This window comes from Zootermopsis nevadensis, unplaced genomic scaffold (genome assembly GCF_977971745.1).
Source record: "Zootermopsis nevadensis isolate Lab colony 2312 unplaced genomic scaffold, Znev_1.0 Znev_ptg000004l, whole genome shotgun sequence".
NCBI lineage: Eukaryota > Metazoa > Arthropoda > Insecta > Blattodea > Termopsidae > Zootermopsis > Zootermopsis nevadensis.
This window is the reverse complement of record NW_028259136.1, coordinates 8,124,388-8,250,383: the sequence shown is the minus strand read 5'-3', so window position 1 is coordinate 8,250,383 and position 125,996 is coordinate 8,124,388. Positions and strand designations below refer to the sequence as shown.

The following is a 125,996-nucleotide window of genomic DNA, read 5'->3' as shown; positions in this document are numbered from 1 at the left end:
CTGGTCTCAGCACGAGCTCGCTTAACAGAGCGACGTCCTCTCTCTTGTCAAGGGAACGCAGTTCGTAGTGACGTAGAATGTAGGAGAGCACCGTCTTCTCCTCGAGCAGGGCGAACTTCTGCCCTATGCAGTTCCTGGGGCCTGCGCTGAAGGGGATGTAGGCGTAGGGGTGTCTCTTTGATGCCCTCTCCGGCAGGAAGTTGTCCGGGTCGAACTTCTCGGGGTCGGGGAACTGATCGGGGTTCCGATGGAGGACGTAGATTTGGACGAGTATTGTGCATTCGGAAGGAATATCGTAGCCCGCTGAAACAGTGAATGTCACATTTTGCCACTGTGTGTCATGTTGGCAGGGATGTGGAAGGAAGCTGCTTAAGGTGCCATTGTCAGAAGAAAAACCAAGGGATCATGTGTAGGGTTTGAGGTTTTCACGAAGATGACTGTCTTCTGGATATCGCCCTGATGATGGAGGCAGCAAGTACCTCCGAAACGTAGGTAAATTTCTGTCAGACTACACGGTGAAGCATTCCAGAAGACAGCCATCTTATGCCTGTATCAGGTCATTATAAGACGATAAAAATCGAAATTATTGTTCATAAAACTTTGTATCTGTTTTCAGATTTTCGATTATTTGTCTTTGTGTGAATAGAATTTAGGATGCCTCTGTAGAGGGACGATTTTTAATGGTGCATTACCTATTTTGACGTCTTTCTTGAGCGTTCTTGCGATACCCGGAACACTGGGGTACAATCTCAGGGACTCCTTGATGACCCTCTCAAGGTACTTCATCTCGTTGAGGTCCTTCATCGTTGGAGAGCGGTCAGACCCTTGGAAGATGCTCTTCTGCTCCTGGTACGCCCTGTCCTGTCCGGGATTCCAACGACGTTTAGTTGTTAGCGGTTTAATTAGCGAGACAAACTCACGGGGTTTGTACGTTCTGTACCTTCGCGGTGACAGACATCAACAAAAGCTTTTCGGGTTATCAGCCATGCAAGTTGGTTAAAAGTCACCGACGTTTCAAGGACCATTTCTGTCTCCGTCATTAGGGCTTCGACCGAAACATCGGTGATTCTTAACCAACTGTGACTGCTGATAACCGGAGAAAATGTCATTGTCCCTTTGAAGCTCAGAGAGAGAGAGAGAGAGAGAGAGAGGTAAGCGACCCCTACACGGTCAATATTATTGTGCAATATTCAGTTTTGTACAATAATATTGATCGTCTATGTTACGAATTGAAAGGTTGTGCAATATATTGTGTCAATGAAAAATGGTTTGATATTTATTGCGCAATGTGGAAAATGTTTGCATCATCTGTAGGCAGTATTACGCAATATCGTTCAGTTCTGTCCCAGACGTAGTGGCGTGGACGTCGGTGCGCGCTGAACATGATGTCGTCTAAAGTTCATTTTGGAATTTATAGAGGTTTATCACTCGTTGTCGGCTTTGTGGAATGTTAAGAGTAAGGAGTACAGCAACCGGAATAAAAACAAAATGAACAATACGACCTACTCGTTGAAAAATACAAAGAAAGACATCCGGAAGCTTAAAAACAAGAAATGATTAAAAAAATCAATTCTTTGCGCACTAATTTGCGCAATAACGTAGTGTAATAGATAAATGCTGACTTGGAGAGATAGCATCTCGCATGGTAGTATTTCTTTTCTGAATTCGAGAGGTAATCATTCTTAGCAGTTCATCAAAAGATTCGCCATCTAGACGCATAAAGTTCCGAGAGTCGCCTGGTTCACTCACTCTTAGGTCATTTAATAAGCTCTCATGAGTGTACTCATCTCTTTTTTTTTGAACCATTCCTTCATCCATCTTCGCTTTCTCCTTCTTCAAACACACAGCCACAGCGATGGCTTCTGTGTCACTTAACATGTTGACTGCACAACAATCAAATGTACACTGAAAATCGGCAGCTAAAATATTGGACAATAATATTGTACGGTCTGGAGCACCTCGCAATATTATTGTGCAATAATATTGATCGTCTAGGGGCCGCTTAAGAGTAGAATTTACAAAGAGGAAATTGGTGGGGGGGGGGGGGGGAGAAGTGAGAGACACTTCGATATCGGGGGGGGGGGGAGAAAGAGCATCTTATAGCTAGAAGGTCCCCAGGCAATGCCCGCTCGTCCTTCTGTTAAGGATAAAGTAAGAGTGAAGACGTTAGTGCGATAATTGGAAAAAGGACGGAATTTTGAAATTGTGTATTAGAAAATTCTGAGGCTATTAATTTGGAAGTTTAGTGCATAATTTAGAGGTTTCTACTGGGGGGGGGGGGGGGGGGGTTAATTGAAGCTCAGAGTCCGTACCGCAAAGAAAACACCACACTTCACCGTTACAAAGATCATGGAACATGGACTTGCCATTTGGCCTGGAAGGGAGACGCTTACCTGGATGTGTGGATGCAGTCCCAGGAGGAACAGAGCCCAAGACAGCCCAGCGCTGGTCGTGTCGTGACCCTGAGAAGACACACAATGTTATTGTACGTATCTGCACGAGGAGATATTAGTGATATGACTCAGAAAACTGAAATTGACGCACCTCAAACATGAATGTGTCCACTTCCTCTCTCAGTTCTTCGTCCGTCAACTTGACGCCGTCGACTGACGCCTCCAGCAGAAGATCCAGGAACGCTTTCCTCTTCTTGGCTGCAAGAGTGAAACAAGTGGTGTCGGACTTTTACTGTTGTGGACCACGAGACGCTCTTGCACACAAATCGAGAATGTGTTGAGGGGAATATAGGATTCGAAAGGAGAGGAGAACGGAGAAAATTCGGGCGATCTTATTTTAATACTATTCTGCCATCTACACCTCGTTCTTCCGAGTAGTACTTTTCATTGAGGTTTTTGAATGAAATTTTTGTACGAATTTCTCATATCTCGATGCGCGCTACATGCCCCGCCAATCTCATCCACCTTTGATGTGCTCAATCGTAATATTTGGTGAAGAGTTTATAAATCCAACCTAGGTCCAAATATCCCCCCTCAGAACACTTCTCAGACGTCCTCAATCTTTTTTTTTTCTCTTAATGAGAGACGAACTTTACACCTATACAAAACATACGAGATCATACCGCTTATATTTTAATCATTACGTTTTTAAAGCGTCAGAATATTTCAGCTGGAGAATTGTTTTAAAACCGCGTTTTGTACCTATGGAAATGTCCTCGCCACTTGGTGCAAAGGTTTGTCCGCGTGTCGAGTCTTGAAGAGACGCTTTGCGCTCTTGGATAACCTGAAACAAGACGCAACTTTATTATACAGTTCTCCTACTGATTCTTGAATTATTTCAAATAATAATATCCCGTTATATACAGAGTGTCCCAAAATAATTTATACAATTATAATACTGAGTATTAACTTTAAGTGTGTATATCTTTTGGGACACCGTGTAGGGTAAATGGACTGGTTAATTACGTTACCCTGTTGGTGAATCCGTGGAGCACTCTGAGACACTGGTCAGTTCTTTTCCCTAATGTCGTGAATTTGAAGATGAAGTCAGGGTGTAACCACGGCCGGAGCATCCGGTGCATTATAATCTCGCTCATGCTGGAATATGATACAGCGGACTTGTACATGGGGCAAGTCACCGAGAAAACCTCCAACATCAACACTTCCATTTGGTTTGGTTCAAATATTTTCTTAAGCATTTTTGCTTTCAAGTTCTTCCTTGAAACAAATGTTCCTTATTTCAATAACAACGGACACGCACCTCATACACAACCCGGTATGTTATAATACTTTATATTTTGTGATTGCATTTATTTTGCTTGTAATACGATATATTTGAATAATTCCTTAAAATATTATAAATTAGAGTAATATTATTCCATTTCCTATTTCGGTAGCCTTATCACGATATGAAAATTAAAATTGATTTTGCAGATATATGCACCCAGGCGCGTCTCCAAAAATAAAATCGAAGAAGCCTGGAGATGTAATAAAAACGAGTAAAAACAAAAACAATATAAGCAGAGCAACAGATACACCAGATTTTAATTTTAATTTTGATAGACCTGACGATGATAAGATTGTATATCGAAACATGTCGTCAATTTTAAAATGTAACAATTTTATGTGAAATTTTATATGATTTTAACAATAAGCTTGTGTAAACGACGGAAAATAAAAGTATTGTAAATGTTCCTTGTTTCACAACCTGGCAAAGTGACGTAGCAAGAAAAGGAACGATGTTTTCAGAAAACGTACTTACTCGTACACAGCCTTGACGTAGTCCGATCCCCTGTCGTCCTGAGCGTAGATGGGAGTCCCCATGGCCGTCTCTGGAACAGAGCAGACTTTGAATGAAGTCTTCAGTAGCGCACTTAATTTTTTTTTTAAATTAAGAAAACTTAAGATGGCGTGTCAATGCACAGAGAATGGGGCGTATTTTCTCACCGCAGATAATGTCCAATGCGCACTTGGTGATGTAGGGATACACGTCGAAGCCCTGAGATCCGACTTCCTTCTGCAATTTGGTGACCAAAATCTCGCTCTTCTCCGAGAACACTTCCACGAAGTTGTCCAAGATCTTGAAGTGGAAAGTCGGCGTTATCATCTTCCTGTGGGTGTGCCACTTCTGACCTGGTGACAATAGTTGCCAAATAAAGCACGCCAAACTTCCGCAAAGCAAGAGACATTTTTGTTAGCAGCGGTGAAGATGTCCGTGTTGATCTTCTGGGTTGTAATGCCATTCGGACTTGTAAAGTTTCGGACGATCACTTTCAGCCCTGACGAAGTAGGGTGTGTGTCGCTCCGAAACGTTGGTATTTTCAGTACAAGTCCACACACCGTTCAACCGACTGCAAAACTAAAATTATATTTAACGTTCTAAAAGCACAGTGGTAACTATATGTACCACCTCCTTCAACAATAAATAATTCTTCGTGTTTCATTTATGTATTTCGTATGATTCTCAGAATAAACAGCAATTATTTCCTTAAACAGCGTTAACCAGTTGATCTTTGCAATGGTGAAGTGTAGTGTTTTCTTCGCGGTACGGACTGGATTCTTAAGTTTCATTTGAAAGAGCTTCGGCTCCAAAGGTTAATTAGCGTTTTAGTCGTATTATTTCCTTATACAAGGTTAACCAGTTGATCTTTGCAATGGTGAAGTGTAGTGTTTTCTTCGCGGTACGGACTGGATTCTTAAATATTATGCACGCAGTGCGTGTCTCGTTATAAACAGCGATTATTTCCTTAAACAGCGTTAACCAGTTGATCTTTGTGATGGTGAAGCGTGGTGTTTTCTTCGCGGTACGGACTGGATTCTTAAATATTATGCACGCAGTGCGTGTCTCGTTATAAACAGCGATTATTTCCTTAAACAGCGTTAACCAGTTGATCTTTGTAATGGTGAAGGGTTGTGTTTTCTTCGCGGTACGGACTGAATTCTTAAGTTTCATTTGAAAGAGCTTCGGCTCCAAAGGTTAATTAGCGTTTTAGTCGTATTATTTCCTTAAACAAGGTTAACCAGTTGGTCTTTGTAATGGTGAAGCGTGGTGTTTTCTTCGCGGTACGGACTGGATTCTTAAATGTTAGCCTATGCAGATGAGATTCGGGCTTTAAAGCGACTGAACTTGTAAGTGAAAGAGGACATTAAGGCGCACCTGTGGATGTGAGAAGGCCCGTTCCAAGCCACTGATGCAGGAACCTGTAGAAGTGAGCTTTGTCCAGGTGCTCGCTGCTTCTTAAAATCACCTGAATCAGAAAACCACACGCCTCGTATTTACGTATTACGAAGGAAGAAGAAGGAATTGGAGACAGACAAAGAAGTTAGGAGAGGAATGTGCATTGGCAGCTCTCGTTCCTCACCTCGATGTCTTCCGGCCTCTGAAGGTGTACCTGCGGTATGCGTCCAGTCCACGTCCGGAAAATCGGACTGAACACGCGGCTGATCGTCAAGACGTACTTGAATATCTCTGCGAACAAGGGAACACAAGTAGCGCTACTTCGTACAGACCTTTTGCGAAAGCGACAGGCCATATTCGAGTGAATTGTCCAGCAAACCCTGTGGAACTGGGCAGGGGAGACCGGGGCACGTTGCAACAAATTTCGAATTTGATTTTTTTTTTTTTTTTTTTTTTCCCCAGTAATATTTAGCGATTATAGTAATATCCGTGATGTATTATCATCACATGCCATTTGTGGATGTATACAGAAATAAAAATCATTACGTTAGAGTAGGATTCAAGTGACAGCATTACGAATAGAAACATGACGAAACTGTTGTAAACTGGCATGTCGCAACACGTAATATTTAGCTTGCTGATGATGCATGTTTCTTAAACGTGTGTATGAAAACTGTTAACTTCCTCTGTATTCTATTAACAATTTATAAGTATCTTGTGTTCTATTGCGCATTAAATTTATATTTTGATACAGCGGAAATAATAAACTGAGCTACTCGACGTGACGTGGCGCTTTGTGGAGTTAGTTTTAAATAATGTAAACAATTTCGTGTCTAAGGATAAGGTGTGAAGTGTCGTCTCGCCTTGACCTCAGTAAATTAAATTAAAGTCGTCCCTTTAAATGCTAATGTAGGCGCTTGGGGGGGGGGGGTCATTGACCTCGGCACTAGGTGGGGAGTGAGTGGTCAGCGTCACGCCTTGGCCACACCATACCCCCGGGAAAAGACCCCGGTACCCATAGGATAGGAGGCTGGGTGGGCCCCAGAGCCGAGGTCTGGAGGAAGAATTCTGTGCGAACAAATCGCGGTCAGGTTTAAGAGGGCACACACACAAAGTTCACTCACCATTTCTCTTGAGAAAGATTAGGGGCGGTGCAGTGCCAAGTATAGGGTAGTTTGTTGGCCCACGCAGTTTGTTGACCCGACTGGCAACTTCGGATTTTTTCTTATCAGCCCGTAGCAGAATCAGGACAGCGATGCCGATGAGACCAGCCGCCAAAAATACAGTAATCGGCTCCATGGCAACGGGCGCCTGGAAAGATATGAGACGCAACACGCAGTATACAGTCGAATTGTACTTCCGAGATCGCTGTTTGATTCGGCTCATAGCCACCAGAATGCGCCGGGGCACACAGAAAAAAAACAGGTCTTATTTGTGATATATGCGATTTTTGGAGAAAAAAAATTTGAATATGAGATTTTAGGTTGTCACCACGGAGAATTTACAGCTCTGAAGATGGAGGCAGAATTCTCCTCCGAAACATTGGTATCTGACTAGAAGTCCGCACGACGAAACGACCCAGAAGACGAACATCGACAATTGTTTTTTCTCGTGCCTGGTTCAGATGGAAAATACACAGGTTAGGTTAGGGTTTGTGCTGAATTAAATTGTCCGCCCTAAGTTGATAACATTTCGTGCGAATTTATACACTGTAAAACCAATGAACCGGTTTTGTTGCTGTTTCGCTTCGGTGGACTGCGTAACGCAGTTATCTGTGAATTACGATGATAATGATGACACTAGGTCCGGGTCATTAACAGTAGACTCGCCCTCCATCTTGACCCTGATGACTCGGCGGAAACAAGGAGCCAAAGAATTAGGGTGTCGACCTTCGGAAACTAAAGTTTGAGAATTTTGACGAAATAAACGTTTCTACCTGTAATCAGACGTTTTAGGAACAAATTAATCCTTATTTTTTTAAGAAAAAAAAATTGTTTCCAGTGGATAGTTAAGGAACTGATTAACACAGCGGTAAAAGTTTTATTCGCATTCGAAAGTCACTTGTTCTAGAGGTTTGCCTTACCTATTATTTGGCGTGAAGAAGCTTAAGACACACGAGGATACGTGATTTAATTAGATTCTATTTACCTTTTTTGTTTCGTCGACACAAATGATTCTATTTTTATTATTATTTCGTTGTCACCACAGCTTCAGCAGTCTGCTTCTGTCAGGAGCAGTTTCGGTGCTTATATATCTTCTGCGCAGAATCTCTGCTCTGCTGTTTCATGCTGGCCCTCGGTTTAGTGGGTGGGCGGTTCGAGAGAAGGGGAATTTCAGATGGGATTGGTCATGAAAAGCAAATAGCAGATAAAGAGGAATTGTACTAGGAAAAGAGTACAAGGCGAAGAAGAAAATAATGAGAGGAAAGGGAACGAACCCAGAAAACTGAAAGACTTTCCCTGAAACGAAGCCCGTAGAATGTGACCAGATGCAAAGGCGTGGAAATATTTGATTCCTCTGTTTTACTTTCTGCAGATTTAAAATAAAGTAATGGATATTCGGAGTAGAGAATGAATGAAAGGGAACTGAAGGGCGAATAGTAAAATTCTGCCTTTTGTGCATGATTTGTGAGAATATGCACGTGTTATCGAAGTGACGACAGGGGCCCACTGAGGTCAGAGGACGGACAAAAGAATATCTCGTCTCCCCTTGAGGCTTTCAGCTCTACAAGCCGATTAGTTTCGTTCATAGCATGGAAGGAATAATCTTTTTCCTAATGGACTTTTCCAATGCTGAGCCAAGTGACCAATCGCGAGATCAAGATCACATTTGAATGCCTCCACGAGATGCTCGGGTCTCCTAATCATGACCGGTTCATAAATAAAATTGACAGTAGAACCAATTTCCCTAGTTAACGTTCAATAACGTTAAACTGTAAAGTATATTTGTACTGAAATAAAGTTTTATTTACACATCAATATATATACCTTTACATCTCATCTATACGTGACGTCATCCGCCGCCATCTTGTCTATACGTGACGTCATCCGCCGCCATCTTGTCTATGTGTTGCGTCTTGTACTCCACACACTCGCTCTAGAACCGTTCTTTGTTACGAAATAAATGGCCAAAACTCCTAAACCGTGAGAGTTAGCTGAAATCTGTTTGCAAATTCGAAAATCTCGTGTTTATTTACGTATTTCACTCGCAATATGTCGAGATCTAACTCTCACGCTTTAGACGTGGCGAGCGGTTGAAGTTAAGGAACGAGGGTGCAGTTATTACATGTTTTGGGTAATTGTTTCAACAATTTATAGAATAAAGACAACATCATGTAGAAAAAGCCCTTTATTTACTCTTTAATTTACATACAGGTTTATATTCTCTATCTTACATAAGTCTCGAGTTACTGGCGTTTGAAAAAGTAACCTTACGTCTTACAGTTTCCGTCTGATTTTATAGACGTTATTCAAGGTTAAAATACATAAGGAAAAAGTGACATTCAGTTACACTGAAAATTGTTTCACTCTTCCGGGTGCGAACAGCGGATTGTAGGTCACTTTGTAAAGATCTAGCAGAAGGCGCTCAGTAAAGTGAGTGTAGGTGATTATGGGGGCAGTAACCTCAGAAACGACTGTAATGAGCGCACTCCTTATTGTAAATAAGTGATAATATACTCGTATACCGGAAGTGTCACGTTTGCAGGCTGTGCGATGACGTTATAAGTAGGATTCCCCACTTCCGCGCATCGGAAACTCGTGTGAGCCCGTTGTTGTCCCACTTTTCGACAGAAATTAAAATGTTTCGACAAAATTTATGAAAAATCCGGAATATGAAGTTTTGTGAAAAATTATTTTTGCCGTTGTTAAATGCGGACTGACACACATACACGGCGCAGTTCAAAGAAGGAGATTTTATTTTGTGGGCGCGTCTGAAAAATGTCAGTCATTATTCCAAGGATCATTTCGCAAGAATGCAGCTCAAAAGTCAACATAACCATGTTCATCTTTGCTTTAACGAAATCCTTGTGCGACGACATTCATGTGCTGTCTGTCCTCGTTCTTCCGCGTGTTATGACGAGCCTTAATCCTTTTTCAGGACTCAGGACTAACTCTCCAACAAGTTTCATTTCCTCTCTCTTGTCAAGGGAACGCAGTTCGTAATGACGTAGAATGTAGGAGAGCACCGTCTTCTCCTCGAGCAGGGCGAACTTCTGCCCTATGCAGTTCCTGGGGCCTGCGCTGAAGGGGGTGTAGGCGTAGGGGTGTCTCTTTGCTGCCATCTCCGGCAGGAAGTTGTCCGGGTCGAACTTCTCGGGGTTGGGAACTGACCAGGGTTCCGATGGAGGACGTACATATGCAGAATAAAGGGGCAATGTCGTCAATCTGAACAGTCAAGCTGAATGTTTTGTAAAAAAGAACGTGAGAATGGCGAAACACGCTAATTACACACTTAGTATGTCCGCGCATGTGTTATTTGGATTCCAAATAGTTTTCCTGCGTGTACGCACTTCATAACTCGTCACGTGACCTCGAAGACAAACAGGAGTTTCAGAGGTGAAGTGGATGGTTGTACAACCTTGAAAATGAACAAGGTTTTTCTACGACGCAGTTATATAACGAACAGTGCGTTAGTCTGCCAATTGAGCAGGTAAATCCATTACGTACAGAATGTTTAATTTAAAATGGAGCCAAAGGCGACATCGGCATAACAGCGCGAAGGAGTAGTTTCTTAAACGTAGCAGAGCGTCTCATCTGTCAGCGCTGTCCGACACCGGACGTACCACTTTCGGTGTCCTATTCGCTACTTCCTTGTCAGGATACGCGTTCGCTAAAGTACGAGGTGCGATCGATGATGACGAGCGTTCTGGACGACCATCTTCGAGCACAACGCCCGAAAATGTTACGAAGATCGACGTCGTACTATCAACGACTTGTGCGACATTGTTGGGATAGGCTATGGGACCTGTCAGCTGATTCTAAAGGAAGAACTCCACATGCGACGCATCCTGTCTGAGGACCAGAAGCAGAATCGACTTCTCGTTTGTCAGGAGCTCAAAGATCTTGCAAGAACCGACCCCAACTTCCTTTCTAAGCTCCGTGTGACTTCTTCCTCTTCCCAAAGATGAAAATTCAGCTAAAGGGAAGGAGATTTGAGACGATAGAAGAGATTCAGGCAGAATCGCAGATGGTGCTTGACAGGCTGACAAAGAAAGATTTCCAGGGATGCTTCCAGGCTCGTTGTGTTCACTCCCAGGGGAACTACTTCGAGGGTGATGGATGAATTTAATACCTGAGATAAGTGTACGGGTTTTTATAGGCGCAGTCTGGAAACTTTCCGATCGCACCTCGTAGGTTGGACGTGCTTCTGATATTATTTTTGTACTGTAGTAAGCGGTTGTTGGGTTGCGTTTTAAATGGCACACCCTGTTTAACGTAGTGCAGCGTTATCGCCGAGACAATATTACGCAACACTTTGAACTCGCTGGCGCAAAGTTACAGGTGTTAATTACTTCGCCAACCGTTCATCATTTCTGTTGATAATGAGCGTATATTTGACTTGGAGGAAAAGCTGACCAGGAATTATGACGCCATAATTTTAAAATTCCGTTCCATATTTAAACCACAATTTTTCGTCAGCTTCTGTTTGAAAATGTTCAGATATTTTATGGATATATTACTCGGTATTTGAGGCTTCCGTAACGCAAATATTTAAATATACTCGCAGTACCATAATTTTTACCTGTTTTTACGTGTGAAAGCCTGACTGTCGCGTTAAGGGACGATAGCACGCAGAGATCCATAATTTATACTGTTCGACACTTATTATCAGGATGATAAAATCAAGGACGAGATAGGCGTGCAAAATTTTGGTTCTAAAAGCGTTAAGGGAAGTGTATGTGTAAGGATAATATTAAAATGGATCTTGGGGTAAATGAGTAGGATGGTTTGGATTGATCTGGCTCAGGATATGAATGGATTTATTTGGCATTTCAAGGACTCTGTTTGACGCAGGTAGGCATATTGCATTTTCAGAAAACGTCGTAGTGCAAATTACCCATATCACAGTGGAAGAATGGTCTAAGGAGCATTAGTGCAACAACGACGTACGTTATTCGGATGTCAGTGAATTTTTTGCTGTAATTTATATTTTAAACGACGTTCTTGGTATTCTATTACGTATCTTTACGTCTTTTTTGGGTTATCGTGCCACGATGGGAACTCCTTGATCATTCATCGTGGTAGAGCGGTCAGATGCTTTGAAGTTGCTGCCCTGCTCGCGACACGCCCTGTCCTGTGGGCATTTAAATTGCATAAGCGCTTGAAAATACTACAGGTTAGCCAGCCTAATCAGGTAGGTATAGTTGCCTGTATGTCTGGATGCAGCCCGAGTAGGAACAGAGCCCAGGCACACCCCAGAGCTACTCGTGTCGTGACCCTGGGGAACAGAGTGTGAGTGTCGTCTAATTTATCGCACCACAAACTCCGTGGAACAGAGGCGTTCTTCAGTAGTTGGTGCAGTGGATTTCTGGGGCAGCCGCTTAATTGGGCCAAAGGGTTTTGGTCCCGATGTGTCCCGGTTTAACAGGAATCCGCTGTATTCCGTTCGGTTAGCCAAGAAATTCTCCCCGTCTTTTATGGGGCCCGGAGGTCCGTTATCGTGTTCACAGTATTGTCTAGGTTAAATATGTTGATGGTTTGATGAATAATAATCTCAGCTGCAATGTCATATCGCCATGGCGTTGTTGTCTTTGTAGCCCTCAGCTAACGAGCTAAATAACCAACCAACCAACCAACCAACCAACTAACTAACTAACCGATGTTTCACGATGGACGTGGGGGAGACGCGAAGAGACCTCAATGCGACGCTGAAGTGTTGAAACTGTCACGTGATGGCTACTTTGCAACATTTCTGATTTCCTGACCGACTGTTGCCCTGGAAACCGACTTTTCAGAAAATTCTTCGTCTTGTTCTTAGTTCGCTCCATAGACATCGTTAAAAAAGTGGTGCAATACAACATTAGTTCAAGGTGTCTGTCTTCTGGGTTGTAGCGCCGCCTCGTAGTCTGGTATAAGTTTACCGACGTCTTAGAGGTCCCTGCTGCCGCCATCACCAGGGCGATGAGTCAAGCCCTGATGATGGAGGCAGCAAGGACCTCCGAAACAAGCCAGGAAACCTCAGATCGTACAAATTCAGTACAGATTCGCAGACTTCTTTTACGAACTTCGGTTGCTGTCTCTGAAATGAAGGTTCTTTTTGTGGATGGAGACATTGTGACGAAGCAGAAAGCTAGTTGACGCATGAATGTGTCCACTTCCTCTCTTAACTCTTCGTTCGTCAGCTTGACGTCGTCGAGTGACGCCTCCAGCAGAAGATCCAGGAACGATTTCCTCTTGCAGTCGCCTTGAAACATGAAACAGCGTCTCCTTTCATGAACGATGACCTTGTGGGTTGCAGCCAAAGTCACTTGAACCTTGAAGAAGGAGATAGTGTTCCGCCGACACACTGGCGTACAGCCAAAGTACGTCAAAGCAGTGCGACATCGGTCGTCGTCAGAAGTTCAAATACTGATTATTTTGACAAGTTTCTAGCGGTCAGAACGCTGGCCTTGTAAACCTGGGGTCCCGGGGGTGTCCGAATTTATAACTTATGTTGGGCAAGGCCGTGGTCTAGGAAACACGGAGTTTTCCTCCGGGGCATCCAAACAAGCGGTTAGAACGCTGGCCTTGTAATCCTGGGGTCTCGGGTTCGATTCCCGGCGGTGCCCGAATTTATAACTTGTGTTGGGCAAGGCCGTGGTCTAGGCAACACGGAGTTTTCCTCCGTGGCATCCCAACAATTACTCCATTCACACACAGAAGAAGGCAATGGCAAACCACTTCTGGATCATCTGCCAAGAACGTATATGAACAGGTCCCAGTCCGAGAAAAGGATGGAAGGATCCTGTTCATATGGACCTGTCGTCAGACAGAACACTAAATAATAATAAGATGAGGTGGTCTAGCGGTTAGAACGCTGGCCTTGTGATCCTGGGGTCTCGGGTTCGATTCCCGGCAGTGCCCGAATTTATAACTTGTGTTGGGCAAGGCCGTGGTCTAGGCAACACGGAGTTTTCCTCCGTGGCATCCCAACAATTACTCCATTCACACACAGAAGAAGGCAATGGCAAACCACTTCTGGATCATCTGCCAAGAACGTATATGAACAGGTCCCAGTCCGAGAAAAGGATGGAAGGATCCTGTTCATATGGACCTGTCGTCAGACAAAACACTAAATAATAATAAGATGAGGTGGTCTAGCGGTTAGAACGCTGGCCTTGTGATCCTGGGGTCTCGGGTTCGATTCCCGGCAGTGCCCGAATTTATAACTTGTGTTGGGCAAGGCCGTGGTCTAGGCAACACGGAGTTTTCCTCCGTGGCATCCCAACAATTACTCCATTCACACACAGAAGAAGGCAATGGCAAACCACTTCTGGATCATCTGCCAAGAACGTATATGAACAGGTCCCAGTCCGAGAAAAGGATGGAAGGATCCTGTTCATATGGACCTGTCGTCAGACAGAACACTAAATAATAATAAGATGAGGTGGTCCAGCGGTTAGAACGCTGGCCTTGTAATCCTGGGGTCTCGGGTTCGATTCCCGGCGGTGCCCGAATTTATAACTTGTGTTGGGCAAGGCCGTGGTCTAGGCAACACGGAGTTTTCCTCCGTGGCATCCCAACAATTACTCCATTCACACACAGAAGAAGGCAATGGCAAACCACTTCTGGATCATCTGCCAAGAACGTATATGAACAGGTCCCAGTCCGAGAAAAGGATGGAAGGATCCTGTTCTCTGATCACCTGTAAATCACATGCTACAGGGAGTTCTAAAATATACAGTGTGGTGCAGAAGTCAGGGCACGTTTTAAGTGGTTATTTCTGTACGACTATATATTTGATCACTTTTAATGTCTTAAAATATATCCGAGTAATTTTAGGTTCGTTAAATGTGCCAAGAAATATATCGAATAAACAGCCGCGGACAGTCGATAAGGGGTGGTCCTCAAGACGTGTGGTTGGGCGGGTGGCCAACAACTGCTTATCGAAATTTTACGCGAAGCATGGGATCTGGACAGTTTCTGTGGATCGACACTGTCAGTGTAAACTAATTTTAGCCACTTGTATTCCTAGTTTCTTGTTTCTCAAACACTGTGAGTGCGTATACAAAAATTAGCATTAAAATATTAAAATTTTGTTTTTCAGGAAGAGTTATGTGCTGAGATGAATGAGAAGGTATTAAAAATTTTCAACCGCGTTAAACAATGCCGTACCAGCTTTATAGTTCATTTGTCGAGAACCAGCGAGGACTTTTGAAATGTCGTCAAGGAAACAAGAAATGACAATAAATGTGCGTCCCGTTTACTCACGCGCTGTATATAAAGGACGCTGTTCAGGGGATTAGCTTTATAAAGGACGCTGTTCAGTTATCGTCGTCACAGTGATCGAATGCTGGAACTATATGCTGTGTTTGGTTGAGGAAATCAAACACTGATGCTTCTTGGGATGCATAAATGTAGGTAGAAGGATGATATTAAAATTGGTGTTAGATAAATCTGTTTCAAAGTTGTGAAGCACATAGTATCGTGTTTACAGTAAGTGAATGCATTGACAAAGCTGTGTATTTAACGAACACGGAAGTTGTTTGTCGTCTGATTTGCTATCTCCCGTGTAAACAGAGGTGACAAGTGGATGTGAGCAGGCCCGTTCCAAGCCACTGATGCAGGAACCTGTAAAAGTGCCCTTTTTCTAGGTACTAGCTGCTCGTCCTGCTTACATAACGTATGATGCAATTGTTTCCAGTTGCCTGAATTAAAAACTGGGATTAGATTACCGAGTGGGTACTTGAAATGACAAAGCCAGTTCCAGGTACACGTACAAATGTCCAGTTAATTAATGAGTTGTCCTGAAATTATTATTCCACATTGACAATACGTGCTGGCAAGGACAGCCAGTGGTCTTAAGGTCAGCCAATACAGCGTGTTCCTCAAACTTTCAGTTAGGGCTAACAGTCCCTTGCAATAACAATTTTATAAACTGTTGTTAAAAAGTGGCTCTCCCTTGAGTAGCTGAAGACATGCCAGCTTATCAAGAAGGACTCTGCTCTCAGAGAAAGAGATATGCAGCGTCTGCTTGGGATGGAAAACACGAGAAATTTATACGAAATTCAGTTTGAGATACGGAGGGCAAGAGACCATTTGGACGACCAGGCATAGATGGAAGGATAATATTAAAATAGATCTTAGTATGAAGATTTCTGTCTTCTGGGTTGTTGCGCTGTGTAGTCTGGTCGATGTTTACCAACGTTTCAGAGGTCATACTGCCTCCGTCATCAGAGTATGAAGATTTCCGTCTTCTGGGTTGTTGCGCTGTGTAGTCTGGTCGATGTTAACCAACGTTTTAGAGGTCATACTGCCTCCGTCATCAGAGTATGAAGATTTCTGTCTTCTGGGTTGTTGAGCTGTGTAGTCTGGTCGATGTTAACCAACGTTTCAGAGGTCATACTGCCTCCGTCATCAGGGCGATGAGTATGAAGATTTCTGTCTTCTGGGTTGTTGCGCTGTGTAGCCTGGTCGATGTTTACCGACGTTTCAGAGGTCATACTGCCTCCATCATCAGGGCGATGAATATGAAGATTTCTGTCTTCTGAGTTATTGCGCTGTGTAGTCTGGTCGATGTTTATCAACGTTTCAGAGGTCATACTGCCTCCGTCATCAGGGCGATGAATATGAAGATTTCTGTCTTCTGAGTTATTGCGCTGTGTAGTCTGGTCGATGTTTATCAACGTTTCAGAGGTCATACTGCCTCCGTCATCAGGGCGATGAGTATGAAGATTTCTGTCTTCTGGGTTGTTGCGCTGTGTAGTCTGGTCGATGTTAACCAACGTTTCAGAGGTCATACTGCCTCCGTCATCAGGGCGATGAGTATGAAGATTTCTGTCTTCTGGGTTGTTGCGCTGTGTAGCCTGGTCGATGTTTACCGACGTTTCAGAGGTCATACTGCCTCCATCATCAGGGCGATGAATATGAAGATTTCTGTCTTCTGAGTTATTGCGCTGTGTAGTCTGGTCGATGTTTATCAACGTTTCAGAGGTCATACTGCCTCCGTCATCAGGGCGATGAATATGAAGATTTCTGTCTTCTGAGTTATTGCGCTGTGTAGTCTGGTCGATGTTTATCAACGTTTCAGAGGTCATACTGCCTCCGTCATCAGGGCGATGAGTATGAAGATTTCTGTCTTCTGGGTTGTTGCGCTGTGTAGCCTGGTCGATGTTTACCGACGTTTCAGAGGTCATACTGCCTCCATCATCAGGGCGATGAATATGAAGATTTCTGTCTTCTGAGTTATTGCGCTGTGTAGTCTGGTCGATGTTTATCAACGTTTCAGAGGTCATACTGCCTCCGTCATCAGGGCGATGAATATGAAGATTTCTGTCTTCTGAGTTATTGCGCTGTGTAGTCTGGTCGATGTTTATCAACGTTTCAGAGGTCATACTGCCTCCGTCATCAGGGCGATGAGTATGAAGATTTCTGTCTTCTGGGTTGTTGCGCTGTGTAGCCTGGTCGATGTTTACCGACGTTTCAGAGGTCATACTGCCTCCATCATCAGGGCGATGAATATGAAGATTTCTGTCTTCTGAGTTATTGCGCTGTGTAGTCTGGTCGATGTTTATCAACGTTTCAGAGGTCATACTGCCTCCGTCATCAGGGCGATGAATATGAAGATTTCTGTCTTCTGAGTTATTGCGCTGTGTAGTCTGGTCGATGTTTATCAACGTTTCAGAGGTCATACTGCCTCCGTCATCAGGGCGATGAGTATGAAGATTTCTGTCTTCTGGGTTGTTGCGCTGTGTAGTCTGGTAGATGTTAACCAACGTTTCAGAGGTCATACTGCCTCCATCATCAGGGCGATGAATATGAAGATTTCTGTCTTCTGAGTTATTGCGCTGTGTAGTCTGGTCGATGTTTATCAACGTTTCAGAGGTCATACTGCCTCCGTCATCAGGGCGATGAATATGAAGATTTCTGTCTTCTGAGTTATTGCGCTGTGTAGTCTGGTCGATGTTTATCAACGTTTCAGAGGTCATACTGCCTCCGTCATCAGGGCGATGAATATGAAGATTTCTGTCTTCTGAGTTATTGCGCTGTGTAGTCTGGTCGATGTTTATCAACGTTTCAGAGGTCATACTGCCTCCGTCATCAGGGCGACAACCCAGAAGACAGAAATCTTCATACTCAACGCTGTGAAAACCTCAAATCTTACAGATCTTATAATATTTTTACACGTTTTTGGGACATAGTGTAGATGTATGACTGTATGTTGCGCGTTACATGAAATACGGACATATAATTTGGAATTCGTATGAACATTGCAAATAAATTAATGACTTATTCACTTACAGACCACAAATTGATTGGCTGTGGATTAAAACGTTACTCTTTTTTTTTTATTACCACGTGCTTGTATATCATGCGCTATTGATCAAGTTCTCAATAAAGGCGCTAGATGGCGCTGATGTTGTAGTTTGTAAGTGCTGCTGCCTTTTGCTAGATTTTACAACTAGCAGCGTACTTCTGAAGGTGACGTGTTAAAATTATCTCCACATGTTCCGGCCCCCTAAATTGACTATGGTCTATGAAGTACTGAGTTTATATTTGATTGGCTAGTTTATGTTACATAAAAAAACAGCATTTTAATTCTTAAAACAGCATTTAAAAGAAAAATGCATTAATTACATGAGTGCAATGCTTCAGTCAGCCGCTGTATATTATAAATTGCTTACAGGGAAACGAAAGATTTTGGCTGTAAAGCCTAAAGGGTACAAACCACTCAGAAGAATAATATTAAAATGGATCTTAGGGATATAGGGTTGGATTCAGCTACCCCAGGACAGGGGCCAGAGGTTGGATCTCGTGATCTTGAGTAGCCGAGTGCGCAATAAGATATTCAGAAAGGACTCTGATCAATGGAGTTGATTGTGGGTGTGAAACTTGGTCTCTGACCTAAAGGAGTTTATCTCAGAACTTGATAATGAGGAGGTTATTTTGGCAGCAGAAAGGAAGTAACAGATGTTTCGTAATATTTACTTCTACAAAGATTGAACGAAGAAATATAATCAGGATGCATCATCAGAGAAGCTTCATACTGGATAAATGAGTATTTTATATATTTATATATGTATTTTATTACAGTAACATAATTTTTTTTTTTTGTATATTGCACTGTTTAATTGGGAAAGCGACTAGGTATGACTTCACAAATTATGTCTGTACCATCAATAACAGCGCGTGAGATAATTTTCAAAATGTGATTAAACATAACAACAGCAAAATTGTAAACCTACGATTATGTTCGTGATGTCATCGGAATGTTTTCGTGGTCATGTACAGTCGTCGAATGGTTCGGTATTATACTTTGTGCGCGCATTTTGAAGAATCTCAGTCCCCGCTAGGAGCGCTGGCGGCAGTCACTTCATGCCAACATTCCTCAGAGATAAACCTAACCTCACTCCATTTTCTGGTCTCAGCACGAGCTCGCTTAACAGAGCGACGTCCTCTCTCTTGTCAAGGGAACGCAGTTTGTAGTGACGTAGAATGTAGGAGAGCACCGTCTTCTCCTCGAGCAGGGCGAACTTCTGCCCTATGCAGTTCCTGGGGCCTGCGCTGAAGGGGATGTAGGCGTAGGGGTGTCTCTTTGATGCCCTCTCCGGCAGGAAGTTGTCCGGGTCGAACTTTTCGGGGTCGGGGAACTGATCGGGGTTCCGATGGAGGAAGTATATGTGAAGATGCACTGTGGAGCCTGCAGGCACTATGAATTCACCTGATAAAAGAAAATACTTGCAGTGAATTTGGTACCTACCAGTGGTTTTGCTGTGGGGATTTACGTATTCGTGTATAAGAAGGGATGAATGCAGCAAAACTTTAAAAAAAATCCACTAAGAACTTTATATCCGATAAAGTCGTTCCAAGTGACGAGATATTTTCTTTCTGCTTTTAATATAATTTAATATTCTCACTTATGTTACTCTGCGTGTACTTCTGCGTTATGTGACGGGACGAATGGTCATCGCTAAATTTATTTTGTCCGACAAAAGTTTTTGTATTGTTTCAAGAAAATTTTTTTACCCATCTTAACATCTTCATTCAAAACTCTTCCAATACCCGGAACACTGGGGTACAATCTTAGGGTCTCTTTGATGACCCTCTCAAGGTATTTCATCTCGTTGAGGTCCTTCATCGTTGGAGAGCGGTCAGACCCTTGGAAGATGCTCTTCTGCTCCTGGTACGCCTTTTCCTACGCACGCATCAACAAACAGCATCAGTAAACAATATTATGTATAAAAAGTAAAGTTTGTCCCACTATACGCCATGTAGGCGCTTGGGGTGAGTGGAGGTATAGCTCCTCTCTTCCTTGACCTCGGCACTAGATGGGGGTGAGTGGTCAGCATCACGCCCCGGCCGGCTTTACCCCCGGGAAAGGACCCCGGTACCCATTGTAGAGGAGGCTGGGTGGGCCCCAGAGCTGGTCTGGACGCAGAGGCTAGAGGAAAAATCCTGCCCCCATCGGGGATCGAACCCCGGTCGTCCAGCCCGTAGCTAGTCACTATACTGACTGAGCTATCCCGGCTCTTTAATATTATGTATATATATTATTTAAATCTTGTCCGTCTTAATCACAATAAATTCTTATTAAATATTAAAATATTACTATAATTAACATTTAAAATATTTAAAATATTAAATGATGTTCTTTATCGAAATATTCGATTTACATTAAATGTTAATTATTGTAATATTTTAATATTTAATAAGAATTTATTGTGATTAAGACGGACAAGATTTAAATAATATATATTTATTATATCACAATATGACGCAACTTTACCATCTCATGAATATTATGTATCTTAAAAATCTTCATTGATGGAGATTATCTACTATGTTAACATTCGGTAACCTTTTATTTTGTAGGACTCGAGGTGGTGGGTCTGGAGATGAGCGCTCTTCGCCCTGATGATTGAGGCAGCAAGGACCTCTGAAACTTCTACCAGACTACATGGTGCAACAACCCAGAAGGCAGCCATCTTCAGTCTTATATTTTGTCCACAAAACACATTCACGGTTCTCTTTAGGATAAGTATAATTAGCGGATATCTTCATAATTATCAGATTTATAATTTAATCAGGCCTACCGTGTGTTTTCTTACGTAAGTGACATCATAACCTTAACAGCTTTACGCTTATCAGAATGACGAGTGGTCAAAGTCTGGATATTGTATAACAAAGTGATCCTATCCACTCCATGACTCAAATAAGATGTCTTAACTCTTTTCCTGTTCTTAAGAAGGTTTCTGGGGAGCTTACCACACTTCGAGCAGTCCCTGTGGGATTTGCGGTAGGCAAATTGTCAGCGAGACGCTCCTCTGACTGACATTAATTCGTACGTCGTCAGATATCAAAATGACCGCGGATATTGACATTTAAAAATTCATGGTACGATTTGGTAATTTTTTTGAGGAAAACTACGGAAGTCAGGATAGCCAATCTTCAGACAAGAATTGAAACCCCAGATCTCCTGGAATCGCAGTTTTTGGATCGTCTGTGTGTGTTCCTATTACTTGTTTATCTGCGCACCTGCACATCAGGATGGAGACCCAGCATATAGAGCGCCCAGCACATCCCAGCGCTTGTCGTATCATGGCCCTAGGGGACGAAACAAAATCACAGATGTGAAAAGCGAGCCTGATATTGGCTTCATATAACTTCATATCTTTTAAAGACAACAGTCTTCTGGGGAAATGTAGCTTACAGTCTGGTAGACATTGACCGACAGATGACGAAGGCCGTACGCTTCACCGAAACGTCAGTATCTACCAGAATGCGTGGCGCATCACCCTAGAAGGAGGCCGTCTTCATATTCGCTGCCACGAAAAATTGCATCTTTCCTAATCCTTTCCTTTTACCCACCTCAAACATGAAAGTGTCCACTTCTTCTCGTATTTCTTCGTCTGTCAGCTTCCTGCCTCCTTCAGAGACATCTAGTAGCATGTCCAGGAAAGCCACTCGCTCCTTCCTGCCTGCAAGAGCGTGTCTAATCTGATCGACATTTACCCAGTACGTTAAGTAAAATTAATTCAATTATAAAATGTAACACAACACGAAAGCATTTTTAACATTTTATCAGAAATGTCTCACAACTTAATGATGACCCATCTGCCTTTGCATTGGAGCTCAGTCGTCTGTCCTTTGGTACAGGCGAGATGGAAGGCAGTCCCCACCTAATGGTACCTGAACCTTGTCGTGGTGGTGGGGCTTGAGTACCTCAGTGACCCCAAGAGCTACTGGTAGGGGCTCCCTAGTCAGATTGGTCGAGGGGGAGAGGTCAGACTAAGACAGGTACCCTGGTCCTCCAGGTTGGGGGTTGGTCGCAAGGCTAACAACCTTGCACCATAAAAAGAAGATGTTTCAAAACCTCGATCAAAGCCTCGAACGGACGGACCTAACAGAGAACTGAATGAAAGAGAATTGAAGAGGCCATGGACTGAATATGGACCGGAGAGCCATAGAATAAGAAGAAGATTGAAGCCAGTTATTCATCTGAAGGGACTGATGAAAATCATGGAAGGTCTGACGAGAGGATGGAACCAGAGTTTGTCCTCAATATATCAGAAGTGAGATCTCTGGTTCTCGCAGTGATGCGTAGGAAGGTGACCGTCTTCTGGAGTCTTTAGACCACGCAGTCTGGAAGAAATTGGTGTCGCCTTGAGCATGGAGGCGGTAAGTACTTCCGAAACATCGGTCAGTTTCTACCAGACTACGTCGTGCAACACCTCAGAAGACAATCATCTTCTAAGTCAGGCGTGTTATGGCAGTGGACGTCTTTTGGGATCCGAGTTTCATATATGGCGGGCAATGTGTGTCGCAGTTTGAAAAGTATCTCTCCACCGTGACCTACCTATTTCGTAGTCTTCGCTGACACCCTTGTCCTCCGTCCTTTGGCTCTTGGTCGCATACAGAGACTTCTTTTCCTTAATCACCTGCAAAAGCACAGCGCGCAAAACTGAGATATGACGCTTATGGAAGTACGAACATGTTTTCAATTATGACCTCAAGTGTCCCTCCGCGGTGATCTCTGACAAACCTCAGGCAGCGAGAGAATTCTGAACGATGTATAATAAGTTTAAATTTATTAATCGATACCAAAATGTAACTACAATATATGAATGTGGCATGTGAATGTCATAATAGCGCGACAGCGTTGCGCTCTTAAATTACATTCCTCCTTTTTATAGGGCACAAATATAATTTTTTTTCTCGTAAAGTTTAAACATAACCTAAATATCATCCAGATTCAGATTTGATTAAATTGAAAGAAATTTAAATTAGATGAATCAGTCCTCGTTTTATGTAGACGCCAAAATCAAACCAGCTATGTAAAATATTTTGCTTTCTGTAGGCAGAATTGCGAACGGAGATTATTTTACACCGAGGTTCAGAATTCTGACTGTGACCGACAATCAAAAATGAACATCACTTTATACCTTGTTTGTGAAGCTGTGTAGCAGTGTCAGACGCTCATTGTACTTCTTGCCAGCGGAACTCAGTCTGAACAGGAAATCTGGGTGAAGCCAAGGGCGTATCATCCGGAATATCGTGACCTCACTCAAACTACGACACGCGAATTGGATGAGATTTGACAATGAGTTGTGACGCCATGTTTGTAGATACGAATTTTTGAAAAAATATATACTACCTTCATGTTCAGGATTGAAGATGGAGGCAGTATGTTCCTACAAAATGTTAATATATGTCCATGGATCTTAAGGGTATCTATTTTACAGTATTATAACATCTAAGAGGTCATATATGGGGCTTTTGTTGTACTTGGAAGAAAATTATATTTTACGCAGAGATTGAGGTTATGTGATCCTACTTGGAAGAAAATTATATTTTACGCAGAGATTGAGGTTATGTGATCCTACTTGGAAGAAAATTATATTTTACGCAGAGATTGAGGTTATGTGATCCTACTTGGAAGAAAATTATATTTTACGCAGAGATTGAGGTTATGTGATCCTACTTGGAAGAAAATTATATTTTACGCAGAGATTGAGGTTATGTGATCCTACTTGGAAGAAAATTATATTTTACGCAGAGATTGAGGTTATGTGAGATGAGGGTGCTAATGAAAATACGTGGACACAGAAGGGATGAAGTGACAAAACTGAATAATGGGGATGTTCATAATTTGTACTCATCACCAAATATTATTAGAATGATGACGATGGTTGGGGCATGTAGCATGCACGGGAGAGATGTAAAAAAAATACAAAATTTTGGTTGCAAAAGTTGAAGGCAAGATACAATTTGGAAGGTCTCAGTATAGATTAATAATGATATTAAAATGGATCTTAATTAATGTCGTGAGAGTTACTGTAAAATTTTGGTTCCATAAAAAGCAGTGGAATTAGCTTCTTAAGACGGACTATGGAGTTAGTTGCATTTTTTTATTTTAGATTTTATTTGGGGCACCGCGTATTTTAGAATATCATGAGTGCTAAGCTGGTATCGGCAGACACAGTTTGTAATATTGCTCTAGAAATTGCTTTTTGAAGGTGGCTGTCCTCGGGTACCTCCTGCATTCAACCCATAAGACAGAATTTTTCATACTCTTTGCCATGAGAACGTGCAAAATTACTCTCCGTTTTCAGCACATGCAGTCTGGATGATGACTCACTCGTAAATTGCAGAGACGTAAGGCGAATCTAAGTCTTCTTGAGCGTAAACTGGGGTCCCCATTGCAGTTTCTGTAACACAGTCACACGTTCTGTAGTTCAGTGGGGCTCAGTCCTTCAGAAGCGTAAAGTAGGACCACGCAGGAGAACAGGGAAGGCAAGGGTTCATTTTCCCACCGCCTTCAAAATGTTAAAGGAAAAGAATAGATTTAAATGTCGACGTAAAAGTTTGTTTTCGTGTTTCACCTTCCGAAAACAACTGACTCACTCACATGAAATTATGTACTTCAGTCTTCAGCGAATGCTGACTTAAGTATTTCATTTCTCAACTTGCAAAAAAAATGTTTAAACTAATGAAATATGCGTTACTTGGGTAACATTCACAACATTTTAATGATCATTTAGTGGTGAATACGTATTTATTCTAAAGGATCTTTGTGGCCTATTTTAAGGTATGGTCTCAGCAATCAGCGAAATGACTGAGGAAAACCGTGAAACACACACTTGGCAGCCTGAATTGAAAGAAGGTATCTGTAATAAACTTTTATACTGATAACATTCTCTGCTTTATAAATTAGAGATTTTTTAACCTTGAATAACGTCTATAAAATCAGACGGAAACTGTAAGACGTAACTTCTTCAAACGCCAATAACTCGAGACGTATGTAAGATAGAGAATATCAACCTATATGTAAATTAAAGAGTAAATAAAGCTTTTTCTACATGATGTTTACTTTATTCTATAAATAGTTGAAATAATTACCCAAAACATGTAATAACTGTACCCTCGTTCCTTAAATTCAACCGCTCGCCACGTCTAAAGCGTGAGAGTTAGATCTCGACATATTGCGAGTGAAATACGTAAATAAACACGAGATTTTCGAATTTGCAAACAGATTTCAGCTAACTCTCACGGTTTAGGAGTTTTGGCCATTTATTTCGTAACAAAGAACGGTTCTAGAGCGAGTGTGTTGAGTACATGACGCAACACATAGACAAGATGGCGGCGGATGACGTCACGTATAGACAAGATGGCGGCGGATGACGTCACGTATAGATGAGATGTAAAGGTATATATATATTGATGTGTAAATAAAACTTTATTTCAGTACAAATATACTTTACAGTTTAACGTTATTGAACGTTAACTGGGGAAAAGTGGTTCCACTGTCAATATTTTTATAGTGTTTGACAAGTTGGAAAATATAAAGAACTCTAATCCTTGCAGTTGACTTTCATAAATTTTAGCTCCTGAACGTAACTCACCACAGATAATGTCCAGGGCACAGCGGGTGATGTAGGGATACACGTCGAAGCCCTGAGATCCGACTTCCTTCTGCAATTTGGTGACCAGAATCTTACTCTTCTCCGAGAACACTTCCACGAAGTTGTCCAAGATCTTGAAGTGGAAAGTCGGCGTGATCATCTTCCTGTGGGTGTGCCACTTCTGACCTGGTTTTAACAATTAAAGATCCGATCCGATTATTTATCGTGGACAGTGAAAAATTGGGTTTGATCTTAGGTTCTAACATTGTAGAAGGTTTACGGACGTTTCAGAGGTGCAGCTTTCTCCGTCAGGACAGTCGTCTCACAGCAGATTAATTTTGGTCCTTATTGTGAATCATTAAATATAATTCAGATTGAATTTTATGCTTCTGAATTAATTATTTTGCCACAGTGATATGGAGCATTGCTGTTCAATGGAACTGATTGCGATTACAGAGATTAGGTGTTTTACCTGACGACGTGAGCAGCCCAGTTCCCAGCCAGGGGCGCAGGAACTTGTAAGCGAACGGCTTGTCCAGATGTCTGATGCTGTTTAGGACAGCCTGAAAGACAAGACAACTCCAGTGAAGACCTGCAGATGGAGGACGTCTAAATCCCATGTACATTAAGATGGCTGTCTTCTGGGTTGTTGCACATTTTAGTCTCGTATAAGTAAGTTTACGGACGTTTTAGAGGTCCTTGCTGCCTCCGTCATCAGACTACACAGATCAACAACCCAGAAGACGATCCGTGTACCTGGTAGGGGCAGATATTACGGGATGCCTGGATTGGTTTCATGGTCCCTGAAAATTCATTCATTATATTGAAAATCTCACAAAACTGGGCCATATTTTGAGATCTGTTAATCTACTGACTCGTCAAAGGTCCATTTTCATTCCCGTGGGGGGTTTCTCAATGAAATTCGAATTTCTCAAACCCTCGACATGTCGTACCGAGTTTCATTCTTCAGGACGAGGAATGCTCGAGGTTTGGGCACAAGATCACTTACCTCTGCGTGTTCCGGTCGTGTGATATTGATCGTCGGTGTAGACCCAATCCAGGCACGGTAGATCGGTTGGTACTGGTTGACTCTGTCCTCCAATAATTTCATCCTCTCTACGAACACACGTAAACCACTCATTTTTTAATAAGATTTAATATCGTAACAGTCGCGTCCATAAAGAACTTCTTAATGTAAAGTAATAGACCCTAACCACTGCACCCTAAAAGGTACAGGGGGGAGTGGAGACAAAGCTCCATGCATTCCTAATCTCATCTAGAGCTTGATACTTGACAGTGGCCTCGGTTTTGGAACCCCTGGCTTAATATATTCAAACCTACAGGTCCGACGTGTATTTGTGTGGAGAAGAGAGTTATGGGACCTCAGTTTTTAGGGACTTATGTCAGGTTCTGATGAGAATCCTATTCCGGGTTTGGGGCATCGTGTTGACTGACTCGTAGGTAGATGCCAACGTTTCATTTCCGTCCTGAAGATGGAAACAGTAAGTTCCTCCGAAACGTCAGCGTCTACCTTCGGTCCTATACGCTAGGTCGTACGCACTGTTCCTCGACGCCAGTATGAAGGGGAGAGCAGTGCCGAACATAGGGAAGGCAAATGGTCCAGGCAGCTTCTCGATGAGTCGCACCATGCGAGCTCTTCTCGGGTCTCGAAAGAACAACAACATGGACGCTGCGGTGACGACGACAAACAGCAACAAAGTCGTGACCTCCATTGTCGCCTGAAACAACAGAATAACATATTCTGGTGGAAGTTTTAATGGCGTTTCGTCGGTTTTTACTGCCTCCGTCATCAGGGAGAAAAGTCTGGTAGGTAAACTTCTACACGACATCCCAGAAATTTAAACATTCATGTTCGCCGCTGAGAGAACCTGAATTTGAATATCAGTCATCAAAACTAAATTCTCCCTTTATGTGTTCTTGTAAATCGCATCCCTGCTACATGCACTGCCCATCTCAAATAGTTCATATTTCATAATTCAATCTTTCCGTTTTCCTGTCTTGGTTTGAAATGATGCGAGACCAAATTCACGTCCATACAAAACTTCAGTTAAATTTTAGCATTTTATGTATTTATACAAAGTTTCGGTGACCTTGAAATCATGGTGTGCCCCGTTTCGAGGGGGCTTCTGTGCCAGATCACTGCAGTGACGCTACTTTGAAGAAAAGGCCACAAAGAAACCCAGCTTCGAAGTATATCCGAGCTGAATCAAACATCATCGCCCTGATGACGGAAGCAGAAAGGACCTCCGAAACGTTTGTAAACTTCTACCAGAATACAGCCAACTTCAGACTCACCGCCGTGAAAAACCCAGAATCCTACTTAGTTAAGTAGCATTTTTAAAAATGTTTCTGTTATGATCGCATTTCTTTAAACCTTGCCGAGGTGTACATTTGACGTTACTACGTAATTTAGAGAAAAAGATGACTCACGCGACTGTCGTTTCTACAAGTCTGGAGTCGATCTCAGAGCAGTGACGTAGGAGGGGGGAAGGGACTATGGAGACGTTTATACAAAGTTTAATGCAGTTAAATGAAAACTTGAATTCTATGACCATAATCTTTGTTTAACTTTGTAAAAAAAAAAATTTGATTACCTCTCTGATTCCACGCTACGTAGTCTGAGCTACTGAAACAGCGTCGTTAAATACACTATAAATAAATAGGACTCTGAAAACGTGGTTGGTTTTCCAGTGCTCATGTAATTTGTTACTACACTGCATTCAGTAACCTGAGAAGTTTCGTGTTTGCTAAAGCATTGGGACGTGCGTACATTTATTGAAATAATCTTAATTTTAGGTTATGAACTCTTTATTAAACTTTTGTGTGTTGAGAAACTCTAGCTATTCAGGGAATAAGATTTGTCCAATCTCCCTTACAATCGTTGAGTTAGGTTGAGTTAGCTTGTTAGTGGGGGGGGGGGGGGGGATGTCTTATGACTGCACCTGGCTACTTGGCTCCTCATTGGCTAATTTTGTTCATGTCAGCCCTGAGAAGCTAGCAGTCTCAACAGGTTGATGCAGTGTCGGATCGTCCGATAAACCACCCTCAAGATCGCATTACTACTAAAAACAAACCATAAAAAAATAAAGACCTAATAAAATTTAAAAAAATATACGAATATTAATTAACTAAAATGTGGCATCTTTGAATATTCCTGTGCCCATGGAAGTCATGAAATCGGAGGTAAAACTCCACTTATTCTGTACCACTGGATTGACATTGAGATGAATGTTGACTTTCAGGCTCAGACTACTTTAATTAATCTTAATTATGTTCTGGAGTTAAAGGTAAATCCCAACGTTTCAAAGGGAACATACTGCCTCCATCTTCAGCTCGTCCTCATGGCGTTAAAACCCATAAGATCAATATTTTCGCTATTGTGAAACCATCAGATAGCAAATATATGTTTGTTTTGTGGGGGGGGGGGGTTTATTGCTGATTGTCATCTGGTAGAAATTTATTACCGACGTTTCAGAGATGCTAGGACGCAGCGAATTTTTTTTTCCACGTTTTTCTCCAATAAACTGTTCATAGTGATGTTCAGTACGGCCCTACGTAGTTTTAATGGCATCGTTAAACAAATTACAAGAAAGGGACCCAGACACGGCCTGTCACGTGGTGTAGTTCTCCCCACGTGTGCGTGTGACCAGAAGAAAGTGCCCATTTAGTTGCATTGGTGCGTCGTTTAACGTAAGGAAAGTAAAGGATTTTTGTTTTCAGACTCTTCCTATCCATTTTAATATTATCCCGTTCCCTGTTTTTCCACGATACTTTGGAATCAAAATTCTGTACGTGAGATTAAACTTTTCCATGTGTGCTGCGTGCTCAGCCCATCTAAACCTCCTCAGAATATTAGCTTTTGTGAGCTGGGACTGGGGCTGAACGACCTGGGTTCGATTCTCATCAAAAGAGGCATGTGCACGTGTCGGGGGATCAGCTAACTTCGTTTGAAATGGGGACCACGTGGTCCTTACCCCAGAGACACAGGAACTAATTTATCTTTACCAAATTCGTTTGTCCATGTACAAACATTCCTTCAGAAATTATGTTTTGTGCCCAGACATTAATTATATTTTATAATAATTTATAATTTAATTCCGGAACACGTGCAGTGCGTCGGAAACTATGGGACGGCTGTGGGTTACACAAATTTAATTTCCGAAACGTCTATGTAAAACGTTTCTCACGTTCCGCCGCTGTCAATCGGAAGTTTGATTTGGTGACAGTGACATCTTGCGGGTGGATTGATATTAAGTTTCATATTAATACGATTCGTCTCGGCCAATCCCAGCAGAGAGTCGACGGACCGCGCAGGGAGAAGACTTGAGCCAACCTGTATGTCGCGTCGGCAGGAATTGTGCAGGGGCTAGCTGGCCCCCGGGAATCTTGAACGCAGCGACATTTGTGAGCGGAGTTCATGCAAGGACTTGCAAGTATTTGTAATTTCGTAGCCAGCTCAGTTGAGCTGAATGTAGCCCGGAAACTTTTAATTAATATTATACCATCTAAACTATCAATTGAGTGTATTCGTTATCATGAAGAATTACTTTTAGAAGTTTCTCGACGTTCTGGCGCCTTTGTTTAAAAAAACTAAATTACTGTCACTCGAGGTATTCCGAGTTTAACAACTTGTTCAGAAGTTAATAACAATTCATTTGCTAGCTTTTGCAATAACGCACAGGCCTTGTTCTTGTCCAGAAATCGCATAATTAGTATTTACGAGCTGCAGAAATTATGGCGGGGTTTTTTGCAGAAGTTTATAGCCATTTTGGTTTTCCAGGTTTGTGTCATGGCGTATTGCGTCACCATGAATAATAAAACTAATCTGAAATTATTAATAATTAATTACTAATTGAGGCGTTTTGTAAAGTTCACGCTGAATTATTTACCAAATTAATTATCTCATTTTAAGGGCAGGTTTGTTGACCAAAAGTTTCGTAATTCTAACACAAATTCAATCAAGACCTTCGACTTGTAAAGTGGCCATTTTTGTATCTCTTATGTCCGATGTGTATATTTCGGCCATTTTGAACTTCTCTACCATGCAAATCCAGGGGCACGGTACCATTCTGAAATGAATATAGATAAACATTTCAGACTTGACTTACTGAATTTAATTTGTTGTTCCAAAATAACTAAATCTACTGGCATTAGGATGAACGGGTTAAGCATTGCATTCAGAAGGTACTCTGCTCGAATCCCGACCAGGTACCTACCTCGTGCCTTTACTTGTGATTTCGTGATTTTACTCAGTCATTCCGGGATTGCATCCCGAAGTAACCCATGGCTGTGTTGTTACCTCATTTTTAAGTCAGCTTATCTTAACCAAATTACCAGATTTTTACCTGTTATTTTCGTTCCAACGCAGGATATTTCAGTTCTGAAGAAGGTTTACCAAATCTGCTCCTTTCTTTGCGTTGATATTTCAAATGATGCTGGCTCCTGTCAGAGCTGGTGGTTTTTAATATGTTTCTTACAACTTCTTGCAGTGTTGTATAACCTTAAACTCGTTTCAGCTCGATATTAACACTCCAAAAGCCCGGGTGGTAACTATATGTACCACCTGATTCATGAAGTAACTTTTATTTTGCATTTATGTGTTTCGTATGGATTTCTGGCTAAACAGCGATTATTTATTTAACCAGCGTTTATCAGTTGATCTTCGTAATGGTGAAGTGCGGTGTTCTCTTCGCGGTACGGACTGAATTCCCCTACTTTGAACGCCGCTGCGTGTTGCTTGCTTGCCCCTATATACATGTTATTTCCTACGTTCATTTAGGCTAATTAAAATGTTAACCGATCCAACATCCACTTTCTGGTGTTGGTACTTTTTTGTTTGAAGGCAGTCGCTCTAAATAAATGCGTAAAAAATTCTTGACGGATTACGAAAACGCCGAGAAATACCAAAATTTACTACGAAACGCGTGTTACAAGTTTCCATCCAATTTTTTATGTGCAAATCTAGTTTCGCTCGTTTGTGCTGTTCGTCCTAAACATCTAAATTGAAGGTAAAGAATTTTGAGATATTTAAGATTACGCCAGAAATTTTGAGCTCAATGCTCGCTTTAATGCGATCGGAGGAGAATGTTTTGAAGTTTCTGAATCGAGTAAATTGAACGATCTGATTGCAGTGCCACATTTAACGGCGTCATTTAAACATCGAATTAACGCAATTTGCAGATTTTTGATCGTGGTTCTTCAGTCCGATGTCAACAAAATTACTTTATGGCAATTTCCACGCATGGACTGTACAAGTTGGCCAATTTGTCTGTAGTACTGACTCACTAATGAATCAAACTCTTGTGTAGTTTAATAAGCCTAGAACTTCTGTAGTTTAATCCTTCCTTATGCATGGCCGGCAAACACTAACAACCCAATTTGTACGTCCATGTCTGTCCGTTGCCTCGACGTCTTTTAAACTTGGAAAAATAATCCAAACTGCCTAACAAAGTACTTCAGATGCACTGGGCATTTTAATGTATTTTGATTTTCTGTACTGACGCGGAATCTAAATTTGGAAGAAGAATTTTTCTTATATTAGTGTTACTTAAATTGTGGCCCTCGGATAATGGGCAATGATAATTAACTTACGGAATATTTCTTCAGGTGGAAGTCGTAACTGACCTCAAGCAATTGTGGGCCCATTCGTAAATTTTCAAAAACAAAAGGAAAACTCCGCAACCCCCAAAAAACAAGGCGGTGTTAGGTGTGACGGACTGACGGACAAATTCTTCGCTACAATTCGTCTTATGTCGCCCTGAAGGGGCCTTATGGACTTCTGTAAAAATTACCAACATAAAACTTCATCAGATTTAAAACAACGAAGCCTCCCTATAAGGCGTTCTGTTACGCTGAGATTTCTCGTGGTCTTCTTCAGAAAGAAATTACCAACATAAAATTTTATTAGATTTAAAACAACACAGCCTCCCTATAAGGCGTTCTGTTACGCTGAGATTTCTTGTGACCTTCTTCAGAAAGAAATTACCAACATAAAATTTTATTAGATTTAAAACAACACAGCCTCCCTATAAGGCGTTCTGTTACGCTGAGATTTCTTGTGATCTTCTTCAGAAAGGAATTACCAGCATAAAATTTTATTAGATTTAAAACAACAAAGCCTCCCTATAAGGCGTTCTGTTACGCTGAGATTTCTTGTGATCTTCTTCAGAAAGGAATTACCAACATAAAATTTTATTACATTTAAAACAACACAGCCTCCCTATAAGGCGTTTTGTTACGCTGAGATTTCTTGTGATCTTCTTCAGAAAGGAATTACCAACATAAAATTTTATTAGATTTAAAACAACAAAGCCTCCCTATAAGACCTTCTGTTACGCTGAGATTTCTTGTGACCTTCTTCAGAAAGAAATTACCAACATAAAATTTTATTAGATTTAAAACAACAAAGCCTCCCTATAAGACCTTCTGTTACGCTGAGATTTCTTGTGACCTTCTTCAGAAAGAAATTACCAACATAAAATTTTATTAGATTTAAAACAACACAGCCTCCCTATAAGGCGTTCTGTTACGCTGAGATTTCTTGTGACCTTCTTCAGAAAGGAACTACGAACATAAAATGTTATTAGATTTAAAACAACACAGCCTCCCTATAAGGCGTTCTGTTACGCTGAGATTTCTTGTGACCTTCTTCAGAAAGAAATTACGAACATAAAATTTTATTAGATTTAAAACAACACAGCCTCCCTATAAGGCGTTCTGTTACGCTGAGATTTCTTGTGATCTTCTTCAGAAAGGAACTACGAACATAAAATTTTATTAGATTTAAAACAACACAGCCTCCCTATAAGGCGTTCTGTTACGCTGAGATTTCTTGTGACCTTCTTCAGAAAGAAATTACCAACATAAAATTTTATTAGATTTAAAACAACACAGCCTCCCTATAAGACCTTCTGTTACGCTGAGATTTCTTGTGACCTTCTTCAGAAAGAAATTACCAACATAAAATTTTATTAGATTTAAAACAACAAAGCCTCCCTATAAGGCGTTCTGTTACGCTGAGATTTCTTGTGACCTTCTTCAGAAAGAAATTACCAACATAAAATTTTATTAGATTTAAAACAACACAGCCTCCCTATAAGGCGTTCTGTTACGCTGAGATTTCTTGTAGTCTTCTTCAGAAAGAAATTACGAACATAAAATTTTATTAGATTTAAAACAACACAGCCTCCCTATAAGGCGTTTTGTTACGCTGAGATTTCTTGTGATCTTCTTCAGAAAGGAATTACCAACATAAAATTTTATTAGATTTAAAACAACAAAGCCTCCCTATAAGGCGTTCTGTTATGCTGAGATTTCTTGTGATCTTCTTCAGAAAGGAATTACCAACATAAAATTTTATTAGATTTAAAACAACACAGCCTCCCTATAAGGCGTTCTGTTACGCTGAGATTTCTTGTGATCTTCTTCAGAAAGGAATTACCAACATAAAATTTTATTAGATTTAAAACAACAAAGCCTCCCTATAAGACCTTCTGTTACGCTGAGATTTCTTGGGACCTTCTTCAGAAAGGAACTACGAACATAAAATTTTATTAGATTTAAAACAACAAAGCCTCCCTATAAGGCGTTCTGTTATGCTGAGATTTCTTGTGATCTTCTTCAGAAAGGAATTACCAACATAAAATTTTATTAGATTTAAAACAACACAGCCTCCCTATAATTCGTTCTGTTACGCTGAGATTTCTTGTGACCTTCTTCAGAAAGAAATTACGAACATAAAATTTTATTAGATTTAAAACAACACAGCCTCCCTATAAGGCGTTTTGTTACGCTGAGATTTCTTGTGATCTTCTTCAGAAAGAAATTACGAACATAAAATTTTATTAGATTTAAAACAACACAGCCTCCCTATAAGGCGTTTTGTTACGCTGAGATTTCTTGTGATCTTCTTCAGAAAGAAATTACCAACATAAAATTTTATTAGATTTAAAACAACACAGCCTCCCTATAAGGCGTTCTGTTACGCTGAGATTTCTTGTGATCTTCTTCAGAAAGAAATTACCAACATAAAATTTTATTAGATTTAAAACAACACAGCCTTCCTATAAGGCGTTCTGTTACGCTGAGATTTCTTGTGACCTTCTTCAGAAAGAAATTACCAACATAAAATTTTATTAGATTTAAAACAACGAAGCCTCCCTATAAGGCGTTTTGTTACGCTGAGATTTCTTGTGATCTTCTTCAGAAAGAAATTACCAACATAAAATTTTATTAGATTTAAAACAACAAAGCCTCCCTATAAGGCGTTCTGTTACGCTGAGATTTCTTGTGATCTTCTTCAGAAAGGAACTACGAACATAAAATTTTATTAGATTTAAAACAACAAAGCCTCCCTATAAGACCTTCTGTTACGCTGAGATTTCTTGTGACCTTCTTCAGAAAGAAATTACCAACATAAAATTTTATTAGATTTAAAACAACAAAGCCTCCCTATAAGGCGTTTTGTTACGCTGAGATTTCTTGTGATCTTCTTCAGAAAGGAATTACCAACATAAAATTTTATTAGATTTAAAACAACACAGCCTCCCTATAAGACCTTCTGTTACGCTGAGATTTCTTGTGACCTTCTTCAGAAAGGAACTACGAACATAAAATTTTATTAGATTTAAAACAACAAAGCCTCCCTATAAGACCTTCTGTTACGCTGAGATTTCTTGTGACCTTCTTCAGAAAGGAACTACGAACATAAAATTTTATTAGATTTAAAACAACAAAGCCTCCCTATAAGACCTTCTGTTACGCTGAGATTTCTTGTGACCTTCTTCAGAAAGAAATTACCAACATAAAATTTTATTAGATTTAAAACAACAGAGCCTCCCTATAAGGCGTTCTGTTACGCTGAGATTTCTTGTGATCTTCTTCAGAAAGAAATTACCAACATAAAATTTCATCAGATGTTAAATAATAATTATTATCATTATTTCCGCAAACGCGCAGGCTCTGTTTCGATCTTCCGGTAGAAGACCAATTTGCGCGATCGCACAACGCGACCCAGCTGTTTTATATTCAGGAAATAAATAATTTCACCAGAATATTTAGAAGGCACGCAATTTGTTTGCATTTTGCATAAATTCAGGGATTTGGGCTGCAACTTTACATCGTCAGGCAGCAAAATTTTATTACAGTCCCACGAAATAATACGGATTCATTTCGAGAAGCGTTTTCTTTGGACTCAGAAGTGACTTCCGGTAAACAAATTCGTAAATATTACGCAGTTTTCACCTCCAGCGGCCACGACAAGTTTTTTATGAAACAGACAGTACTTGAACGTAACCAAAATTTGACAATTTAAACGCTGATTAATTTCGGAGCTGCAAAAGACAAGTTCATTTATTACGTGCAAAGGCGACCGAATTCTGGAGTCTAATGATTACAAATTGAAAAGCAGGTTGGCAGCGTGTGGTTCGCGAGTGTTAAAATCTCATTCGCGTGTTTAACGGCGGTGAATGCAGACTGTCTACCGTGACGATAGTAGCAGCAGATCAATCTCCTTCTATGCACATTTTTGATTGGATGTGGATTAATTAAAACGGGCTACGCTGACTATTACATAATTAATAGAACAGAGAACAATATTAATGTTATCACATCAGAGGCAGTGATTATTAATGAACATAAATGACGCGTGTTCCGTCAGTCAGTGCATCAGAATGTTTTCGTGAACACGAATCGCGTATTTATCGCAGATTTTAAGAATAAACAAAAAGTTTCTTGCCTTAAAATCGAGCCGTGATTTTAAACTTCGTGACATTTCGCTGCGTAGTTTTTTCAGCGATAACAACTTTTTCGCCGTGGATTCTAAATCACCGCGGTGATCGCAGCGAATCTTTACCGCTCGTCAGGAAAGTTGTGTTGTGCGTGTGAGCGAGTGAATTAGTCGACTCTCTGAGTGTTTGTGGTTCAGTGCTGTGAAACGTCCTTGGATTTCCTCAACGACTGCGGCGCTCCAGTGGCCAAGGCGGACGGAGCAACGCGCAAAGAGTAAAGTTAAGAAGACAAAACCAGTGTCGGCCGAACCCCTAGTGGACGAGGACCCATCCGCTGGAGGATGGGCTGGGCGCTCGCGGCAAATCTTGTACGCCATAGCATCGGCACGGTCTTATCAAGAGCAGCCCGGCCCCAGGTTGCCAACGATAACCACGTCGGTCCGTGCCAGGCAACTTGTATTTGACGCGGCGCCCGCCACGACTGAGGGCATGTTAGGCTAAGGTCAAGTTGGCAACCCTGTGCATTAATATACATTTTTTTTATAGTTTGTAAGAGTCCTCCCTGCCCTCCCCGATAGGCGCCCAAGTTAGGTTAGCTTTTGTGTCCATGGCAATGGACGGTCACTTAGGAGGGTTTGACATTTCTGTGTGTGTGTTTTCTTTTTTTTATCACAGGGTGCACAACTTGACAGGTTCGGTCGGCACGACCAATGAAATCAATGCGAGAAGGAGAGACAGACAAAAAGAACTTTTGCATTCTCTTCCTGTGAACAAATCGCATTGCAAGGAAAAAGATTCAGTTTAACGTAAAATACAACTCGTCGGTCTTTCGCTTCAATGTTGAAAGATCCGCCTGAATCTGTGAGGTTCCTAGGTTAAGGTTTGTTTGTTTGTATTCTCATGTTCTGTGGTTCCAGGTCATCGATTGAGCTGAAAAGTCACCATTTAGAGATATATCGATTGCCGTAATCGAGCCTTTTGCATCGTTGCTAATCGATAAACAATCGCGAATCGGTGTCGTCACCTTTTACATTTCACTCGTAAAAACCGTGGATTTTCCGTCGGAGTTGGGATTTTACATAAAAAAGGCTCTACCAGTTTTTCTTGAACGCGAGCGTTTGTTGAGGTAGCACTAGTGTTTGTGTTTCGATGGCGAATTATTCTGCCAAACTCAGGGTCAGTTTGATTGGGCAGCTTCCTCGACATTTTGTTTTCGACTTCAGCGCAGCGCCGTTAAACAACACGACAAATCTGTGTTGCGTTTTGAACAGAATAGAAGCCGATTTTTATTTATTCCGCGAAGATTATTCGGCAGTGGATTTGGAAGGAGAATTCCGACTTCGTTACGTCTTACGTGTTTTAGATTTTTTTTCGTTCCGTGCGATGAACGGCCTACAATTGTGAATATTTTAAATTTCACGGAGTTGTACTCTCAGTTGTAAGCCTTCACCGGCCAGAGATTTTAAAAGACGTCCGACCAGGAATCCGTTCGTTCGACAGAAGACGCCAGTGACACTGGTAAGTTTTCTGTGTTCATTTGATTTCTTCCAGACTGTTCGTTGCTGTTCTTATAGGAGTTGGTTTGTTTGTTTGTTTCAGGCCCCGCTCACGTCCTGTGCCTCAACGTGGCGAGCGGGTGAAACAAAGAACGGTGCATTCCCGCAATCGAAGTCATTGTTACATTGAATGCAAAATTCCCGAATTTTGGTTAAACTAACCATTGTTAGTAAAAAGATGCGGGCATTTTGACTGGCCTTCGGACTGTTCTCTTGTTTCACAATAATGTGTAAATGTCTATTAATTTCCTTCCGTTCGTCTGTCGTTTGTTTTTGTTTTTCAAACAGTTTCCATTTTCGTATATCGATTTGATTACGAATCGATTATCTCTGTATCCTGGTTTCTGCCTTACATCGCGTTCTGAAGCGTAAAAAATCGCTCGTTTTTGAACGTAAATTCATTTCCGTATGCATTTGTAAATTATACATTTATTAGAAACTTTTAGCAAGATATTAAAATGGGCTTCTCGTTTAAGCGTGCTGTCTGTGTGTCTGTCTGTCTGTTGTGTCGTAATTAAAGCGGACATTGATTTCGCTGTGATAGCAGGACGATAAGCAATCATTTCTTTTTCGATTTTGATATAATAGAGATTTTCTCGTTTCATCTAAATATTGAAATGACGTGATGTTTATTGAAATTAAAGAAATTAGACCAAAATAAAAAGAAACTGACAAGATTAGAGGAGGTATGCAGTAACAAGTTTGGTAAATATCGGCCAGGCTGTTCGGGAGCTGTTATTTTCAGACGGACATGATGGGACTAGAGGCTGTTTTCGAAGCGTGTTGTCTGATTTTGGCGAATTTCTATGGTTCCGACATTTTTGTTTTTCATCGTACAGGAAGGAAATTTTGACAGTGTACACAGGAACGTCCGAAAGTCTGCATTTCGTTTTGAATTAATTGTCTGTCCGCGTATTTGTGTGGGCGAATAAAGTTTAAATTATCAATTGCAGGAATGCGTCCTTCCTTGGCCAAACAGGATTAATTAATTGTTTAATTTTAACCGTCTAATCACAATAAAATATTTTATTAAATATTAAAATATTATTACAATTAACATTTAATATTTAAAATATTTAAAATATTTAAAATATATTAAAATGATGCTCTTTTTATCGAAATATTTTAAATATTTTAAATATTAAATGTTAATTGTAATAATAATATTTTAATATTTAATAAAATATTTTATTGTGATTAGACGGTTAAAATTAAACAATTATAATCATCACAATATGACGCAACATTATCATCTCAGGATTAATTAACTTAGTGATAATTTGAACTGGTTTCCTGGTTACCGAATCATTTTTAATCTTCGTCAAATATTAATGGGATAAACTTGATGGGCGGGGCATGTACCATACATGGGGGGGTGGTGACGACACGGATAGAAGACATTTATTTTGAAGCCTGAAGCTAAGAGATCACTCAGAACACCCAGGTGTCAGAGAGTGGATAATATTAAAATGGTCCTAACGTATATATGGTGGGAGGATGGGGGGACTGTGGTGGAATTAGTAACCTCTGGGAAACAAATTAATATGGTCTCATGTACCATCGGTAAAAATACTGGAACATGGGACGATTAATACGTATTTTAATTCTTTTTTCCGACTGGCGTGTCACTATTTCAGACTCACGGGCGCCTGCCAGCAAATGAGAGTCACTGTCTCTCAGTCTGCAGTGACCTCACGGTTCACTCACTAATGGTTAACGAAGACATCTCTGTGGAAGCGTATGGGGGGCGTGGGAGTGAAGCTCCATGCATTTTATATCTCCGCGTTAGTGCCAGTGGGCAGTACGCGGCAGATGTTTTAATCATAGGGTAAGTCGTGGATGATAGGGCGTGAGAGGAAAAAGTTACTTCTGTCAGGAACTGGACCTGTGTGGAAGATGGGCGTATTTGAAGTTAACAAACACGTTAAGACACGATCTCGGTACTTAAATTGAATAAGACAGAACGAGTCGGGATTACATGTTATTAAATAAATCGCTTCGCTGATAAATAGACGTATAAAGGAGGACTACAAAATAAACAAATCTGTTAACCGGTAGATAAAATTTTCATGCAGATAATGATAAAGGTACTTGAACTGCCTTAACTTTAAGACTTATTAAGAACAGGATAAGCATATTTGATCTTGTTTCATGTCTTAGATGACTTGATGGAGTTTGTGTGAATTAAAATTAGTCTATCAGTAGCAATTTAAAAATGTATCTAGATCAGCATTGTTTAAATAACTTTAAATTGTTGCCTGTAACTTAATTACGCTACGAATTACGTAATGTGTTGTGTAAGGATTAACTGCAGGTTCTTGACGTAGATACGTCTATATTTTGACAACAATTTGTAAATATGGACCGACAACAATGGTCAGCTTGCGTGCTGTTTACTCTAATTGTTACATTACTTTTCATTTCATTATAGAGACGTATTTACGTCAGATTCTCCGGAACCGTGGTTCAACTGTCAACTTTTTTAGTTTATTTATTTTTTATTCTTAGGTTTTGACAACAAAGGAATACTACAAGGCCTTCTAATCTGCATGTGAAAAATCAGATCATACAACAATTGGAAAGAAAAGGTGAAATCATGGCCTGTCACGGGGGATTTGATAATATCAAAGACTCGTGAAGAAACTCCATTATAGGCACTTGACCGTTGTCCCATTGGAGAAGCAGTGGACAGGAACAGAGTATGTAAGCAAATATACAGTGTGCTAAGCTGCTATTAATAAACTGTGACCAGAGATGTTAATAACAGAATGTGTTGCGTAATTGAAAAGAATCCTGCTGCCGTATTAACACGTCATCTCCGTGGTAAAAAGTCCTTTTCGAGATGACAGTAGTCGTGGAATAAACAATGTGTTTTTTTTATTATAATTGATCTCAACCCAAAGTCCCCCCATTGTATACTCCAGTATTTACCGCATTTCAGTGACTTGGTTATAAATGCCACGTTTTACGTTCTGTGTGTCGCATTGGTGTCAACAGAGATAAGGATTTGTCAATCATAAATTTAGTTGGCTGCGGGTCAAAGATTGTATAGTAAGACGCGTTTGGAAATTGTGAACGTTACTTTCTTAACAAGTGAATACCACTCACTCCCCTAAGAGCATTTAAACTGTATCGATATATCTTGGACTATTTTCTGTCTGTGTGTTGTTCCGCTGTCAGGAAGGTAACTTGCTCGCCACTGCAAAGAAACTAGTCCGCGGTACGTGCCTGTCACTTGTTTACACACGCTAATGCGTGAACAAAGTGCTTTATGGCAATTCTGCGCACGTGGTAAACAAGTCTCAAGTCCATGGATACAGCATTGCGAAATTATTACTTTGTTGTAATAAAAGTATTCGTTTCGCTGTGTAGACGTTTACAACATCCCATAATGTCACCTTCATACTCGACGCCATTAGAAACTGAAATTTCAACTGCAGAACTTGTATGAAGTGTCTTTTCTTTTAGAATCGTTGGCGCGTCATACAGGGGGGGAAAGAAAAGACGCATACTGTTGCTAAAATTACCCTGACGGCGCAGTACTCATCAAAAGAATGCTGCTCGAAATCTAACTAATTACAATCCAAAGCTTAGGGAAGATTTTTTTTTTAAATTCTTACAAAAGATGTACATGTAACAGATAACAGAATTCCAACAATGCGCACTCTCCTCGTTTTTTTTCTCTCTAATAATACGCTGTTATTACTGACTTCACCATTGTTTTCGACTCGAATGTATATAAACCCATTGTAAACCTTGCTTCTATACACTTAAATTCGTAACTAAAACATGAAACAACGTGTTAATAAAATAAATGTAGGATTTACTGAACATGCATTTAACTACAGTCTATGTAAGGGCTCAGAATTTCGTTAGATTTTACATGACAAAGCAGACTCTTTCTTAACAATGTAACTTTCGTGATGAAACTTACGTTTAATTGTTTGCTTGAATACAAAATGTTGTGCCAGCAACGGATAAATATGAAAAGGCGTTGAAGATGCCCCTCTGCCCACGGCTGTGTTGATCACGACAGACCTATTCAGTGACCGAAGCTGAACTGAGTGCGAAGACCAGACACAGCGTAGATACGAAGAGCGAGACCCAAGGCCAAACGAACTTCAATATCTGCCAACCGCAGATGATGGTTGCGACACAGTCCTCCAGGAAACCATGTAGCAAATTATTATCGATTTATCGAACTTATCAGGTACATTGGCCCGTAGATCGTCGAGTGTTCAGGAAGCGGAAATTTTGCAGTCTGCCTGTTCGTCACGTCATGAAGACGTGTCGGGAATTGGAAATATAACCGCACGTATTCTTAGTCTCGGCAGTATTTTGAGATTAGTAGTCAGTTTCGAGCTGCGGCCGGCTCATCCCCAGACCCCCGATCTGGGCACAGTGGCGATTAAGAGAAAAATTTCAGCACGTACTGGGAATCGAACCCCGTTTGTTTACTTCATTGTTAAATACTCGTCTGACCTGAGGTATCCCAGCTCAACCAATGACGTCACCTGGTGTAAAATTATCAGTAATTATTGACTATTCTCCACTATTATCCACTCCTGACAGACCATCGCTTTCTGATATCACTCGATTCATCACTACCGCTGCTCCTGTCCACTCCATCATCTTCAATTAAATTTATTATATACATTAGTGCCAAAGCGTGACTAGGCGTGACCTCCTATGAAAGCGTGACGAGAGGACACCTTAGGTGTTACAATGCGACGAAGACCAAGCGTAAAAAACGTGACTACGCGTGACTTATTGTAACGGCGTGACGAGAAGTGGCCATAAGTGCAGACACATTACGAATATTTTCAAAACGTTACGTAACCTAACAAACTAACCTAACCTAACTAAACCTGACCTAAACTAATCTAACTTAACATAACGTGACGAATTGTGGCCATAAGTGTCAAAACATCACAAAAAATTTCAAAACGTTTGATAACTTAACCAAATCAACTAAATTAACTAAGAAAACCAAATCTAACCAAACCTAACCTAACCTAACCTAACCCAACATGCCGAAACTTAATGTAACGTATTGCAAAGTAGCCAAAATTAACTGCGCCTTACGTAACATAGCGTAAGCGTGCCGAAGCGTGACTTAGTGACCACGCGTGTCCAAGCGTGACATTGCGTGACCAGGCGTGACCTGCTATAAAGGCGTGACGAGAGGTCACCATAAGTGTTAAAGTAGGACGAAGATTCGAAAAGTATGTCTTTTCGTGACCAAGCGTGACACAGACTGTACTGACCGACGGAAACTCCTTCCATCCTTCATTGAGTGGTCCGCATACTGGGCACTCCTTACAATGTCAGCGGCCATAATCGGTGGATCCAGTTCTAACTTGCATTTTAGGTATCAAAGTCTTGTCCGATAGTTTCTACTCCGGCCACCGGATGGCAGCACCGTATGCTGATGTCGAACACTTTGTTTATCGTCTATTTGTTCCGTTGGCAACTTATCATGTCGTTTGTTTACGTGTGAGATTGGCTAGAGGAGAACTGCATGGGTTTGTAATGCATAATATTTGTAGTACATGTAACATATATAAACTAGAAGCGTGAAAGTACTGACATGTTAGAAGTACGTACTGTGTAACCTTGTGTACTGTTAACATAACCTCATTAGTTGTGTCAGCACATGTAATAGGTTATAAACGTTCTTGTCCGTCTTGCATGAAATGGACGCTGGCCCTTTGTGTGTCCATCCTCTTGACTAGACACGAGAACCGCCAGAAATATTTGGATGATAGTTGGTGTGGGCATGTCATTCGGGATTGCCCAAAAACCGTACTTTTCAATTTATTACGATATACCACCATGTTGGACGTTCATTGTTTTGAGGTGGGATTTGTAAAGTTGGAAACTAAAGTTTCTTAAATAAGTTGTGTGACAAAACCTTGTATTTTTCGGAATTTAATTCTATAATTATGTATATTCTGGAGATGTTTCATAATCTTCATCACAAGGGTCCATCTTCAGATTGTACCCTGAGTGATTTTTAAATTTATTTCATTCCCTTATGCCCTACTTGAGTAAGTTCCAGTTATTAATTTTATTTCCAGTTAATCAAATTAGTAAAATGGCAGAAAAGGAGGCGGAAACAGAGAAAGCAAAATCAGAGGCACCTGCTCAGCCCGTTATATCAGATCAGGAAAAGGACTGGGCACAGGCAGCTCTGACAGAATTCAACAGGAATAATTACAGTTCGTGTTTGCAACACCTGGTAAAGCTAGAGGCAGCGCGACCACAGGATACCAAGGTCGCGCACAACAAGGCGATAGTCGAGTACTACAAGAGTGATCTCAAGAAGACGGACCAGTTCCGGAAGAACATGAATTTTGTGTGCGGTCAGGTTGGTCATATATCACGTTAACTCCTTTAAAATCCCACTGACGACGATATATACCACCTGCTTTAACTGCATTTTTCTCTCAGAGAGTGTTTGTGAGTTGTATATGATTCTCAGAGTAAGCGGTGGTCGTTTCCTTAAACAGCACTAACCGAATGCCCGTGATCACCGATACGTGAAGGTTTTTGTGGCAGGGACTGAATGTTTAAATATTATTTATATGAGCTTTGGCTTCAAAGGTTTTTATTGGAAATGTATGTCGCTGTCTACAGCAACTTCTAACTTGTGGTACATCTAATTATCAATGCGAGTCGTGGTATAACCATTATAAAGCCTTCAAAAAAGGAAATTCCAGTGTCTGCTTCTAAAAACTGAGGACAGGCGACAACATTCCGTATTTTTGTCACCATAGAAATCTCAGATCTCTTACTTTGAGGTGTTTGTTGTTATTTTTTATTTATTTTTAGTGTTCTGTCTGAGGACAGGTCCATATGAACAGGATCCTTCCATCCTTTTCTCTTCTCGGACTGGGACCTGTTCATATACGTTCTTGGCAGATGATCCAGAAGTGGTTTGCCATTGCCTTCTTCTGTGTGTGAATGGAGTAATTGTTGGGATGCCACGGAGGAAAACTCCGTGTTGCCTAGACCACGGCCTTGCCCAACACAAGTTATAAATTCGGGCACCGCTGTTGTAGAAGCACTTAATTTGTGTCTCGGTAAAGTCGCGTTTGCAGGTTATTTACATCTTGATGCCAGCGTTATGCCTACAAATAGACAATATTTACCTTTTTACCCGATCCCTGTGCACACAGTGTTTGTGATCTTATTCCGATCTGATTTCGTTTTGCAGTTCAAATTCTATTGTTGAGTAACTTTGGAACTGTACACCGATGTTTCAGGCACATGTGAACATAGAGGACGTGGACTCATTGGAGGATGTGGAACATTGTGTCATCTATTATAACCAAGCTGTCCTCCTGTACCACCTCAAACAGTACAGCACTGCTCTAAAGATTATGCATAAGATATTCTCCTTTATAGAACCAATGGGTAAGAAATTTGGAACACTCTACTGGCCAGAGAGAGACATGGCATTGGCAAAATACGCGTACACTCAGCAGGAGGTCAGGGTTTAATTTTATCAGTATATTTCGAATATAATAAACGCAACTACGCTAATAACAATAATTTTCTAGTCTATTGTTAAATTGTGTTACCAAGCAGTGCATTTTTAAGATTTCTGTCTTCTGGATTGTTGCGCTGTGTAGTCTGGTCGATGTTTACCAACGTTTCGGAGGTCATACTGCCTCCATCATCAGGGCGATGAGTCGCCAGACTAAGTGGCGGCCTTCTTTGGACTCGCCGCTGTGAAATCGTCAAATCCTACTTTGTGCGTTCTTACTTTGTTTCAGAGGAGAGCCTGGCTCATTGCGTGTGTCTCCTGCTGCTGGAACTGCAGTTGTGCATGCATCAGCCCGACAAGACGTTGGCGCTCGTAACTTACGTAGAAAACCAGTTTGTCGTTTCTACGGACTCTGTCATCTCATCAGAAAAGGAGATCAAATCTCTTGAAAAGGAGCACAAAGAAATGAAGGTGCATTGGGTTTTCTTTCTTGATGTATGTAGAAAGATATTTCGTAGAAGGCACGCTGATCTTAGCATGTTGGTATTTGTCTTCTGGGTTGTAACACCGTGTGTGCATAATGCCCTCATCAGCAGCATTGAAGGTGCTGAAGACCAACATCAACATATCATTTTAATATTTTTGTGGCAGGAAAACAGGTTTATGTTCGCGTAGGTAGGCACTGGAGCACAAGAAACTGCCTTCTGGTTCATCTCCTGTATGTAGCCGTTTATTTTTGTACAGCCTGTAACTGGTGATGCGGCGACAGACACATTCCGATTGAAGCTGTTGCAGTACAGAGCTCGCTGCTATCTCATGATGCACGCTCTCAAGGCTTGCAAACGCGAGATAAAAAACCTCATCACTGCAGGTGGACCGGTCAGTATAAAGACAAATAATTTATCGAGAGCCCGTATACCACGCTTTTTAGCAGTAACTTTCAGGTGTAATTATCATTTATTCTCTGAAATAATAATTAATTACATTGATTACAGTGAAACCTTGAAAAATAAATGAATGTTGACTCAGATATTTGAGCCATAAGAAAATTCTTGCATTTAAACTTCTAACACGTAATAGAGCACGTACCCCTGCGAATACGTTAAAATGTCAGTACGGACTATATGTTCATTTCTCATTTGCAAAATGTACCCAATTTCATTACTTTAAAAGTTGAATAGATGATACCTGGGGGCATTAGTGACAACGTAAATATTAGTAATGCTTTCTCTTACTCCATTGTCAATATTTTGCTTCAGACACTGACTTCGGTCTTGTTGAAAGGAAATCTGGAATACCAGCGTGGAAACTACAGGAAAGCTATGAAAGTGATCAACTCCATCCCACAGAGCAGCCTCTCGTTCAAGTACGTTTATTTTTCTTTTCGCAGTCTGAAATGCTGATGTTTTAAAAATATCTAAAATATAACGTCACTGTTTAATCAGTGGTACTCCTGCTTTGTGCCTGGGAGATTTTGATTACTTCAGTCTGACCAGGCACACGGGTTGTCATGATAGCACTTCTAAGATTATGAAATAGACTACAGCTGCCTGCTTTAATATCCTTACCAACTCATCATTCTTGGTCATATTTTCACTTCATTTTACACTATACAACGACTACAGTTGAAAGAGTGTCATTAAAGAACATAAGAATCAAGCAGTCTTAATTCTTATGGACAATTTCAGGATAACTGATTAAAATCTGCTTCAATCATTTTTTCTGTTTGATGTATTAAAAACGTAATCATTAAATCAATTACTATCAGCGTAGAATCAAGTGTTTTCTGTTTTATCGAGTAAAGGATTGGTGGCAAGTTCTAAGTAGAGCGAGCGTATGCATTTTTCAGAGATTTGGGGGAGTCGGCCCCAGTGTTCTACTACAGTGACATGGGCTGCATCCACCATTACATGGGCAAGCCTCAGCTCGCGTGCTACTACCTGCAGAAAGCCCTGCAGGAGAACGAGATGGCCACGAAGAGTCTTCCCAAAGCAGAGCAAGGTGCGCGACTCACTTAGTCTGCTTGTTCGGACTGTTTAGTTCAACGTTGAGAGCGATGTCTTGATGCGATATGGAAATCAGATTGTTACGAATGAACTTTAATCAGAATAGAACTTGACTTGGAACGCCGCGGTTGGATTATTAGCATTCCTCGTCATTGTGGAGTCTTCTTCCAAACTCGCGTAGAGAATTCGAACCTGTCGTCACGTGTGAATGGACTGCCATTGCCTTCCTGTTCTTTATGTTCACAGCGGAGCCATATTCGGGTCGACCTCTGTACACGCTCGGTTCCAACAAGAGCTACGAGCTGATGTACAATTTGGGCGTAACCTTACTACATGCCAGATGCCCGATCAAAGCTTTTGACTGCCTCACCGAAGCCGTGCAAGTCTATCATATGAATCCGCGGCTGTGGCTTCGGCTGGCCGAATGTTGCGTCATGGCACACAAAGCCGTTAGTACCACTTCTGATTTATGATTATAATGTAGCGTCTTGAAGTACACGCTTCAGGTCACCTGGAAATTAATACGTGTGATTCCTGTTACAAAAACAGCTCCACGTTTTACATCTCTTGACTTAGGTAATGTAAGACTGCATACCAGTAGTATGACCAGGAAGGATATGGAAGGTGTTACAGTGTGTTCTAAAATACTTCCATAGGACAGGTAAACTGCAAGAAAACTTAGAAGAACTGCCTCCTGGGCTGACAATCAAAGTCTGAGACTTCAAAATACAAAATGGCAGCACAGTATTTGGTGATATTATATAACTCTGTACCTTATCTTGAAGACGTAAAATTCATTTTTTAGAGCTAGTAACAGTATAGGCGCTGGACCACGTAGATGTATAAATCTCCGTGTATTTTGTTGAAAGTATACCATTACAGAAATACAGCGTGTTTCAAAAGTAGCTTTAGAACTTGAGGGCGAGATACTGGTGAACTGATAGGAGAAACATATAATTTCAGGACATAGAAATGTAGTCAAACACTTCAAGTTTTATGTGCATCGGATTTTTATGGCTCAATGTGACTTCCATTTGTTATGCGGCAGACGTCCCATCTGTAGAGGATGCATTGTCATAAAAAGAGGAAACAAACATGTAAAGAAACGCTATATAATAAATTATAAAAATGTCGGTCATTTGAATTTTGCTTATGGCGACTTTTATATAATCACCGACTTTTAACAGATTTTGAACGTTTCTATCGCAGGAGAATGAGAGCGATTTCAACATTCACATGCGGAGGAAGGATCTGGTTCAAGGTGTCGTGGGCACTGGGACACACAGAAAGATCATCCTTACCCCACAACTCTCAAAAGACACCAAGTACAGCTGCGAGGGGCAGTCATTTGCTATTCCTGTGGCGACTGTGGAGTTCGCTTGCCTGTGCCTTCGGAATGCGTTGCTGCTGTTGCCAGACTCGCAGCCAGAGGACCCCGTGTCACTGCCCGCGCCGCACTCGACCGACGTCCCTGCCATCACGCCCTCCCCCAGTAGCCACTATGTCTACGCTGCACCTTCAAATCCACTTGGACCTCATGAGGTGGCCAGCCTCAGGTGTTCCGTGCTTGCTTTGAGTGCGTACGTAGCGCTGTGCCTCGGTGATTACATGGTAGCTCTGGATCATGCGCAGATGTTGCTCGTTCAGCCAACGCTGTCAGGAGTACACAGGTATGTTGGTGTTGTGATGAACGTTCCCAATTTGAAATGTCAAATGAACGTGTGTCCAATTCTCAATAGTTACAGAGCATTGGATTGAAATTAAAAGATGATCTGCAAAATTGGGCACTGCAGTCACTGGACCTCACTCCCCCTAGATTTCCGTTGAGAATTAACGCAAAGTAAATAGAAGACTGGAAGTACGTCATTGAATCTCTGATGCAGCAAGATGCATGAATGACCCTGGTGTTCTGTGTAAGGCCCATGTCGTCTTGAATTTAAAATATCCCAAGTTCCATATCAAATTTACCTTCATACGACATTCGTGACTGAATTACAAAGAGTTGTCAAATTTGTATAGGATCTGCTACTTACTACGACTTGTACTGGTTGTCAACGGCTGACCGTTGCTGCCAGATGCGATAATTCTTCACGTGCATTTAAATGTAGCCTCGCATTTCACGATCCAGATCCAATTTTGAATTGAAGTGGTCCAAAGAGTATAAACTGTATTAGTTGAAGAACTTTCACTCTTAATGATGTTACATTCTGGCAGGATGCTGGGACACCTGTATGCGGCAGAGGCGTTGGTGTTGCTGGACAAGATCTCGGAAGCAATAGAACATCTCAATCCGGAACACGTGAAGGAACTCTCTTTAATGTTCCCTTCCTCTGAGAAGGACATGGACCGAGATAAAATGGACATCGGCACGGAGCAACACAAACCACTGAGAGGTGAAGCAGAAATAACTGTATTTGACAATAAAGTTGGTACAGTGTGTGTTATAACTTACAGGAAGACTGTAGCGTATCTTGTATCTTAACATAGTCTTTTGTTGTGTGCGCGCGCACAGCATGGTTCCCGAACACACTCCCGACAGCCAGAGCTGTGATACAGTACAACCTGGCTGTTGCGTTTGCTATCCGCGGTGAACTGGACAAGGCCGGCGAGACGTTGAAACAGGTATGTTATCTTATCAGGTATTTTGTGGTGTACCTCGGGGTTTTTTTTGCTTCTTGTATAAGAAATACATTTCTTTGTATAATCCTCCGTCAGCAAGTTTGTCTTCGTGTCAGTGGCTTATCTCTGTCATGTTGGCAGGTGTGGATGTCAAAAGGTCAAGGCTGCGATGTCCCAATCCACGTAATCATGCTGGCACTTTACATCGAGCTTCAGCTGGGTACGTATAGGTTGTCGTGTTGGCACTGTTGCTGGGTGTCGTTATGAACGTCTTGGTAGTGGCAGTCGTTTTCGTTGTGTTGTCCGGTATTCCTGTACTGACATGAGAATCTTAAAGAAAAGTTAAAATTGTTCCTTTTCATTCTTGAAATGCATGTTTTAAAGTAATGGAGGGTTAATAGACTTAAGAGATTATTTCAACTGAGTTAAATATTTGCCACAGTTGAAAACGAAATTTGAAACATCTTAACCTACTTTCTGGTAGTTGCATTTTCTGAATATCGTATATAAAGTGGGCCATGGAATGTTCCACTGCATTTATAATGTTTAAGTAAATAGTAATAAGTCAATCCTATAATTATATTCTGATATTTTTCCACTGCAGATTTTATGAAAACGGGGTTCATGCGATGTTACGGCGGCATCTTCCATGTCTTCTGTTACACTTGGTCGTACACCGGTTGAAATGACATTTTGGTTGTTACAGTGTCGCTGACAGTCTTTAAATTCAAATCGTTCGGTTTATATTGCCCTTGGATGTTGATATAAAAAATCCATTAATAATGGCCCCTTTTAGACTCAATCTGACATTCACAAAATCAAGTTTGAATTCTGTGTCGGCCACAAACGTGATGTTGTGCGTTGTCTGAGGCGCTGGTCATTCTCCAGAAGAAAACACGTTTCTCATTTCAGGCCATGCTGACATATCGCGCACCATAGTGAAGCAGCACTCGCCGCAGTACCGGTGAGGCCGTGACTGCCGCCCGGTGCCCAGTCAAACAAGCGTGGCCGTGAAATATAATGATTATGCATTAACGGAGAACACGCGAAGAAATCGTGTCCTGTGACGGTCTTAAGTCAAGTCAACCATTAATATCCATGTATTCACTAGTTTACTTTGTAAATGCGTTCTTCACTCCTGTTTTAATCTGCCTAAGAACTGAATGACAATGCAAAAGAGTTGAAGCACTGAAGAGGAGGAAATCACCATCAACATTCAAATTAAATCAGAAAAATGTTTTAAGCATTTAACTTATTTAATGTCCTTACATACAAATGTAAATAGTACATTGAAGTCATTTTTGGCCCCTTTAAGCAGTAAATTTAGTAATATAAACTTTTGGGATATCAAGTAGAAACTGAACAATTTATGCACATTTGTTTTGCTTGTGACTAAATTCACTTTTTGATGTGCGTGTGTGTGATTTGCTAATTCAGGTTTATAAGAAATTATTAATTTTTGTTAATCGACACTGAAGTTTGCCAGGCATATTGCTGGTTGCTCCGTGATGCCACTAGTCTGCCGGAATGGACTCTGACCATCACGAGCTCCTGACTGAATAGCTGACAAGCAGGGGATATCTACAACTCATGCGCTTGGCGACAGGGATCTACGGATCAAAGTTTTGGATTAGGTTTGCCCACAGATGGACAGACATCATGCCATAATACATTCATTTTGTGCAGGTCATTTGAATAATACACAGAAATAAAATGTACATAATTCTCTAAAGTATTTTTTTAATATCATCCAATCTGCACCTGAATTTCCAAAGTCGTGTCTCTACGCTCTTTGCTTTCCCACCAAAATTATGCGTCGCTGTCTCTACAATGAATGGCTATGGGCTGGATGACCAGGGTTTAATTCAGAGGAATTTTGCCACTGTGTCCAGACCAGCTCAAGGGTTCCAACCAGCCTCTTTTCCCTAGGGATTCCGCTAACTATGAGAATGCACGGGTCTGTACCTATGTGCACATTAAATTTCAATTTGTAATTTCTGTTCAGTTTTCTGGCAGGGGAAAAAACACCTTAGCATGAATAGTACAAATTATACAAGAAAGAGTTTTCTCCGCTGGGATAGGGACTGGTCGAGGATCTTGTGAACGCTAATGAACCTTTAGGACTTATTAAAAGCCAGGAAGCTCCTTGACCTGGTGTACTGTAGGCTTCTCAAGGGCTGCACTTTGTGAAGATTGTTTTCTTAATTCTCCCATTACGTTGTCTATCCATAGGCAAAATATTAATAAAAACTATAAAGCTGGGTAAAGTATAATTTTTAATATCGTGTTTACAAGTTACATAACAATTAAAATGATATATATTTTGTGATGTAAATTTAATGTTAAAAGACTAGGGCAGAGATGTGAAACCTATGGTCTGGATTTTTTGTTTAAGAGGACTCGTTTATTCTTGAAATTCTAAATAGCAGTTCTGTTTTAATGAAATAAACTCTGTGCTCGTGGGCTGATATCACTTTGTTGCAGGAATTTAGGTTAGTATTTTCATAATGCATTAGCGCACATCTGACCATTAAGAATGCAGATGGCAAGAAGCTCCACGACTTAAAATCCTAGCACACTCAGAAAATAACCCGTGTTCTCAACCTTTTTTTGTGACGTGAAGTTTTGAGATGACGGCCGGTCCACCCAATTTACAGTTACGAACAAACACGAATACTTTGTTCACCTTTCAACAAATTCTGGAGTGTTTTACCGATACATGTGACGTTCGTAATTCTGTACTACGTAGGAAGTACTTTTCTGCAGCTTTACCAGCAAGCCATTGAATTTCCACAATTTATATTTAAAGCAACTGTTTGGGGGGGGGGGGGACATTACAAATCAAAAACGATAAGCAGACTTACAAATGAACACATGCAAACTGAATAAATTACTTCATCCAGCATGAAAGTGAAAATTTGTAATCCGATGAACTACAAGCAGTGCCAGATATTACATTAACGAGCCCTTTAAAACTGTATCACATACGAATCAGTAATTATTTGGAGAAAAATTAACAAATTTTATAAATGTAAATAACAGCATAAAATAAAGAATTAAAAAATTTGCCGTGATGAGGTTTCGTATTTTCTGATATGGCCCGTGCTCAGAAAAAGTTGCACGCCCCTGCTGTAAATGCAGAAAACAGTATTACAGTATAAAAAGAGGGTAATTTAAACACTCAACTTCTTGAAACTGGCAGCTCTGATACAGAGCATTACATTCTTAACATTTCATAAATAAAAAATTCTAGGGCATGCGCTACAAGCTACACTTGACTTCAAGTCAATGGACATCTTCCCTCCCCTTACATTTCACTTCAGCGATCCACCAGTTTAATGTATGCACAGTATATGACGACATTTTTGTAGTTACAATACATCATGAATTTCCAGGCAATAAAGTCTTACCAAATCACAATTGTCTCAATACTGAAACACTGGATAGATCCGATACTCGAGGTTTATGCAAAATTACAGCTACTCTGTATCTGGGAGATACCTGATACCTGTCTTGGTTGAGGGCACCAGCCATCTTTGTTTTGTGATTATCAAAACATGGGCTATTTGGTTTCTAACAGATTCTTTGGAACAGCAATTCTGAAGCCACCTTCACTAACAGTCTATTGGAAACGAGGTCAAAACAACGTCTTTAGTTTGATGCCAACACCGTAAAGAATCGATTACCTGCTACGTTTTCACATATATCTGTAATTTATTTATGCGTTAAACCACCATTACAAGATGCCATATTAATAATTCTGAATTATTCTCTTTGAAAACATTATCATAGAAAGTTGGAATGAATTACTTAAGATGACAGAGTACAGTATTTCCCTGTTTCGTACATTCAGCGTTTAGAACTTCAGTTCCGACACCACAACACAAAACTACGGTTATCAACCCTCACTTAATAGTGCTCAGGATTTGTTTTTCTTTTTTGCTGGCCCCCTGGAAGCATCATTTCGACAGGATAATTACCCCCCAAAACAGGGAGAAGGAAAAAATAATTCTCAGTAATAAGAATAAATGTGAATAACTGATTACTCAGCTCCACACTAAAATTAATAGAATAATTTATTTTGACATTTATAGATAAGCAAATGGTTCAACACTTGAAACTCAATATATCAAATTACAGAATGAAATTATGAGCTGTAAGTACATACAAATCTATTAACAGACGGCAGAATCATGCACTATATTTTATTTTCAAGTTGTTCTCTTTCACATCCCAGGCACAGCCTTAACGACTTGGACTTTGTACTTAGAGGGCTGAAAAGTTCCCTTAGAAATCTCCAGTTACCAAGAAAGGGCGGTGGTAGGGGGGAAGGCAGAGAGAGACCTTCTAAGTATCATTAATGTCACAGTACTGAGATCATAAGACATCGCACTTCACAGTTGTGCCTACCAAATACTTCTGCGTCAATGAATATCCCTGTGGCATGTCAATACGCGAAGTCAGGTGTCACTTAAAATTAAAATGTTCATGAACCACAGGATGAAATTTTATTTTACACAATTACACAAAAGAACCACAAAACCAAAAAGTTCAATATATAAAACTAATTTTTAGTTCAGTTTTCACCTATTTCAACTCCGTCAAATAGCTTTATGTAATTTAGAGTCGGGTCAGGAGTGAGAGCCTGTCTTCCATAATTGCTGTGAAATGTTTCTATTGGAATGCAGTTGCTTTAAATACACAAACTTAAAAAAACCTGTAACAAAAAAAAACTATTTCTCAAGTCCGTTATTCGTAACATTTAAATGAAGTCCTGTCAGGTGAAGAGACGTCAGTACAGAATTATGATACAGATGATCATCTGAGAAAACTTAATTATATTTGTCACAGTGAAAGTTTAAAATCTTATTCACCATCGTTTGATTTAAACCCATTTCCTAAGTACAAATATACATGATTATTAAATTCATAAAGGCAAAGCAAACTTCACATCATACCAAATATACAGATCATAAATACGGCATTGTACGTTAATCTCTGAATACTTAAGAGCAAATAATGAAATTCCTCAGCACTGAAAATTTATTGCAACATGATTTTAAATATTAAGGAAAGAGAGGGGAGTCATTTATTTAAAATTAGTTACCTTTGATATTGGTAATTTGTGAAAATAAATTATTCAGCTTTCAATGGAAACTCATTTCACTGTTACAAACTTCATACACACAAGTAAATTACTTACGTTAAACATTTGGCCACGCACATCCATCTCATTTAAAAACATACTCGAGTAACAAAATATCCCTCAAAATTCACGAAACACATCTAATTCACTTGTTTTCACAATTAACTTTTTTTTTTAAAAAATTATTTAATCGAAAAATGGAAAAAGCAAACTGGCAATAGTGTTTAACCCATGTTGTCAAATTATACTGAAACCATTTATTCACAATTTATATCCACAGAAGTTCATGCTGCTTTTAAATTATACAACTCTTTTCTTCACAGATAAACAGATTCTTACGTTCAACGCTCAGTTTTCTTTCGACATGCATTTCAAACATGACTCATTCATGATCATGGGTCGATAAGCAACAGAAAATATGAATGTCTCTCACAATAAAATTTCATGTCGCACGCAGTATTACAATGAAGCGACAGAATAATCTCAAATGTTGTGAAGCACGAAACTTGGGAGAAGTAAGTTCTATACAATCCAAGAACACGTACACATCAAGCAAGGGACAAAGTGGCATTTCGGGGGGGAAGGGAGGGGAAAAAGATGTCTACACGATTTCCTACTAAGTACTGTGATAGCCATATGGTGGGGTGAGTGTTATAATACCGTGGTATAAATCCATCAGTCGGTCAAGCTGAGTTATAAGAGGAGAGAAGATATAAATATTAAATTATCATAATAATCACACAATACTGTAAGTTGAGGAAACAGATTTTTAATTAGCATTGATTATGATTCTTTGATATTTACAATGTTGTGCAAACTTTACTTTAATCACTGGATCAACCATTATTAATTATGTTATTCTGACAAACTAGTGTTAGGTTTCGTGACACTAGGGAGCCCAAATTCTTTGGAAATAAAAACAGGGCACAGCAGGCGAGCGCCTCGTTTCTAACAACCTGCCACGAGAAGTATACACCACAGCTTCACGAATGAAAATGGAATTACCACAAAGAACGAGTAAATATAACATGCCACTTCTAACTTCTGAAACACAGTCATGGTATTGCTTCTAGAACGAGATTCGACCCTATGAGAAAGACGGTATTAACGATATACTAAGCAAGGGGAGGCGGAGAACAGTTGCGGACGTTTCTTCGTCTTAAACGAACAACACGACACAAGTTAGCCGTGCAGTTGTATCATTCCAGACACTGCACAGACTTCATTGCAAGACGGGCATTAAAAGAATATATTTAAAATCACCAAAGTCCAAAACAAACTCTGAAATGAAATGTACAGAAATTAAAGCTGCTCCGCATACTTTAATGGCCCAGGCTTATTATGGTCGCGGTATAAATATGTCACAAGAACTAGAAAGTAGCATGCAATATCTGGGAGGGAGGGGGGGGGAAGTATTTTTTTAAAGAACTTCCATACAATTTGTCTCTGCAACAAATGGGCACACTGGAACGGTGGTTAGTTGTGGCGTGCGGGTGCTGGCCGCTTAATCTTCTGACTGATCTGTTCCTCCGCGACAAGTTGCGCTCTGAACGCAGTCACTTTCTGTTTGAGGTCATTAAGTATCCCGATCCTCTCCCCCAGCATCATTTCCAGCTGTTTGGAGTACGCTGCAACACAACACAAATTGTTTCATCTCAGTTCTCCCAACTGCGCAATTCATGGAAACTTGTGGCATGCAGAAATAAACAAGCAGCTTTCTTTCAAAATCTGCAAAATATCACAAGAAGGCATCATCAAAATCATGCAGTTAATATATGAATAAAAATCGTGAAGTACTTCAAACCTGTTCTTACAGGAAAGCTGAACTAATTGGTAGTAGGTACGTTAACTCCGTTCATAAAGAGAGGTGAATCAAGCTAATTTCCAATGCCACAAATACAGGGAAGCCAATAGAATATACAGAACAAACTGAGAGAAGCCAAAGTGTAAATTCTTTTTCTATGGTCTTATTTACGTCGCCTTTAAACTACGAGAGATTTGAGGTTCTCATGGTGGTAAGGATGACGATGTTCTGGACTGTGACGATGTGTAATAGGTAGAGACTAATGTTTCAGAGAAACATGCTGTCTCCATCTTCAGGGCTGAAGATTCAGATGGGAAACTTCCCAAATTGCTTGTATCTATGTGTAACTCTACACACCAGCATAACCCAGAAGATCATCATCATTCTTTTAACTCGATGACACTCGGCAGAAGCTGGATGAATTTTAGCGTGGGGAAATATCTTGTAAAACTTGTTCATAAAATACAGGGTTAATGCTACCATTTTTACGGGCAATGTTCAAGGTTTTACATAATTGACTAATATAAGAAATGTGGAGGGGTTGGCAGTTCTGTTTCCATAATTTTGCATCTTAAACGCAAGGAATGATGAAGCTTGTCATATGCAAGTTTTTCTGCACCCCATGCACATGCAGCGTCCACTCTGGGAATGTTGCGACAAGGCAAATGATTTAGTGCGCAAGTGTCATCTACTTGAGAGACGGTAATTGAAGCTCATTCAAATCAGAAAACTGGGCCAGGTTCCTACCACTCATTCGCTCCAGAGGCTTCTGGCGCTTACGATTTCGGAGAACACGAGGCTTAGTTTCAAGATAATTGCGATTCCTACACCAATCTGTAATAGAAACAAAACTTCTACAGAATTTACAAGAGTCCTGTTAGTAAAACAGACGCTAAAGAAATGGGAATATGGTATGAAGTTTACTTTGAGGATATGGGATTTTTTTTTTTTTTTTTTTTTTACAAAAATTTGTATTTCATGGGTGGCAATTCCTAAATTCACTACTATACTGACTCAGATCCATATCTATTATATACCTGCCGATCTTTAAAAGAGAAAATGTTGCGAACAAGTGAGATAGACAAAAAAGTATAAACAAAAAAAACATTAAAATTAACAGAGGACACAAGTTGAAATCACATTCTAGAAGGTTTATAAAGTAACTCAGCAGTGATGCAGAAGATGAAAACAGAACTATTGATCACACAGCTGCCCCGTGGTCATTCCATTTTTTCCCATTTGATCACGGCTTATTTAGCAGTGCTGTCGGTAGTTTTTGGAATAATCCGAAATCAAACAGAGGATAGAATAAAAGAAAAGGGAAAAGAGAAACATACAAATGGCTTTAAACATGCAATATAACATAAAAAAAAACCAATAAACAACACAGCATGCAAGTGACAGTCATCAGGAGAACCAACATACAAATGACAGCAAATTTTTAATACTTCCTCCCCAGTTTCAGATAAAACTCAAACACGAGTAGACTCATCTTGCATTTAATTTTAAATACAGGAACTAAAGGACTTACTTGTTGGTTCGCATGATTTTGGACAGGCCAACAGCCGATCATCCTGAACACATTACCGCTACATAGAAAACTGAAGCAATTTGGTACATTTTTACTTAGCATGCGATACAGAGAGAGAGACATAACGGTTTGTTCCAAACACAGACGAGGATGAAATTAGATATAATACAGACAGGAGGGAATACATTATCTCACTCGTCAACAGTGTTTCTGCATCTCCATGGCGGTTCACGCTCGCAGGACACTGACTCTTCTAGAATACGGTCCTGTTGCTGTACTGATTCGCATTATCACATTTTATCATGATAAGACACCAGTGACTGTAAGACTTTAATTTGTGCTGCTATTATTTTGAACTCTCCTGAAGGAAGAAGTAAAGTTTATGTCGTGATATCACGACTAAGATCTGTAAAACTTTTAACGCCGATCATGTACAACACGAAGAATGTGTGCCCGTCTGCCAAATGTTTGCAGTATTACTGTTTTTGTTACTAGGGAATTGACAGAACTATAAATTCGATATTTCCTTCTTTTTTTTTAATGGACACAGCAATCTGACATCTTACTTTCTGAGAGTAAATAATTTGGAACTAGTTTTAAGAGCAGCTGCCCCACCTCCAACAAACTTAAGTTCACTCGAGTGTCTACTGTTTGTAACTAACTGGTGCACTGTTGTTGCATCATAACACAAGAATATCGGAGCATATTTATTATTGTACTTTTATTTGCGCAAACCTTCAGAAAGACATTCTTGGGGTCTTTCCGACACAGTTTCCAGAGTCATGAACCTGCTTATTATTTAGCGCTACTGAGACTAGGGACCTCACCGTCTTGGTCATAGTCTACGTCGTTTGTCATGGCTAGCAGGGCGTGGTCGAGCTCCGTCCACTGAGGTCCCAGCTCCACCACGTTTGCGTGGCTGTCCAACACCTCCTCTTCAAGTAGCTGCAGCTGTGACACTGCTTCATGGAATGTGAACAGGTCTGCAGAAATCTCGCCCTCCTGCAACACGTTAACGGCATCTTATCTTCTGAATACTATGCTTACGAGCCGACAACTGAAAGCTGCTGCGACAGAAATGGCGTGATATGAGTAAGATGGCTGTCTTCCGAGCTGTAGCATAGTCTGGTAAAAGTTTACCAACATTTCAGAAGTGTCCCGCGCCGTAGCCGCGCAGTCTGAGGCATCATGCTTCGGACCGGCGATACAGAATGCGCGCTGGTTCGAGTCTCGGGGGAGAAGAAATTTTCTCATGAGCTTTCGACAGTGTATGGGGCCGGTGCCAACCCAGCATCGTGAGGAAATTGGGGAGCTACAATGAGTAGCGTAATCCGGTCAGGAAAGCTAGCAATGGCTGGGGGTTTGTCGTGCTGACCACACGTCACCCTATATCTGGTTGGATGATCGTTCACCTCTGCTTAGGCATGTGAATGTGAGGCCAGCAGTCAAGCTAGTCGGCTTTGGCTCTCTGGAGCTGTTACGCCACGGATTTAATTTAATTTTTTAACATTTCAGAGGTGCATATCTACCAGACTACACAGCGCTACAACCCAGAAGATACTAATCTACGACTGGTGGATTTGATAATCATCATAATATTCGATGAAGCACGCAAATTATGTTCACGGTGCTGGCTGTGATAAAACCAGGGACCTTTGGGTTACAGATTCAAGTGGTCTAATAGTCGGAGTACTAGCACAGCCTGGCAGAGAGTCTCTGAAAAGCTGGACACTCTTTCCACATATTAACATGGCCGATCACCAGAGGTTTCATTGCATTTAGTTTCTGTATAACCTTCAAGTCTTGCATAATAATATTACTATTAAATAACGTTATTAATTGCCACCACAGAGGAAACAGTAATGACTACTGTCTGAAACGTAGAAATGACACGAGGTGTAACTCACATTAAGGGACCGAAGCTGGGCAAGGTCACTGTCTTCTAGTAAACTATTGTCCTCCACCTTCATGGGCTCCTCTTCGCTGTTCGGGGACATCTTCATTTCCAAGGGGTCATTGGCTGCCAGCTCCTTTACACGATCTGCATATCGCAGCGTGTTTAGTGAGTGTTCACAGGAGCTCATGCCCGGACTAATCATTGCTATCTGTAACCCAGAGCAATGGTGATGACATTTACAAGGCTGAAAGGAAAAGTGCAATAAGTACAGAAAATACAGTGTTAGGAGTGAACATCTTCAAACATAATGCCTCCCAAAATCCAACCTCAGCGTCCACGTCGCAGGAGGCGGGCAACAGGAAGTAGAGGATGGCTTGATTGGGTGATGTACAGTGGAATTTAGTGTGCCCTAGGCCACTAAGGTAGCTGAGAAAGTCAATCGCCAACCTCGAAAACTGGCTAATGAGGCAATGGTCTGGTTCTCCAAGTTAGGGGAGGTTATGCACTGGGGCAGCGACCAAATAATGTAAAAACCGAAGGAACAGCCGGACTGATTCTAGTATTACCATCCGGAAGAGGGATAAAGGACTAAAGGACACTCACCATACAAGTCCTCGACTTCTCTCTGATGAACGAGTCTCGGAGCACCTGGGTCAGTTTGCTGGCTCGGAATGGTAGGTGACCACCTTTCCTACCAAGCGCTCTGATGCACTCCTTAAGAGCTAGAAGTGATTTGTTAATCTCAGCGCCTTCCATTCCTGTATGTCACAAGAAAAGTTCTGATTCAGTGTGAATCTTAACATGTCAAAAACAATTTGAAAAATCAGGGAATTCCATGAAGTCCCTCATGACTTATTTTATGCCAGTGGGAAAATTACTATTTTATATCTTGTGACTGAAGGGGTGTTGAAAATGTTTTCCCCTTATTTTCCCTCTCTCCATTTTGCAATGTTTAATGATGGGACTGGCCAAATGATAAGAGGACATGCTGTGGGACTAGCCACTATAACTCTCAGAAATGAAGAGGCAGTGTTAAAATCCCCAGATTCTCGTACAACAGACGTCTGAAATTATTTCATATGCCAATGTGCATAAAATTTAACCGGGAATGTTAGTGCAGATTACAACATCCCATTGATTTTAACACCTCATAAAGGAGTTCACATTTCATTCTGTTAATTCATGTATGTATTAATACTGGAATCATTTGATTTGTAGACCACCATTCACAGGGCGTAGCGAGAGACATACTGACGTTTTATTGGTCCACAAATTATAAAATATTTTAACCCAACATCGAGACGACACACTTACTTGTCTGTCTATTAGCAGAGGATGTATCTGCTCCTCTCTCGTTACCGGCCAAATCGATTAGCGAGAACTTGCCATGCATGCGATTTGTGCCTGGTGTCCGGACCACAATCTGGAATACCGCGTGAGATCGTGAGGAGTTGGAGTTCGCTGACGTTTGCCCCGATGTTCTGCGACACGTGACCCACAGTGTTACACAATATAATAAGTCATGACATGTATTTTACTTATGTAATTCATAAATTTGATTACGTAAGGCTGTACCTAATCATTTATTGCGAGAAGTCTGTAAACATTACGAGCCAGAATAGCTCAGTTAATAAAGTGATTGGTTATAGGTTCAAGTATCAGGATTTGATTTGAAGTGATTTTTATCACCACCAACTCATCCTGGACCCACCAAGTCTCCTCAACATCCAGCGAGAAGCTGCACCTTCATATCTCATATACTCTTTAAAGGCAATCTTTCATTTTCAAAACATAAAACTTAACCCGCATCACGTGCTATACGCATACTTTGCTCATAATAAACAGTGGTGTGTTTAGAGGGTAAGTTGATATATATGTAAAATACTCCCCTACAAATTTGGCACATACAAAAGTCTTTCTCCAGGCAAAATGTAATTAAATGAGATGGATTTCATGATAAAGACATTAGGAGCAAGAGAATATTATGACACGCTGTACATTACATTATTTTAATATTTTTCCGTGGGTTCTGCTCCCATGTAAGTGGTGCGTAAGAAAGCGTGCGACTACGTTCTATACGATACAAATATTGTTACCTGGCAGCGTTACCATGCTGAATAAGTTTAAGGACCTCATCCACAGAGTCGACCGATTTCTCTGTAAGCCCCACAATTTGAACCTGCTGCTTCCCATCCTCAAGGACACGCAACTTGGCTTTATTTGCCAGTAGATCGAACACCTTCCCGCTGTAAATCTCGAAGAAACTTGCAGATACACTCAGATTCAGGACCTGATGTGACAGTATATAAAGAATGAGTCCACACATTAAGAAAAAAGTCTCCATGACAACGATCAATTAGTTGGTGCTGTTTAAGGAAGTAATCACTGTTTATTACGAGAATCATACAAAATACACAGTTACTGAATGTTAAATTAGATCATACATATAGTTACTTCTTCTTTTTCTGGTTTAACAATGTTTGTACATTTTTCGGTACCCCTTACGGGTCCCCAACTTTTCAGTTGGCAGGACTCCTTGGACGAGGGATCGGCCCGTCGCAAGGCCTCTACCTGTACACAGGACAGCGCAACACAGAAAAACATCCATGGCTTGAGTGGGATTCGAACCCACGGTCCCTGTGACCGCGCGGCCACTGCGGACCCCACATATAGTTACTATAGAGTTAAATTGAAATTAGTTACAGACCCACTACATTCAATGCCCTGACCTTGTACTTAGCCGACTTCAGAAACTTGAACACATCTTTCGCGGCCATGGCATAAATTCCTTTCTTGCAGTCTTGTGTTTTACCCTGGAAGTCTCCACCCATCGTATGCGTCTTGCCACTTCCCGTCTGACCATACGCAAAACATGTTGCCATCCCACCCTCGAAGATGGTCTGGACTAGAGGCTTAGCTGTGTATCTGCGGACAGATGTATCAGACGCTTCAAAATGTATTCTTGATCCCACAACGGAGCGTCATTATTTTGCACATGCCTCAAGCTGTATGTTGACGGCAAAAAGCGTAGAAAGCCTTTCACTGTGCCCATAATAAAGAGTTTTTATTAGTACACAGTAGGTTAAAGTAGAGTATAAGAAAATTGTGTGTTGGTACTGTTTTTTGTTCCGAGTTCCAAAACAAGCTTCCAGCTATTGTACGAGACGTTTGCAACAACACACACATACGTGACTTGTGGCAAACATGACATTTAAATTTAAAATTAATTACTATCCCCCCAAAACAGAAGTCAACACCCATCCTCTTAGTTCTTCATCTCTCAGATAAAAATTCTTTGAGTGTCACTGCAATGAATATTTACTCAATATTAAACTTTTATGCTTTTAAGAGCTAGAACAGACATAATTTGTTGACCCAAGACCCCCCCCCCACCTGGTATTCGCCGATTTTATAACTTTTGTAACTCGTTAAACGGAAATTTATTCGCATCTAAGGCTGTTAAAAGAGGTGTGCATTCTTTTATTTTCTTACAAATAATATGAAAATTCCTTTTGATTCCCGTGACAGACTCTTAAAAGGAACGGAAGGAAAAAGGAGGAATGAAGGAGCAGATAAATAAGAGATATAAAGAAAGAATGTATGTAATGAAAACAGAGAAAGATTAGATCCCTGACACTGCTAAGAACTGAAACATTCACGGCAATTAACGAAATTCTCTTGGGTGATCAGCCATGTCAATGCTGAATAACGACCGATGCTCCGTCACAATCATCAGAGTCCCACTTTAGGTTTGGTGCCCTGTCATGTAACCTGAAGCTCGATCCTCAGTCTTTTGACGTGTCTTTTCCCGTCGTTCGTAATATTTTTATGGCAGGATTCTACTTCCTGCTAGAGAGTTGCCCTAGTGATGTACCTCTCATTCTGCAATTGCACTCACTTGTAAACAAGTTCATTGGAACACGTCTCATCGAAAGCATAGTCAAATCTGAAGTGCTGGTTCTCTAGGTACTTGGTGAGATCCACTTTGAGTTTGGGCTCGTGTACAACCATCTGGTCTTTGCTGGGCACCGATATCACATCCACTTCCTTCCTAGACACCTCTGCAACACATCATAAACACTGATTCCAGCATATCAGACTGAAACACATTGCATTAACAAAGCATGACCCCTCGGGCATCGGCCAAAACTGATCAGAATGACAACGGAATCTATGCAAACAATTCAACAGCCATTCACACCCCACGGTTAGAATAAAAACTCTTCCGCAACTGACGAATCACTGGTACACTCTGTAAAAGCCAATGACGTTTCATTTATTGTTCCCACAAACCAAGAACGCATGCAACCCCGGTTTAACCAGCTTCTCAATTAACTCCTCTACCGCTCAGTCATGTTTACACCGGTTAAGCAGGAGAAAGCACACAAGCCACTTGCCTTTCTTGTTGAGAGGCCTCTTCCTGATGCAGACCGTAATCTGATGGTCCTCCACAGGGTCCGTCTCTCGCAACGGACGGATCTCGATGCCATTGCGATACTCCCTAAGGACCACAGTATGTCACGATCAGTACTTATACTAATGGACCCTTCACAGACGAAAACAGTTTTCATAACCACGGACGTTACTGAATATAACATCCAAAAATATGAGGAGAGTATTCAATTATAATACACCTCACACAATGAAATATAAAGCAGAATGCGGGAAGCCCAAAAACTGAGAGTCATAAGTCGTTCCCCTGGGAATATTGACAATTTCTGGATTAGCTGTGCTATTTCAAAATTTGCCTTGAAAGCCTCAGTAACAAACTAGGAGTACTCCTGCTGCAGTGCTACTATGACGTACACACCTGATCATAGCTAAAAACTCCCAGTTGGGGTTCCCAGGATCCATGTTCATGAGAACTTCCTTTTCTTCTTTAAGTTCAGCCTGTCTCTGGCGCCGCTCTTCCCGGTTCTTCTTCAGTCGCTCTACCTCTTTCACTACATTACTCCGTCGGCCCCGCCCTGCACCACCTGAAAGAGAATGCCGATGCGTTAAACAGATAAAACAAACAGCCCTCTTAGATATCAGAAAACGGACCTTCAGATTGTTACAAAATTTTAACAGACTTACGGAAAATTACGATTTTCATTCCCTTCATCGACATAATTAACATTACCTATTCTAAAGTTACAACATCAGTGGAGCATTCATGTCAACCATATTTGCCTGGCTAACACTTCGTATATACTTAACTGCCAACGCTTTCATTACCCCATGTCTTAGGATTTCGGTTAACGCTTCTGAAAAAGTCATGCCCTGCCACCGAGTTACAATTATATAGACACGCAATTAAATTTTCAATACTGCCACTTGGAAGACCTAGGTATAGATGGACCTAAAGAAATAGGACTTCAGAGAGTGTAAGCGCACCTTGTGCTGCCATTGCAGCTTGTTGTTGTAGTTGTTGCTGCTGCTGCTGCAACTGTTGCTGTCTGGCAGCAATGCTGGCAACCGTTGGCGTGCCAGGCGTCGGAGCAATGTTCTCCACGCCCCGAGTGAGGTTCTGCTGCTCTCCATGTCCATTCAGAGCTGGAATTATGTTGGTAGGCCTGGCTTGTTGTTGCCGCGTGCGCTGGTAATATGTAGACCGATTACCATCATCAGCTGTGAGCATTTGAACACCAATGTCAACTAAAGTTTTCATGGCAGAGAAAGTTTAGACTGATCTTCCAGGTCGTAGTCATGTGAATTCTAACCCAAATACTGAGACAGCATGTTCCTCCAGCTCGTTGGAAACCAAATACAAGTCACAAAGCGTCGCAACCCAGAACACAAATCTAAATTTTCCAACAGCTTAACAGGCTTAAATTTCGTGATAGGAAGTCTAGAATGCATTTTACTGTGTTACAACTACGCAAGACGCTGTCCGCTGAGATACGACAACAAAATTTCAGAAGTTGGCTCCATTTTCATCTTAGATGACTTTCATACACATCTCTCTGCCTCTGCCTACAGCAGAAGTCAGTGGCAATGGTCGAGGCAGTACTCGGTACCCTTTAAAAAATTTAAATAATCAGCGGAAAGTCATCCAAGCCAGATTCTTTCTCCAAGACGAGTTCTCCCGTCATGATCGCCACCGGGTCATCTGACTGAGCGTATACCGCACCGAAAGAAGTAATACTCACGGTCTTGCAGGCCCATTCATAAACCCACTCTCCAACAACTTGACTTCCTCCAGTTGTCGTCAGTCAACCGATACTCACCCTTGTCCTCGTCAGGAGTTGCAGGTAGCACCTCCATAGGAGTGACTTTATCGGCAATTGGACTCACATTTCTGAGTCTTCTATACAGGAGCATTGAGAAACACATGGGGCCCAATTATATTACTGTCGCGCAACCTGTCAGTAATTTTATCAAATGATCTATCCCGGTGAGGATTGGCTTCTATTTCAGATGCGATGGCACACCGTTCACCTCCAGAACGCTTCGCTTTAGAGAAAAACTAGCCTGAGCGATTAATCGTGGAATAAAGTTCCGACTTAATTTTGGACGCCGGGGAGATGTCGAGTCTTTTTCAGTGTTTCTTAACAAGCTAAACACAACCTTAAAAGGTAAAATCAGTGGTTCTGCCAAGGTGGTTTAAGAACGAATGCCCCGATTCGGTGGAAAATATTCACTGACGTTATTTATTAACGCGTGGATCAGGACAGATACTTCAATGACTCACTCGCTTTCACTTTGAATCAGAAACGCGGACGAACGACCGGCGGTCCCCTTTTACGGCAGCGAAGGGGACATACTGACCGGTATTTAGAATTTAATTAGGGTTACAACATCTGATTTACAGTTCTCCACGCCCTGTATTTTTCCTTCTTTCTTTCTTTTTAAACGAGTGTGATGATAAACAACAAATTCAGTGCCTTTTCTTTTAAGTAAACCAAGTATGATGCCGGAGGATTGGGGCAGTACGTTCCTCCAAAGAGTTTTTTTTTTATCTACCAATCAGTTCACAACCCCCATCACCGAAATCGTGAGACCCACTAAATTTCCAAAATTCTATCACACGAAAACTTCCCTCGGCTGCTGTAATGGAACCAAACGGTTCGTAATAATCCTGAAAGAAATCCCTATCAGACCACTCGAATCAATTTCACACCCCAATTATCTAAAATCCGTTTTAATATTATCGTCCGACTGCTCTTTGGTGCACAAAGTGCTCGGAGACCATCAGATGTTCCGTTTCGTTCCGCTACCAAAAGCCAAACCACCGCGACTGTGGTCAGAGCCAGACGGCGCGCCGCTTATATGAACCACCTTCGACCATCGATCGACCTCCAACCCGGAACTGAAGTACAACAGCCACGTGGCCGCTCCGAAGGGCTTCGATCTTCCCCAGTGTCAACAAGCGCCTAGTACCGGCCACGGCTCCCCCACACAGCGCACAAAATGAGGTCGGGTTCTCACAGCAACGCGTATGAAGGCGACTGACGGGCCGAAGTTACAGAGGTACTTAAAGCTTCCATCTTCAGGGAGATGAGACATCCTTCCATTTAAGTCACGTTGTCATTAGTGTTTCAGCCCCGAAACTAATTAATAAATCTGATAATTTCAGAAGAGTGTGTCTACTCCAAAATTTAATATAATTCCATGAATCTAAAACCTAACCTAATTCTATCATAAAATGGGTCATCGCAAACTGAAATCAGCTCATTTCAAAATTAAGAGCTCTTTAAGATCTGACCAACTAAATCTACAGAGCACATTCCATGAAAACCGAAGTCTTTCGGCTGCTCGAGACATTCCTTCCCTTTATTTAACCCCAATGTTCATTGCCGTGTTCACAAGAGCCCGCGACCAACCCATATCCTGAGCCAGACGAGTCCAATCAACACTCTCCAAACCCAATTTCCACAAGATCCATGTTCCTACTTTGAAAGACGTATCAGTGATGCCCCTTTCAATTCTCGTTGCTGGGGGGGGGGGGGCTGGGTTCAGGGGGGGGGGGGACCGTATTTTGGCCAGGACTAACCTAACCTACTTTGCTTACCTTTGTAACCACCCGCTGCATTGCTGGGTTTCGCAGCGTACTGCAACATAGTGAAACATAACAATCAGAACACAGGAATGTACCACGTGCACACTGCCACAAACTCTTAAACGATACCCGCCAACAAACACGCGGTCTCCATAGCAACGCCTGGGGATCCCCCTTCTCTAACTATTCTTACGCGTTATATGGACAAATGTCACGACGTTCAGCGACTTCTGAGATGTGGCTACTTGTAGCACAGTAGACGTTAACCGACGTTTCAGAGGATCTTGCTGCCTCCAGAAGACAGCCATCGCAACAAATTTATTAATATTTGTGGTTTATTTAATGACGCTCTAAGTAGCCCAGACTATTTAGCGTCTAATGATGATAAATGAATAATTAATTGGAAAGGATGTGGAAGGAATCTGTCGCGGCGTAATTTAAGGTCACGCTCCGGCAATGGCCTGGAGGGACTGAGGAAAAACCTGTCAATATAGTAGGTCTCCGGGCCGAGATCTGACATCCCGAATACGAAGGAGGAGTGTTAATTCATCTGAAAGGATTTAGATTAAATTTAACATTGGCGGGGCTAAGATTGAGGTTGCATTAACAAGTACAAGTGACATAATTCCACAACAAACACACCGTAATTAACACGTACACACATACTGCTGTTCTCTGAACACATCTATCGACCTGAGGCTTCAAAATTCCCTTGAGGAAGTCAAAAACCTCGGAAGACTTTAATGTGCGATAGGTCACACACAGACTGACAAAGAATTAACCCCCAGCAAAGTACAGATTAAAATTTTCGGGTAAATCTGAACACCCTGTATTTATTGCAATCAATTTGTCTTGAGCGTGTAAGTACGCAAATACATCAAATAACTGATAAATTTCAGACGACATTCTATACGTAAATGAAAAGGACGGCTAATGAACTGTGCCCAACGCCAAAGCACCACGCAATTGAGGCGTATAGGGGGCCTGGAGGTAAAATGGAGATAGAAGATAAACTTCACACTCCTGTCGCTGTGGACAAGGCGCTGGCTAAATCTTACATGAAACGAACCCCGACAGACCATATACAGGGTGTTCAGACAAATGAACAACGTTACCCGTCACAATTTTAACACGCAAAGCTTCGCCAAAGTTAAAAATTTACACAAACGAACCTTACTACGTGACGTACAAAAGCGTGCTTGAAGATACATACGGAAGCAACATGCAGGAATTGTGACGAAACAGGAAGACCAAACGAAATTTCTAAATACAAAGGAGAACAAATTTAATCAAAACCCTTCGCGTGGTTACACCGAGTAAGCACGAAAACATATACGGTTTTAAAGACTTCGGACTTTCATGGTAGAACAATGACAAATCGAGGCAGGGAGGAGTCGTGAGGTCTTGGGTGCGGTCCACATCGGAGGGCAGTCTGTCTTCTGTTCAGTCTGATGCTTAAAACAATCCATATCTTTTGAGGAGTTCCCGGGCAAGACAGATCTGTTGAATTCATACAATGGTTAGGGAACAGTAAAGCTGACGCAGATGCCACTGAGCTCAGCTGGACTCTGGAAATAAAACCCTCGCCCCCCCCCCCCCAAAAAAAAAGGTCAAATGCTACAAAAATGTCGTGCGGGTGGTATAACACGCAAAAGCACACGTGCAGGAGAGAAAAAGGTGGTCACAGGAGTCCCCACTCTTATGAGACGTGAACAAATGGTGCACCTGGCACTTTGGAGGGGGGGGGGGGGGGGCAGAAGCTTCAAGTTTACGTTTTGATCGCATTGGTCCAGACGCTCACACCGAATTTTATCGTTTTTCTAACATCGCATAAAATTCAGAACTGACGTAAAATATATCCAATAAAAACATTTTTTTTATTTTAAATGTTTTTGGGCAAGTCTCGTGTTTAACCAAACTCTCAACAGCTCTCTAAAAGAAGAGAATCCTGGTTGAGAAGCTAACAGTCGCTTAGCTACTCAAGAAGTTAAACTTTTATTGAACCCAGGGTTCATTATCGTGTCCACAAGAGTCCGCCACCGGTTTCTATCATCAGCTAGAGATTCAGTGTACATCCTCACATTCATTTAAGATCCACTTTAATAATATTATCCTCCAACAAGAGATTTTTATCTGAAATAATACCTCGTGTCCATGACAACGATCAGCTAAGTTTCTCAAGGAAGTAATCATTGTTTATTCCGAGAATGACACCGAGCCTATGCGGGGTTAAGCCCGAAATGCGCGAATGAGTGGGGACCCTGCAGCTACGTAAGCTACACGCTGCTTCTACAAACCGGGCGAGAAGTCGGGGCTCTGATCGGGAGTGTGGCCGATGTCTGCTGGTTGCCTCCGCTGTTCTGGTTGCTGAAGTCATCGTCCACCTCGTACGGAAAACTCTCGTCATCGTCTTCCGACGGGTCCTTGGGGCGGGCACAACACAAAATTTACCTCTAGTCCTACAAAAAATATCCCAGCCTGAAGTAGGGTTCACACACGACAACCGGACCAGTGTCTGACCACGTGACAGTGGTACCAACACCCAGCATAAAATTAACCTCTGGGACACACACAAAAAAAGTTCAGTTTCGCAACGAACATGAGGATCAGAACCACGGAGCTATAAGATTATGCGAGATGCTGCCGACATTTGCCTCCAGGCACAAAACACCCGTCTTCAGGCTGGGCGAGAGACATCCAACTCCACAGCACAGGTCGATGAAAAAGTGCGAGGCTCTGAAATTGGCAGTGGTTCCAACACATCACATAAATTTACCTCCAGACCGAGAAGTGTCCCAGCCTGGAGCTGACACCGTCTCGTAACGCAGGTAGCCAACTTAGCGCCCCGAAGTTTTGTGCCAACGAGGACTCTAATTACGTTACAAAGCTCCGGTATGGAATCCCGTCGACGCTGTCCGCCGGGCAAGGACAAGCTTTCGAAACGGAAGCTTAATTATAGGAATCTGACAGCTCGGTGTACTTATAATGAGCAGTGAGTGATGGGGCGGAGACACCCGGAGCTAGCTCCAGTTCCCGTGGCGCTGGATCGATGAGGGTTGCGCCCTAAGCCCTCCTCCCTCCCCATCACACCTGTAACAAGTTGTTCCCCCACACGGGATACAATTTGCTCCAGGTCTTTGTGTTTCAGTCTTACAAAAGTTAATGAATAATGACGAAATTCTTGGAAGTAAATTTACCACCAGGCGATTGGCAGCCCTGCGTCTTATTCGGGGAGATCCCTGATTCAAATAACAGTCGTCCTATATAGGCCACGTCCTGACAATTTCGCTGATCGTGGCCTGTTCACAGCTGTCGACAAACAAAGAAATAAAGAGAAATAAGTAGAGAAAATGGAGGGCAGAAATAATATAAGAGAAACGAATACCGGATAATGGAGGAACGGGACGAAGACACGACCCCACATTCGGCGACCGGGGTCTGCAACCCACGCGCCTCGGGAGTCGTACGTTCTGGCTATGCAAAGCTCAAAGTACGTAATGAGGGTGTTTGAGAACGAAGTTACAAAAGTGGGGGGCACGAGGTAATTCGCAACGATATGCTACTGCCCGCATCGAAAACAAGAAATACACACAAATTTTTGGTTTGGAAACCCAAATTAAAAATATTTCACACAGACTTGATTATATGAAAAGACAGTAATATTATAAATCGGGGTCTCAAGAGAGAAATTACGTAAATGTGATGGTCTAACCAGCATCAGGATACGGTTAAACGGCGAAATGTATGCGATCACTACGATTAAACTCCGGGCGCTTCCTTCCGGGAACATTCTGTTCGGCCAGCTGCCTCAGTACGTGTCGCAGTTCGTCAACCCCCCACCCCCCGGAAAAAAAAAACACCTCGTCAAGAAGACCGAGAGGACCACAACAGTCGGGTCAACGCACCCACGCGCGCTTAAAAGCTTCCGTTGAGTACCCCTTCCCCCCCCCGTCCAACCCCCCCCCCCTCACTTCCGCGTTGTTTCATTTGCGTGGAAAAACAAAACACATTCATCGGACGTCCCGACTCAGAAAACCCCGATTTAAATTAAATATCTTACAAAGAACGCCACTACACAGAGGCCTTCTTCAGAAACGCAAAGTCTTTTATGCAACTCAGTTAATTACAGTGTTCGCAAAAGCCCTGCCATAAAGACGTAAGGGACGGTGGAGGAACACCTCCACTCATTCTCCACCTCGACACTGAATCGAAGTAGGGGGCTGGTTCCTCCCCTGAGCCAGTTGTGGTACCTACGAGGATCGAACCCAGGCCGTTCAGCGCCTAGTCTAGTCACTTCCATTTTAATATTATCATCCCATCTAGAGAAATACCTTGACAGGGTGACGCCCGAGGGACTTGGATGTCTTCTTACTTATATTTTACGATGCTGTATCAACTTTGCTGCTCGGTAGAAACGGCTTATGTTAACACAAATTACGTGTGACTTAACCCCTTCTCACACAGAACCAATGACATCACCGAACAAATCGTAAGACGATTATAAGTGTTAGGTTGAGTGTTGAGCCACAGAAAAATGTAATTACACGGTTCATTCCTCACAGGAAACAGTTCTGGACAGAATCCCAACGTTTCGGCGACCTTCTCAGCCTCCTTCATCATGGGGAATAACGTGACGTCACGATCGGGGGGACTATCGACTCCGATAAAGACAGTTTGATTCATGTTTGAAAAAAAAATCTGAAGGGGGAAAACACGAAAAAGAAATTAAGAAACGTGTACGGTAAAACACAGTGTTAGGTTAGGTAAAGTTAGGTTAGGTTCGGTTAGGTAAAGTTAGGTTAGGTAAAGTTAGGTTAGGTTAGGTTCGGTTCGGTTAGCTAAAGTTAGGTTAGGTTAGGTTGTCACAAAGTAATTCGACCTCAAATGTGACCCTGAACCAACGCAGTCCATTCAGAAAATAAAACCTCGACAATCTTACTTACCCTCGTGAGCTTTGTGGGGATGACGTTTTGATTTGCGTGTCCTTTCGGTACGAGATCTGGGTTCAGTGACAAGATGGCTTCTATTTCGATCTGAAACAAACAATCCCCAGGAATATTGTAAATTACACACAAAACACACGATAAAATACAACAGGGGGGGGGGGATAAGCACAGGGTAAGCGGAGGGGGGGAGCGATGGAGGAACAAAAGTTGTAAAAGGATACAGCCTTCTGATTGGGCGAACTGAGTTCGATTCCTATAACACTACCCATTCCCACTCCAGGGTCCACCAAGCCTATGTCCAGCGGGAAATCCTTGGGGGTAAATCTGCCAGGGCGTGATGCTTCACACTCAAAACTCTTTAACTATTAGTAAAGCTGCATTTTTTAATTTACAGATTTTGTATGATTTTCTATGTAATCAGTGATTATACCCCATGAACAGCATCAACGAGTCGATCGTTGTCATGGAGACGCGTTTTCTTTGAGGTACGAACTGGGTCGTTTTAACATTACTTTGACGAGGGCTAATGTTCGGATCTTCAAATTCACTCGGTCAGTGATGAGGGCAAATTTCACCTTTTATCGTTCACTCACGTATCATCTGGGGGATGGACAAAGGGGCAGTTACAGGCCGAAGTCTTTACGTTTCTTGCGTAACCCGCAAAAAAAAAATTCTGATTAGCAGCTAAGGACTCAGTAATTAATGACTTGCCAAGGCCTCGCGGATAAATTATGTCATTACATCACCGCCTGCAGCAAACCTTTGTCTCTCGGCGCGGAGTGACAGATTAACTCGTTACTGTCCGGTGGTAACAATACATACCACGTACTTCTACATTCACTAGCTATGCAATTTGTCCACCGAGTGTCTTCTTACGTATTTCGTATGATTTTCAGAGGAAAACAGTTGTTAGTTCCCCGAACATAAACCAAGTGATCGTTCTTATGGATACGGGTTGTGTTTTCTTTGAGGTACGGACTGAATTTTTAAATGTTCAGATGAACTCATGGCTTCAAAGGATTAGAGCAAATGGGCCAAGGGCTTTTTCCAGACAAACGTCTCAAAATACAGAACCTCAGACGGACAGACGGAGAAAGGTGGCTAAGAGTGCCAACTTAACATGTAAAAGCTACAAAAAAATCCCTCATCAAAGTTATGACGACGTCGGTTTGTGGCGACAAGAGAAAGATTAATTTCTCCGTTGTGGCCAATGTCCCAAAGCCGGAACCAACACATAAAATGTGTTCCCTCAAGGGTCACTGTCGGTCCATTACCGTGGCCTTAAAGCGGTCGATCCGTCCGTCGATAGTAGCTGGACGTCTTACCTCTTTTCCTTTAGTTTCGCCCCTCTCAAACCACTCGACTGTGACGCTACGATTCTCATAGTTGATCCCCGATACGACGGCAGTGTGGATGCGACCTGAAACAGCAAGTGGAGACGCTTGTTGAAACACTAGCACCCGGAGACGCATGGTTTTCCTCATTTGCTCTACAGCTAAATGCTGCACAACCTCTGCAGTTGATAAGGCGTCGTCTGATAACACGTACCGTCGTCGCAGTCACCACATTCTGTCTCCACGGCGACGGCCTCCGGTTCAGATCCTTGTTCCCGTATCTGGTGGTTCACAACCTGGTGATGTGACCCGCTGCGGGACCTCGACGTGCACTTACACAGCCTACTGAGCCAGCCCATGGCGAGGCGCTCTGCCCCCCCCCCCCCCAATACCCCAACCTAACCTAACCCATCAGCAGAAAACGCACCTAAGTGCTCTATCATAAACACAGTCCAAGGCGACGCATTCCACGGTAAATTGTTTATCCAAAAACGTTTAGAGTCAAGCTGCTATAGAAATCGTGTGATTTATGGAATATGAAGGCTTCACGTCACTCGTATACGGCCCCGAGCTACTTTAATCCAAATTTGTTAAAGCCCACTTCAATATTCTGGCATCTACGTCACAATATTTTGAAAATCCTACCTCTGAAATGTTCCTGTCACTTCGCTGGGTCTTTGCACTGCTAATTAAGCGTTTGAAGCCGGAATCTCATATAATATTTAAGAATTCAGCCCGTACCGCGAAGAAAACACCACATTTCACCATTACGAAGATCAACTGGTTAACGCTGTTTAAGGAAATAATCGCTGTTTGCACTGAGAGTCATACGAAACCCAGAAATGAAACACGAATAATTATTTATTGTTGAAGGAGGTGGTACATATAGTTACCATTGAGCTTTAAAGTGGTACTACGCCTCCGAAACAAGAGGCGGTTAGTTACAATTTCACAACTCGTTTACCCTGAGATACAGTTAGGAGAACGAAATTAAAGCCGATGGATCACAATTTGTACAAAGTCACATACATGGCCGATAACCCGCACAGGACTGAGAGAACATGAAGACGATGATGAGGTAATATGAGATGATGTTAACACGTGATACTCCTCTGCAGGGATACAATTCACAAGGTTAGGCGTGTACAGCACAACGCAAAAACCTGTACACCGCCCCACTGCACTATAAACACGTACCAGACGTCTCGAGCATAGAAAATTGTGATTTCTTTTTCATAAACAACACCAGCCAAAGAAGCATGACGACCAATCAGCTGTGATTTTATGACGTGACTCAAGAGCCAAGGACACACAACATTTAAGACAATTTCTAGGCCCTATAAATGACGCAACAGATCGCTCAACAACAAACCATTCCAAAAAACTTATTACTGACGACACAAAACAAGATTACGACCTGACCCAGACAAACAGCGAGCGGATGAAGGTAATTGCATTGTTTGTAGGCTGCAGTGAGGCGAAAACAGGGAGCCATGCCCCCTCCACTAAAGACCTGGCAAGATTCCCACCGTTACGACCCAGTTCTGTTGATCACAATTGACGGAACACGTTCTCCGACTGCCTTGTGGGACGCTGGGCCGCGTGTCAGAGGTGACTGCAGCTGCCATCATCAGGGCGACAGACAAATTAAATTAATAAAAGACTAACAAATAAACACCGGGAAATGCAGGTGCTGGTCCGACATGCAAGGTTCGGAAGAAACAGCCAGGGAAAAGGACGCAACATCCCAGAAGACAGCCATCACCTTAATTAAATTTCTGTCTGATATTTGTAACCGACTCCAGGGAGCAAAGACCTTGACTACCCAAAACTCGTAAGTTCAGTAAAAAAAAATTCGCCTATTTTTTATGGCATGCACATTCATTACCGTGTTCACAAAAGCCTCCATCCTCGGTCAGTTAAAAAAAGTCCATATCCGCCCAGCCAGTTTCGTTACAGTCGATTTTAATTTCCATCTTTTCATGTTTGTGTGTGTGTGTGTGTGTGGGGGGGGGGGGGGGGGGTTACGTTGTCACGACGGTCAAGACTTCGATGTTGGTCTTCTGAGCAAAAACGCCATGTTGACTTGTAGACAGATACAAACGTTTCGGAGGAGAAAACTGCTTCCATCTTCAAGGCCGAAATCTAATGTAAAGCATCGGCCCATGAGACAGCACCCTTGAATCCTGCTTGCACCCCGTCGTGGTAAATAAACCTGACCACCAGCGCATAGCGACGCCTTGTAACGATCAACGAGATAAATCGATATGTGCCGGACGTTGACCTCTCGGAATAAGACTGCGATTTGTGTGTTGACACAGCCCCCCACCCACCCCCCACCTCAGGGGGTGGTTATCGGAATTCATCTATGTCTAAGTTACAGACAAGAAGCAAAACTTTTTTTGTAAATTTGTACAACGAAATACTTTGATCGAAAAAAAAAAAATCAGATTCAGTTCCACAATACGTTTTTTAAACATACGTAGGCACGTGTTATATAGCAAAGTAATTCTCGCGTGTTCTCTACAAATTGACACATGACACCTGCAAGTGGCGCTAGTGTTTCCTGAGGTCAATGACCTTTACGTGGGCGGAGTGTCTGGCTAATGTCTGAGTGACGCCATCATCAAGATGACTTACTTTGGGAACTTTTCATGAAATTTCATTCAGACGTTCTAGAAATTTTACATGCGTAAAACCAGACACGGCGATGTTGAAAAACAGCATTTTGAAACTTTCTAGTTTGTGAACGCGCTTCTAAGGACGGACATGTACAAAAATTAATACAACAAAAATTCAAACTCAACAGACAGATAAAGAGAGGCTAACATGAAATCGATATTCTCAATGTTGCACGAACTTAAACACTGGTTTGACCAAGAATTACGGTGGACGTACGCGAGAACGGAGACAGATGACATTCCTCACTCTGGTAATGAGAAGTTTCGTAATTATGTCGTGGTAAATAAATGACAATACACTGACCCGCTCCTCAAGACGAAATCTCTGCGTTCTGAAAACGAGAGCAGTCGAATTATAAACCGCGCGCTCTCCTTACGTCTCCTTTTCAGCATTTCCCTTAGCCCTTTCAACTCAGAAAATCGTCCTAATAATATTTAAATATTCAGTCAGTCCGTACCGCACAGAAAATAGCCCGTATCCACAAATCAGTTGGTTAATGCAATTTAGGTAAATAATCGCTGTTCATTAATAGAACAATATAAGAAACCCATAAATGCAGAGTTAGTAAATGTTAAAGCATGTGGTACATATAGTTACCACTGTGCTTTACATGGTTGGAATGTGGGACTTACAGAGTACTTCAGGTGGCATAGGCATCGCTTTATTTGTAACGCTGGTGGGTTATTTAACGACGCTGTATCGATTCTCAAGTTCACCGTGTGTTTAATAAGGTATGAGTGTAGACATAAAAGAAAAAATAGCTGAAGAGTATGTCGTGGAATATCCGAAGAAAAAATAATAATAATAAAGTTTTGCCTTTTCATGAACCCCGAATGGATGATCGGAAGAGAAAAGGGCGCCGTGCGATGCGGCAACTTCTCCGGCACGTTTGTAAGACGGGTTAGTCTTTCCTGAGCACGCAGGCGATCTCTCAGAACTGCAGGCAACTCGATATTCCATTGCGGTCTCGTGAAGCCCGACGGAATTCTTGAGAGCACCCCCCCCCCCCTTCCCGAGACACACACACATGATTCTACAGTCATTTGTTTCCGACTTGTCTCAAAACCTGCAGACGCTTAATCAACTGCACATGTTTGTACGATCAACTATAAGGCGGTGTATTGGAAAGGAAGTTGCCATAACATGTTTCAAGATGCCACGTATACCATAATTTACCCTGAAAACACTACGAAAAACCACGCATAAACATCAGGGTGGCCGGTCTACGGTCCTACATTTTGAACCCGCGGTCTCTCGAATACGAAGTGCTAATCACTCAACCAGAGCGTTCGGTCACGTCGAATTACAAACAAACGTTTCTCCAACTCAGAAGTGCGCTTCAGGAGGGATTTGTTTCTACACTTAATTAAACTGTCAGTAGCGACGAATCGGTGGATAATCACGTAAAACCACTCGTCGGGATCGTCTCTAACAAGACTGAGATTTCATTCGGGTATTTCTCAACCCTTTTCAAACCCGTGCTCGTCCACACAAAACTTACAAATTAAGTTCTGGTCTCGACGAAAATTCAATCATTCAACTGCATTTCTCGTCGTACAACTTCAAATGTCGGTCCCTTCAAGAGGCCAACTAGCAGCTTGTCACCGTAACTTTGTTCTTGGAATTACTTATTGTACGTGGTCTGACGGTGATTGAACTCAGCCTAGTAAGGAAACAGAAAATAAAAGTAGTAAGGCTGAAAAACGAATAAAAATGAAACAATAACGAAACGGACAATGAAATTGCTGGAGATAAGAAAGCAATGAAAATACAAAACGATGTACGGGCGACGAGATAATACAAGTCACTGCTGACATCTAGTGGAACTGAAGTGACACAGACTTAGTTCCAACAGGTACCCACGCATGGCGCCACTGACTAGGCCCAAGGCCGCGGAAACGGATGACAGCTGGTGAGGATTTTTGGAGTCAATGACAGATGACATTGTCCTCTGCTACGCTTCGCAAATTCAGACCTACTTTGGTTGTTCGCTACAAGTGCACAGCATCTGAAACTCGTCACGACGCTATGGGGAGAATGAATTTTGTTCCACAATCCTACTTCTGCAGTGCAAAGGTCAGAGAAGACGTGACTCATACTGATGGTCACATATTAATCCTCATAATGGAGACAGGAAGCTCCTCTGAAACGTCGGTCGATATCTTAACATCCCAGAAGATATCAAATCTAAAACTTCTTGACGATGGTGAAGAGTCAATTGAATAAAAATTTCCTTGGATATTATCCATCGTCTAGTAAATATAAAACGTAAAACGACGTTTCGGAGATGGGACTCTATCTCCGTCTTCAGGTTCCTACTCAGTTGGGCCCACTAGATAGAGCTAATCCCTATCTCCGGACCTCTTGGATATTATCCATCGTCTAGTAAATATAAAACGTAAAAACGACGTTTCGGAGATGGGACTCTATCTGCGTCTTCAGGTTCCTACTCAGTTGGGCCCACTAGATAGAGCTAATCCCTATCTCCTATCCTAAGGTCCGGAGATAGGGATTAGCTCTATCTAGTGGGCCCAACTGTGTAGGAATCTGAAGACGGAGATAGAGTCCCATCTCCGAAACGTCGTTTTTTACGTTTTATATTTACTAGACGATGGAAGGTCCGGAGATAGGGATTAGCTCTATCTAGTGGGCCCAACTGAGTAGGAACCTGAAGACGGAGATAGAATCCCATCTCCGAAACGTCGTTTTACGTTTTATATTTACTAGACGATGGATAATATCCAAGAAATTTTTTATTCAATTATCCCAGAAGATCTTCGACACAGTTTCCTTTCGTATCTTTCCCAATTCATCCTTCGCGATCTGCCTCCTACCATTCGTAGTCGATACAGCGCCCATCACGAGTTGGGTGGGTGACCTTACAAGCCAAAACTCACAAGGCCGGGCAGAGATAAGGTAAAAGTGTTCGAAGTCTACGACACCTCTCGCTTGTGGATTCAGGCCGGTGGGAATTCAAAGCAAGGGATATGGCAGGTCTGTGGTACATCTGTTCTGAACTCAACTCCCTCAACGAAATGCTTCGTTAACACCCTGTGTTTTCTCTGAAACTAAAGCAGAGCACTCCACGTGCAAAATCGATGTCAAGGTCGATACCTTTTGCTTACAGTTACCCCCCTTACAGCGCCCCAAGTTTGATCACTCACAGAGCCGACCCATGAGTCACAACTCAGCTTACAGACGACAGTTCATGTGAGCAAGGACCTCTGAAACGTCGGTAAACATCTACCAGACTACACGACTCAACAACCCAGAAGACCTCAAACCCTACGTTGCAATGGGACGGTAATTATGAATCACCGCCAGTATGACGATTCTATACCAAAATTTGAAAGACGGAATTTCTTGGAGAATTTTAAAGTCATAATTATCCCGGTATTTGGTTGGCAAGGCTGAGGAAAACCGAGGAAAATCTCAATCAAGACAGACAATTAGATAACGATATCTCTCGAACACAAGTGTTACCACTGCACAGACTTTATTATTTCCTTAAACAGCGTTACAAAGTTGATCATTGTCATGGAGACGGGGTGGTGTTTTCTTTGAGGTAAGAACTGGTTTTTTTTTTTCAAAATTACTTAGACAAGCTTCGGCTCCAAGGGGTGAAAGTTTTATCCCGGGGGGGGGGGGGGGGAGATGAGTAGAGTGAGGAAACCCACAATTGGGTTAAGCCGGACTCCGCGTCGAGATAAGAACCTGTGATCTCCCGAATCTCGGCGACCAAGTGCTGCTATCCTGTACAGCGACTATGAAGCAAACTGTCCAGTCCCGTCACAGAAGACGGGGAGACACCGTTAACGAGATTCGAACTACCGATTCCGCTATTCGGACGAACCTTAGAAATTCGAACGTTGTTCTTGGCGTTACAGCATCCTCTGCTCCACGGACCGACTGAAATCTTACTCCCAAAAGCTGCAGCACTCATCCAAAGAAAGCAGACAGCAAGAAGGACTCGAACCCAAGGACTGCACCCGCATCGTACAAGGGTTCCTGGCAACAGCCAAGAGGACGTCCATCTTCGGAGTCGTATTTCAACGTCATATTTAATTTGAAAGTGAAATCTCGCCTTTTATAATTATTAATATGTTATTAATTGCAAGGTGGATGGAAGAACTTATAATTATGAGGTGAATGTTGGGTTTGAGACACACAATCTGATGGAAAGGAAGAAATTGCAAACGGAGTGGAAACAGAAAGCAGACCATCACGGGCACAGCGGAACGACTGGCTACAGGCGACGAGAAACACTGTCGTAATTTCAGAAACACGGTACTCGCGAGTTACTTTCATTGCCGAGTTCCACGTAGCAAAAGGACTTTTTTTACAAGGTGACAGTAGCTCGATAAGACCAGAAATCCCTCGCCTCTTATGGAACCCGATGGCTCATCATCAGCTTGTAAGATGTCGCCACTGGACGTGAGACTGATGAATCCAACCCACACCCTGTTTCTTAAAAAGATCCATTTTAATAATTTGATCTCATCTACCACTAAGTCTCCCAAAATAAAAATTCAGATTCAACAAAAGTAACAATTATGAAGCTCCTCATTACGAACTAATGTTACGCGTGAGATTTGAGGTTATCGCGGTGGTGAATATGTCAACATTAGTCTTCTGAGTTTAAACTCCGACAGGGGGAGGTCCTAAAATATTATACCGGACTTGGCCTCTTATGAACACGAGTGGCTTCACCAGCTGAGCGACTACCATCTTAACCACGAAATGTGCTCCATGGAGTTAGCCCAATGGTCACTATATATCCTACCTACTTGAACTCTTTATTTTGTATTCATGTATTTCTTAAACAACGTCAACAAGCTGATCTTCGTAATGCTGAAATGTTGTGTTTTCTTCGCGGTACGGACTGGATTCTTAAATATTATTTAGATGGAGCATCGGCTTCTAGGTGTAACCCGTCCTCACTACAAAACGTGAAAATTCCACGTGAGTGCGAGAAGTCCTTACGATCCTGCCTGTGTACACCAGAAACGTCGATACTGTCGAAACTCTATAATGAATGAGTTCCGAAAATGTGTAGGCGATTCTGTCTTCAGATCGATCTGACGACGACAGCTTTACAAAAGAAACCTTGGCGATTAATGTTAGAGCAGTGTGTGGTAGGAGTTTGCAAAGCGTGGCTACGAGAAGACTGAAATAATAGAAGCACTTTGAACGGTTCCAGGGCGATACCCTGACGACAGAAGCAGCAAGCACCCTGAAATGTGATTTCATTACCTCCGACTACACAGCGACAAATAATAAGATACATTAAAAATTAATTGGAAAGGATTAGGGAGTTCGCGGACGTGTTTAAATTTACGATAAAGGCCAGTGGACAGCTTCACACTCAGACCGTCTTTATCCAATTGGGGAGAAGTAGTTGATCTGTCGAAGGCCGTGTAGGACACGGCTGCTAGTCGTGACGTCGACGGTGGGTTCCCGGTGTGGCTTGAAGACCGACCAGTGTCTAACCCGGTCACTTCCGCGTCCAACAACGCATGCATGTTGGTCTTCATGCATTACTGATCGATTTTTAACAAAAAAGTGAACTGTGTAGACAAGATTTTTGTAAAATGTCCCAATATCAAATTCGATTAAATCCTTTAAGAGTTTTTTTTTAATTCTTCCACGTGGCGCATTTCTGCAACGTTCATAAAATCGTGTTTAGAAAATGTTTAGAAAATGTGCAACTATAATTGCGAATATAATTACACGTTTCCACTGTCGAATGACCCCGCTGACACGAAACGTCGAACGCATTGCTGCAAAGAGGGACCCCGATTGCAGTGGGCAGGAATTGCCGAATATTGCCAAGTTTTCAGTTTGTAGCAGAGATTACGCAATGCGCGGTGCGAGGCTGGAAACCGCATGATGACTGCGCCAAATATGGCGACAAGACAGGACAGGACAAGGCACAAGGCTGCAGACATACGAGCTCCTGGAGATCAGCGCAGGCAATGGCCAGCTGTAGGCAGACTTTGGGGAGGAAAGGAGAGAACGGATAAGAAAGAGAATGAAACAAAGATGGAATATTCACGAAGCTGTATTATCAGAATGATCAAATCAAGGAGCAAGAGATGGGTGAGATAAGAAATGCGTACAAAATTTTGGTTGGAACGCGTGGATCCTACGAACTAGGGGTTGGAGGGTGTTGATTGGACTGATCTGGCTCCGGTTAGGGACCGGTGGGCGGACTCCTAAGGACACGGTAATAAACCTTATGTTTGCAAAATAGGGGGGGGGGAACTTTTTAACCAGCTGAGCAACTGTCAGTTCATCAAAAAGGCTCCACGGATTTCGACGAAAAGGAACAAAGGACGGACGGACGCAGAAGGTGGGAGAAGAACAGAGAATGAGAGACAAAGAAGAAACGTTAGCCGATGGCATTTTCCAACAGGTAGGGTGACTCACTCGGGCGTCCCACCTTCACATCGGAAAGATCACCGCGCTCACAGCCAGGGGTGTCAATGCTACAAATGTCATCATTGGCAACAAACTCAGCAACGTGCAATTTTTTTGGTTTAAGAAATATTACCGCAGACAGGAAATGAAGTGTCAGTTTAAAGTTTCGCGGGAGGAGACGACGAGACGTGTCTTCGGCTGCACATGAATGACGTTGACTACATACAAGCCTCAACTAGCCTCGACCGTCACTCACAGTTCTTAGCCATTTAAATCCAAGCGGTAACAATATATACCACCCGCTTTAAATTTAAATAACGTACGATACACACAAAAAAAACATCATGGTGGCGCGTTGTTTTCTTTGAGGTACGGACTGTTTTTAAGTAACGTTTGGATAATTTTCAGGTTCCAGAGGGTTAACCAGCCACTAATTCTTACGGGAATAGGAGAACAAACGTAGTATAAAAAGTGAAAGCATGATAACACCGAATCGGATGCCCCAAATTCCACCCTCACACAGCGGCAAACATCGCATGTGGCACGACATTCGGCTTCACTGCACTAACTGCCACTAGACAAGACGCCTTCTTATTGGGTCACTGGGAAGTAAGAAAAATTTCCAGGGGGGCAAGTCATCCTGGCCAGAAATAAATCGTCTTCAAATCATAACGAAAAAAAAAATCAATCCAACTCCCCCCCCACCCCCCGAGTCCTCTCTACCTGGTTCTTATATTTGCATTGGCAGACACTTCCCGATTTAACGCATAAGACGATCGATGCACGTGGCTGTTTCTTAAGCAGACAACCATTTAAGAAATCTATCTGATGCTTACATCGGGGTAAGTTTATAAAACGAAATATATATGTGTGTGTACCGGGTGGGGGGAAAATTACGTTTTCTTCAAATCTCCCACCACCTCAGACAAAAACATTTTCCTCACTCACTCTACGGTGGAGGATTATCTTTTAAAAGTTGACTGTATACTCTGCTTGTCAAAGAATAGCCCACTTTCTTTATGGAGCTCGAAGGTTCATCACCGTGTTCACACAAGCCTGCCACCGGACTCTATCCTGAGCATCCAGTTCGCTCAATCGATTCCTGTCTCCCCTAAGGTCCATCTTGACGGTCTCCTCCCGTCAGACCTCATAAACACCCCTCCCCTCCCTCATGCGTGCTGCATGTCTCACCCTAACAAAATCAGGTGAGGGGTACAGCCCGCGAAAGTTATTTCTGTACCTTCCAACAGGCTGACGGAGAAGGAGTGAAATTCATACATCGCGTCACGCCCGAAAAACCACAAGAATGTGAACGAAACACCGTCTACAATTGGAATTGATGTTCTCACGGCGGTACGGCCCGGAAGTCAGCCGTCTACCGCCGACACTGTTAACAAGACCGTAACAGAAAGCATGCAAGTGCCTGGGATGCTGTGGTGTCACTGGGTCCTTCGGTACTCATTACCAGATGTAATTAGCGCGATTAAGTGAAGGGCGCTGCACAAAATACGAACGCAGATCCACATGCAGACCAAAAGATATTATTAAAATGGAGCGAAAATAGAGTGGGAGGGTGTGGACAGGATTCATATGGTTCAAGATAGGATCCAGCGGTAGGCTTTAGTGAACAAGGAAATTTACGTGAAATTTTTTGGATCTTCTGGGATGTTGCGCCGTGTAGTCTGATAGAACCGTACCGACGTTTCAGAGGTGCCTATCGCCCACATGAATGCAGTTGAACAGTTTCTACCAAAGCGCAGCATTCCACAAGATAGAAATCTTCCAAGGCGTTGGTTGTACCTCTGGGTTTCATAAAACGCGGAGAGCGACTGTCAGCTTCTACATCTCTGTTGCTTGGAGATGCTTATGGACCACGTCGCAAGGAAACGCGAGAGGTTTTGCACTCCGCTCCCTGCTTGTCGCCCTCTTATTGATCAGGGCTGAGAAAAAAGACGCTCGGAGGGCGCAGGATCCAGTCCTAGGACGTACCTCGTTCAGAAGCTGACAGTCGTTCAACTGGTCAAGAAACTCACCGCCAATTATCATGCCCCAAGGTCCACCAGTGTTCACAGGAGCACGCCACTGGATCCTATCCTGAGCCAGATGAATCCCTCTTATGCCCACATATTCCCCAAATACCTTCAATCCGCGTTCTTCCCTTAAAAGTCACGCCAAAGTGTAGTCAGGATGTCGTTGTTAGTATTCTGTGCCCTAACATCGCGTGGACTAGTAGGTACACCGACGTTTCGGAGGTACATACTGCCTCCATCTTCAACCGAGAATACCAACTCTTGACATATTCACCGCCAGCGCGAACCCCAAACCGCATGTAGAACTTATTTTACCGTCTGGTGTATTCCTGCTCTGCGTTGCCCTACGCGGCGAGAGAATCCTTGCGATTAAACTACACACGTCCACGAAGCCCCACGGAATGTGTACAGCAGGGATGCCAACCTTTTTTAAGGCCTAGCGCCAGAACTTACAGAAATTACACACTGTGGTAAAAACGCAAGTTACTGACTGTTAAATCAGGTGGTACATATAATTACCATTGAGTTTTGAAGGGTCTAACACTTTGCGCTTAACCAACGTCATTAGTTCAGGGTAAACAACTTCGAATGATTGGATAATTAATGAACAGAGAATTGGAAAGGATATGAGAGGAAGTGGTCGTGGCCTAACTGAAGGTACTATCTCAACATTTGTCTGGAGGAACGGAGGAAAACAATGAAAACCGATAGCCATTATGGAAACCGAGGTCTCACGAACACGAAGCAGAGTGCTAACCGATATGCTGGTAGTTCGGTGACCCTGTAGTCTACACAACTGTATATCGTCTGTCTGTCTTTATCTATCTACATAAAAAGCGGTCTCATAACCTGGATTTGAAACTCTGGCGGCTGTGACCATGGTAACCACAAACTAAACTGCGTCACGACAAAGACACTTTCTCGTTGCTAGTGTAATACGCTTGGAAGTGCCTGAGGTAAAAGTTGGTAATCGGCTTCCTTACATGTTGATAGTATTTCGTAGGATCGGCGGGTAAGTTGAAATAGCTAAGAATTTCAAATGTATAGAAGATTGTCAGTTTGCAGATACTAATATGAAGAGTTTTATTCAATCTCAAGACAAGATAAAAGTAAAGTTGACCACCTTCTGATGATGTGCCTTGGGGTAATATCAATGCCAGACCAAACAAACTACAACAAACACACACACGCGAAGGCGCTTTCATATTACATCTGCTTAAACTCGATACGTGGAATAGGGACCTATGTTACACTATCTTGTGTGTCCATTCTACTGACTGCCCCGTCCGGAAGAGTTGAATGCAAGATCGGGACATGGCTCCTGCGTTCACTGATCTGCTAACTGTGACCGACATCCATGCTTATATATTCCCGTAACATCACGAGTCGTGACACCAAAAGACTGTCTTATAATTCACACAACTTAGGCTCCATTACCGATGATGAATCAGCAAACAAGGAGAAACCAGTCAGCCAGCAAGACGGTATCAAAGTATTCCTCTGGAGAACAGAAAACGGTAAAAGCCAAACCACCGCTGAGCTGAGTGGCTTTAATTTTGAAATAACCAAGTAATAATCTGAGAGCCCACTTCCAGAATGAACAGCTCTGCTGACACCAGAGGCTGTCATTGGATATGATCTCTGGCCAGTTCAATCCACTCTCCATCCTCAGGATCTACGTATCCACCCCGATATATATCCTCCCACCCCCTTGATCTTCCAAGTGCCTCAGTCAAAGAGATCTCCCCATACAAGAACTACGAGAGGCTCAACACACTCGCAGCTGTCCGCCTGTTCGGCTCAAAGACACGTTATTTGTGGCCCAGATTCGCGGATCAAGTCTCCGGGTTCTTCACTACCCGAATGCCGGAAGAAAAACCCGACCAGATGACGCAGTTCCGGAGGAACCTGGCACACATTCCTATGAATGTTTTAGTATGTATACGATGGCTGGTGGCCAGACACTCCCCCACCCCCGGAAAGGCCGTCCATGCGGGACGAAAGGGGGACCCAGCACAAGGCATTTCTGCACGTCACTTTTCACACATCTGTTCATTCGAACGACGTTTCGAACCAACGTACAACCAATGAACAGTGTATGTGGAATATTTATAAGAAAAAAAAGCCAAGAATTCAACATAACACATCCGGTTGCTACACTCACTACACACTAGACCAGCCTTTCACAACCTATGGTACGCGAACCACGTAAGAAAATCAAAACTTAATATTAACATAAATAACAGTTTTCCCTGAACTCATCTGGTTCGTGGTACATTTAACGCGTTAAATTAGAATTAGTGGTACGCCTGCACTGCACAATCGTTAGTGCCAAAGACCACTTGTTACCGTTGCGATGAGGTGAGACTATGCGTGGAACTGCGGCTTCTAACAGGCCCCTTTGTCCATCCCCCAGATGATCCGCGAGTGAATACGAAGCATCGGAGAAAACCTGTCCCAAGTGACACCTTGTCCGCCATAAATCGCACGTGGACTGTCTTGAAAACGCGTTCTTTTTGCGGTACGGTATGAATTTCGAAATTTACACAAGAGCCTCGTTCTTCGAAGTGTTAATTATACATGAAGGTCAGTTACCTGATGAACGGCGTAATCGATAGACCATAACTGTCTGAGTGGGTGACTCGTGGCGACAAAGCATTACGACGAGATGTTCTGACTCTTGAACCGGAACAATCGATACTGTTTTCCGACTTCTTCCAGGTGGCGGCGTATAAAAAGGCTGTTCACTTCCTAACGGCACACGAAATCACGTGGTATTCTAAAGCTGTCGTTTGGGATTTCTGTGTGGTTTAGCTCCGCACAAAAAAAAAGTCCATGCGATGTTACAACCTGAGAAGACCAGCGCAAATCGCTCTTATCCTGTGCGCACTGCTCAAAGAACGCGTTTTTTAACACAGTCAAATCAGTTCCTCGAGATGTGTGACTGTCTTGGTGGACACATTTCTAAATCACCCGTTTTCGTTACAAAAACAAACAAAAAAGAAGAAAGAAAGAAAGAAAGATTCCTCGACGGCCTGGCAAGAGTTCCCCTGATTAGTCCCCCCCCCCCCCCAAAGAATCCTGTGCGCACTGCCAAGGCTCCCTACAGCCAATGGCGCGCTGCACCACCGTCAGCATACGTCATTAAGTGACGAAATGCGAAACGTAACCGAGTGGAAAGAAATGTTTGATGCAACTGCACGGAAAGTATTAAGAGGAAATCCCGAGGGAAAGAGAACGCGACCTTGGCGTAGAAACAGGATAATATTAAAATGATATATATTTTTTTTTTTTAAAAAAAAGAGTGTATCAGAATTCGGACTGGAACCAACTGAGGGCAGAGGTCAAAGGTGGGTTGTATCGAACACAGTACGATTATATGACAGAAGCAGAACTTCTGTGTTACACGTTTTCACAAAATTACTGTTGTTCGCCACCAACAGGATTCTGACAAGGGATTTTTACAATTAGCATTAATGGATTTCTTTGGTTTGTTTTGTCATTTTTTTTTCCCCGAAAAGAACACAGCGTTCCGTCGTCTGGTCGAAAGATTTGGAGATACTTAACGAAATACGCTTTACAGCCGTCAGGAGACGATGGACACAGAAAACGGGAAGGGCTTGTTTTCTCTCGCTCGTTTCTACCTCATCGACTCATCAGTGCCTCGCAAACAGTCGGCTAAACCAGCGGTATTCAACCTTTTTTGTTCGCGTACCCCCAGATATAATTTCTCTTCAACTTTGTACCCCCAAAGTTGTTGATGTATAATTCAAGTTATACATAGTATAAAATCTACATCTAAAATAAATTAAATAAATTACATTACTGATTATTCAGTGTTTATCATAAAATAATATTTTTTTTTAAATTTCACGTACCCCCTAAGATGTCTTCGCGTACCCCAGGTTGAATACCACTGGGCTAAACAACCTACAAGAGCCAGCGGTTTCGTCAGAAAAAGGGTCCACCGCTTCAAGAACGTAAACCCGGGTGGTGACAGGACGAGAAGCTTTCGCTCGTGTGTCCCGGTTTCACGGTTCATATCTCGGATCGTGGACGACAATAAAGTAGTTGTTGCTCAAACTGTGGTCGGAGAACAGGATGTGGCTCGTAAGATTTGAGGTTCTCACAGCGGTGAGTCTGCAGATTGCTTTCTTCTGAGCTGTTACGCCGTGTAGTAGACGTCCACCAACGCTTCAGAGGTCATACTGGCTAAATCTCCGAAGACAGACAGCCCATCTTCATACTCACCGCCGCGAGAACCAATAGACCACCAGAAATGGTCGTCATATACGGTTATGTTTCATCTTTGTGGGCAATTTATTTCGCTGTATTCTGTGGAGTGTTATTCTATTTTATAATTCCATAATTCTACCATCGTTCCTTCTCAAGGCGCCTGTGCGCGGTGGGACAAAATATTTTTTTCTGGGCAACACCCAACATTTAAATTAACCCTTTAAATCCCAGTGTTATCTGTATGTACCACCCTCTTAAAATTCAATTCTTCATTTTGTATTTACTGTTCCGTACGATTCTCGCCAGCCGATCTTCGTAATGGTAAAGAGTTGTGTTTTCTTAGCGGTACGGACTGAATCTATTTAAATGCAATGAGATGAGCTTCGTGCCTCAAAAACTTAGGTCTAGCCACTAATTGGCAATATTTATTATGACTAATACTACTACAGCCTCGCACAGCGAACTTCCTGATTATACCACCGAGCGGTAGCGGTGATGTTTACCAGCTACGTCACTATTTCTGGACGCACTGACACGAGAGTACTTCACCGGGAAAACAGAACTAGCCAGCAGGAGCCCCCCCCCCCCCCTACGGGAGGGAAGGGGAAATCAGTGCCATTGCTCGAGTACATAAAAGCTCCAAATAAATAAACAGAGGAAGATATAAAAAAACAATGTGTTTGTGGATTGATCTGTGTTTATAGAAGGCGTTATAATGGGCCAGACAACGTCTCCACTTGTTACCGGAGAGGAATTAAATCCGTGTGTTTAGGTGCCACTCAACTTTCTAGACGACTGAGGTAAAGCACGCGTGGAACTTTTATTTCGCTTCCAACAAACGTTCACGTCATACACAGGGTGTCCGGCAATCACAACTTCAGGATCTAGTTCGTGACGTCATTCCCAGTCAGAAATGTCGTATGGACACGGGCCCTACTCTCTGCTCTTACTGAGCTACGTAGCGATAGATTGAAATTCAATATGAATTGAACTGGCAAACAACACAATTATATATGTACTTTCAGCACAACGGGGCACCCCAACCTTTGAGCAGATATGTGACGTAGTTCCTTAATGACAGATGGGCTGGTCCAGGCAGCATGCAGAACTGGCCACTGCGGTCACCGGACCTCACTCCCGTAATTTTAATGCACAGGTTTACATAAAAATAAACACGGTCTATGAGTGCAAAGTAAACAGAAATCATTTCATTTGAATTTCAAATATCCATTGCTCCGTAACCACTGAGAATTGGACCCATGTTCATATGGCATTTCTAACAGGGATTATCTGGAATAAGATCCTGGTATCGACATACAATCACTAGACACCTGATTACCTCACTCAAAGCTCACAGTGTCCCTGTGAAAGCTATAATATTTCACAGTATGCTTTACAAGATCTCAGGTACACTAAATGCACCACTACAGGGCAGAGCTGTTCAGACACACTAGAAACTGGTACACTACCATCAATGAAATACTTCTAAAGCTAGGACAAGAACCAGTTCTTTTAAAACAAGACACCACCAAGGACAAGTGAAGATACATATATGGGGCATCAGATATTTGAACCATTCTGCTTTGTCCATCAATGGTCATTGCTGATGTATGGAGAAGTTGACCTCTAATCACACTCTTATGGCGAGCCTGTGGCTTGCAACACAGAATTAAATTCCATGTGTCTCTCTTCAACAAATCATTCTGTTGAGACTCTCCAGACACATTGCAGGGCTACATCCTGAAACAAGTCAAAATGGCCTCCTACCAAGACTTAACCATAAAAAATTATCATTATCTTGTTGATAACCACCTACAAGACTACAGTGTTACAACCCAGAGGACCATAATCAATATCTTCACTATCGTGAGAACCTCAATCGCAGAAATAAGTATTGTTTTTCAATGTTCATTTACGGTGAATATTAATGAATGTCGAGAGTAAAAACTTAGTTAACTTTAGTGGCCGAGAAGTTAAGAAATATCAATACAGGCTTATTTTCTGACAGGCTGACACAACATAATTTTCCTTAATTACACATCATGAAATAACTGATAAAAAAACAAATTCAATGACCATTCTGAATAAAAACTTCTTTGAAGTACATTCACATACAGTGGAACTGAAGCACCAAGACTAAACAGTACATTCACGTGTTTTTCTCCTCACAAAAAAAACAGTTAAACACACAATACAATGTAAAATAATACAAATTTGTAATTTCCATCTGAAAAGTGAAAGGTTTCTTGATCAAATGAAGCCAACTGTGTTCCCCTTTATTACAGCACTAACCATACCTCTACAACTGACAGGCTATTATCAGAAAATACCCTGATTAAGTTGAAAGCAATTAACTCACAAGTGCTCTTATATGTTTTAATTAAAAACTGCCAGTATCAGAAGGACAATTATATTAGTCGCAACTAGTAATAAAACTGTTAGCAACTATGTTTAAAAAAATCAAATGCTGTATCACCTCTATCAGTTACAAATGATCCACTATTCAAAGCAGGCAATCCATTTTCAATAACAGAGAAGAACCAAGCAATCATCATTTGTCACACAGCAGCTCAACAACAACCATACTCCATGAAGCCAGTTATATAACCATGCAGCAAACAGCCGATGAAACAGATTTCACTTTTCCATTATTTTACAACTCTCTTAAAATGACACTAGTGTAACAGCACTGCCCATCAGGAACAAATGAAAGCATCACCCACACCTAACCTAACAATATGTTCCACCTTCTCGGATCAATAGTCACATTCAATTGGTGTCGGTATGTTCTCTTCACAATTTTACAATTCCGCACAGCGTGGAGACAAATCTTTACCCATTTCAAACTACACTATGTAGAAATGAATGCAGTGAGCAACATTCTTGTATCCACCTAAGCCGTGAATACGTATGGGGGAGTGGAAGGTTGGCTCCATGCATTCTTAACCTTTGCATTATATGGAGTGGCAGCGGTTGTCAGCTTCATGCTCCAACCACTTTATCCCCACTAGACAATGCAGAGGAGGCTGGATTGGTCCCAGACCCAGTATGGACACAGTGGTGATTTGTTTGTTTGTCATCAGTCTCTCGACTGGAAAAATTCTCGAAAGATAATGAACTGTATTGCTGGGTGCAAACACATGGAAAAGACTCGGAAACATTGGATTCAAATTTAACTTTACAGTATAATTGTAATTACAACAGAAATACTGTAATCAACGAGCCAGATGAAAATGTTAACATGGTCAACAAAGGTATCTTAGTTCATCAATTAAATATTAAACTTGTCCTGTGCCCCAGTGTTGCATTAATAAAATCATAATTTTTTAGTCACATGCCACAATCTTCCACTCATCACAAATGACTGTAGAGTATGTTCAGTGAAAACTGATTATCAAATGCAGTCAGCTAAGTCTTTAGATGATCTACAATATTCAACTAGAAATTTGTTCAGCATGGCTTTAGAATAATCTATGGAAATAAACACGAGTGAAAAGGCATAAACTGTACTGCAATATACGCATGTTTTTATTAATAAAAGATGATGTCAGTTATCTTACTTAGACAATTTTATTTTGCAACTTCACAGTCATGTCTTAAGTTGTGTTAATCAACATAAATACACAATATGGCATAGTAATACAAGTGGTACTAGTGTTGACCCCACCTCATAATTCTGTCTGTCCACCATGTTTGTATTACCAGTAGAGGGAAATTGAAAACTATGATATTAGGGAAACCCCCAATGGCATAACATGCCTAATTTCATCCAAATCTGTCCAGCAATTATCAATCTTGCAGACAGACACATAATCAGCCCTACGTGCATTCATTTCATGAACATCGTGCAATGAAGTTCTCAAGTTAACAGGATCACATGGTATATCAGTGTGTGCATCAGTAAGCACTTACACATAACCTGTATGTGTTAAAAACTCAAAATTATTGCATTCACACATGCAAAATATTATCTAAAAGACAAATGCCAATGTCTAATGGATGATATTTTGAACAGAGTAGAGTAGAGAATCCTATATGTTAACTGGGCAAATCTAGTAATACTGGTTTTTCATGTGACATATATTAATTCTTTGTGAATTTTACGACAGTCTAATATATACATAAAAATTGTATAGAATCATGCTGATAAGCCAACACAGCAAAAATTACATTCTTCGGTAAATAAAATTCCTAGTATAAAAACTTTTACTGCATCTTCTTGTTGGCAAGACATGGCCCACAGCCGATTTTAAAATTTTGGGTGGCTATAATTGTTATCAAAAACAGTAAATCGAATAAATACCAGAATTAGGTTTGTTTGATAAACGCTTCACGTATTTACACAATAAGGAGTAAACTATTTTTAAACGCTTATCTGCTTTACAATATGTGAAATATGGCCTACCATCACTTAGAAAACACAAGAGGAGCCGTGATTTATGAATACGTACATTTTCGTCCATGTATTACACGAACCCCTACGCAAAACAGCAAGAACAACGAAATGCATGCACACTTCCAGATATGGGCAACCTAGCCTAAGTACTCACCATCTGTGCGTTTTATATCCACACTGGCACCTGCCGAAATCCCACTCAGTCCTTCATCCATTTTCACTTAATAAATGTAACAGATCACCATAAACCACACAATATTAAAAACACTGCGCTTCATATAACTTTCATAAAACCGGCTGTAAACCTGTCTCAACTATCGTATCCTGCTATGACAGTTATCCTATACAGCTTTTAAAATCTACCAGTACAAACCAAGTGATCAACACTGTTATGCAAAGCTTTGTACCAAAACATTCTATACACACATATGAGTTAGTTCAAAATCTCATTTCACAAAATCGGTTTACAACTTAATCTCACCCTAAAATTAACAGCTATTAAAACTGAAAGTAATTTATCATTGATCAAAAAGCAGTAATCATAGTTCGAACAAAATACTGTACACTATGAAACATAGTGGATGTAAATTTAACTTACTATATTACAATATAATTCTTACATAATTTTGTCTGTTATAAAATACTTATTTATCAAATTAAACAAAATAATTAAATTATCGTCTGTAATGTCTGGTACCAGGTAAAGGGATAATATGAAGTATGTACTTTGCTCGAAAGAGGACGGTAGCTTACACTTAACTCTAGCGCTGCAATCGAACAACCTACGATCCGGTGTTTGGCGCTATCGGATAATTCATACTATCGATAGAATGTTTGCAATAAAATTCCAAACTTTGGAATAACGGTATCCAATAGAAATGCTATCATGGCGATTGACAATGATGGCGCTAGCATAAATATGTTATATCAGATTTAAGGATTTTAGGTGGACAAGGCCGTGAAAATGTCAATTTCGTTTTTGTAGATTGTTACATCGCCTAGTCTTTTAGGTACTTTATTTCTGACTGTCAAGTCTTGAAAGACACATGCTGAAACGTCCAAGTAGAAGTCATAGAACTTTGAGGTTACACTTACAACTTTGAAAGAAGTTCCTTATTTCATCCTTTCTTGAGTACATTTATTTAATTTAATCTGATCGTAAACCTCGTGGTTTATAGCATTCATACCAAATCACTGACTTCTGTAAAGAGAATTAATTTACATGCGCGGTTTTCCTTGAATATAACCTATGTCTATTAGAAAGTTGACAGTAGAACCACGGTTCCGGAGAATCTGACGTAAATACGCCTCTGTAATGTAATGAAATGTAATAATTCTTATATAAGATAAGAACTTGTGATATTCTAAACCGTTTTTACTAGCACAAAATTATCTAGTCTACGACACACTTCTTCTACAACCGATTCACAGCTCAGCTCTTTCCGCAGTAACGAAAGCGAATTGTTTATGGCAATAATGAAACACAACAATGCTGAGTAAACAGATGATGTGACAATTAGTTTCTTAGGTAACATAACAATGCATGCAGGTGTTCATATAAAAGCTGACCATTGTTGTTGGTCCATATTTACACATTGTTGATATGGATCTTTCACAACTTTGTTACGCTTTTTTGCCGAATGACCCTCCGTATAGACGGATTTATGTCAAAAAAAATTTGCATTATCCACCCTTCTTTGCCTAGTTCTCCCAAGTCACTCCTTAAGATTTTCCAAAATTCTGTGCAGATTTTTTATTTTATGATTCTATGTGTCTAACCCATTTCATCCTAGGTGTGATGTAGAAGAGGGCATGTTCCCAATTAATTATACAAGGATGACATTGAATGCATAAATGTTTGTGGTCATAGAATAACCATTTGATGAAACTATATTCTGAGACCATGGATACATTTCTTCATGTAAGAGTCAAGATGAGAGTAGTCAACAAGCGTCTCTTGCACTAGTTCGGACAAGATGGCCGGCCACTCTTGTTCTAACAATCTCAGCTTCTCTACTGCAGCACATGCCACTTCTATCAATGAATTCAGATGGCATCTACCCTTGTGTCGCCACATCATGTCTTCCTGAAACATATATGGAGGGCAATGGCATAATATGATGTAGTTGTCAGTAGACTGAAATCCACATGAAAGAAAAGTTAATCAGAATCATTATGTAGTACACAATTCTTTAAGTCCATGGGGCAGAGTCCTCCTTCAGAATCTTACACTATGCTGAGCTAATCAAGATATATCCCTCCAGTAATGGAACCTAAAATTTCATTTTTCAATAATTCTTCCACTCCATACATTTCTAAATCAGCCGTTTCTGAAATAAATTTGGTCTCTTTATCACCTTTTTTCCTTTTCAAGCATTTTTGTTTGTATATATGTTTCTTTTTAATACCATCCCTCATATTCGAAGGGATTGTAAGCAGACTCATTAACTATCCCTCAACATACAACACTTTCGCTGAAGGTCTGACAGGTGGCAGGGAATCTTACGAACCTTTATTGAATAGGAATAAAGGATTTACGAGGCTGCTGACGAGACTTTAACTCCAGTGTTATCAGTTTAGCAATATGCTACTGCAATGTATGGGTCACCTGGGCTGTACATAAGCCATGACTCATCGCTGATAAACTTAAATCAGAATATTAAATTTTTTTATCTGTTTACCTGGGACAGCGTGCCCTTCCGCCACTGGAGAGCCTCCTTTGCGATGACACTACGCAATGCAGGGTCTGCACTCCAAAGCCACTGCTTGGCATTGACAGACTGCTGTATGAGGGACTGAGAGCCCTCTACGTGGACACGTCCCAGCAGAGGCTGCAACAGTGCGTCAGGCAGCGAGCACAGCACGATGTCACCGAGACCCTGGAACTCGTTTGACGCGGCTGCGACCTCCTCATCTGGTACCTGCACACGTTTGTCATAAAGAGAGTAGACGCTGATGTGCACGGAAGCATGCTAAAACTATGTACGAGGTGCAAAGGACATATCATAACTCAACTTACGTCCATCCCATTGATAGTCCTGAGACCCCAGTGTGAAAGCCTGTAGATGGCGTACTTCTGCCACTCCTTCTGGGTGATTGAATTTCCGTCAGATTCGATACACAGCGAGGTTAGACCCTGAATGTCAGCCAAAGCATTGAGCTGACCAAGACAGTGAATGTTGGTCTCTTGGAAGATGAAGTGCTCGGCATTTGGGAACCTGTGCTTGATGCGGCACAAAATTGGAATGATGCTGTTGAAGTTAACGTAATTGAATTTCACTGTATTCACATCTGCAGCTTTCCCAGAATTCCACGGACGGTCTATGAAACGGAGAGCACCTTGCCCATAGACGTTGAGGAACCGGCCACATATTTCTATAAGGAAGTCTCCCCCTGAAAACAAAGCCAAGTACTTAGTCAATCAGGATATGATTACGCTATTTTTGGGCTATTTAACGATGCTGTACGAGAAGCAAAAGTTAGACACTGTAGATACAAAATCCCCACTTAATGGTACCTGCACCTTGTCGTGGTGGTGGAGCTCGAGTACCTCAGTGACCCCAGATTGGTCGAGGGGGAGAGGTCAGACTAAGACAGGTACCCTGGTCCTCCAGGTTGGGGGTTGGTCGCAAGGCTAACAACCTTGCGCCGTAAAAAGGAAGATGTTACGAAACCTCGATCAAAGCCTCGGACAGACGGACCTAACAGAGGACTGAATGGAAGAGGAGAATTGAGGAGGCCATGGACCGAATACGGACCGGAGAGCCATAGAAGAAGAAGAAGATACAAAATACAAAGAAGGAGTATTAACCTCTTTACTTTGATGCTTTGTCTTCCCAAAAGTATAAGAAAAGAACTGCCTTCACAAGGTCTATGTGCTTCCATCATCATGGTGTTTGAGTAAATAATTAATTTGTTAGGTTCATGGATGTTTTGTTTTGCCATGCAGTCTTTCGACTGTTTACCAGCGTTTCCAAAATCTTGGTTTCAAATTATACGGCACAACAACCCAGAACACTGTCGATATTCAGAACACAGTCAGAACCTCAAACCCTTCGAGAAGTTCTGAAGATACTTAAGGACGCTGTTTTAAAAGCTTCATAGTCCAAAATGTTGTTGAAAAGAACACATATTTCATAACCACTAACAGAAAAGTGATAGTTTTGTAATGTATTTTTCATTTACATTCTTGTTCCCAATTTTTGTAGACAGCAACTTGACGTTGAAGTCTCGCTTATGCTACATACGCACCTTGCTCCCGCACCCTGCCCTGATGCACCGAGGGTTTCTGTTGTACTCGTCCTGTGGCAGCCCTCGTCTGTGCCCTGCGAGACACATTCTTGCGGTAGTGAGTTGCACTCTTCACATTCCTCGGAGGCCTGGCATTTCCCATCGCTGCTTCCTGAGGAGAAGTAGGCTCTTCACTTGATTCTGATTCTGAATGTTCGCTGCTGCTGCTTATGTCAATCTTGCCACTACTGCTGTTGGAATCACTAGGGAGAGAGCTCAATGAACTGTCAACATTGGGTTCAACGCTCGATACACTGTCACATCGTTTCATTTCATCACGCTGTGCAGCATTTTCATTCACTTGACTTACACCATTCCCGTGAGAAGCCTTCTCTTCATTCGACGGAGGTGCAATGATCGGAGGAAGTCGAAAGAAATCAATGCTCGCGGCAGTGGATGATGATGTCTGTTGAGAAGCGTCCAGTTCCTGTGACGAGGAACGACGAGCATAACACGATCGTTTCTTCTCTGCTGTGTTTAGCAGTGCTGGTCGCGCACTCTTAAGTCTCTCCCACACGTTAGTTCCTGGTCTGTATTGATTTGTACACACAGAAGAGGTGACACTCCTCACACCAGAGTCACTCTGAACATATCTTTCATTTCCAGCCTCATAGTCTGCAATGTTACGCAGGTCTTTTAGAGACCCGCTAAAAGTGGAAGAGGATAAACATTGTGTCTGTGAACGTAAGAGTTCCCAGTTGGTTCTAGCGTTAGAAATTACCTCCTTTCTCCGAATGTCTGCGCACGTTTCAGTGCCGTGCTGGGACATGAGCATTGAAGATTCCTTACTGTTTCGCCAAACTGCTGCAGCCTTTCTCACTGGTTCAGTGACTTCCATGCAACTCAGAAGCTTCAGACAGGGAAGATACGAGACCAGAAATGACACACAGTCGCCACCCAGTGACACGGGGTTGCCGTCCACAGTGACCTCACTCAGCTGTGTGGCTGTCACTATGCTGCTCATGTCATCGACACTGAAACAGATGTTTTACGCTTCGATTCCTAACCATTTCACTGAATGTCATTTTGTATTTTGCATACTTTTTATCTTAAAGTTACGAAATAAGTAAACTGATAAACAAATATTCCCTGTTTTTTCCCCCTTTGAGATACTTTGTGCTACAGTCTACGAACAAGTGGTATTTGTGGCCTATTACAAGAATTAGAAAATAGTACTTTTTTAAATGGTGGCGACCTTCTGGGATATTGCGCCATGTAGTCTGATATAAATTTACTGACACTTCAGAGGTGCTTGCTGTCTCAATCATCAGGGTAAAGAGCACCTCTGAAATGTCAGTAAACTTCTACTGAACAACACGGTACAAGATTTCTGTCTTCTGGGTTGTTGCGCTGTGTAGTCTGGTCGATGTTAACCAACGTTTCAGAGGTCATACTGCCTCCGTCATCAGCGCAACAACCCAGAAGACAGAAATCTTCATACTCACCATTGTGAAAACCTCAAATCTTACAACATGGTACAACATCCCATACTCGCTGTTGTGTAAACCTGAAATCAATCGTTCATTCCTTCCTCTCGTCTTAGAGGTCTGTCTGTCATCTTCTAGTTTGATATTTTGCAATCTTTGGGGCTTTCCAAAACTCATTACTTTAACGTGTTTCTAAATTATTTAGGGGGAAGAATTAATTTATACTGAAAACAATTGAAGAAGTTAACACTTTAATTTTCTGGAATATGATCTATCTTCATTCATTTAGAAAATATGATAAGTGTCCAATTTTCTTAAAATTTATAACCAGTATGAATATAATTCACTTACACATGGAGTTCATTGTTACTTAGGAACAGTTTCTGTAGTTGTGGTGTTTCTCGAAAACCCAGCAAGGATTTTATCCTGTTGCGTCTCAGGTTAAGTTCTCGCAGTGACCGTAAACCCTGGAGATCAGATGCACCTATAACTCTAATCTGATTGCCTGCAAGGTTGAGAACTTTGAGCTCGCTCAGTGCTGACAATCCACCAACTTGTGTAATTTGATTCCCATGAAGATCTAGAACTTCCAGCTTCATGAGATAGTTCAGACCCTCGATACGTCGAATTCTGTAAAAAATTGCATTATCTTCAGATACGACAGGAATATATTTGAATGCATCCTTTCAGATCCTGTTATTCATGATCTGAGATTGGGAAATAATGTGACGGCCCGGCATTAGATTCCGCCTGAGAAGAGTGGAAAGAATGTATATTATCACAAGACCAAATATAAGGGTAGAATCAAATATTTTGGTGGTAGAATTTCCAAAATTAGTATAATAAAATGTTTATGGATGTTCTAACAAAAATAAAGTGAACCTGTCACTTACAACTGTGAACACAGTTTTAACAAAGTTCAGTTCTTATTTGTTTCTAATAAGTCTGCAAATCAGTGCCTACCTCTTTCTTCTTAATTTTAATGCATTTCAGTTGTCTTACATGAAAACATAATTTTCAGGATAACTTTCTATAATGTTAACTGTGTGTGAAAATTTCTGGAGAGGCTGTTATACCTTATCACATTACTGACCTGTTTTTCCCTATCAGTAGGACACGAAGATTCTGAAGAGAATCAAGACTGGCAATGCGTTCAAGTTGGTTGTCATAAATATCAAGGAAGACAAGTCTTTTGAGTCCTTGTGTTGACACACCATCAAGTCTGGTGATGAGGTTATGTTGGAGTGTCAGTAGACGAATCTTTGTTTCCCCTACTAGTAGCGGGAATTTCGTGAGACCTCTTCTACAAAATACATAAACATTGTTTGAGTAACATGAAATAAAACAGAGTGGCAGTATAGCAGAATCGTAATTATATGCTGGGAGATTTGATAGAAGAACACTGAAATAAAACATTGTTGGATAGTTAAATCAATTAAGTCACTGATCGGCTAGTGTTTGATTAGTGGCAAGGGAGTTGGTAATTTTGCAGTGCTGAGGCATAGGATAAAAGATGGGACTTAATTGTATAAAAAATATGATGTAATAATTAGCAATATTATTTTCAGTTACTCCAGAAAAATGCCTGGAATGTATTTCAGGCCCCTTCCTTCCACATCCCTCCTAATTCATCATTCACAATAATTCTCACAGTGTTACTACATAAACCTATACAGTTGAGATCTGTTGAAGGCTCTTTACTGAAGACTGTGCAAACCAAGTGAAGGTTGTTTAACCCATTTTAGCCAAAACTTTCCCAAATAGAATAACATTTAAAAATTTAGTTCTTATAACAAAGAAAACACAATTGGCTCCAGGACAATGATTAGTTAGTTAATGATGTTGAAGAACATAATTGCTGTTTATTTTAAGAATCATACAAAATCCATAATAAACTCTATGGCCAAAGCACAGTTTTAGTGAATGTTAAAGCTTGTACTCATAGAAGTGGGCTCTTCTGGGTTAATTATCTGTATACTGCATGGATGTTACAGATTGTCCACAATACCGTGTACCTGTTGAGACAAATCCGATCTGGATTTCTTTCTTTCTCCTTCTGAGTCCTTAAAGCCTGGATCCTTCCACTGGGGCCTGCTTTCAGAAAAATATCACTTGTAGGTATGCTTGCATCTGATGTAGTCCAGGTTGCAGTGCCACTTCTGGGGAACAGAATTTGTAGATATTGCATCTCTTTGCATTGCATGTGTATGTTTAATATGAATGGAAATTTGGAAGTTTAGGCCCCATTGAACACTCTCATGAACCTGTCTATTCTTGCAATATGGACTGACAAGAATGGGCCCGTCAAACACACGTCTGCTTCTGGAGCACTTTTATAAAGTAACCTTGTGGACCACGTCACACTATCAGCAGCTCTGATAGAAGGCTATATTGAAAATGTAATTATGTGACAGTTAATTACTTTTACATGACCACAAGTACCACACTTCACTGTCCATGATTTCCACACCTCTGTATTTGATTTGTGTTCATGAAGACAATCTTCTTATATTAATTTATACTGCAGACAATGCATCAGTGATACTTGAATCACAAGGTATGTTTATAAACTGGGAAAGGTGCAATAGTTTGGGTGAAATAAAATTTTACAGCTTATCTATGATTAATGAGGTAATCAACTGTGCATATGTAAGATTTGAGGTTTTCACAGCGGTGAGTATGGAGATTTCTGTCTTCTGCAACCCAGAAATCTTCAATTGTGCATGTATTTAATTTTGCTGTAAACAATGCATTATTGTCATGCATGTTTTCATTCTCTATTTTAAATCTCTAGTGCTGTGTGAATGATAATGATTATGTGATAATTAAAATATAACGTACAAGTGAAATTATTTGAGCATATTCTAAATAGTTAAAATTTAATACATTAAAAATTACTATGCTCCATATAAAATAAATTATGCCTAGAACACTATTTTAAGTGGTACTGAAGACAAGCAAAACGCAGTTAAGAAATAGCTTGCAACGAGCAGGAAAGAAGCATTATATTAACCTTTCCATCTCTACTTTATTATGGAAGCTGAGTACGAAAAAATCTACGTCATGCAATTGGATATAAGCTCGTAACAGTTCAGATACTACAGTCATACCGAATATCCATAATTATGTGCAAAGTAAAGGCTGATTATTCTGATAATTTCCTTTAATTTGGGTTGTACGTTGTGAATGACATCTCATGGAAGAACTTTTCAATAGACAATCAAATATCATGATACGCGAATAGCCATCTTTGCTAGTGACGTCATTTTTCGTCAATATAACGGCCATATTGTCTGGGGATATAGCAGTTTCGATTTTACATGAAACACTGCTTCCTCTTTCAACCCCCTGACCCCACCTCCCCCTTGTTCGTAAACTGTTCGTTCTCTTCGCCATTTTGTTTCGTGGACGTAAGTTGATCTAGTTTCTCTCCGTTATAATAGCATTTTATTAACAAATTACTTTAACTGTAGGTATAATATAACATAATTTCTGCTTACAGTATTCGCAATCTTCGAAGTGAATTAATAATTGTAACTCTAGACGAGGTACATTGCTGTATTTTACGTATCATTGTGGACTGATGTTTCAGGTTGATAGGCTCAGTTGAACCTTGAGATTTCAGCGTTTGGAATTGAGGAAGAATTGAAATAAATAATGTAAGTAATATTTCATTAATATAAGGCCGTATAAAAACATATAAATTGACATTATCAGGGACTCGACCCCAACGAAACCTCCGCAGGGGCGTTCGTATTGGGGATATACTAATGACGTCATTCACTATGAACCCCATTTTCAGGATGCTGTTCGGGGACGTGGGAGAAATCGGTTACTTGGCATTATGCGGCAAAAAAGGGAAAAGTCGCGCGAGTTAATGTTTAAAGTTTTAAGTGTTTGAACTTTTTTTTTATAGAATGAACGTTACTGCCGTGTCAATTTTACATTACAAACAAAAAGGTTCGGTGATGTTCCCACATTGATATGAAGGGGGAAAAAGGGGATAAAATTCCGTAGTAAGGAAAAGCAGTAGTGTAGGTGACACAGGTACTGCAGGAAATCCAAAGCGAATGAAATCACGAAAATAAGTGACAATGGCAGCCATTATTGCTATTGATAATGCAGAGTAGCAACTCGTGCTCAGTAAGAGAATTCCAACACTTCATTTGGAACAATGCTTTCCATATTTTGGCCATTAACAGTTTTTGGGTCCGAGCCATATGTGACATACAGGTGGTGGTTTTGAAATTTGGGAAAGTTGTATTTGTCATATTTTATTGTTTAGTGGTGGAAAAAAAAATCATTTTGTTAATCATTCACAATTCTTACATGCCTTGTCTTATTCTGGTTTCAAAAATTTTGCTTAAAATTTTCCAGACTTGTTTTAAATTTTCTGCCATGTCTTAACACTAATGTCTTGTAATAATTCCTTATTATTATGGTCTTGTGGGTTGTTTTGCTTTGAGGTGGTTACCAGTGTTACCGTCAACTACATATTGCATGAGTCTGTATTTCCGTGTTTCAATTATAACAGTTCTCTGGAAGTGAAGGAATTTTCCAACAGCTGGACAGGTTTCATCCCTGACATGTTATGTGCAAATCTGATAACATACTGTAAGTGTAAGTGTGTGAACACTAAAATGTACCATATGAATTGGAAGCACTTGCAATAATTGTTTCTTTGCATTGAGATTGAATGGTTTTGTCTGGAATTTCTGATGTTGCATGAAATACATGGTTCGACGCGCAGGAGTTGATTGACTGATATAATTTCAGGGCATTCTATGGGAATAATAGATTTGGTGGAAATAGTGGGAGGAATGGTTTTGGTGGCAACAATGGAAGAAGCAGCTTTGGCAGCAACAGTGGAAAATCAGGTTTTGGCGGGAATCAGGGAAGAAATGGATTTGGAGGAGGAGATCGCAGAGGTGGGAATGGCTTCACCGGTGGTGCGGAGCGCAGGGGAAGTGGTTCTGGTGCTGGAGGCAGTATGAAGGGCCAGCAGCCAGGCGGAGGACTCGTTAAACCCCAGTGGGAAATGCATAACCTCCGACCTTTCACCAAGAATTTTTATGTTCCTCATCAGGATGTGTCAAACAGGTTTGTCATTTATGTACTTAGAATTTGATATACATAAAATATGTAATATGGGATAGACTGTCTATTCTTTGTGTACTTCCAAATTCATCATTCATATCCAGGAATTTGACTCAAAATATGCTGTTAACAGAAAATTAGGTAAGCCAAGAAATGAAGAAACTTGTCATTACTTTTGCAGGACCCGTCATGAGGTAGAAAGCTACCGTGTCAAAAATGAGATTACCGTCAAGGGAAACAACATGCCTAACCCTATCCAGTTCTTTGAAGAGAGCAACTTTCCGGATTATGTGATGAGGGAAATCAGGTAAAATTCATTATTAATAAATATGAAGCTACAAACCAAGAAAATATTCCATTTCAGTTTTTTGTTGTTGTAAGATATATAGAAATTAAAACTTTTTAACAAAGTAGATTATCATAATATTCCTTCCCCATAGCGAGTTTTGTATCTTTCTGCACTGTCAATTTTTACAATTTCAGAAATTCTGGATTTAATGAACCAACTTCAATTCAAGCACAAGGTTGGCCAATCGCCATGAGTGGGCGTGACATGGTGGGAATTGCACAGACTGGTTCTGGAAAAACACTGGCAGTAAGTGGCTTCTTGAGTTTTTGTCTTAGCTTACAGATGTCCTTGGAACATTTCTTTCAGGTTACAGGTACATCAAAAATCGTGTTCGTCAACATTCCTCGTTGGCTTTGTGTTTAGTTTTGATGATTATCCTGTGTGCGTCGCCCAGAATGTCTACCGAGAACAATTTGGTTGACCGGAAGGCTGCAGTATACACATAAAAGTTTTTCCGATTACGTTTACGAAGCCGAAAATTTAGTCTGTACTGCAAAGAAAACGACACTTCAAAAGGCTGGAAAGTGTTTTGACTAGCAAGCATTCATATTTTATTTAGTAGCTTATTTCCTGTTTCTTTTTTTATTTTGAGATGGTTATGCTTGCAGTATGTTCTTCCTGCGACTGTTCACATCAACAACCAAGAAAGATTATCTCGAGGCGAAGGCCCCATCGCTCTTATTCTTGCTCCCACGCGAGAGTTGGCTCAGCAGATCCAGAGTGTCGCTAGAGAATTTGGTTCCTCTACGTATGTTCGCAACACTTGCATTTTTGGTGGAGCTCCAAAAGGGCCCCAGGTAATCCTTTGTTGAATTTTGGCATGTAATTTAAATGCCCTTTATATATTTTACTATATGGCAGCTGGGGTAGAGCTCACCGTAAAAGACAGTTCATGTTTGTTTAGTGGCTGTTATGTGATTTTCAGGCACGTGATTTGGAACGTGGCGTTGAAATCGTCATTGCTACTCCCGGCCGACTTATAGATTTCTTAGAGAGAGGAATCACGAATCTCCGGCGATGCACGTACCTGGTGTTGGATGAAGCCGACCGGATGCTGGACATGGGATTTGAGCCGCAGATCCGCAAGATTCTGGAACAGATACGGGTAAGTGGAGGTTCAGCTGTACCTCCCTCATCTGGATGTTTTTTCCGCTGTCCACAGCCCGAGGACCGTGATATGGTGTCGCTGGTCACTCTCAACATAGTAATAAATTTTTTTTTGAAAATAGTCTTCTACTAGCGTCAGTGTCCATGCACATTTCTGGTGCAGTCCTCACGAAGTGCCACTGGCAGAGAATAGGAAGCCTTAAATGCTGGGTTATTTTGCAGCCGGACCGACAGACCTTAATGTGGTCGGCTACGTGGCCGAAAGAGGTGCGTAATTTGGCTGAGGAATTCCTGAAGGACTACGTCCAAATCAATATTGGTTCGCTGCAGCTTGCGGCCAATCACAACATACTTCAGATCGTGGATGTTTGCCAAGAACACGAGAAAAGTGACAAGTGAGTATCGGAATGCAGAATGCCTACAAGTGCGTTTGACGTTTATCATATAGGAATAATGGGATTTAAATCTGAGAAAATTATTAATTTAGGAACAACATCGCTTAAAATGGCATGAAATCGTAGAGTAACGAAGGAAAAGTAGCTGATAGCAGTTGTAGTTGTTAACAACATTAACTTAAGTATGGTACTTGTTGGTTATCGGGACACAAGACAGGAGAGTCGGATGTCTGGAATTGGATTCATATTTATCCGAGTTCATGTGGCGGCGTACAGATGATAACGGCGATATTTTTAAAACGATTCTAAAATCTATAATCGAATTTTGGCCTCCGGAGACGCTTCGTAACAACAATTAACATATGCATATGCAAATAAAATATAATAATTTGTCATTTATTGAAATAAAATATAATAACTCTCAAGTATGTGTCATTTATCCACACACATTAACCTAACCTAACCTATTTTTAAAGCGACATGTTCCGATAACCCACAAGTACCCTTTGGTATTTTATTTTCTAAAGCTTTTAATTTTTATATATGATTTATAATCAATAATTGAGATCCTCTCTTTCTAGACTGAATGCATTGCTACAGGAAATTGGCTGTGAACAAGAGGGAAAGACGATAATTTTTGTGGAGACAAAGAGAAAGGTAGAAGACATTACAAGAAGCATTCGCAGATTTGGGTGAGTACTGATAACTTTTACATAAGTTCGCTAGGAACATTCTGCATGTAATTTTTGTTATGGCTGTTCAGTTTTCAATTTGTCGCAAAGAATGCGGTACAATGTAACTACCCATGTTACAACATTTCAGTTTTGGCAACGTTGCTGTTGTAAATGAAGGAAAGCAAATTTTTCTTGTATTGCAGGTATCCAGCTGTATGTATGCACGGAGACAAATCTCAGCAAGAGAGAGATCACGTTCTCAGAGGTATGCATCTCTGCTGTTCTGTAATTCCTTAAATTCAGCATTGTCTTGTCCGTTGCGGAATGCACTTTGCCCTTGAAAACTCGGTGGGAACTATGTGCACCTCACTCCTTACCAAACCGTGTAAACCGGTATTATTTAAACAGCATTAACGAGTTGATCTTGGTAAAGGTGAAGTTGTGTTTTGCTGACGAGGCTAATTTATTAAATGTTTAGATGAGCTTTGGTTTTCAGAGGGTAAATGACCTCATGAGGGCAGTGGGTTTCAATACTGGACCTGAAATGGAGAAAATGTAACAGTGATATTATTGGTCTAGGGCAGAGGTTCCCAAACTTTTATACTTTGTGCCCCCCCCCCTTTCCAGACCAAGTGCAAGCAAACAGATTTGACATAAAATTTAGTTATGAGTATACATTTTATTATAATTTAGTATATATTCGATGAATTTAATTTAAAAAAAACTAATAAAATATACGCTTCATACCTGGGTTATTGGGATGGATGTGGTTTCTTCTGTCAACATAACTTATACCGGGGTTGGAGTTTTGTAATGGCTGCCCTAAGGTCGTTTTTCAGGTTCATCGTAGGTATCTCTTCTTCTATGGCTCTCTGGTCCGTTTTCAGTCCATGGCCTCTTCAATTCTCTTTCATTCAGTCCTCTGTTAGGTCCGTCTGTCCGAGGCTTTGATTGAGGTTTCAAAACATCTTCCTTTTTACGGCGCAAGGTTGTTAGCCTTGCGACCAACCCCCAACCTGGAGGACCAGGGTACCTGTCTTAGTCTGACCTCTCCCCCTCGACCAATCTGTCCAGGGAGCCCCACCACCACGGCAAGGTGCAGGTACCACTAGTGCGGTCATCGTAGGTATAATTAGACTTACATTGTCGTTTACTTCCTAAAACCGCAGATACTGTACGAGTCTGAATTCTACAGCACTATAAGGCAACTAAACTGCCTCAACCAACCAAAGGATGTTAAAAATGTTTCTCCATATTTTGTTAAAAAAAGTTTTTCATACAAACAACCCCTCGGGGGGTGGGGGGGCACACTTTGGGAACCTCTGGCCTAGGGGCATTTGGCGAACCATAAATCTAATCACATTTCCATTCTCGTGTCATTCTTTCACATCTAGTTTTTGTGTTAATAACTTTATCTTCTCACAGTTTGAGGCCGTCTTTCTCAGGCTTCATTTTCTTCTTTCTTTCTTTTATTTTTCTTCTCCTTTAATTTTTTATCAAAGATACGAAAGTGCATTCCACCAACATTTTATAATTTTTTCAGTATTGTATAAAATTAATACTGGTGATATTTGTAGTTCTTTATTATTATTATTATAAAAAGTAATGGTGGAATTACGTAAATGAGCGCTAACTTATTTTTCCGTTTGCATTTTCATGACAGAATTCCGTGGTGGAAAGTCAAACATCCTGGTTGCCACCGATGTGGCTGCTCGAGGTCTAGGTCAGTCCCATTTCGCTACGTAACGTATGCATTGCCTTGCTTGATGGGTCACGTGAGTGAGTACTCGGTATTTTGCTTGGCTTCACGTTGGTAAGGTAACAGGTAAATGCAGTATGATAGTAGCCCAGACTGGTTGATAATTTTTGTTAAGAAAAGTGGAGTGTTTGATGGGAGTCGTAATTTCAGCTTCAGTTGCTTGTGTTCACGTCAGTAGAAAGTCTTTTGTCTCGTTAAAGGAATTGAGATTTAATGACGAATGTCTTGTGTGTTCTGAGGAATATATTTGAAGGGCAGTGAAATATCAATTTAACATGTTCGTTGTGTGCCACGGTTTTGTTCGTTATTTTAGTTTCGTAGTTGGATGAATTTTGTAGGCCAGAAGTTACGCTTGTGGAGGAAATATGAAATTAAATTATGTGGAATCACTGATGAAGATGGGATCAAAAAAGTAATAACAAATGACAGTGATTTACACTGCTACTTGCATTAATTTTTTTATTATTATTTTCGAGGGAGACGTTTCTTATAACCTGAAATGTGCAAAGTAAAATGGTTCTCACATTCTGTGCACACAGTGGATGGTGCAGAAAGCTTGCGTTGGTCTAAACTGGTACCATAAGTGTTTTTTTTTTTTTGAAGAGTTCTTACGTCACCCTGACACGAGTATCATATTTCTTAAAAAATAAAATTGTTATATTTTATAATTATAAATGTGTAATCTTACTGTAGTAGATGAAGTTAAATTTTTATGTTGTGTGTTAAGATTGTGAATGTGTTCTTCAAACGGTGTTAAATTGAGATTTCAGTCCTGATAATCTGCTGAGTTTGGTCTAGTGGGTTTTCTAAAGCTGAACAAGGTGTTCAGTAAATTGAAAATACTTCACAAATGTTTGGTGTGTTGAATTATGCTGGATAGGTGGGTAGTGAAAATCAAATATAGAGGGGTTGTTAATTTGAAAAGTTTGAAATTTAAGGGGAAGAATGGGTTTAAAAGTTGTCTAAAGGAAGAAGAAATTTTTTTATTTGCTATGAACCACGTAGAAGGTTGGTTTTCGGTCATTTCATATGTAATACTGGCGGCTTTCAAGGAAATTTCTACCGCAGATCAAAATTTGTGTGTTATTAATATTTTTACAAATGGTAGCATTTTTATTGCAAGTCAAAATGACTCCAATGCCTTTATGGGCGGAGGGATATGTGTATGATAGATTTTTATTGATTAAGAAATAAACATGATGTATGCAAAGTTACGTATTTGACATTAGATAGCGAGGTAGGTGCCTTGCTCTGTCATCACTAGTCTACTGCGAGCAAGCTCACAGTTAAAGGGAATAGGAGGGATAAACTAAGCTTTCTGGATTCTTTTGTTTGTGTTTATACGAGACATATTACCACCCAAGCACTGTAGTTGGAAGATGGAGTTTATGTTGGCATTACCATCAAGCAGTGAGACATACATAAGAGAAAATTTTGATGTGAGGTGAGAGAGTTTGTGTACTGAGGTGCACGTTTCATTTTCACTTTGAATGTCTCATTATGTGCAGATGTCTGTAGATGGGCTTCATAGTTTTCAGAACATTTCACTAATACGCCGTTCCCCGGATATAACGCCATCATTTATACCGCGGATTCGGATATACTGCGAGTCTTGCCGGAGTCTATTCGGAGTGAGAATCAATGAATTTGGAAAAAAAAAATTGTAGGCATTGGTTATAGCGCAGTTGTCTTATAATGCGGGTCAAAACCCGCCAGCCGAAACCCCGCGGTATAACCGGGGAGCGGTGTAATGCTACGGTAAGGTGACTGCATAACTATCAGATACAAAGGTCACATTCTGTGCATAGTAAGTTACGATTGATGCAACTAGTGGGAGAACTTCCGTTTTGTTGAGATGTTAAGGAATTGGTGTGCAAGTGGTTGTGGCGTGGGATTATTGTCAAGGTGTATGTTCTGAAAGTAATATTGCCTTATTGACGGACACCCTGTGTGTTTCCATTATTAATCAGTCTGGTATGTTTGTGTTCCTTTTGTTCCAGAGGCACATGCAAGATGATTGAATCTCAGTAACATCTGGCAGTGCCTCTGCTCGCTCTCAGTTCAGAGGCGGCAGCACGCTGGCGTTGGCCGTGTTGCGCGTCGCTGACAAAATGGTCTCCGTGTTGGCTGACTGATAGTTGGCAGGACTGTCCAGTCCTCCATTCAGTGATTTACGCAAAAGGGTTTAAATGAGACCAAGAGAGTATGGTGGCAAATGGGCACCTACAAGATACTATCTTATCGCTGCTTCCTGACACACAGCAAGCAAAGTACTCCTGGAAATTGGAATGTTAACCTCCAGTGCAAGTTTCACATTGGTTTGTTAAGTCTGCCCTTGAAGCAACTCTTAAAATAAATGGAAATTACAGGAATTCAGTTGTACGTGTGTTATACTTAAAATATTCATTGGCAGAACAGTTATTTTGAAGTTGGCAGAAGTGATTCATGATTTTGAGCTCATTTTCTCACGTCTGTAATTCAGAACAAGTTTGTCGAGTTCAGCTCGCTCCTGAAACTTCCAGATATTTGAAGATTTGATCAGATTAATTTCATAGAAGCTTTTGATCGCTTTTTTGTTTGTATATCATTCCAAGTAGTTTGTAGTGAAGGTGGATGTAATCTCTTCTGTTCCAATGAAAGATCTTGTGGTAATGTTTCCTCCAATCTGGAAGTTTGAAAAACTATTCTTGAGCTCAAAATATTTGTTGTAATTGCCCCTTAAAATTCGCTATACAGAAGGACTGGAGGTTATTTTTCCAGAATGTAAATAGAAGTAGAGTAATCCAGTACAGTGGCCCTATAAGATGCTAGCTGTGCACCATTGAGACAACTCCAAGATGAAGGCATTACAGTTCCAAGATACTGTTTAAATTGCTTTTGAACAGGTTTGTATTGCTCTCATTGCTTCGAAGCTTGTGGGCTGAAAACTGTGGTGCTATCCAATCACAGTGGGGCAGGTATTGGTATGATACATATTTTTATACAATGTGATGAGAGTGTGGTGGTTGCGTAGTTTTGTTACTCAGTTTTTCGAGTGAGAAACTATCATCTAAAATTATCAAGCAATAAATGTTTATCTCTTATCACTAGCCAAAACCTGTTTTTTTTTTGTTTTTGTTTTTTTTTCAAATAAACATGTCTGACAGTAGACTACGTAAGTGTTATTTTTCTGTCCAAGGCACTAAAAGAGCATTTTGTCTCTTCGCTGGTTCTGTATACAGTTTTGTTGTCTTGAATTGAAACAATTACAGATTGTCTCATCTCCATCTAATCAAGATTTAACTAGTAATTGAGAAGCCTTAAGAAGCTCGAGGGGAAACAAGTTGCATGAACTGTCATCATGTGAGTTATCGTGACTGTAAGTACCTCGGTGTGTTTTAACAATGTTTAATAAAGTTTTCTCTTGTGGGTGTTAGATGTGGATGGTATTAAGTTTGTGATCAATTTCGACTACCCCAACTCGTCTGAAGATTACATCCACCGAATTGGACGCACTGGTCGTTGTCAGATGACGGGCACCTCGTACGCCTTCTTTACGCCAAGCAATAGTCGTCAGGCCAGAGACCTTGTCGCTGTTCTTCGAGAAGCTAACCAGGTCGTAAACCCAAAATTAGATGAGATGGCTAGTCGAGGAGGATTTGGTGGCAGAGGTGATCGTAAGTATCGTTTTGAAATTATTATGGTGGTCATCAAATGCGAGGAGGTTAACGGCTAGTAACACACAGCAGAGATTTTAGTCTTAAAACCTGAAGAGAAGAAAATCTTGGATGACCTAGATGTAAATGGGAGGATAATAATAAAATTGATGTTTAAGAAATGGGATGGAGGTTGTAGATTCATGTGGCTCATAGGACTTGAGTTAAGTATCAGCTTCTCAAGGTTTATTGAGTTGGTAGTGTATTATGGATGGGGTTCAGTGGTGGGCTGTTGTGAATACAGTAACAAACCTTCAGTTGTCCCACGATTTAAATATTTCGACTGTTCTCCGCCATTCATGATTCTGCCAGTTCTCAGTATTTGTATCAAGCGTCCTAGTGTGAGTGAAGTGAGTCTAGCACATTATGACAGCCGCAATCCAGATTTTGGGTTTCAGTTCTTGACAATGTTCCAGATTGGGCATTGTAGTTTAGTATAGGTTTAATATAACGTAGTCAAGTCTGGCCAGGTAATATGATGACATTATAGGCCTCTCACCTTTTGTATGTTGACATATTTTGCAGGTCGTTGGGGAAATAATGGATTTGGGCGTCAGCAGAATGGGTTAGGTGGTGCCAAAAGGTGGGAAAACAAGAGTTTTGCAGGAAAGATGATGAAGGGAAGTGATATGACAAACAGGAATAAGCCCTCGCATTTCTCTACAACTGGAAAGCCTACCCATTCTCAGGTAGGGGACAGTTACAGCTATGGCCGGAGGATGGGGGGAGACAACAAGTTCAGCCTCCCTCCACCACCATCAGGAGATACGAATTGGGGAAAGCAGTTTCCACAACCCATCAAGACAAATGGCAGCACTGCAGCAGTTGCTTCTCCCAAGACAAATAAACCCATCCTGAGCGTGAAAGAGATGTGTAACGTTCAAGGAATGGCAGCACCTGGCAGTGGTAATACCTACAATTACCCAGCATTCTTAAATACTTATGGATGTGCTCAGATGCAGGCTGTTCAACAGTAGACATGCTAAAACCTAAGCGTTTGGCATATCTGAAGAACAGTCTGTGAACTAAGTCAAATGTGTAGGTTGTGTTTATGTATATATTTTCTATATGAAAATGCCCTTTTTCACGGTTTGGAAAAAAATATTTTTCTTTTTGTTCTGTAATACTCTTAAAAAAAATTTCTGTAGGCACAGTTCTTGTCTGTGAGGTGTGCAGACATGGCTAAGGTGCAGTAATGAAGGTTGTGCAAGGACCTTTGCATCATCGTAGTTTGTCAATAGGACACCCAGCGAACAACAGTATTTGTGATATTTGAAGTACGTAAATTATATGCTTTGTTTTTTCCTTTATTTAAATGGTGAGAAATTCCTCAGGTTGGTTGTAAGTAGCCTGGTTCAAGACTTCAAGGAAAAATTGAGGCTGGAGCAGTACAGGTGTGATGGTCGTTACCTTATGACAATGGATCAGAAGATTCATGCTGTTTTTTTTTAAGTTGGTTTTAATGGCACAACAGAATTCCAGCTTAATGCCATTCCATTTTCCTGTCTTTTTCTATGTATATACGAGCTGTCAAGATAGATGGTGGACAAATATTGCTTTAAATTTCAGTATTGCTGTGTGACGTATTTTTGTCATTACTTTATCAACTAGAATTCCAACATTCATGGCGTGCTAATTTTTTTTTTCTTCCTACATTTGTTACATCTTAATCTTACATTATACTTTATTTTGAAAATCCCATGTCATGGTTGTAAGTAATGGTTTCTAGATGTGTATCATGCTGTAACAAAATCTTGTAGTGTACATAGAAACCATATAATCTACTTATTCTATCCCTTCCCCCACGCCTCTTAAAATCACCGATTGAACGTAATAACTTAGGAACACAATCATTACATGTCACACTGTTTTAAGATCTTATTGTATTTGTTATTTATCCTCGTGTTTGACTGGATGTTATTTTATTGTAATTTGTGTAGTGGGTTGAAATAAAAGTAAGTAAATCCCAGTTTTTTTTTATTTCAATGCCTGAATGTTTTGTTTTCTCTTGTGTTTTTTAGCCTTTCAGGCTTCCACCTGAACGGTAAGAAGTCACAGTAGTGAGTGACCTGGTGATCCAATTCTATTTAATGCTGATTAAATGTTAGGTTAGAGTCATTCTGAAGATTGGTATTTACCATGTGAACAGGGTTGTCCAGTTGAATGACCATACAGCTAGTGTTCTGGCAAGTTGTATATTTTGTAATTAGAAATACATGAAAAATAACATTTCTTTTAATCCTGGATACATGGCTGAAAATTTAAACCGTGTAGTGTTTGTATCCATTATAACTGCATTCACATTTTGTTCAATAGCAATTTTATTCAAAGAAGAAATACAAAAACAATATTCTTTAAATATATATATATGTGGTAAGATAATTCCAACCTAGTGGAGTATGAACGTTTGCAGTGGTAGTCCATTGATAGGTTATGTAAATAATGGCACAGGGTCTTTTAGTCCCAGTTGTGGAACACGCTGACCATACTGTCATGGCGGCATTTGAGTTGGTGCTCGCAGATAAAATACCATTGGCCTGTGCAGTCCTTGTTGGTTAACAGAGCACTGGGGAACACTGCCCCACACTTGTGGTTGGGATCGTTGCTGGGTTTTCCTGGTGACCACTTGTAATACCCGCTATGTTCTAGACGCTTCCCTAAACAGAGGGCACAGAATCCCTGGGTCAAAAAGTTGTTTCATATTACTGTCCAATAAAAGAAATGCAATGTTATCTTATACAAAATGGATTTGCAGTCTGACAATGTTTTGTATCTCGTGTGTACGATATTTATACTTGTCGATGTGTGTTATGAAAAATACCTGATATCAGAAAAGAGACCAGTATCACTGATGACTGATTTTGTTACCAATGTTGACATCATATCACATAGTATGTGAACCTGTTTGTAATGGCAGGCCTAATTTGGAATGCAGTGTAGACAAACATTTTAAGTAAAGTTAGCATCATAATCTCTCAGAATTGTTTTACAAAATGCTGAACACTGAATTTAGGCGACAGAAAACCAATAACGCTAGGCCTACATCCAGCGAATACCTTCGATAGTGAGGAAGACATTGTTGTTGTAGTGTTTGTGGAAGCCGACGTATACATAATGTTGTGGGTTTACTCCTGTCAGTAGTTGACGAATTAGTTGCGCTTCGGCTTCAGAATTGATCACGACAAGATGGGCACCATCGTCACTGCTTCCAGGCCTCGGCCCATGTCTTTGCGATCCGGTAGTACTTATAGAAGCCAATCCCTGGATATAGGCTGTAGCCATCTATGGGGATTATGTCGGCAGTGCAGGCTCCTAGCACACCGGCTGAAATGAGCATGAGAAGCCACATTGCGCAGAAGGGAATCCTGCCAAAATAACAGACGTTTCGGCACAGATTTTTACTGAAGTCATGGGAAATCCATGAGACCCAAAGAAAGACAGTCGTAAAGAAACGTTTGTTGGGGAGATGATTATGGTTTATAGAAAATCCCCGTCGAATGTTGCTTAGTGTCAGCCCACTACTTACCAGTAAATTCGTGTTTAAGATATCTGCAATCTCAAAGGAACTTCAGATAGTCTGAAATATCCTACACAGTTGTTTGTGCTAGCACTGAAAGTGGTTGTGCGACTATCAGTAGCAAAGAACCGTGTCAAGGGGTGTACATCTTGTACACTGCAAAGTAGACTTCTGATTCATACAATTTAAGTATCAGCTGTTAACTCTGCAGATGTTCATATACAGGGGAATTTCACAACCAATGATAAAATCGAAGCTTGCAAAACATTTTCTGTTGCTTTATTTAGCGACATTTTCGCAAATGTGTAAGTTCATATCATTATGTTATTGATTGAGGCTTCTTCAAAAGAACATCGTGTTACAAAGATGAGTAGCTGATGATAAACTTGGAATAAGCAAGGTTTTGGAGAAAGGTTGTCTCATAGTTCAAGGAATTAAGCTACAGAAACTGGGGAAGGCTACGAAAGCTTCTAGATAGCCCTCCCCGTTTCTTATTGCTTTGAGGCGATAACATGATTATTAAGTTGCTGAACATTTAATAAAAATTTTCCTATATTACGAAGGCTGTTAATATTCAAAGTCCACTTGTGTGGTTTATTGTTTTGTAGAGAGGAAATATAGAATGTATTTTTTCATTATAAACTTGAATGTTATTTAGGTTACTGCTGTTCAAAATTTATCAACAATATGGAATTATTTGTACAATTCTTCATATGTACAAGTTGCTCTAACAATCAACACTGCATTTTGTATTTGTTTCCTATGGTTCTCATTGTAAACAGTAATTATATTCTTCAACAGCATAAACCAGTCTATCTTTATAGTGGTGGTGTTCTGTTTGGACACACATGGCCCACCAGTGGGCAGATAACCCCCACCAAGTTCATTGCCAGACTAATCTGCACTCTTCATGCCCTTCATCTGCCCAGGGCAAAAGCGCACATCTGGAAAATGTGATGTACAAACCAACCGAGCCTGTGACTAACTCATTATTTTTCATTAATTAATGTGATTCACTGGTCTGTGGTCTTCTGGTTTGTAACACGCAGTGTTCTCGTAGGTGGTTATCAGTTTATCAGCACAACAAAGTGCTGCAATATTTTAAAATTTATTTTAATGAACCCAGCAAACAGATTTTAGCTTTTTGTCTCACAGTTTGTGTTCGCTGATTATAATATCTCTTTGTCACATTTTGAGAGATCATACCTGTCCTGTAGATTACGTAGGATAATTTGATTTTCCGCTGACTGCGGAGTTTATAGAATTTAGACAATTCTCATGGTGCTATGACCAACCTGGACATTGCATCTGGTTCATGATTCAGGTGGATATACAGAGGCCACAAATGTGTTTGAGGAATTAAATTACCCAGTTATCTTTTAGTATTTACATTTTTCACTTCTGACATCTTTCAAGGTTTTGAAAAAATATATATAGCAGGGCTGTCAGATTAATTTGTGAAGCTGGCGTGTTTTTAAGAAAAGAAAGTTGAGTACACCAGCAGTTTCTGCATATCATTACCTCCATTAAAAATATTCTATGCATTCTTCTGGACTTCAATCTTAGTTATATTTTCACAGGCTTCCCAAGCTGTATTTCGTAGGAACAAATTTTGGGCAGAAGGTTCACTTGGGGGGGGGGGGGGGGGAAAGAATGAAGTAGCCCATGGAACCACCATGAAATATTTATTTGAGGGCTTATGACAGTGATGAAAAACACAAACCTACAAGACCAGGTTCTGACACGCCATACGTGTATGGACAGGGTATGGTGTCTCTCACATTACAGTGCACCGGGCTGTCAGTCAGACTAAAAAATTCCCGTGCCCCTACGACAGCATGAAAACTAACGCAACAGATTCTGCCATCTTTCAGCTACTAGTCTGAAATCAACAAATCTTTTTAACGAAAACAAGATGATTTAGTAGCTAAGAATTATTTTATGCTTATCTAATCACTTAGAGCTAGGGCAGCTTAATCAGCATAGTGGCTGACTGAGGACTGGATGACCAGGGTTTGATCCCTGCCAGGGGCAAAGGTTTTTTCTTCTGGCACTGAAGCCCACCCAACCTCTTATCCAGTGGGTACAAGGGGTCATTTCCCCAGCAGTGAAGCACAGCCAGGGCATAATGATGACCGCTTGCCCCTACTGAGGTAAAGAACGAGAAGTAGCTATGTATCCACCCCCCCACGCGCGCCAAGTAAATAGCACAACTTTGCTTATATAATTGCTATATGGCATGTAAATACAGGAAAGACATGGGAATTTTTTCTTTTGACTGACATCTTTTGCAACAACCTTGGAAAAGTGACCATGACATTGCTAATGAACCGAATGCACACGCTGGTGGAGTATAAGATTAATCCTGTCACTGAATAACTTGTCACATACATCACACGAATAAGGTCCTTCTGCTGTATGTTCATAAACGTGCGTCTCTAGTTGACTCCTTTGGTTGAACGATTTGTTACAAATCCTGCATGAAAAAGGTTGATGTCCAGTGTGGAAACGAAGGTGTATCTTCAGGTAACCCTTCCGAGAAAATGATTTCTTACATATGTCGCATGTATAAGGTCTTTCTTGAGTGTGCATACGTATATGATCTGTCAGGTGTTGTTTACGAATAAAGGATTTTCCACAGAATGTACACGTGTGACCTCGTTTTGACGAGTGTGATTTTCCATGCCGGCGATCATGCTCACAAACATGCCCTTCAATAGTCTGAAAAATAAAATAAAATGGCAATCTCAAATTCTCAAAATAAACTTTAGAAAAACTATTTTATTGGAAAGGACTTCCCATTTCACACAAGGACTGTTTTACACACACAAAAAACCTACACAATACATACTCCATGTATTTATCTCCAGATCGCAAGCCAGAAATTCATGTTACACTGGAGACACAGGATCTCCAAGACTGATTTGTGTCAAAGCGACAGGGAAGGGAAGATGCATTGGGCAAAACGAAGATGACAATGCAATTACTTGTAATAAGTATACACACACACAGTGAAATACTGAGCAGTACACATTCCCTTCCATTTTCTACAGCGTTCTTTATTTTCTTCAGGAGAAAAGGCTTAAAAGATTATCATGCTGTCTGTGTGTCCACCCTCCCAGTAATTCAACCATTTAACTGGTTATAGTAATACTTTATATTAACATTAAAGAAAAATGTTAGAACTTGCCTCTGGTTCACTCATGATTATGGGGACAGGATCCTCGTCAAGTATCATTTCAAAGAGTTCTCCATGTCCAGGTGAAGGCATTAGTTGAGTATCATCACTATCTGAATCAAATTCTGGCTTGATATCACCTGTAATGTACTACAAGGCAATGACAATAAAATAAATTAAACTTACGGTCGATAATTCAAGTACACAAGAGAGACAGCTGAATCAGAGATAAAATATTGCTATATGCAAAACCTACTTCACTTTCTTTCATCACTACAGGTAGAATATAGTTTTCATGTTTTATGTTAAGAATCTCATTTTCACTCTTTGTAGATAATGGATCAATGTCAGCAACTGATTCAGATTCCACTTTGACGGTTGCAGCCATATTGCAAGCTGAAACACAAAGGGAACATTACAGCAACAATTCTTTAAAATTATGTTTTTCTTACATGTGCACAGGCCATCCCCATTCAGCTACCAAACATATGTAAGGAATATTATTTTGTTCCACATATACAATTATGAATACGTTTCATTTTATTTCCATGCCAGTGGAAAATATGCAGTAATGAGAAGTTATTCGATACACAGACATACTGATACTTGAATGGGGAGAATGAAAAATAAACCAAGTCCCTCTGCAAAATAAAGCTTGCATATTTGAGGTTATGTCAGTAAAAGCATCCAGCAGTTTAACTCGCATCTCTCATAACACTAATACATAACCATATTTTAAACCTTGGCACCGCACACCTATTAAATACATTTTATGTCCTTATTACGAAACAGGAAATACACATGTCTACTATAACAAAGACTAGCTCCTGGAATCAGTAAAGATTTGATCCATGGTAAAGGTATACAGCATTGCCATTGCTTCCGTGCGTCAGTAACATATTTTACAAATCTGCAAAATTAGTCCATACACCAAAACATTTCAAAACAATTTAATGAAATTCATCCATACATTCAATTTCTCAAATGAAATTATAACAATCACTCTCATAACTCGCCATTTTCTGCGTTTTCCGTTTGCGTGATAAATTATTTACATCAAAGTTTCCTAGATACTTGCTGCACATTCGACTTCGAACATCAGAGAATTTCGTGAGAGATGTAATAACTATAAACTTTTTATATCATGGAGTCAGATTAAGTGCACTGTGTTGAATAATAGAAATGTCTTAAAATAATAAGAATTTCCATTAGTCCTAGGCAAGTGAAGTAACGAAGTGTGGTTGAATCTAAATGTGGAATTGAATGGAAGTGAAGACATGCATGAAATTACGTAATTAGGAAGTTGACTTTTCACCATCAAGGCATAATGAAGAAAAGTTATATATTTTTAATAACTGCCAGTATTCGAAAGCGTCAACCGTGATATCATTGTCGAGCTATAAGTCTTCTATTCGCCCTCCATCGTAGAGATATTTCATCGTATCTGTATTCACGGTCAGGCACACTTTTTGTACTCTTCCTTCAGGTCCTTCCACAGATATTCTGCGTTGTCTTTGTCGTGTGCAGTTTCCACCTGGTAGCTGGCAAAATGAAGGGTGTATAGAAATGTTTCTTCTGTAATTGATATACCCATGGGATTGCATTTTCTCCAAAATTTTTCCAGTACCTTATCTAAATAGATTTTAAAAAGTGTAGGTGGCAGGGAGCATTTTTGCTGCAAACCCTTTGCAACAGGAAATTCTGTAGACACTGTATTGCTTATCTCTATCTTAAAACTGATATTTTCACTGTTTACTGATATAGGGATTCCTTCTAGAAGCTACCACATTTTACAGACAGGAACGCTGTGGTATGCTTTGCATATATCAATAAATGTTTATCCTTGCCTACATCCATACTTTTCTCCATAACTTGCATGAGGCAATAAATATTATCAACACATGACTTTCCTGCCCCAAAGCCACTTTGTTGCTCTAACTCAAAACGCTGGTAATCTTCCTCTAAGGTAGTTTTCAGTACTTCGCTGTATAATCTACTCGTAGTACTTGCAACAGGTGTGGCCCTGTAATTGTCACATAGGTAACTTATCCCTTTTTTATGTATCAATGTGATCCACAGTCTCCCATTTCATCTCCTTTTCTTGTATTATCTTCAAGTAAAGTATTTCAAATAATGTGTATGACACTACCTGAGAATTCATAAGATAAACCAAATTAATTTTCAGGTTAATATTTACATTACTTCTTTACAAAACAATGTCACTTCAGGTCAGTACATGCTTTAAAATTACTTGAGATACTTAAAGCAACATTCAATATTGAATTCTTAGGAGAAATTGGATGTTGTACTTGTGACTTACAGAAAGTATGTTTAAAAATAAGACGTTGGAAGAGAAAAACCTCTTCCATTGCCACTCAGTAAGTATCATTTTAGTCATTCTATATTCTAAACTCTAAAATGATTGTAAGACTTGAGGTTCTCACAGCGGTGAGTATGAAGATATCCGTCTTCTGGGTTATTGCGCTGTGTAGTCTGGTCGATGTTAACCAACGTTTCAGAGGTCATACTGCCTCCGTCATCGACCAGACTACACAGCGCAATAACCCAAAAGATGGATATCTTCTAAAATGATTGTTTGTCTGATTTGTTTCCCTGACTCTCTTATCAGATTTTTTCATCAACATCTTCTTCAATCTCTTCTCACATGTTCTTCAGTGCGATATTTTATGGAGTAGCCGCGTGGTCTGAGGCATCATGCTTCGGACCGGTGATACGGAATGCGCGCTGGTTCGAGTCTCGGGGGAGAAGAAATTTTCTCATGAGCTTTCGACCAGTGTATGGGACCGGTGCCAACTCAGCATCGTGAGGAAACTGGGGAGCTACGATATGTAGCGTAATCCGGTCAGGAAAGCTAGCAATGGCTGGGGGTTCGTCGTGCTGACCACACGTCACCCTGTATCTGGTTGGATGATCCTTCACCTCTGCTTAGGCACGTGAACATGAGGCCAGCAGCCAGCTAGTCAGCTTTGGCTCTCAGAGGGCTGTTATGCCACGGATTATTATTATTATCACTTTGGTATAATAAGTATTACAATATATGTACACAACAAATTTATTTGACATGTCAGAGGTTCCAGTACCAGACATTTAGCAAATGCATGGGATTTAACACTTGCATGGCAGTGGAGATAGTGTTGATGATTGTGAAGATGATGATCTGGGTTTTGGTGGCAAGACCTAGGAGACTAGCATCATTTAGCAAATATATTAGCTGATGTAATTTACAAAACAAAGCACAATAAGCAGGCCACAGAGGATTTCAGCAAACCCTGCCATCCATTTGAACACAGAAGAACAAGTGTGTAGTAGAGAAAATGATGAATACAGATGTTATATCACAGGAATGCAAATATGGCGAAATAATTCATACAGAATCGATATTCTGTAATGACAGTTCCTCACCACCACCAATAATGAAGTCAACATTCCTTTCATGATATATGCAAAAATCAAGAATAATAGTCTTTTTTTAAAAAAAAAAAATTCATATCCATTTAATACTGCGACTACCATCAGCGGCTAAATGATGACAAAATACATTAAAGTGATAAATACAATAGAGATTCCCCCCAAAACTACTCGAGTCAAACCAGGCTTAATGTCAGAGCATAATACAGTGAATAATGTCCATAAAAAACAATTCAAAATATGATCAGGATATCTTTGATACTCAGTCCTCCTATGGTCCTATTTAGAACATGTTAAAAGCTATTGATTTTGCTGCCAAAAATAATTCTTATGTACATCGTTAGGAACAATGAAGAATGGAACTTATCAAATAATTTTGTGGCTCGTATGAAATATGCAAATTATATGATGACGATATTCTTCTGGGCTTTAGCATTAAATAGTCATCAGTTAAAGCCGTCATTTCGGATAAATATACTGTCTGCATCCACAGGGCTGAAGTGTCATAGCTTTCTTATGGGTCTACAATTTATGAGGCTGCGGTCGTGCCTGCATCGTGTTCTCGGCAGGCGCTCCCTTGATGTCGGCGGGAGTCGTGCGCGTTCTTCCGGTGGGTGACCGGCGAATCAGTTTTAGTGCTGCTAGTAACAGCAAACTATGAATATTTCTCGTCACTGATACATGTTATTACATTAATTGTTCTTACCTTAAATCACAAAAGATGTTCAAAGTGACTTACTTGTGCTTGCAGGCGACTTCACATCTCGTTAACATGTTTCGACATACTCGACGAAGCTCTTCTTGGGAAATTACCGAAATAAATTGTCGAATATTTTCTTTAAGTGTTTCTGCAGTGTAGAAAATAGTGTTTCACGACTCTAAATCGTATTATAATCTTTCTCTATGCAGTGTACTGAAGTACACAAAGTATTGACAAATGTCGCTTTCAAGTGAATGATTTATCCCGTCATCTTACAACAAATATATCCAATACAAACAATAAGACGTTCTCATGTCTTGTGCCTCGGAGCTGTTGTGTCGCTGGAATCCATTTCTATTGTAGTTGCAATACGCGATACATTTGTTCAGCGTTTTCTTTGATACAGAAATTCATCATCTGTTGTCTGTTATGTGTTTTGCCCTCTGTCATAATATGTAAATTACTTTTACAAAATTGTGCAAGATGCAGTTCCTCATGCGTATCGTGCGAGCGTCTAGTAGTCATGTATTTCTTAGCGGCGTCTAAAAATGTGTGTTTCATGAACATTTGTAGGTCTTGAATTTTGCAGTACAGAATTTAACCACTCACTACTCACAAATGCATACTTCAAAAGACTAAGAAACCTTCAAAAGGAGGCGGTGAAGACGCCACTGGGTTATAGAGCCACAGGAATCAGAATATCGTTACATGCATTTATTTCTTCAATGTTTTATGGCCACTATGGAGGCTGCCATTATGCATTTGATCAAAACATGTTTTTATCATTATATTGTAAAATATAAGAAACTTTCTACAATCAAAATAACACAAATTTATTTAATAAATATATAATCAACAAGACATTAAATTATATGGGCATCATATATGACCATTGAATTCTGAAAAGTATGTATATTATACAACCTGGTGCCTTCACACACAGGGAGAATAAGGAAAAATAATCTGTTTAAAAACACAAACATTCATAGGTATTTAACAGTTAACTAGGACGATCGGCAATCAAATGATTCGGAAATACATCAAAGTGATATATATACGAGGGTCGCTCATTAAGTAATGCCCCACATTTTTTTCCTCAGAACATATTTATTCAAGATGGCTCAAATTTAGTGACAATATAAATCAATGTTTCCTTTACACATACTATTTTTCCACATAGTCCCCATCAACTTGTACGGTTTTACGCCAGCGTGGAACAAGTGCATGCATGCCTTGCCGGTACCAGCTCTTGTCCTGTGCACGTAGCCATGTCCTCACTGCTTGAATAACGCTCTCGTCATCTTCAAACCTTGTTCCGCGGATAGCATCTTTAAGTGGCCCAAAGAGATGGAGTCGGAGGGTGGGTGGGGCAGCACCGTTCAACCAAATTTGGTGATTTCTTCCCGGGTTCTCGGACTTGTGTAAGGGCGTGCATTGTCATGCAGGAGCAAAATTTCTGCTGGATGCTTGTGAGGCCGAACTCGTCGGAAACGCTTCTTGAGGGTTTCCAGGGTCATAATGTACGCGTCTGAATTGATGGTCGCACCTCTTGGCATCACATCCACAAGAATGACCCCATCACTGTCCCAAAAGACAGTCATCATGACTTTTCCGGCGGAGGGAATTGACTTGAATTTCTTCTTTCTCGGTGATAGAGGATGATGCCACTCCATTGACTGCCTTTTTGTCTCCGGCTCAAAGTGGTGTATCCAGGTTTCGTCACCTGTAATGATCCGGGACAGAAAGATCTCTCCCTCAGCATCAAAACGCTCCAACAATTCAGAAGAAATCGTTTTCCTTTGAATCCTGTGGTCTGCTGTGAGACTTCGTGGAACCCATCTTGCGCACACCTTCGAATATGCAAGAGCCCGGATAATTGCAAT

The 125,996-nt window shown here is 41.0% G+C and overlaps 8 protein-coding genes across 20 annotated transcripts in view; 2 read left to right on the top strand and 6 right to left on the bottom strand.

The window, feature by feature from the left end:
- Nucleotides 1-7,935, bottom strand: part of LOC110836418 (cytochrome P450 4C1) — an 8,159-nt gene extending 224 nt beyond the window's left edge. The window contains exons 1-12 of the mRNA XM_087343085.1: nucleotides 7,780-7,935; nucleotides 6,756-6,942; nucleotides 5,816-5,922; nucleotides 5,611-5,701; nucleotides 4,401-4,586; nucleotides 4,216-4,285; nucleotides 3,425-3,551; nucleotides 3,156-3,237; nucleotides 2,545-2,651; nucleotides 2,394-2,462; nucleotides 693-861; nucleotides 1-303 (exon numbers count right to left, since the gene is read on the bottom strand). The exon at nucleotides 1-303 is cut by the window's left edge and continues 224 nt beyond it. Coding sequence (XP_087199211.1) covers nucleotides 1-303; nucleotides 693-861; nucleotides 2,394-2,462; nucleotides 2,545-2,651; nucleotides 3,156-3,237; nucleotides 3,425-3,551; nucleotides 4,216-4,285; nucleotides 4,401-4,586; nucleotides 5,611-5,701; nucleotides 5,816-5,922; nucleotides 6,756-6,930 — 1,486 coding nt within the window. The 5' untranslated portion in view covers nucleotides 6,931-6,942; nucleotides 7,780-7,935. The remainder of the gene's footprint in view (nucleotides 304-692; nucleotides 862-2,393; nucleotides 2,463-2,544; nucleotides 2,652-3,155; nucleotides 3,238-3,424; nucleotides 3,552-4,215; nucleotides 4,286-4,400; nucleotides 4,587-5,610; nucleotides 5,702-5,815; nucleotides 5,923-6,755; nucleotides 6,943-7,779) is intronic.
- Nucleotides 7,936-18,821: 10,886 nt separating this feature from the next.
- On the bottom strand, nucleotides 18,822-42,065 carry LOC110836425 (cytochrome P450 4C1). Its single transcript, XM_022077595.2, has 12 exons — nucleotides 41,911-42,065; nucleotides 27,234-27,411; nucleotides 26,682-26,788; nucleotides 26,145-26,235; nucleotides 25,673-25,858; nucleotides 24,409-24,478; nucleotides 23,213-23,339; nucleotides 22,627-22,708; nucleotides 21,639-21,748; nucleotides 21,306-21,374; nucleotides 19,797-19,965; nucleotides 18,822-19,491 (listed from the first exon to the last, which is right to left on the bottom strand). The coding sequence occupies exons 2-12, from the start codon at nucleotides 27,403-27,405 to the stop codon at nucleotides 19,139-19,141; spliced, it is 1,536 nt and encodes a 511-aa protein (XP_021933287.2). The 5' UTR covers nucleotides 27,406-27,411; nucleotides 41,911-42,065; the 3' UTR covers nucleotides 18,822-19,138.
- Nucleotides 40,473-51,825, top strand: Not10 (CCR4-NOT transcription complex subunit 10). Of its 4 annotated transcripts, none has more exons than XM_022077589.2 (13): nucleotides 40,473-40,675; nucleotides 44,057-44,346; nucleotides 45,245-45,395; nucleotides 45,758-45,939; nucleotides 46,213-46,347; nucleotides 46,728-46,834; nucleotides 47,318-47,469; nucleotides 47,721-47,923; nucleotides 48,684-49,144; nucleotides 49,689-49,867; nucleotides 49,987-50,096; nucleotides 50,235-50,313; nucleotides 50,698-50,999. In XM_022077589.2, exons 2-13 carry the CDS (start codon nucleotides 44,074-44,076, stop codon nucleotides 50,775-50,777), a joined length of 2,112 nt encoding a protein of 703 aa, XP_021933281.1. In that variant the 5' UTR covers nucleotides 40,473-40,675; nucleotides 44,057-44,073; the 3' UTR covers nucleotides 50,778-50,999. The 4 variants fall into 4 exon arrangements, with proteins under 4 accessions (XP_021933281.1, XP_021933282.1, XP_021933283.1 ...); XM_022077590.2 differs by having other exon boundaries at nucleotides 40,473-40,679; XM_022077591.2 differs by lacking the exons at nucleotides 40,473-40,675; nucleotides 50,698-50,999 and adding exons at nucleotides 43,366-43,501; nucleotides 51,006-51,825.
- A 2,287-nt stretch (nucleotides 51,826-54,112) lies between these two features.
- On the bottom strand, nucleotides 54,113-96,203 carry Klp10A (kinesin-like protein 10A). Of its 5 annotated transcripts, XM_022077581.2 has the most exons (18): nucleotides 95,592-96,203; nucleotides 94,651-94,716; nucleotides 74,724-74,818; nucleotides 73,396-73,485; nucleotides 70,750-70,875; nucleotides 68,465-68,504; nucleotides 65,848-66,081; nucleotides 65,282-65,447; nucleotides 64,869-64,972; nucleotides 64,370-64,532; nucleotides 63,201-63,396; nucleotides 62,568-62,761; nucleotides 61,786-61,952; nucleotides 61,075-61,229; nucleotides 60,482-60,679; nucleotides 59,402-59,576; nucleotides 57,791-57,877; nucleotides 54,113-56,867 (listed from the first exon to the last, which is right to left on the bottom strand). In XM_022077581.2, the coding sequence occupies exons 1-18, from the start codon at nucleotides 95,632-95,634 to the stop codon at nucleotides 56,716-56,718; spliced, it is 2,451 nt and encodes an 816-aa protein (XP_021933273.2). In that variant the 5' UTR covers nucleotides 95,635-96,203; the 3' UTR covers nucleotides 54,113-56,715. The 5 variants fall into 5 exon arrangements, with proteins under 5 accessions (XP_021933273.2, XP_021933272.2, XP_021933274.2 ...); XM_022077580.2 differs by lacking the exons at nucleotides 94,651-94,716; nucleotides 95,592-96,203 and adding an exon at nucleotides 74,947-75,789; XM_022077582.2 differs by lacking the exons at nucleotides 57,791-57,877; nucleotides 94,651-94,716; nucleotides 95,592-96,203 and adding an exon at nucleotides 74,947-75,787.
- A 148-nt stretch (nucleotides 96,204-96,351) lies between these two features.
- LOC110836422 (uncharacterized) lies at nucleotides 96,352-103,464 on the bottom strand. Of its 2 annotated transcripts, XM_022077585.2 has the most exons (8): nucleotides 103,324-103,464; nucleotides 102,229-102,372; nucleotides 101,307-101,516; nucleotides 100,565-100,843; nucleotides 98,748-99,760; nucleotides 97,516-97,889; nucleotides 97,178-97,417; nucleotides 96,352-96,582 (listed from the first exon to the last, which is right to left on the bottom strand). In XM_022077585.2, exons 1-8 carry the CDS (start codon nucleotides 103,332-103,334, stop codon nucleotides 96,385-96,387), a joined length of 2,469 nt encoding a protein of 822 aa, XP_021933277.1. In that variant the 5' UTR covers nucleotides 103,335-103,464; the 3' UTR covers nucleotides 96,352-96,384. The 2 variants fall into 2 exon arrangements, with proteins under 2 accessions (XP_021933277.1, XP_021933278.1); XM_022077586.2 differs by lacking the exon at nucleotides 103,324-103,464 and having other exon boundaries at nucleotides 102,222-102,346.
- Nucleotides 103,465-103,522: 58 nt separating this feature from the next.
- Nucleotides 103,523-115,258, top strand: LOC110836424 (ATP-dependent RNA helicase p62). Of its 2 annotated transcripts, XM_022077593.2 has the most exons (13): nucleotides 103,524-103,623; nucleotides 103,806-103,872; nucleotides 104,990-105,313; nucleotides 105,492-105,617; nucleotides 105,794-105,905; nucleotides 106,268-106,456; nucleotides 106,585-106,764; nucleotides 106,989-107,161; nucleotides 107,743-107,853; nucleotides 108,039-108,100; nucleotides 109,499-109,558; nucleotides 113,011-113,250; nucleotides 113,815-115,258. In XM_022077593.2, coding segments are annotated over exons 2-13 (2,031 nt in total). In that variant the 5' UTR covers nucleotides 103,524-103,623; nucleotides 103,806-103,870; the 3' UTR covers nucleotides 114,267-115,258. The 2 variants fall into 2 exon arrangements, with proteins under 2 accessions (XP_087199208.1, XP_021933285.1); XM_087343082.1 differs by lacking the exons at nucleotides 113,011-113,250; nucleotides 113,815-115,258 and adding an exon at nucleotides 111,595-112,710 and having other exon boundaries at nucleotides 103,523-103,623.
- Nucleotides 115,259-115,468: 210 nt separating this feature from the next.
- Nucleotides 115,469-118,333, bottom strand: LOC110836426 (hemolymph lipopolysaccharide-binding protein). Its single transcript, XM_087343090.1, is given in 4 exon segments — nucleotides 115,469-115,946; nucleotides 116,346-116,491; nucleotides 116,493-116,654; nucleotides 116,816-118,333. Coding segments are annotated over 3 exon segments (492 nt in total). The 5' UTR covers nucleotides 116,639-116,654; nucleotides 116,816-118,333; the 3' UTR covers nucleotides 115,469-115,746.
- Nucleotides 118,334-118,474: 141 nt separating this feature from the next.
- On the bottom strand, nucleotides 118,475-121,227 carry LOC110836420 (uncharacterized). 4 transcript variants are annotated; one of them, XM_022077578.2, is made up of 4 exons: nucleotides 120,955-121,227; nucleotides 120,241-120,380; nucleotides 119,997-120,134; nucleotides 118,475-119,527 (listed from the first exon to the last, which is right to left on the bottom strand). In XM_022077578.2, the coding sequence occupies exons 2-4, from the start codon at nucleotides 120,370-120,372 to the stop codon at nucleotides 119,129-119,131; spliced, it is 669 nt and encodes a 222-aa protein (XP_021933270.2). In that variant the 5' UTR covers nucleotides 120,373-120,380; nucleotides 120,955-121,227; the 3' UTR covers nucleotides 118,475-119,128. The 4 variants fall into 4 exon arrangements, with proteins under 4 accessions (XP_021933270.2, XP_021933268.2, XP_021933267.2 ...); XM_022077576.2 differs by having other exon boundaries at nucleotides 121,001-121,227; XM_022077575.2 differs by lacking the exon at nucleotides 120,955-121,227 and adding an exon at nucleotides 120,741-120,939.
- Between the last annotated feature and the right edge of the window lie 4,769 nt (nucleotides 121,228-125,996).

Bases quoted from the DNA above. Each gene is read 5' to 3' on its own strand.
- LOC110836425 (XM_022077595.2), bottom strand. From the start codon at position 27,405: ATGGAGGTCACGACTTTGTTGCTGTTTGTCGTCGTCACCGCAGCGTCC. The intron at 26,789-27,233 runs GTGCGTACGACC...GTGTGTTCGTAG, and splicing joins CATACTGGCGTCGAGGAACA to AGAGGATGAAATTATTGGAG. The intron at 19,966-21,305 runs GTGCGCAGATAA...ATGCGTGCGTAG, and splicing joins GTCTCCATCCTGATGTGCAG to GAAAAGGCGTACCAGGAGCA.
- Not10 (XM_022077588.2), top strand. The intron at 46,835-47,317 runs GTACGTTTATTT...TGCATTTTTCAG, and splicing joins CAGAGCAGCCTCTCGTTCAA to AGATTTGGGGGAGTCGGCCC. The intron at 47,924-48,683 runs GTTAGTACCACT...TTTCTATCGCAG, and splicing joins GCGTCATGGCACACAAAGCC to GAGAATGAGAGCGATTTCAA.
- Klp10A (XM_022077580.2), bottom strand. From the start codon at position 75,091: ATGGGCTGGCTCAGTAGGCTGTGTAAGTGCACGTCGAGGTCCCGCAGC. The intron at 62,762-63,200 runs GTCAGGGCATTG...CTGTCACATCAG, and splicing joins TGAAGTCGGCTAAGTACAAG to GTCCTGAATCTGAGTGTATC. The intron at 57,878-59,401 runs GTGAGGTCCCTA...TTTCTATTACAG, and splicing joins CGTAGACTATGACCAAGACG to ATTGGTGTAGGAATCGCAAT.
- LOC110836422 (XM_022077585.2), bottom strand. The intron at 97,890-98,747 runs GTGCGTATGTAG...CTTTGTTTTCAG, and splicing joins GGGCAGGGTGCGGGAGCAAG to GGGGAGACTTCCTTATAGAA. The intron at 97,418-97,515 runs GTAAGTTGAGTT...AAACGTGTGCAG, and splicing joins GGACTATCAATGGGATGGAC to GTACCAGATGAGGAGGTCGC.
- LOC110836424 (XM_022077593.2), top strand. The intron at 106,457-106,584 runs GTAATCCTTTGT...TGTGATTTTCAG, and splicing joins GAGCTCCAAAAGGGCCCCAG to GCACGTGATTTGGAACGTGG. The intron at 108,101-109,498 runs GTATGCATCTCT...TTTTCATGACAG, and splicing joins GAGAGATCACGTTCTCAGAG to AATTCCGTGGTGGAAAGTCA.
- LOC110836420 (XM_022077575.2), bottom strand. The intron at 120,135-120,240 runs GTAGGTTTTGCA...ATTGCCTTGTAG, and splicing joins TAGTGATGAAAGAAAGTGAA to TACATTACAGGTGATATCAA. The intron at 119,528-119,996 runs GCAAGTTCTAAC...TTTATTTTTCAG, and splicing joins TAATCATGAGTGAACCAGAG to ACTATTGAAGGGCATGTTTG.